The 115,691-nt window shown below is 34.6% G+C and overlaps 3 protein-coding genes and 1 long non-coding RNA gene across 12 annotated transcripts; 1 reads left to right on the top strand and 3 right to left on the bottom strand.

Annotated features, from left to right (window-relative positions):
- Positions 1-6,836: 6,836 nt before the first annotated feature.
- LOC123522850 (uncharacterized) lies at positions 6,837-31,491 on the bottom strand. 4 transcript variants are annotated; one of them, XM_053549558.1, is made up of 8 exons: positions 31,388-31,491; positions 15,856-16,016; positions 14,958-14,993; positions 13,809-13,914; positions 11,279-12,227; positions 9,640-9,811; positions 8,271-8,324; positions 6,837-7,547 (listed from the first exon to the last, which is right to left on the bottom strand). In XM_053549558.1, exons 2-8 carry the CDS (start codon positions 15,884-15,886, stop codon positions 7,420-7,422), a joined length of 1,476 nt encoding a protein of 491 aa, XP_053405533.1. In that variant the 5' UTR covers positions 15,887-16,016; positions 31,388-31,491; the 3' UTR covers positions 6,837-7,419. The 4 variants fall into 4 exon arrangements, with proteins under 4 accessions (XP_053405533.1, XP_053405534.1, XP_053405535.1 ...); XM_053549559.1 differs by lacking the exon at positions 31,388-31,491 and adding an exon at positions 23,236-23,543; XM_053549560.1 differs by lacking the exon at positions 31,388-31,491 and adding an exon at positions 23,001-23,134.
- A 3,880-nt stretch (positions 31,492-35,371) lies between these two features.
- LOC123565817 (uncharacterized) lies at positions 35,372-39,362 on the bottom strand. The gene is made up of 3 exons (XR_006689247.2): positions 38,444-39,362; positions 37,968-38,109; positions 35,372-37,397 (listed from the first exon to the last, which is right to left on the bottom strand). It is a non-coding gene; the product is annotated as an uncharacterized LOC123565817 (long non-coding RNA).
- A 12,946-nt stretch (positions 39,363-52,308) lies between these two features.
- Positions 52,309-85,705, bottom strand: LOC123522853 (patched domain-containing protein 3-like). Of its 6 annotated transcripts, XM_053549556.1 has the most exons (6): positions 83,431-83,558; positions 70,158-70,260; positions 63,063-66,465; positions 56,972-57,995; positions 56,315-56,515; positions 52,309-54,565 (listed from the first exon to the last, which is right to left on the bottom strand). In XM_053549556.1, exons 3-6 carry the CDS (start codon positions 63,171-63,173, stop codon positions 53,154-53,156), a joined length of 2,748 nt encoding a protein of 915 aa, XP_053405531.1. In that variant the 5' UTR covers positions 63,174-66,465; positions 70,158-70,260; positions 83,431-83,558; the 3' UTR covers positions 52,309-53,153. The 6 variants fall into 6 exon arrangements, with proteins under 6 accessions (XP_053405531.1, XP_045156262.2, XP_053405530.1 ...); XM_045300327.2 differs by lacking the exon at positions 63,063-66,465 and having other exon boundaries at positions 83,431-83,562; XM_053549555.1 differs by lacking the exon at positions 83,431-83,558 and having other exon boundaries at positions 70,158-70,304.
- On the top strand, positions 83,602-102,920 carry LOC123565452 (uncharacterized). Its single transcript, XM_053549554.1, has 6 exons — positions 83,602-85,176; positions 87,222-87,382; positions 87,900-88,103; positions 90,110-90,291; positions 91,470-91,644; positions 92,389-102,920. Exons 1-6 carry the CDS (start codon positions 84,965-84,967, stop codon positions 97,845-97,847), a joined length of 6,393 nt encoding a protein of 2,130 aa, XP_053405529.1. The 5' UTR covers positions 83,602-84,964; the 3' UTR covers positions 97,848-102,920.
- The last annotated feature ends 12,771 nt before the right edge of the window (positions 102,921-115,691 follow it).

Below are 115,691 nucleotides of genomic sequence, written 5' to 3'. Positions count from 1 at the left end.
TACATCATTTGTGACATCACTGTGGGTAAACTTCATACATTGGCACAAAGAAGAAATTTTACAGAAAAGGCCAAAAATTTGGAAACTCTTAATCTTTAAGCCCGCCCACTTAGATCAGTAGGTAGAGTGTTGGTCTACGGATTGTGGGGTCGTGAGTTCAAACCTCGGACGGGGCGTATGTTCGACATTGTGTCTGACATCATTAGTCCTCCACCTCTGATTCATGTGGGGAAGTTGGCAGTTACTTGCGAAGAACAGGTTTGTACTGGTATAGAATCCAGGAACACTGGTTAGGTTAACTGCCCACTGTTACATGACCAAAATACGATTGAAAAACGGCGTTAAACCCAAAACAAACAAATCTTAATCTTTAGCCTGCTAAATTTCTATAATGGGCTGGTCCATCATTCAGTTTGGGCAGTACCATTTATCAATTGAAGGGGCGTTTACTGAAAATTTACTGACTGAACAGACAGCACGGATGTGCAGGCTGATCTTGGTCTGCACTGATCGCAAAGGCAGCCAACAGGCTAAAGATTAAGGAACTGTAACAGCAAGCACTTAAAACAAAACTCAGATTTATTTACGGCAGTATATTTATTAGATCCATAAATATATATAACTGCAAAGTACATGCTCAGATCATGTATAACATTAGTATATTAACAGCTGATAATGGTACCAATATGGTAAAACACACAGTCTTTATGTGTTGAACCCTAGTTGTGACAAATTCTTTGTCTAAATTCAAGAAAAAATTATTAACTCTACAATCAAGGCAGAAGAGTTACAATGAAATTGTTTTTCAACAAAATTTCCAATTTTCTGACAATTCCCTTGAAATTTAAAAATGAGATTACAGTTAAACACAGACTGCCTGAGGCTGCTAAGGAATGAGTAAAAATGCTCTAGTTGCCCAGAGTTCCAAGCAATTCAAACAGAGAAAACAAGGAAAATGGACGAGGATCACAAATTAAATTTCTTGAGCTATCCATATGCTCCAATGAATGGTGTTTCACTCTGATAAAAGAAACAATTTGATAATAACTCTTGCCTTAAAATTTCATCATTAACAATTAATTTTAAAACATGATTTGACATAAATATATTCTCGACATAAATGTAAGATGTATCAATGATAATTATCCTATTTTAAACATAATGCATTAGAATCTAACTATCAAACATTGCTACAAGATTCTAAAAATACAATGCTGCCAGTGTGTACTCTGAACAAATATTTTGTCCTATAACTTACTAGTATTTCTGATAACATGGGGGAAATACAAAAAAAAAATAATCTGCTGCCTAAATTTTCTTACACTTTCTTTATACAGCAAATACCAGGGCTAGTATTTTATAATGCTTATATGCAAAGTATAAATTATTCACAACTACATTTAATACTCAGTTTTTTTAAAATTCAGTTTATATATTCTTATTAGCAATGAACAAGACAATATAAAACTTTAAATTCTAGTCATAAAACTTTTCATAAATTAAGAATTTTAACATACTGCTTCCAACAGCTTAAGTTTGCGGTTATTTGCATTTAATATTGAATGTTATATTCCTTTTTTTGATTTAATTCATTTTCTGCTAACTCTATAAGATTGCTGATTTACTCACATTCGATGATTCTGCACATATATAATTATATTATGGTACATCAAACACTGCAACAGCTGCACAATTTTACATACTGTCACTTTAATTAACATACACACAGGATAAATAAAATAAACATCACATAACCCCCATGCTTAACTGTTAATTCTACATCTAACTACATTTACCCTGCATACAGTTATCACAAACACCGTAAACTCATTTATTCTCGACAATCAAAAATAACTCTCAGTAGCATGGCATAATGATATAAATAGAAATCATTTTTCAGTACTAGAAAATAAGTGACTTCACAATCTCAAACCCAAAAGTAAATTCTATGCAAAGCTAGCGGCAATAAATGGAATGCAATTGGTCTGTAATGTCAGGGAATGGCACAAGCTCTTTTTACCGGTAGTATTTATACTGTTTGGTTTTAAATGAAATGACAGATATTTATGAAAGCTTGAAAAATGTATACAAGCAGATTTGTCTGCCCTGAAAAAGTGAACACATACTAATATTATTTATATAATTATTAACACATTAACAGATTTAGTCATGTAACATTTTTATCATTACATTTTTTCTTTCTTTTTCTTATGCAAACGTAAAATCTGGCAATAGCCATAAATCTCAATATCTGGATTGGTAGCAATTAATGAAAATACAGGTTATTGTAGAATCATTTATATTCATGGAGGACTTTTTCATGGATTTCCTGGTCAAGTCAATCCATGAAATGAAATTCAAACAAACTAGTGTAATTCGTAATTCTTATATGTTCAACCATGAAACTGACACTTAACCAAGACCATGAAATTTTATGCTCATGAAAAATTTCACAGTAAATACTGAACTTAACTTGACCCGAGTACTAACGCTGGAAAGATGCTTTTATCTCTATTATCTCTTCAAACAATCTATATGAACTATTTTGTCGTAAATATTAAAGATCATAATCTCTTAAAACATAAACAGCCACAGTGCAGGAATATGTGATGTAAATATGACAGATGATAACCAAACTGCAAAATATTAGCAATGTGAAAAATACCAGTTCTACAGTAAATCAATGATTGTCATAAATTACAATTTACTGGGAAACAACATTAATACCTTTTTACTGGATAATAACGGAACAAAATCATTTGAGCTTATTTCACAACCCTTGTAATCTTGATATGATTTCAGTTAAAAATAAAAAATGTATAACTACTTTTCTAATATATTAAATTCTAAACACAGATCTTGAATACAGCAAACACCAAAAACAATTTACCACTCCTTCAGTGACACAGCACATAACAGATCTCTCTTCAAAAGAAGTTTCATATTATCAGTAATGCATTGTTAAAGAGATATTCAGGTTTGTTTTTACAAGAAATAAATCCATGATTTATTGTTTATTTGTAATTTAAAATGAATTTACTTCGATAATTTTGAGTTTGGCTTGATAAAATTGTTACAGGGTGCCACCATATTGCTTATATGTTAGAAAGCAAAGCGACATCATTTAGCATTACAGTCTATGGAGAAAAATACAGAAATGGATATGTCTTGAAAAGAATTTTTTTAATGAAAAAAGTGCCTGGAGATATGGATGTTCACTATATAAAAACATATTCTAGGACATCATATCGCATTTCATAACTGTATATCCCTTTAAATGTTTCAACTAATTCATCAAGTTCAGTTTAAATACTTCATGAAGATAATGCTATTATACATTATTATGGAGAACTCATGGAGTAGTACTAGAAACTTTTTCTAAAAGGATTACCTTTGAATTAATCATTTCCATTGTAAATTTCAATTATTTTTGTCACCACATTCTTTATTTAATTTAAAATCTGATTAGTTACATATTATTTAGAAAACTGATAGAACCTACAAATTTTTGTAAAACCTCTCTAAAAACATGATAAAAATACTTTTTTGAAATTTTCCTTTGAAAAAAAAAAAACAAACAAAAAAAATTATGTTGGCAACAAATTAAAAATTATTCAAGATACCTTAAAACATTCAAAAAGATCATTAAACATGTTAGTAAACAATTAATTTTCTTTATTATGAAAAACATTATATTTTTTCTTAGCAATTTTAAATATTGAAATACTCAAATCCATAAAAAAAGTTCAGATCCTATTAAGTTCACCAAAATCGCAACCCTGTAGAAAAACATTTACATTATACAAAAGCAAAAGATAAGGACAAAATTAAGCATGCTAGTATGAGAAAAAAGAAACCCTATATATCTGTATATAGCTATAAAAATACATGTACCTTAGTTTGAAATTGAACAAATGGGATTGTGGGTAAGGGAGAGCAACAAAAAAGGTAAGGATAAAAGTTTGCAAGTTCTGCAACAAACTGTGGAGATAAGAAAACATACAAAATGTCTATTTTTAAAAGATATGTGTCATGTTTATTCAAGTAACCTGTTGCAAAATATAAACCCTGTTAACAAACAAACTGAAACTCTTAATTTGACACACTTCTCAGAAGCGCTGCTTATCACTTAGACATTTCCTTAATTGCAACATAGGACAAAGCACATCTATAAAGTTTCTACTCTACTCACAATAACAACAACTTATTGGCACAAATTTTGCAAATATTGAGGATAACTATGCATAGCTTAAGAGAATGTTTCAACATTTTAATGATCATTTCATATGGAGGAAAAAATCTGAACATTGCAAGTTTCTTTACCTGCCTGCTATGCTGATCAAGAAAGTAGTAACTGATATTTTCAAAAAGACCTAAAACCAGTAATTTCAGACTGTCCTTAAAAATACTGAGATTAAATCATACTATAGTAAGTATATTATCCATCATTTTTAAACACAGAATGCATTATTTGCATGAAAAACTCATGCATGACTATCTGTATCACCATATCACTCTTAGGTTTGCAATTTAAGTTTGTATATAAAATGTCATAAAACAGCCATGAAAATGCACTTGATAAACAGATTCATTATGACATGGTAATTTAACAATGTTGGAGAACAAGGAAAATTTAGCATTCTTAATTAGAATTTCAGTTAAAAGTGGTACTGAATCAATATTGTCTGTATTTTATGAGTCTGAATATCTGCATAATTATTCTGTGTACATTTACATAATTATACAGAGTACATAAATACATAATATAAAAATAGTTACACAGCTATATTTCCCTGTTAGCACTATATTTAGTAATACATGTACACAACAGATGCAAAAATAAGCGAGAAAAAAGTAAACAGATAATTTTACAATAAGGAAAATGACAAATTACTCGACGTAAAATAATTTTAATTTGACAAAAACAAAGAAGAAGAAAAAAAACCAACATCAGATCAAATTTAAACAGATATTCCTTCCTACCACTGCATGCAAAACAAAACAAAAATTACATTTTTTTTGTGGAAGATAAACTGGATTTTTAAAATTCTTATATATTCAATATACATATAAACATTTGAGACGCGCCATGGGAAAACCAACATAGTGGCTTTGCGACCAGCATGGATCCAGACCAGACCAGCCTGCGCATCCACGCAGTCTGGTCAGGATCCATGCTGTTTGCTAACAGTTTCTCTAATTGCAGTAGGCTTTGAAAGCGAACAGCATGGATCCTGACCAGACTGCGCAGATGCGCAGGCTGGTCTGGATCCATGCTGGTCGCAAAGCCACTATGCTGGTTTTCTCATGGCACGGCTCATTTTATTCAAATGTACTTTTTTCAGAAAGATAATTAAACTTTCTTTTTCCTCTGAGAATCGAAATACACAAATTCAAGTAACATTTTGTTGATTCAAAAATACTTGTTTCATAAAATTTAAATTAAAATCCATTTTGCAAATGCTAAAGGCTATCCTGAAAGCAAAGCATATATCAATAAATAAATAGCAGCACTCTTATAAGAACGTCTACAGTACAGTGTTATATAGATTCCTTAGTTAAAAGAAATCATGATCCCTACCAAAACATTCTGATGAAAACTCTCTGAATTTAGAAACTGTAAGCTTGAATTTTGTATCTACAGCCTGTAACATTCACTGTGGTGCCAGAATCCTTTGAGGTGGGAAATGTCACATCTTTTTCATGTGAAAATGATTTTTTTTGAATGTTACAACAGGATATGTGTAACTATAATTAATGTTTACAAACTATATTTTAGTGCATATATTTATGAGTGTTACAATGTAGTATCTGCTTTAGAACACTTAAAAAACATTGACTCAAAAGCAAACTTTTCTATTTCATATTGGTGGAGGCATTCAGCAAAATTTGGGGAAAATGTACATGTAGAGTGGTGGAACCTATGCTGGCGGTATTCCTATGCTCGCGGTATTTCAATAAATACTTCTGCAGAACACTGATAAAAATATTTCATCATGCTATGTTCAGCAAGACCAGTGGTGAAATGCCTTCTCAAACGTAGCGATAGCCCGGCCGCTCAGACTATACGCAGCCGTACATTTAGCAATCTGTATCCGCACAATTTCCAAAAAAAATGTCAAAATCACTCAACTAAAGTTAGTTTTTTAGAAATCATGCATTACATTCAGATATAAGATACATTTAAGAGCAAGATGTGATGAATGTGACGCCTGGCTACACTACCAGTGCCTTTCGAACCATGAAAAGATCGATGTTGATGTTAGTATTTTGACAAAGTCCAAATGGTTCTTTCTGAGATGTAGGGAGGAGTAAATTTCCTACACACAAAAGAAGTGTAGAAAACATTAGCGAGTTAATCACTGTCGTTTGTTTGAATCTTTAATACTTGAACATTCTGTTTTTAAACAACATTATTATACGTTTTTAAGCTTTGTTCTAATAGTGACTCCATTTCCGTAAGGGAAATATACACATAGAGGCACATACTAAATTTTATCCCCATTTATTTTGTTTTTCACATAATAAATGAGTAATGTTCTAAATATTATATTCGCATATGCTTGTTTGTTCATTTTTAGCCTGCTGATTTTTTTTTCACCCTTAGTTTAATCGATATTACATACCGCCAGCATAGGTTCCCTTCAGGGCGAATTTTCACCTTTTTGACGTATGCCGTGTCGATAGCTCACCAGACGACTAAGTCACGTGATGACGCACATCAACAATATGTTTCGATAAAAGGAGGATAACTTTATGTTTTTGCATAGGCAAATCGAAATAATATTTTTGTCTTGCTTCTTAAAAAGATTATATATGTACAAAATACCGCGAGCATAGGTTCCACCACTCTATATTCCTGCAGTACAATACAGTGATCAATCTAATGAGGGTCCTGTTTCATCCAATATAGCATCAACTGCACTAATATGTAAAATAAAATCTCAGATATTGTGTCCTACATGATAACATAAATCTTCTCTTAATATTAAAAATGTCTTCTCCTGAGGACAGTAAAACCGCTCTGTTTAAAATTCATATACAAATTCCTGGTCTAAATTTGTCTCATACATTCAAAGTCATTTCAGCCTAAATTTATCCATTCATGAATGATTCCGTGTTCTTGCCCTCAAATATACTAATACTGACATTCATCATTCTGATATCACTCTTCAAACATTGTGTAACTGGTGTTTGAAATGGTAGAACTGGTTTATGGATGTACCAGTTTTTGGACCTGTGTGTCCTTCATATTGTAATTTACTTGTAGCACATTGCACATATCAACCTGCTGTTCACAGTTTTAAACAACTGTTTAAACTTTTACATTTCTGTTACTTTTTCACATGGCTCTTATAAAAATTTCAGCCAATGAGAATCCTGTATACAGTTGTATTTCGTCAGAAGGTGGGGGCCTCATCAGAGCACAAACAATTTTGTTTTTTCATCGTCCTCCTGTGCAAGGGCCTCTGGACAGTGTAACATGCACTTTGCAACAAGTTTATCAATGTATGACTTCATTTCTGTATTATCCTTCTTTAATGCTGAAAGAAAGTGAGAGAAAACACATTATCATCTATAAATTATTATCACTTACACAGAATAGAGATGGAAAATTAATGACTTTTAATGAACCTTAATTGTCAAAATGTATGCTAAATTGCATCACTAAGCAATTAAAATTGCAACCACTAAATTTATACTTTGCCCTCATCCTTAAAATACAGAATGTGATTTACACAGAGTATGTCTTTTGCTTAAGATGCTAAAAGGCATATATTTTTAAAATTCCACTTGCTTGTTGGATTAAATCACCCCAACAACATTACACATCATATGACAACCTTCCAGCTTAGAAAAGTGGAGGAAAATCATATGTTACCCTTCTAGAAGCATTTTAAAGCACTGGATGGAACCTGGATGGCTTACTTACTTGGTGACTCATCTAGGGCTTGAACCCACAGCGGTGAGGACAAAAGTAAATAGAAGCCAAAAGACCTTAACCTTCTGGCAAGAGGCGCCTTAATAAACCTGAGTCCTCTATGTTATGTAGGTGACAGTGATTCTTATTTCTTTTAACAGTAAAACTCTTAAGTTATGAATGCTTTAAGTCACAATGGGATCAGCAAAACACATAACAAGTATAAAGAAAACATAGCTTGGACCACATGAATTGTTCAGAAGGGGCTGTGTCACTAAGTCCATTCTTATGATAACGAAAGTAATGTTTTTAACCATATTTTCATGCGGTTTCATTTTTTCTTACACTGCATTTTCTTCTTCAAGCTGGACTATCTTTGACTGTAGTTCTTCCTTTGACACATCTGTAATATACAATTCTAGTCTCAAAATTTCCACACACACACACACACACACAACACATGCACACATAAATAATGTAAAGTTTTAGTAAAAATGGCTATGACAAAAAATTCATGTACTTTGAATTTAAACCATATTATGGTTGAAGAAAGAAGACAACTCAAGTTTGCAATGCATTTTGGATTAAAATACTTCTTCATACAATGTATACAAACATACTTATGACGTCAATAATAATTTGGAAATTTATGTTTTGGCTGAGACTAAATTTCTTGTTTAAACAAAATAACCTTCCAAACTCAGTCTCATGTGAATGATAATAATTTTTAGTCAACTTGGAAAATACATACCCTACTCATTCTTTTACAACATTATCTAATTCTAACTTAAAAACATCATAATCCTACTTAAATACATGTCGCAAAAGTGTTTTGAAGGTATAATTTGCATAAATTTAATTATCTAGAACAATATACAATTAATCAGACACTACATCTTCGATATATTTGACCCAGTGACCTAGACTCCAATCAAAACCACATTAGCGATATGAAATAAATTAAACATAATTCTTTAATTAAGAATGCCAGCTGAACATTATTGATATGCAGTACAACATCTGTCTCGTAACAATTCATACATTAATAATGAGAGCCTGAAAGTATCACAAGTGTAAATTGCATCAAATTTTAGTGTTTTTTCTCTTTCAGTTCAAGGGCAATAGGGGCAGGGCCCATGACAAGGGGACTTTTTTTGTCAAAATGGGAAATTAAGGGAATACTTTTTGCACAGGGAATGGGGCTGAATTTCCACCCACAAAAACACTAATGCATCTCTTTCATACATAGAATGTAAAATTTCAATATAAAAACACTTAACAGGGGAATGTAACAAAGTGAAAACCTGTACAAAATACTGGTAAAATCCTAGACAGAATATTTTTCATTATTTTAAACGCATCTTAAACTGCTTACACCTTTTGAAACACTGTTTTATGAGTGTTTCAGGATAACTTTGCCTTAATTTATATATAAATAAATTTCGTATCAAAGACCATTTTCATTAAATAACGTCTCCTAAACAAATTCAGATAACAAAAAGGAATGGTGTCAACATTGTATGACACATGGCTACTAAAAATGCTTGACAGGATAAAATATAAAAGTCAGAAAAGGGACAAACTACAACATGTGCATAAATACCAAGTACACAAGATCTTGAGCACTCTGAGCATAAAAATTTTTTTTATGAAAAAAGGTGCGAACAAGCTACTTCTATTACCTTATAATTATCTTAATTTATCAATGTAATACTCACGTTCAACAGGTGGTTGACTGACAGCTAACGCCTTTGTCTCACTTGCACTTTTAGTATGCTTCTTTTGGTAGCGACCTTGAGATACGGGTGTCGAAGCAGCTGGGGAACGATTGGGAGTGCTAGTGGCAACAATGGCGGAGTTTCTGATTCTAGGTACAGTATTTGATCCAGACTGAAAATTTAAACATCATTAATTTATAAGTCATCTTACAGAATCTCGACAATTTAGCCATATTGCCAACAGTCTGAAAACGAGGAGCTGCGTTCAAAGCAACCTAAGTCCAAAACAAGGTCAAGGTCAAACTGAGGTCAGGTGATGTTTGAAGATGAGGAATGGTCACAGGTTTCATCTGTATTAGTATCAATTTATTCTTGTAAGCGGTATTAATGCTAGATGAAACGGTCCCATTTGGTTAACCACGAGATGGCCCATATAAAGCAACCTAAGTCCAAAATGAGGTCAAGGTCAAGGTCAAACTGAGGTCAGGTTAAGTTTGAAGATGAGGAATGGTCACAGGTTACATCTGTATTAGTATCAATGCATTCTTGTAAGCGGTATTGATGCTAGACGAAACGGTCCCATTCGGTTAACCAAGAGATGGCCCATATAAAGCAACCCAAGTCCAAAATGAGGTCAAGGTCAAACTGAGGTCAGGTGATGTCTGAAGATGAGAAATGTTCACAGATTACATCTGCATTAGCATCAAGTCATTCTAGTATGGGGTATTGATGCTAGACGAGACGGTCCCATTTGGTTAACCTCGTACGGACGGACGAACGGACGTACAAACGAACGGACGGATGGACGGACAGGACGATCACTATACGCCTCCCGCATCAGTAGATGCCGGGGGCATAAAAATCTTATCTGTAAAGTAACAATGGCATGAGCACTTGCATATGTTTAGTGGGTACTACAAAAACATTAATATCCTTATCTATAAAATTTAATCCAAATGAAGAAATAAAATTGCCATTCATTTAATCATCATGAAAAGGCTATTTGGCCAAAACTACAAAATTTCTTGCCAAAGTAATTAAATTTTTTCCCAGTAATCTAGGTCAGTAGAATGAACAAAGCCATCATCCTACAGCAAAAAATAGGAATAAATCAATGGTTCCAAGTTAAAAAAAATCTTCAGCCAAGCAGTTTAGTTGGAGTATAATGCAAGATACAGAAGAAACTCCAATTCCAGAAGCTTCCCTGATTCTTAAGCATGCCCAGTGTAGCACACGTACATGTGACTGTTATTCCAATGTTAGAAAGTTTAGTTAAAGGTGTGAGGAAATGAACTCATGACCCTGGTTTTGTAGTCCACTGGACCACTGCAGCCACTCTTAGACTAAAGAAACACATGAAACTAGAGCATATTCTATACCCTGCAAAGTCAGCAAATACACTGACTAACATTATAATTTCTTCCTGGCAGTTACAATGAAGTTTAACACATGGCTGAAACACGAGGGTTCCCAGATGAAGCAGGAGGAGGGTAATTTCTTCAAACATTAATCAAAAAGGCCTTTAATTATGTATTTCAGATGCAAAATTTATGAAAATAACTTCAAGAAGAGGAAATCTTTCAAACTGGCTTGAGTAAATTAGTGCTCAAGTTTAATGTAAACATGATGTAAGGAATACCTTGATCTCTTTTCCCCCTATAGAGAAGTCTATCTGTTCATTTTGACCAGAACCCAACTGATCCTTCTTTTCATCCATGTCATTTTCAAATGGATTTGTACTTGAGTTTTCATTCGCATCAAGTTCTTCGTAAAAACAAAATCCATCTTTTAATGTTCCTATTCCACCTGATATTGTATCAATTATCACTGCTCCTTTACACACTTTCCAGAAATGAGTCGTACAGTAAATCCTGCTCGACGATTCAAATTCTATTGTGTCTGTACAATCACAACCTGCTATTTTTAGCGATAAAATATCCGACTTTCCGACCCCTAAATTTCTTCCTTCGATCGCTAGTCTAGTTGGTTGATCAATGGGACCTGAATTCGGAGTACAACTAGTTATCAGTGGGTCATCGCCCGCTTTGTCTAAATCGTTACTCACACTGAGAAAACTCAAGCTGAATCTTCGCTTATTTTTATCTTTCTTCTGACTCGACTTACTACTAATTGAGTCGTTGTCGTCAACGTTAATGGATTCACTGGCACTGAATTTACTAAATGAGAAAAGATCTTGTATAGATCGTGAAAACTTCTTGTTAAAATTTGCTAAAGATCCAGATTTTGTATCTTTTTTATCGTCTTTCTTGTTGCGCCTCTGAGTTACAGGTGATGCCATACGTTTCCGCAAGCGCTGGAATGCTGACCGAGGTTGAACATCCTGAGGCGTCTGAGTGACACCCTTAATAATTGGCAGATGATCGCCTGGTGGTCTATATTTAGAAACATAGCACTGATAGACAAGTTCTCCTTGAGGAGAAGGGCACTTCTTGTGGGGTTGTAGTGGCATATGTTTTGCCTGGCCCTTTAATGCTTTAAGAGAAGTCACTGGAATACTGATTTGTCCTAAAATATCATCTTTTTCCGTTATAATGAAGAACACTTGATCTAAAACATTTGAAACATGCCTGAAACAAGGAACAATGGGAAGTTAATATACTTACAGGGCTCAAGAAAAAGTGCTATAGAAGACCTTATTTGATCAACTATTTTACCTAAAAGACATACCAAAATTGAAGTAATACATTTAGCAGAATAATCTTTTAATTATTACAATACCCCTTTATACACCATACAGAATAATTCACAAGAGGTCCATTCTCCAGATTTTTTTTGTTGGCTGTTCAACCTTTTCAGTATGTTAAAAACAAATTTTCTGCTATCGAGAAATTTCTTAAATGCAAACATTTCTAGTGTCTAACCACTCACTGTCTATATAAAGAGATTAATTATTTTCATACCTAAGTTAATTACAGTATGTACATTATTTGTGGCTTATACATTGTACATAATTTATTTCAGATCATCTGTCTTAATTTACTACACTAACTCTCACATGATCTTTGATGAACAGTTTCAGTATAATCATTTGCATTTATCATTAGCACACAAATACTCTATAAGTTCAGGAGTGCAACTGAAGTTCAGAGGTCTTTTTGTCCACAGATATCAAAGAAGAAATAAACGTTTTTAATATAAATTTCTTGTCATTCTCCTAGGGTTCTGGAAGGAGGATGTTGAAAGTCAAACTAATATATGGAATGTTCTGCTTTTATTGGTAGAAACAAGAGCTGTCACTAATGGTGACAAATGCCACCGCAGCGCCTTGACCTTTGACCTGGCGACCTTGACCTTTGACCTGGTGACCCCAAAGTCAGTAGGGGTGGTGTACTCAATAAGTACTATCAGCATGTGAAGTTTGAAGGTCCTGAGTGCAGTAGTTCGCGAGTACAGTGCCTTCATGCAAAAAGTTAACGTTGGCCCCTGTTACCCTGACCTTTGACCTGGTGACCCCAGTGTCAGTAGGGGTGGTGTACTCATTAAGTACTATCATCATGTGAAGTTTGAAGGTCCTGGGTGAAGTGGTTTGCAAGTCAACTGCCTTCATGCAAAACGTTAACTTGTGACGAACTAACGAATGAACGAACAAACGGATGGACAGTTGAAAAGTAATATGCCTCCCTTCTGGGGCACAAAAACATCTAATTTAAGGCAGTTAACAGGTAAAATCGTCAGCCTTAACAAGCATGTTGGACAGCTTCCTAAAAAGCAGATATTCATCCATTCTTTTACTCACAGTAAAGTTTGTTTTGGGTTTAGTGCTACATTTGTATTTTGTAACAGTATTTCAGTTACATAATGGCAGCCATTTTACCTATCTAGTGTTCCTTAATTCCGTACCAGTACTTATCTGTTGCAAGCTTCTCGACATGAATAAGAGGAGGACGGATGATTTCAGGCACAATGTCTTTCATCAAATCATCATGGAGAATATACTAGACTGCCATTCTTGCATACAAAATTCATGACCTTGACATCTGCAGACTGCATTTTCCCTTCTTAAGGCCAGCTAGCTCAAACCCATGTTATAAAGAACTGGTAGAATAATTAAGGAAAGTTTAGAGACTGACTTGAAAAGTACTTAATGAAGGGGTAACGCTAGCTGATTATTTATAATGTACCTATTTATAAGCACATGAAGTACTTACACAACTGTTTCTTCATTCCAGTCTGGATTACCATCTGGATCTTTCACCACTGCTGTGCGGAACTTTGTTCCACCAAGACCAAATATCACAGAAAACTTGTGCCGTCCTGTAAGAGATACACGATATTAAAATAAATGTACACTGCTGAAGAAGTATTTTAGTAATAATTTAATGCTTATGGTAGTGTATTGAAATCATATTAACCTTTACCCTGCTGCCGGCACCTGATTCTGCCTTTGCGACCAGTGCAGACCAACAGCAGCCTGCACTTCTGTGCAGGCTGATCAAGGTCTGCACTGTTCGCTATTCAGTCAGTAAATTAAACACTCCTTTGAATAATAAATGGTACTACCCAAATTGAATGACAGACCAGTCCATTTTAGAAATTTAGCTGGGTAAAGGTAATAAAACACATATTGACTGGCAGGGGACATTTAATAAGTGAGTAATATAAAATAGGCATTCAATAAAATTTCTAAAAGTCAAATAAATGTAATGCATTATTCTAAACCAATTTAATAAAACAATATAACAATATTAATCATTATATTGATAAATATACAATACAATCTCAGAATTTATAAATCTACGAGTATAGATAATTTCAGGTTCATGAAGTATAATGCTTGCATGCAGGGTTTTTAAGTAAAATAATGTTTAAAGGCAACTTGATGAATAAAGAACTATGATCCCGAAAGACAATTCTGAATGCAAAAAGAAATAAATAAAAAATCTTTGTCCTTTAATTTGATTTTTGGATAAAAAAATATCAGTGGTTTAAAACATATGCAACATCTGAAACTTAAGGTTCCTTTCACATGATACAATGTTCTTAGATTATACCAATCATATTACACTGATTATGTTTATCATTTCTTCAAACAGATGTATTCTGCTATTTCATATGAGGTTTCCAGAGGTCTACAAAGCTTTGACATTAATTGAGAATTATACAACCAAACTACTGTATGTCAGATTGTGTAATTCTATGTGCATACTAGAGACCAGTTGGCATATATCAAACATCATGTCAAATTCAATTCAAATAATTAAACAGATCTTTTATCAACAATCTAACATAACCCTCAAGCAATTTTGTTACAGCTGATATAAAAATTAATATAACAAATTATAAACTGTGTTAAATACCTGGTTTCTTCCCTTTAATGCCTTTGGCACTGTGAACTGAAAAAATAAAGTAATTAATTTAATTTTGTAATGCATTTTATGTGGGCTGATTATTTTCGAATAATTCATCATTGTTTATGAACAAATAGGATGTTTGACGTCATAACAATTGCTTTATTATTATACAGTAAGCAAAGATTTTGCAAAATGAAGTTGATATTGGTGTATACTGCTTTTGCTGATGTACCTTGTCAAAAATAATTGACTTAGGAAGACAATACTGAATAGTCTTTAGTTAAATTTTCTCCAAGTGGAATTCAATCCCATGTCTGCCAGTAAGGAAGCAAACACTTCAGCTTTAAGAGATTTTCAAACTGATCCATGTCTGTTTCTACAGCTGACAAAGCTAGCTGACATTTGCTTAAAGTATGTCTGAGCCATTTGAAGTAGACAAAAACAAAAATAAACTGATCAGTAAGAAAATCTGAATAATTTTTAAGCCAAATGAGACACAAAAACTAACAGATTGACTACAAAGCTAATGTACTTATAATGGACTGTGAGATTTACATTTCTGTTTCATGCATGCAAGACAGAAGTTTCAAGTATTTTTGCTGTAAGATGTCACTCATACTGTAATTTATGAATGAAAGTGTAAATTCACACACTACTATAAAAACGAAACAGTGCTTAAATGACAAACATTTGTTTAATTTTATTTCTTCTATTATTTAAAGTATATAGTACGCAAGAAAAAGAATCTATCACAGGTTGTAGTTATAGATGGAAATATCCGGCTCTTGCTAACTGGTCTCATGGTAACTCTGAGCTCTGAGCTGGATATTCCCATCTGCATTGAAAGATTTTTATAATACCACTCCTTGGGGCCCTTAATAAAGTTCATAAAGTATAAACTTACCAACAATGGTAATCTCTTCAGGGTCTGACATAGTGTAGACTGGTGCAGCAGTAGCCACAACTATATATACAAATCTTTGAGAAAAACTTGAACACTAAACCCAGTCTGCTATCTGAACATCATCTTCCTGTTTTCTGCAGGTCCATGGGTAAAAGTCGGATCTGAAACAATACAAATATAATTTAATGAGAACTATAGAGTTTAAGTATGTTAATTGGCATGAGAATGTTCAAAAGTTAATCAAAACACATTATAGTTTTTCATGAAAAGACTTTCAAGAATGGCAAACATACAGAGTTCGTCTATGAAAACTGAAAACCAACAAACAGATTCAAAATATCAATTTGTTTGTTTTGGGTTTAATGTCATTTCTCAAAGGTATTTCAGTTATGTAATGACAGGCAGTTAACCTAACCACTGTGTTCCTGGATTATGTACCAGTACAAACCAGTTCCTGTTCTCTGCAAGTAACTGCCAACTTCCCCACATAAATCAGAGGCAGAGGACAACAATGTTTTTATCAAAGGGCCACCCACGATCTGTAGATCTGCACTTTCTCTATTGAGCTTTTTAAATTATATCTTTTAATGAACAATTCATTCTTATCTTACAACTCAAGATAACACAAAAAACTTCTACTTCCTTACACTTTGTACTGGCACAATACCAAGATATCTAGTATCCAAAGATAAAGATCATAGATCTAAATATTGATTGATTTAATCCAAAGATTTCAACAAAAATTGAAGAAAGCAACAACCAATAAAAAAAATTAAGAAAACTGTAAACTGCACACATCAAATGATTTAATCACATGGCACATACATTTTATAATCAACAACAGCTGACTCATTGTCGACTTTCGATCACAGTCTCAATGACACATCACAAATGAATGACAACATCAGAAAGATAATGTAATTATTGTCCCTATCAGTAAAAGTATCATCTGATTGATCTCAAGTTGTAATACTGAAATGTCCTTACACAACATTACGATAGATAATTACTATAGCTAATTCCATTTTCTCCACAACAATCTACTATATAAGCTTATCAATCTTTCATCACAGGATTTCTGCTATCAATTAAGCCTGATGAATGTGTGTACATTTTTTCACTGCCAAAACAGATGTTTTTTGTTAAAACATTTAAGTATAAACAACATTTTTTTCTTTTTAAAGGGTAAAATTTTACAGTAACAGTATCGACTAATATTTCGGTATTTTTAGTCGTAATTGAAGCATATACGAGCTATGGTTTCTGTAACGTACACCTTGAGAATGCCGAAATCAAACAAACATAATCAACTAAAAATTACCGATCCACTTCCTTCATAACGGACCTTTTTTATACTCTTCATAACACAGTTTTTTTCTTAATAAAAACATTTGTAGCAGCTACAATCAGGTACGTATTAAGAGTTTTCTATCTTATATTTTGAACATTAATTTCTGACTCTTTATTGTGGGTTTGCATCTTATCCAGTGCAAAACTTGGCCACTCTACATTTTTTTTGTGCATTTCTGGCATAAGCACTGGTCAGAGGTGCTGAGCTTAGTAAATAATTGTTATGATAATCAATTTAAAGGCCCTAAATGCCTTTCTTTATAACCTGACTGTCATATTTTTTATGAACAAATATAATATTGAGTATATTTTTTTCTGAAATCCCATTTTCGATAAGTGTTTTCTGTAATTTCTGCTAGATGTTTGAATACTGATTAACAGAAGTAGGAAGTTATATTTACTCCATTGTTTTAAATTATCTATAAGATTACATGCAGTAATGAAAGTAGTATTTTCCTAACCATGTACCTATCTATAATCTAAATCAGATTATCTGGACAGCAGTTACATCTGTTATTAACACAAGAGTTGTCAGTTGACAGCGCGCTCGACTATTCTCAGTGCTTGATAGTATAATATAAGCTATGAGTAGAACTTTAACATTACAATAAGCATATTCTAAGTCGAAAAGGGGCCATAATTCAGTCAAAATGCTTGATAGAGCTGCCTCCTCCTTTTTACAGACAGGGGTCATGATGGTAAACAAGTATGCAAAATATGAAAGCAATATCTCAATGGACTTCGAAAATATTTGGGGTGGTACGCAAACTTTAACATTTTGTGTGACACTCACGCTAACGCCAGGGCAAGTAGGATAGCTGGACCTCTATTCTTCGAATCGTCGAGCTAATAAAATTAAAAACCTTATGGCCCTTTAATGCAAATAAATTTAAACATTTGAAAATAACAAAAGAAATCAGATATGACAATTCCATAATTATCATCGTTGAAAGACAAAAATTAATCGAAAATTGTAAATTTAAACTTTACAACAGCTGTAAAACATTTACCAAGAACTGGTTGATATTATTCATATAAGTTTACGTCCTCGGGCAAACTGGAATATACTCACATCTAACATATGCAAATATTTTTATTGTACATTTTTCGACCATAAGACAACTATAAAATAATCATAACAGCTGTATCACTAAATATTTAAACACTGTATCAATAATGTAAGTAAACAAAACTATATTTACTTAAACATAATGCATACTTAGTTAGACTACTTCAAAGATTAAAATACTTTTATGTACTTACTCAAAGTTTTTAACAATAATATGATTCCAAATGCTTAAATGCTCGTAAGGCTCTTGTTTATAATTTGGCTCAACCACTTTTTATGTTACAAACATAAATAAAATACATTTATTTAATGTTTTGTTAAATCTTGCTTTCGATAATAGTTTTCTAATATATTTGTCAAAGGTTTAACAATTTGGTCATTTATACTCAACTATAAGGAAATGTTATTGATTTTTTTGTTTCTCAGATTACCTCCCTTTATACATGCAATGCTAATTGTATAAGATCATAACAAAATACAGAAAGTAGTGCTTTTATAACCATGACACCTGACTCATCTGATTTTAACATAAAATTAATGTAAAAATCTGAATTTTTCACATATTAAAAGCAAAATAACGAGAGGACCATGATGGTCCTGAATCGCTCACCTGTCCCCACATGACCCAGTTTTAAACTGAGTATGATGTTGTTTTTTCTATTATTTGACATAGTGACCTAGTTTTAGAGCTCATGTGACCCAGTTTTGAACTTGACCTAGACATCATCGAGATAAAAATTCTGACCAATTTTCATGAAGATCATTTGAAAAATATGGCCTCTAGAGAGGTCACAAGGTTTTTCTATTATTTGACCTAATGACCTAGTTTTTAAAGGCACGTGACCCACTTTCAAATCTGGCCTAGATATCATCAAGGTGAACATTCTGACTAATTTTTATGAAGATCCATTGAAAAATATGGCCTCTAGGGAGGTCACAAGGTTTTTCTATTTTTAGACCTAATGACCTAGTTTTTGACCGCATGTGACCAAGTTTCAAACTTGACCTAGATATCATCAAGATGAACATTCTGACCAATTTTCATGAAGATCCATTGAAAAATATGGCCTCTAGGGAGGTCACTAGGTTTTTCTATTTTTAGACCTAATGACCTAGTTTTTGACCGCACGTGACCCACTTTCAAACTTGACCTAGATATCATCAAGATATTCAGACCAACTTTCATGAAGATTCATTGAAAAATATGGCCTCTAGAGAGGTCACAAGGTTTTTCTATTTTTAGACCTAATTACCTAGTTTTTGACCGCATGTGACCCAGTTTCGAAACTGACCTAGATATCATCAAGGTGAACATTCTGACCAATTTTAATGAAGATCCATTGAAAAATATGGCATCTAGGGAGGTCACAAGGATTTTCTATTTTTAGACCTACTGACCTAGTTTTAGACCGCACGTGACCCAGTTTCGAACCTGACCTAGATATAATCAAGATGAACATTCTGACCAATTTTCATGAAGATCCATTGAAAAATATGGCCTCTAGGGAGGTCACAAGGTTTTTCTATTTTTAGACCTACTGACCTAGTTTTGGCCCACACTTGACCCAGTTTCGAACTTGACCTAGATATCATCAAGATGAACATTCTGACCAACTTTAATAAAGATCCCATGAAAAATGTGACCTCTAGAGTAGTCACAAGCAAAAGTTTACGGACGGACGCACGCACGGACGACGGACGCCACGCGATCACAAAAGCTCACCTTGTCACTTTGTGACAGGTGAGCTAAAAATAAATAATTGGGCACTCACATGAGATCTGAGGACACTGTTAACATACCATCTATAATGCAATAATTATCAATAGTTAGCTGATATTTGTCTACAGTTTCATTTACTGCTTAAATCAACTAATTTTCATAGATTTCGTAGTTGTGTCAACCCAAAAACACTGCGGGTAATCACTTGTTCAAAATAATCTCTAAGCCAAAGTTATATTTTGAAGAACATGAATTAATTTCCTACCATTTTAAGATATGAACTTTAAACACAGCCTAATATTATATGACTAATAAAAATTGTTGAATTATTATGTAGTTGACAATAATGATAGATATCCTGTAATTACAAACACTAAGGAAAATAAGAAGTCTCAGTTTCTTGAAGTGTTCCAGATAATCGAATGGTGACTGTAATTGAAATCTATGTAGTTTTAGGATACATCTATGTTGCCATATGATAGGCTATATTTTAGATTTACAGCAAAAGATACTTCAATATTATCCCATATTATTCATAAATTTATTTTGGTGTAGAGATTATTTTCATCATGTGTGATTCCCCACACTGAAAAACTCGACAACAAAACAATTAAAAATCCTGTTTCATATTTTACCGGTATGTAAAAACTGAAATCAACAAATTCATATCTGAAAGAAATAGATACATTTATATTTTTGCCGAAACAATGGAATTTCATGCCCCTGAAATTAAGGTTTAGCAGTATATCACAAAACAACAGAAATTTTAGTAAACAAACAACATCTTTATAAACAACCCATCTGTCTGAGAGTTGTCTCCCTTAAAAAAGGAATAACATTTGTAAAGAATTAAAAGTAAACAACTGTCAAAAAACAATGTTTAATCTAGATATGTAAGGTTTAAGCACTCGTACATTGTTGCAAATTTATGCATCAAAACCAAGACATGTAACAGCTTTTTAAAAATGGTGAGTTTCTAAAGGCATTGAACTGTTCAGAAGTGTGGCCCCTTCATGCAGGACCTTTTCGAAATTCAATACATAATTATATGAGTAAATGGACAATAGTTTTTTAGAATAATATTAATGTTTTATACACTGTTTAATTTTAATGTAAAAAAATTCTTTCTTTTGGTGATGTTTGAACTTCCTTCTCCAAAACATGGACCTTGGTCTTAAAATAACTCTTAAAAATTATCAAAGAATATCAAAATACGACAAAATAAACAGAGTATAAATCACTATACCAAAAGATTTTTAAATTTGCCAAAAAAACCTACAATTACTGAGGTTCAAAAACTTATTGGCATGTATAATAATACTCCAAAACCATTAAGTATATAATATATTACTGAGGACTAATTTTCATAGATTTAACAGTTACAGCATTCCGCAAAATTTAACTCCCACCCATAAAATATTTGTACTGTTCCCTCCAAAAATTCCATAAAATTTCTGTATGTTCCCATAAAGAACCCATAAAACTTTATGCAAACAATATAACATGATTTTACTGTACCGATATATGAAGTATCCTCTATTTTTGGAAAAAAGAAAACAACACAGCCTTTATCAGTAACTCTATGCTCCTATGATCAAATCAAAATTAATGAAAATGCATTACAGTCCATCCCACTTAACCATTTTCACAAACTAAAAGTCCTACCATCTTCAAAACAACAGAGCTGGGTAAAAAAATCAACACTTTTATCATCCTGGTACAAGATTTCCCTTTAAATAACAACATGTAAACAACATAAACACCATTAAAACAACAACTAAAAAAACAACAACCAAATCTAACCACTCGGAAGAAACACCATCAATCATTTTTGTACGCTCCCTGAGTACAGAACCTATGTAATCTTTCAAAATTGTCAAAATCTGGTTTTTATCCTGTCTCTTCCAATTTGTCAAGATACAGTTTTGAACAGACAGCTCATATAAAACTCCATTTCGTTTATATCTTGTCCATTTGTCGAGATATTGTTTTGTACTGGCTGTTAATATATCCGTTAATATCTTGCTTAAGTATGATAATTATGTAATCAATATAACCGATGTACATGTACCATATATGTCAAATTGTCAACGTAACTTACGACAGGTGATGATATTTCATGACAGATGAGGGGGGGAAAAAGATAAGATAATTCCTTCTATACAATGTTCTTAAAATAAACACTTAAAGTCCCTTGAACGTAATTCAACAATTTCTCTCATTGCGATACTCCACAATTTTTAATCACTTTTTCTACCAAGTTTGGGTCCGGCATGTTTAGCCTCAAAACATAATATTGTAACAGTATTTTAAAATTATTTTTGACAATTTAATATTTGCTGACCTTTCAATGTGCTAGACCCATTCGATTTAAGATAGTGTTAGAAACTTCAAAAAACATCCAATCTTTTAAATCCACTGAAAATTTGTAACCACCTAGAATTTGAGAGAGAAAAAGCAGTCAACAAGCACACAACAATTCTATTCCCAGAAAAACTCAATTTCTATGGGCTGACAACATGCACTTAATCAAGTTAATGGTACAATGTCTCCTGCTTTCAACACTTCTCTTCCTGGTAAAGAAAGGAAAATCATATACATTAGAAAATTAATTTCTGTGAAACAGCAACAGAACTTGCAAAAACAGCTAAGGAAATTCTATCATCAACCAGCAGTTACTGGTTCAACTGTCTTATTGTTGCTATTGTGCTATCTTGGTTTTAAAAACTGATTCCATTTAGAACATGGTTCTGGTTCAAATCCTTGTTCAGGCTCAAGTCTTAAAGATATATCCATGATTTAATCCAGTTCTCTGACACTGGTGTTACTTCCCACATGTTTCATCCCATCAAATATCTATGTTTAAGGTCCCATCTAAAATTTTAATAACTTTTGGTAAAAATTGTATCACCATACAACTCCTAGTATAAAATCTATCAAGCAATTTTGATGTGCATCATTTTTTTAAAGATACAATACTGTATCTTTCAACTTTTTATAACATACTAAAACAATATTCCCATTTAATGCCCATTGATATTTTCACACAAAATATTAAACATCCTTTACAGAATATTTCAACACATTAATCTTACTGCGATTATACCATAAAACACACAAAACTTCAATTGTCCCTGTTTTATTACAACAGTGACTCAACTTTAAGGTTTACAATACAAACATTTATCTGTACTGAATAATGTATATTTGTTTATTTGAAACGAATCTCCAATGAACTCACCTTGATAAAAATCGTCAAAAATTAATGTCACCACCTTTCGGAGTCATTCAACTTTTCCATGACTCAAACTCAATGTGTATTTCGACATATTGTGAGTAAAATCTCAATTTTCTCTTTACTTTCTCCACTCAAGCCTTAAAAATTCAATAAAATTGTGAATGAAAAAAAAAAAAACGCAGAACACTTTATCCACACAAAAGTCAGTAAACTGTTATTTTTATTTTCCCTTGCATAACTTGGCAATGACAGTCACGTAGATATGTACAAATCTGTACTGCATCACTTTTACGATACTACAAGTTTACCTATATACCTGTGCGTCCAGGTATTTTAAACTATGTAAATGCACGTATATAATCAGGTGACACACTCAATGTTTATATACATACTATATAGCGCGACATGTTCGTCATTTACTATGTAATAAAAGGATATAAAATGACACCTTGAGAGCAAATTTGTAAACAGAAAAACTGTGTCATTTGCGTAACTGTTGAATTGTTTTTAACCCTCATTTGCATATTTTGATCATAACACACCTATTAAAAAATTTATTATGACATCTGGGTCACTAGCAAAATTGTTCTTACCTATCATTTGCATATTTCAGCCTTATCACACCAATAAAAAATATCTTTATAATTACTAAAATAATCCCCTTCAGGCAATTTCAGTATAAAATGGCTATAGATCAAGAAAAAAAAACCCTTCCCCACCCACCCTTAGACCTTTAGATATTTTTGGTTAATTTAAAGGCGTACACTAAAATTTGGGTGAAATTTTTCCCAATAATCATGATAAAAGAATTTTTTATTGCATCTTTTTGTATCTTAGATATCTTCAATATCCAAATTGGAAGAAATTCTAGATTTCAAAAGATCATAATATATTATAAACAATTTCTTTGATTTTTGAAACATCCTAATTTTCAATTAATGTTTAAAACTGAATTATAATATCCTCAAAAATAATGTTACTTTTCAATCCCTGTTGATGACTTAATCTTTTCTTAAAAGGGGCGGCGGGATGACCTTGTCTGAGAGGGATTTTATCCAAGATTCATATCTTCCCTTTCATTGATTTTTTATACATTGAAGTGTATAAAATCATTTATTTCTGTTTCATGTAATTTTAACACTTCTTGTAATGTACAGTTCATTAAATTTTATGTTGCTGCCATTAAAATAGCTTTTACCATCCGAAACATTTGAAATACTAGCTATGCTTTTTAAAATGTTCTTCACTTCATGCCCACCCATTAAACAAATATTTAAAAAAAATGTGCAAGTGACACTGTAAAAATTGAGTTTAGTAAAATATCAGATTTCATATCATAAATTTATGCTATCAAATTCTCAACTGCAACAAAAATGAATAGATAGACATCTGGTTATACAAGTACTTGTAGAGTACACCACTCCTGTCACAAAGACTTCCTTAATATTTTCATTTCTTCCTTCATTACATAAAATCTTAAAACTAAAACAAAATGTACAAGTGAAGTGATGGTAACATTATGCATAACTTCCTTTTCTGTCAGATAACGATGAAACACAAAACAGGCATGCCTCCAAGTGAAGTTTTTAACTTTTCCAAACAAGCTAATTTAGTTATTTTCCTACAAGAATACATATCAGGGAAAATGCTGGGGGCCATGTTATTTTTTTTATCGAATCTTCCGAGATAGTCATGCTGAGAAAATCAAGCATTCAACTACCATACCAGGATATATATGACACATAATGTAAACACTCAGAACTATTTTATTTTTCAGACATGCACAGCTGTTGCATATATGTAAACCAAACATGTTTACAAAACAAAGTAGTCAAAATCCCTTAATAAACATATCTCATAATTTTTTGAGTGGCAGAGATATGTCCATCACCTTTTTGAAATATCAGTACACATTTATGTATTTAAACGACTACTGGCAGCAACTGTAACTATTACAGTATTTATTAATATCACAGTCTGTTGATGCTCTTTTTTTGCAAAACTGCCAGTCAGTTAAACCGCAACAGTAAATATGTCAATTTCTCATTTGGCAGCATATCGTGGGCGGAGCGCGAAACTATTGTAACTGTATATAAATAAAGAACAAGATACAATAGTTTCGCGCTCAGCCCTCGATATGGCAAGTGAAAAAGGAGGCTTTGTCACTCATTTATTTAATAATCTTTCAACCCACCAGCATTATGGACAAAAATATTACACGACTCCCTATATAAATTGCAGGTCCATCGTTTGTGCTGTATGATCAGTCTATATACAACACATGATTCTTTTAGCGCTGAGAAGACAATATCAATATATTCTAAATGTCAAGTCAGGGGCGGCAAATTCAATTGTCCGTATTGCCCAGGTTGTCCCAAAGCTTGTACGGACAAGTGAAATTTGACAGAATTTACTATATAACTATCATACGGACAAGTAAAAAATAGCAAATGACAAATACGGACAAACAAATGAAATTATTCTCGGTACGATAATAACAGTCTTTACAGTATCGCTAATTTAACAGTCTCTACAGTAGTTCAGGTTGGCGGGAATAGTCTCGTGCTTATCGTGCCTTTGTGTATTGGGTATATATATACCTTAACAACGTTACTTTGATTCATCTCGAGGTTAAATATTTGGCAGTGAAGTTTAAAATAGTGAATGCCCTACCCACCCTCCCCATATGCTTAAAAGGTCTGAAGCATTCTTATCAATCGTTCTGTAATAGTTCAGATTTTTATAAAAGATTTTATTGTTATCTGCATTATTTATGGACACTAAGCGAGAAAGAAAATATTCTTATTCAAGTATTATTGAATTTTCTTTTTATTTTTACATACAGTTATTTTACAGGCGGACAGGCGGAGTTACTCAGGAGGATATGACGCTGATGGTTTTACATTTAATTGTCTCTAAAAATAGTTCTTTTTCAGTTAAAGCAGAGCAAGGCTTCATGCGTTACTTTTCTTTTAGTTTAATTTGAAATTCTGTTCAATTCTAAGTTAGTTTCGTTTCAGTTTTCCATTCCATTCCAACGACACTACGACAACCGCAACCGGAACACCACTACGACATTCGGAACAGATGAACACTTAATTAAACGTGCATTTTTTTGATGTATCTTGTAAATCGATACTTACTGCCAAAATATTAGCCTTATTCCTACTTTCTGTGTTTGTTTTCTTTCTTACTGTTATGAAAGTTTAGAGAATAATTAATTTACTCTCGAATTTTATAGAGAGTAAGTCAAAATCAGATTTCGCTGCCCCTGGTCAAGCAAAGGTTTTTGATAAAGAAAATTATCATGACCAAAAAATATCACCTGGTTAATTTTTTAACTTTTGGTGTAAAAAGATTTGTAAACAATACCAGTACATTGTAAAATTTACTATTATATCATTAATTATTTATATGACTGATCAGTGAGGGGCAAGTGATTCCAAGTCAAAGATCTTGACCACTCTGCCACAGCTAACTTGGCCGCTCATATCAAATACTGTGAAATCATTTTTATTTGCGTAGGACTAATTTTCGCGTATTTCACGCTAGGACTGATGTGCGAATTTAAGACCGCGCTATTATTATTTTTTATTTTATATTTTTTCATTTATATATTGAAAATGCGCGAATTAACTTAGTCTGCGCGAAACAGTCCTTTTGCACGTTTGCGCGAAATTTCATGCCAGCGAATTTAAATGATTTCACAGAAAATCATTGTACATGTAGATGTTGAAATGCACAACTGACAGATTATCCTGAAATATCAGAAGCGGTGTATGTTATTTATTTCCAGTTTATGAATGAAAAGGAAGGTCTAACTATATACAGCCCCAGGGTTAAAACCTGATGTCTGACGATAAATTTAATGAATCAAATTTTAAGTTATCAATAAATGAAAGTCACTACTACATTACTGGTAATTTATTGACTAAGCAAAAATTAACATTTACTGATTTAGAGACAAATTGATTTCTTTTCTTAAATTGTCACATGTATGCAATAAGGCCTAAAAAATTCTGTGTTTCTGGTAACATCGTTACGATCGTAACATGCTCAAAAAAATTAGGATGGGTAGGTCAGAAACATTTTTTTTTATTAAGTGAGACTTTTCAGAAATTATTTTTTATGTCAAAAAATGATTATACATTCAAATAAGGGGGCTATGCCTTAGAACATCAGTAAGTTGATTCATAACATCACTGACCATGTTTAAAGCATTAAAAGTGCAGTTTTGCAACTTTTTGTTAAAAAGCTGAAAAAATATTCTCAACGTCCATAAAAACATTTTAGGGTTGGGCCAAAAATTAGGGGTAGGTCGGGATACCGGAAACATTTTTTTTACGTCTAACATTATAAAAATATTGTATTATTTTTTTTTACATTAGTTACTGGCACATAAATTCATAAAAAGAAGTCATCAACTTTAAGGCATTGTTAAAGGGACCTGCCTCCTAACAATTTTTTTTTAGATTTAAAGCAACAATTGCTTTTAGATATCGTAAATCATTAACTAGTATTGTTTCAATACATGTAAATATTTCAATGAGTATCATCAAATTTAAGCCTTAAGGTATATTCATAACTTTATCATGACATCACAGTACATTAAGGGGTTCTAACTGACCAAACAGAGAGCTGAATTTTCGAGTACCTGCCAGTTTTCACTTGGATATAACAAAACATATTTATAATGAACATATAGTGACTTAAGAAATAAATAAATAAATTTTTCACTGCACATGCCCCAGATGATGCTACAAACAACAAAACTTTGAAGTTTCATTGAAATATTATATCAATTTAATACCTTTATTTTAGTTAAAAGTTTGAGAGTTTACACAGGGAGTCTATGATAAAGTCCGAGTAAAATGTTATCATTTCCCAAGTGAAATAAGTATCATTCCACAATGTTTTGGACATGTTAAAATTATGAATTATGTAGCTGAATTTCTTTAATTTTACATAAAATTTTAAATGTGACTAACTTTTTTGAGACTTTTCAAGTCGTATTTTACTGATAAAAAGGGTGCTTTAAGGATAAAAAGTTCATGAAATATAAAGAATCACTCTATATTTTCTTTCTATGGTATTGCTCACTATGACTACCATTTTTCAAATCTAAAAACGTTTTGACATAAATCTCGAGCTCCATAGCTAAAATAGAAATGTAAAGATTAAGTAAAAAGTTACAATATATACCCTAAAACATGACTTTCTATTGAGTTACAAGTCACAAAAACACAATTTAGGCCATACTGTGTCCTTTCCTCTTCTGATGGTAGGGGAAGACTCAAGTGCCTCTTTGTACGTTTTTAGGCACAGATGGGTACCTGTGAAGATATGGTTTGTATGAAGACAGTTTTGCTAGATCAAAGCCCTCGTTCACATGTGCTAAGAATTCTAGGGACACAGCTGCAAAGCAGCATTAGATTAAAGTGACTCATCCATAGATGATAAGGACTCCACTAGATTAAAGCAATTCATTCACAGCTGATAAGGATTCATTGAGTATGGTTCTACTGGATTAAGCCACTTTAAGTATAAATGGAATAAAAAATTTGACATATATCTGTAGGCACTCAAAATTTGATGGAGTCAATGGCACAGTGGTTAGCAGGTTGGTTTTCAATGCCAGCAGTCCGGGTTTGATTCCCGGTCGCAACTGATATCCTGACTAGCGTTCAGTGCTGGGTGATTTACTTAAATTGGTACTGTTTCCAGCCTTATCGGCCTTGTCTGGATGCTTGGAAGGTAAATATGACTCCTGCTGAAATCCCCTTTTAGCATGCTTATGGAATGCCCTAAACATGATCACAAAATTAAAAGTTTATTATTTTTCATGTCATTAAATATCTTAGGAAAATTATTGTTTTCACCTTAACTTTAACATACTTTCTATAGTAGATATAATGTAAAAAATTTATAAATTGTGCATCGTGTCTACGAATATTTATTATTGTAATTATTGCATAAAATGGAATCATATACTTCACAGAACACGTTAGATAATTCATTTCTATGTTCAAATCTTTTGCTATTACCAAATATGTCACACCTCTGCTTTTAGTTTTACCTGTTGCATACCTGTCAAGGCACACGCATTGCGCGTGTCACACGCATTTTGGCCCTATACCACACTCATACGCCTACTATTCCAAGTCACACGCATTTTAAGAAATGAAGCAATGAAACTTTTTTTCGTAGAAAATCATTGAATCAAATGTGTCTGGCGTCAGTTTTTATATTCACATGTGCAACTTGTATATCATAACGCATAAATAAACATCACAAAAATTAATATGGAGGTAGACGATTCAAAACCAGATCTATTTTGTGTTGAAAAAAACCCCTAAATTTTCAATGTCAGGGCGTCTCCGGCTTTTAGGGGGGCTTTGCCTCCCAGACTCTAATGGCGGTCAGCTACCCTTGGAACCAAATCATACTTGTGGCCTTTGTAGAGCCTTGACAGCTATGCTGTTGTTGAGAAACAGTAATTAAAAACATGTTTATGATGTATATAAAATTTTTGGTCTGAATTAAGCCTAGCAAGTAGCATGCACAGGTAAATATTGCAATTTTGGGCAAACACAATAGTAAGATTGATTACAGTTTTATACTATGTGTCTAGCTGTTTGTTAACGAGACCCCTACTTTAGTGCGAGTAGTCCGCATTATTTGTTGCAAGATTTCAAGCGTATAGCTGTCCATTAACCAGGCATTTGGCTTTTATCCTAGCCATCCAGTAATCAGTTTGTTTATGGTGTCAGATTGGATATGCCAGATATATATCCCCTTGCACCTGTTTACACATAATTTCCAAAAGATTTAAGTCCTTTTTTTTCAAAATTTCGAGTTATATTCAACCAATTTGAAGTTTCTACACAAATATGTTGATTTTATAATTTGGAGCAACAAAGTTTGACTAGTATTTTATTACTTTTTGTTTTCCTACTTTCCTAACACAGTAAAATGCAGGTACGAGTAAGGTTTAGATGGATGACAGCTATGAAATAGGAAGTGGCTATTCCTATGGTCCCGTAAGAATAGCCTCACAGGCTATTCCTACGGCTCTCCCATAAGAATAGTGAAATAGCCCGCAGGTGGCTAATCCTACGGCTCTAAAGACAGTTTTGTAAGTCCATCTTGTATTGCATTGTACTGAATTAATTCAACTGGTATATTTTCGAACAGCCTTTTCCATTATCAGGTCTTGGAAATGGCATATTTACAGATTATCTGTAAATTTACAGATAATCTATAATTTTACAGATTTTTCATTCTATAAATTTACAGATCAAATGTTGAAAACTTCTAAAATCATACTTGGACTCAAAATTGCAGCTTGAAATTAATTGATTTAGGCCTACTTACGTACATATGGTACGTATTAATAAAGGTCAGTTGTAAGTCATTTCTGTTGACTTTTATTTTTTTGAAAATGCCAAAAATTCAAAGTCAATATAAATGGCTGAAACTCACAAATGACGTTTATTTGTGCATACTGCAAATAAACAAAGAGCTATACAATAAATATTCTTTGAAATAAACCAATAAACCAATTAATTTCAAGCTGCGGTTTTGGGGATAAATGTAATTTCATCAATTTTCATACACACAATCAGAAAATTTACAGATCGAAAAATCTGTAAATTTATAGATTATTTGTAAATTTACATATAAATTTGTAAATGTACCACTTTCCTAGACCTGATTATTCGATATCACTGCCTGTTCTCTCGATGTGATAGTGAAAAGTAAACAATTTCTTCGGAAATATACCATCTGAATTAATTAAGTACAATGCAATTCAAAATGGACATACAAAACTGTCTTTAGAGCCGTAGGAATAGCCAATTGCGGGCTATTTCACTATTCTTACGGGAGAGCCGTAGGAATAGCCTGTGAGGCTATTCTTACGGGTCCGTAGGAATAGCCGCTTCCTATAAAATAACAGTTCATAAAATAAGTCATCTTGATATGCCAAATAAGTAAGGCTACCCTCAAACAGGACAGCAACAGTCAAAAGCAAGCTTTCCAAAAACTCCAACATAGATTATTTGGACTAACCGGTCTGGACAACATAAATGATGGAATCATGAATAGGTCACGATACCTTATAAAGTTATATGTGATTATCTCGTATCTTACTTACAGGAAGTCAGAGAATACGTTGATTCTTTGTCTTTTTTTCGCTGACAAATATTTTCTTGTTGACAAATTGACGGGCACCTGATGTGCTCAATGTGAAGACAGATTTGATTGGTCAAATTCATTGACTGTAATCCAATCAAATATAACGTGACAATAAATTTTAATGGATTTGTCTAAAACATTGACTAAACATCAACCTTAGACTGCAACCTATCCATGTTTTGTTTACCATAGTCGATTGTTTTAGACAGTAGTTAACAGATATTGTAAAGAATATATTAGAAGATTGTAACAAAGTGTCTCATAAAAATTCAAAGGCAGGCAAAAATAACAAGAGCTGTCTCGTGACGAATTACAGTGGTTTCGTCAAATCACCGGTCCGTCATACTTAATTTATATAGTAAATGAGAAGCGTTACCTACATGTCAAGCATAGATCTGTCATGTGATTTTAGCCAAAAAAAAATACAAAGAAAATAAGGAAAATAGCTCTACAGAGCAAAAAAAAAAACAAACAAACTGAGGACTATTTGTGTCCGCCATTATGCGACTAACATTTCTATTTAGTGTCTGTATGTCATGAGGCAAAAACCTGGCATTTGAACCTAGGTGACTTGCATTCTAAAGTATCCTTGCTCTTTTATCTCAATGTAGGTTCTTTAGCAATATTAGAACAATGGTCTTTCTTGAGATTTAAGTATATTTAAATTTTACAAATGACCTGTAGATACATATAATTGATATACAAATATATAACAAATGTATCCTGTATTTTCAGATCGACGCCGATCTCAGCATCCCACCTGTTCGCAGCAGATCAACATCCCCAGTCCGTGAACTGCTCAATGCTACTTACGTAATTCGAGACAGCGCACACTCTTCCATGCCGGAGATGGACCTACAGAGCACCTTCATCGAAGACATGCTAGTTAAATTATTTATTACGAATTTTAAATTAGAAACTAGTATGAATTAAAATACGAACTAAAAGGATGTTATCTAACAATATATTATACATGTATATGGGCCTTCGGACATTTCAGTGAATTGTGCATATTTAGACTGCAGATCACATTTTCCCGTGCGCCCGATGAGCATGTGTGTACGTTTCTTCTTTGCATAATAATAATGATAATAATAATAATGATAATAATAATAGTAATAATAAATATTGCAAATATATTCCACAGGTCCTTCGGCGTCAGCGGAAGATCCTTCAGTCAACCGGTGCCACATCTGGATGAATCCTTAAGAGATCGCTCCCTTCACGATTCAATTCCAGATGATGTCCCAGTTACCTTCAACGTAGTGGAAACTGGTCAGTAGTGATGGTTATACATATACACGAAGGGTAAGTGTATTATTATTTCTCTTAATAAAAACAATGCATTTTTATACTTTCAAGTTTATAGCTATATATCAATATAGTTAGATCATTTATAATATCAGTTTTCAGTTGGTATCCTGTAACATTCCTGTAACATTTTACATCTGTGTATCTATAACTATGTTATTTTCATTTCAGAATGTTAAAGATGGTCGCGTATACTGGACATGCAGCATACGCAACAAGAACTTCAAGTGTATGGCAAGTTTGAAGCAGTACGGGGACATATTCACGCCTAGTCTGAATGGACACCAGCATCCCGCTGAGCCTGGCGCTCTGAAGAAGGTGACAATAGCAGCGAAGATATATTTTTTTATTAACATAGGTATATTCAGTATTCATTCAATTACTTAACGTAATGCGGCTATAATTAACAGGATGGTCATGGAAAAATCGTTTATTCAATGATAGTTACTTAATTTTTATTGAAAAAGGTTTATTTATATTCAAATTGTACTTAACTCTAAACACGTTTATTTCGCAATTTCTTTTTTCATTGCAGGTGAAGCAAGTTGCTCGGGAAAATGTTTTCCGTCCTGCCGGTGATATTGTGGAGACCGTGATGAAGAATCTGATATCGGCAGATGACGTCGCTCTACCGGAACCAGATCTTCTAATCAGGGCCGCCAATCTTCATCGGCAGAATCTCCGACCAAAGGATCCAACTACGTTGGGCTTTCGAGGTTTGTACAAACTAACATTCATTTTGCATTTAATATCAAACAGAAACTACATACATAATCGGATGTTCTTATGATACAAGCTTGACTTTCCTTTATATATGTATATATATTACTTTTATAAAATATATATAGAAACATAACAGATCTTTATTGGCTTCGTTTTAAAATAAAATAATAAACAGCATTTCTAACTAGGTTACAGTATATTTTTACTAACTAAAATATTCTTTTCTATTTTCAGGTGCTGACCAGTCTACGTAGTAGGCTTGAACGCCCGCAGGTTGAATGGTTCATGCTGGACTTTGAAGCTGGTAAGTAGAAAAATCGATATTATATAATGTGAAATAATTATACGATTCTATAATACTTAAATAACTTTCATTAGACAACTATTATACAACTTTCATATAACATTTAATACATAATACAATCATTATTCATGTAGAAATATATTAATTTCTATTACATTTTCAGCTGCCTGGCAGGCATTAAGTTTTTCCGGGGTGTGTTTTGAAAGGATGTGTGTTTCATTGGAATCAGCGGATTTACCGTAAAATCCAGTCCGTGGGTCTCGCCACTGCCTACCTTGAAAAAGAATACAAGTGCAGGTTCTTACTGAAATTGCTGAGTCTGCCATACCTTCCTTCAGAGCAAATTCCAACGGCTTTCCATAAATTGTTTGTAAGCAAGTTTATGTTGAATGTTAACTTATGTATTAAATAACGATAAATGTAACATTAGTATTTCTGTTTACTTTCAGGGTGGCACAGACGAATCAACACCCGTGCTGGCCGGGCTGATTCGGGGTTCTACCTGCTTGTGCCTTCGCACAGAGGCAGAGACGGTAGATCTCCGAATCAGGCTTGTATCGGCCCATCTACTGACGAGGTCATCTAGACGAGGTTACACAGAGCACGCTACGCCAGACTCCATATTGCATTGTGTATTGAATGTGTATGTTCTATTGCTTCCAAGAGTTGGCATATGTATAATAATGTATATAATTGTATTGTGTATTGACTATGCTATAAATTGCTTCTTTTTCTTTTTCAGTGTTGACATGTATATTATAATGTATAAAATTGTATTGTGTATTGAACGTGCTATTGATTGCTTCTTATTTTCAGTGTTGAATGTGTGTCTTTTGTGATGATGTAAATAAATGTAAAAATATAAAACGCTTTGTGTTTCTTCTGCAAATACATTTTGATGATAGTATCGACTAATTAGACCAGCGTGTATGGCACGCCAATTGTCCAATAATTACGTGAACCCTGGGAACTAGGATTAACGATCGATAAACTAGGTTTTTCGAATGTAAGACTAGGTTTTTCAAATACTAACCTACATTTTCGAGCGAAAACATAAGATATCTGGTGTAAACCATAGTTTACGCTCGTGAACCCAGGTTTACGTTCGATAAACTAGGTTTCTAGATTGAACTATGAATTTCGGTCGTTATCTTAAGTTTACGAGCGTGAACCTATATTTACGAGCGTAAACTTGGGTTTACGAGCGTGATGTTAACGACCGTAAACTTGGGTTTATGACCGTGAACATGGGTTTACGACCGTAAATATAGGTTCAGCCTCGTGAACATAGGATATAGGCATTGTACCTAATTTAAAGAATATTTAAAAAATGAAATAAAAAAGTAAATATTGTCATATATGATGCCATTGCATGATACAACAACTTTTATTTTCAATGTTCTGTCATCAGTAATGGAATAATGTTCAAAAGATGATCAACAACAAATAGTCCTACCTGTGTAAAGGGAAGGTAACTGTGTAACTAAATATTGGTTACTTAAGACAGTACTAGTTATTTCCCTTATCAATTTGCATATAAAGTGTCAGAATTGACCCTAAATTGACTTATGGTCTGTTTCATGTAGCAATCAAAGAAAACACTGATGTTCTTAAATATTTATTTAATTCTGTTTATATGAAATATAATGATTTATATAATGTTTTATGAAAATAGTACAAGTATGTTAATAAAGTGATAAGTATGTGGTATTGCACTTTGTTGACAGTAAAAAATATGAATTATATAAAAATGGACATTTTCATGAGAAAAAGAACATATAGCTACAATTCATTAAAAACATAAGATCATAAAAAATAAGCCAACCAATTTCTAGGAAAAGGCAACTTCATAGTAACAGAGAAAATCAAAAAGTACTGGAAAAGAGGTCAAATGTTGCCTTGTAATACTACTTCTTAATGTTTGAATAATGCCAGTTCAAATCAAAATACAACATAATATTATTGGAAACTTTTATGAGTTTTTTTATAAGTTTTATGAAGGCTGCTAAAGACCAGTAGCCTGTAATGTGATATAAAATCTGAAATACAAAACGTTTGACTAGTACAGTGCTGACATCACTTTTAAAGTAACCATGCCACTATCAAAGTTGACAGGGAACTTAAGGAAATTAACCTGCAAAGTTTCGTGAAGACTAATTAATAATATATTGTCCAGACAAACAAATCAGGACAGGCACAGGCACACCATTTGGACAACTAAGTCTTCATTTCCGTAAACTCGCACAACAAAAAGTAATGACAATATAAAATACTGAAAACATACTCATGACAAGTACAAAAGGGCCAACATTTCTGAGTCATAGAACTTTCTGATCTTATGATGCTTAATGAGGTAACATGTTACACAAAATATTGCTATGGTAAGAAAGGGGCAATAATTATGAAAAAAGCCAAATGCAGTTATGTAACTAGTGCATTTAGTGTCAGATTATTACAGTTTGCCATTGTAAGAAGTTTAATACATTTTTCATTAACAAAGTGGAAGGTGTTTTAGGTATTTTTATGACAAAACATGTCTCCCACCTATGTATACCTTTATGCTATGGCGGCTATTTTGTGCAGCAAAATGGAAAGTGTCGCTGATATGCAAAAATATACTTGATACAGATCACTCCTGTGAAGTTTCATCAAAATCTGTTAAGTAGTTTTGACCTGTGAAAGCCGACAAGATTTTTCTACTTTTAGCTCTGGCTGCAATTTAGTGCATCGAAACGAAACGTGCAATCGATATGCACAACACTATGCTTGGTACTGATCATTCCTGTGAAGTTTTATCAAAATCTGGCCAGCAACTTGTCCTCTTAAAGCCAGACAGGCTTAATGCGGATAGACGAGAAGGCATAAACAATACCTCTCCCCACCTTTTGATGAGACATAATTCCGAGATAAAACCTTACATACAACACTTTACAAAATCAGGATGCTAAAAAATGGATGTGCAATACCTCTACCTATCCTTCAGAGAAACGAAAAAGGACAAAACACAAGTAATATGGAGGAGTTATGGGCCATGACATGTACGATAAACAAATGTTTTAAGACTGAAGAAAATGCATTGAATAGTTCAAAAATTTACATTAGCATTTCAGTTCAATATAAACTTTGTCACACTAAAATGATATTGCAATTATAATGACCAATCACTTTTTAGATTAATGAAGGAGAAAAACAATTTATGCCAACTTCAAACTTACAACTTTAAAAACGAAAATTATCAAACGTTTTACTGTGGTATTGCATGACATTAAATTTTGTCACCATACAAATAATTAATGATTTTAATAATAATGATAACTAAGATCTTAAGTTTGATTTGTGAACATACTGTGCTATAAACTGAGACAAAACAGTACTGATACACTACAAGTCGAAGACACAGTATTTTGAAAATTATAACAGTGTAATGTTTACATATTCTCAAAGTTTCTGAATCACATTTACATGCACAGTTGGACAGGACTTGTTGCTCTCTACATATGCGTCCTACAATAACAGCAAATATGTAACAAAATTGATTCAGAAGGTTCCTCTATACTAAACTGCGCAAGCTGCAGACACTGATCTTGAACAATAGATGAACGGTGACACTGAAGATTTCACAGGTATATATCTGAAGAAAGAAATGTATAATGTAGTAACTCTGTATTCGAGGTGTCTGTAGCTCTTTAATATTCAAAATATGTATATTTCTGAATAACAGGTAGAATAAAAGTGTTACTGGATTAATAAAACTTCAACATATCTTATGCATAAGACCCATTTTAGTAGAATATATGAAGAAGCCAACAGTGACCCTAAGTCACTCACTTGACCTTACTATTTGACCTAAAATATACGTATGACACACTATGTATTTTAGAATATTATGATGGCAGGCTATATTTTATTCTATATCTTAAATACTTTGAAAATAACACACCTTATACTTGACATTTCATAAGTTATATAATCTTACATTCACCTTTTTAAGCTTATAACAATAGAAGTGTGTTTACCTTTTTAATTAATTTCAGGAGGAAAATGTAAGATATTTGGAAAGTTACATTCCTAAGTCTGTAATTATTTGGTACTGTATAACTTCTTTTTGTAAGTGTAAAGTTTATATATCATACTTGACCCTTGGTCTCATGTGAAACAAATGTTTATGGGAATGTAATTTTAATAACTGGCATTATTTTACCTTTGACATGTTAAACTTGTTAAAGAGTATCATTTGTACATCATTGTACCATCAGACCATCTTTCACTTCTGTCAACATGTCAGTCTGTCCCATCCCATCGGTTAACATCAACTTGGATGCACGGTGACAAAACTGGAGCAGCTATCGGTAAAGTAAATAGCGTTAGTTAAACTACAAAAAAGTCACCCTCGAGAATTTCAAGGATTTTTCTCTAAGTACTCGAATTGCTAAATTAATGCCACATATATTTTTCCAACGGCAGCTCACTGTTGTAAAAAATCGGCCGCCATTGGCGTTTACTCTCTAAAAAGGAGGAGAACATGAATGTTCACGTGAATTAATTGGGGAGCCACTCAAAATGGATTTAAAAATGAATAATCGTCGTTTTGAACTGAAATACCTTGAAAGCTCAACAGACTGAACAGTTCGTATATTCAAAACAAATTTCAAATGCAAGGAAGACAAATTTACTCACATGCAACTTTCAAATTCCAAGTTAACTGTATGCTGTATCCCAAGGTCCGGTTTAGATTTCTACAAATTATCAATTCCCAGTTTATTTTTCCACCGTCCAATCGGAATACAACTTCATTTTTGTTCTATGTCGAACAATTACACTCAGTAAGTGGCTCCGGCACTCTAGATGATATTCAGGCACCAATTGCACCATACATATGAAACAATGCGTTGATTAGACTCTACACCATTTTTCATACGCATGGCTCAAAAAATAACCTGTATTCTACGATTTAAAAATCCTTCCTTCCCATTGAATGTATTTCAAAGAATTATCCTCGATATATCACCCTTTCCAAAATTAATTTCCATAAAACTACTGCTTTGAAAACACACTACACTTTTCTATCGCGTCCGATTTGAAAGTGACATCACAAATGACATAAAACTGAATGACGTCACAGTAGACTTGCCTTAAGGTATTAGATCACTAATAGAGAACCTCCTTTTTGAAGAGTATTCAATTCCTTCCATAAACCTACTTTGACAGCAACTCTTAGGGGGGCGTAGGTTCAAGCCCTACTGGGACCAAATTTTTCCCCCCTTATTTTCCTTTTTTTCTAATTAGTTTTTACTTCTTTCAAGGCTTATTATTGATTTCTTGTACAAAAATGGAAAAAATGAATCTTATAAGCGATTTCTTGGTGTTCAAAGTGAATTTACTACTTAAACAGAAGGGGTAGAGTTACACATCTTTAAAAATATTGAGTTACACATGGTGAAAGTTATCTATTTTGCTTTCACTCTTAGATTATATATTGTGGAAGAAATTTAGGTAGGTTTTACGTCTGCCCTAAGGTTATTTTTAAATGGAGTAAGAAAAATTCAAAACAGAAACACAGCATCCGACCTTATTTTTTAAATGTTGAAGTATGAATTCTGTCTCATTAAATCCGTTTACTTGAGGCAACATAGAAGAAATGATATTGACATTTTTATTTTGTGTTTTATAATTGTTTACCAATAGTTTGGTGTTTCTTTTGTTAAAACTAACGGTAAAATGAGTTCTCTGCAAAGGTTTTGGATAGTGGCTATCACTTTGAAATTTGTCTGTACTTGAGTCTGAGGAGATACCATAAGTTGTACACAATTTATAAAAAACGGCACGGTGAAAGTTGTTTAAAAATTGCAAAATAGTGCAAAACACGGTTACCTTTCAGAATATACCAAGCAAAGGCCATTTTGTAAACATTACTATTAGTGTTCTAATACCTTAAGTACTGTTCATCTAATCAGTGGCGTACGCTTAGAACTATAAGGCACGGCAGGCCTGGGTCTGCAGATATCCGAGAAAACGAAAAATAAAAATGCTAAATAAGCAATAAAAATGGAATGGTAAGTGGGGTAAGGCTATAGGTGCTTATGATAATCTAAAAATCCGTATTGAACATGTAATTAGAGCTTATTAATTTTATTTCCATGATTGATAAAAACAGATACCAGTAGTTTAACTATTATCTCGCTCGTATACCACGGCCCCGCAAAATATCGCCCTGCAACTTTGTTAATGTCGGAAAATAGACATTGCTTGCAGCTTGTAGTTAATATTTCATAAGCGCTTTTTAACCCTGCACTAGATATTTTGGCACCAAATTTGAAAATGGCATCATCGGGTCCGCCTTGTCCTGACCAATGAGATAAGAGAGATGATTAGGGCCTAATTACGACGCATATGAACGGAAAAAAAGTTTTATTTGCCCACAAAGCAGGCAAAACTAAAATCTATTTCTATTGAAGGGATTTCAATCTGGAATCCTTTTTAGGCGTAAAAGGACGCATTACCAAAAGAAGGTCATTTTGTGAAACATGTTTTAATCGGCAAAACACTACACGGTAAAATCCTTCTATGTTTATAAAAAGAAAATGTTAAAAATATTAGAATGATCCTTAAATCACTTAAACTAGAATTTGTATAATTTGATTTGATACAAAGAGGGGCCACACTTGTAAGTCTGCATTATTGTGCAACTTTTAAAAAATATGAATACAATCTCATAATTCTAACATTGAAGTTAAATTGAGAGGGCGCCGGTGCTGATAGAAAATTGTGTCAGAGAGGGTTCCCGTGCCGCGTAAAGGGAGTTAAGAGAGATCCTGTGAGGCAAAGAGGCAAAATTTTGTCGACTGCATGTGAGAGGGATCCCGTGCATTAGCGAAATCGAAAGAGTTTTTAAGGAAACGTAATGAAAAAAAAAAACAAACAAAAAAACACACACACACACATGAAGTGTATTTAAAAATAAGATTGGATCAACGGCTTCACATCTGAGATACTAGATCGTGACTTAAAGCAAAGCAAAGCAAAGTTCTCTCCGTCTGCATTCCATCTTCGTTTGAACTTGTGACAACTGATAAAACAAATTTAACGATAAAAAAGCAAAGGCATATGGCTACGTCTTCCCGTGGTTCAGATTTTTTATGCACAAACTTTTGTTCAGGACGAAAAAGCCAGCTACGCCCCTGCCAACTATAAATCCGTAATGTTCAGAGCGTGAATCGCGGGTCAAATGCTATAGAGCCAGATCGATTTAGAATGTAGATCTACATCATTTAAACATCTCTAAGGGTTTTTGAAAGTTGAAAAGAATTTATAATTCTATAGTTTTAATATTGTCAAATTTTTTGTCCTGTGTAAATACCGCTCTAAAGTCACAATTTCGAAAAAAAAATAATTTTGCCAAATTGTGTAAATGGAGCCGAAATTTTGTTTTTATGGTAAAAAGGGTAAGCTTAACTATGCGCGGTCCAGGTAAGCTCAACTATGCGCGGATCCAGACGGGGAGGGTCCGGTAGTACGGACCCCTTGGAAAATCCTAAAAAAAAAGGAAAAAAGAGAAGAAGGAAAGATAATGATTTTTCGAAAAGGCAACATTAGGGACCGCATTCAAAGTGTATAGGGCTGCTTCACGTAGAGCGCTAATTCATATTTATGTTAATTATCTCAAAGATACGAATAATTCTACCTTTTAATTTAACAGGTGAGCTCATAAAAATGTGAAAATATGGGGTATATTGTATATACAATGGCAATGGAAAAGATGTTATTAAATGCTTCTAAAACGTCCCAGAATGCAGGAAATGAAACGCTGAATTTCAAAATATTCAGGGGGAGTATGCCCCGCTATTTCCTCTTTTAGCCTGTTCAACAAATACTTATTGACAACTCTTTATTTGTAAACGGCTAACATCCACATAAATAACCTCAAATTATTAAATATAAACAGACACATGTTTGCCATGGTAAGGGTTCGGTCGGAACACCACTTGAGAAAAATGGCTGGATCCGCGCATGATGTCTACGCACGGTGTTCCGGTAGGGTCATCGCCTCATAACGTATGTGAGCTCGAAGCAACGTCAGAACGAGACTACGATGTTTAAAAGTCGAAACCACGAAACTATGATGCTGAAAGTCGAAATCATTTCGTACTTTCACCATCGTGGTTTCGCGGTTTCGACTTTTTAGCATCTTAGTTTCGACTTTCCACTATCGTAGTTTCGAGTTTTCATCATCGTAGATTCGAGTATTCACCATCATACATTCGACTTTTCATCATTGTATTTTGGACTTTTATCATTGTAGGTTCGGCTTTTCATCATCAAAGTCTCAACTTTCAACATCGTGTACCGCCTTCCTGATACCCATGCAAACAGGTTACGAGGTTGTACGTAATCGGGTTCTTTTGAATATGAAGGATAAGTTTTGTACATGCATTAATATGAATTTTTTTTTGGTAGATATGTCGACCTTCATGAATTATAGACTGAATAGAACTATAAAACATATGTATCTAAAGTCACATTTACGAACCAACATTACACATACAGTGGTAATCCGTGTTTTATTTACTTCACAACAGCGGGTGTTAAAAGTCGCCCCGACTTCATCTCAGTGTTGTTATATTTTCTGGTCCTTTGGGATCATTGATTTCAATTCATTTAGATTTGAAGATTGAATACTGCTTAAGCCGGTGCTAGGGGGCGTGGGCAGTGTTGCATTTTCCATTACTGCTCATGAACAGACTCAGTCAAACCGAGTCTACAATTTTCCGGCACTGTTTGCATTGTTCTCGGTGCTTCCGAGGGATCTACTTTCCAGATTTTATTATCTCTCAATGATTTCAAAAAGAGGGCAATCTTTATATAATATAAGGAAAGCAAGTTATAAAACACAGATGAGTAATATTTTTGCAAGAACTTAGGCATAACAGTTACTATCATAATAATGAACTTTCAGACCTCTATTGATACTATGAAAGATCCTCAGTTTTCAATTTGGCAGTGGCTAGGTAGCCGGTTCTACCGGAACCTTTAGTCTAAAGGTCTAGGTAGCCAGCTCTATATCTACATATCATACATGAACATAAGTCAATAATCTTAGCCTGATTGGTTCTTATTGTTTGTTTGAACAAAATGATGAACTCTTTATTCTAAGGCAATTGTATTGTAAGATAATTACATATCAAAAGACCTAATTCTAAATGACCGCCGATAATTGACATCTTCTATCAAAAATGATTTTCAACATGTAACAAACTACAAAACTTTATTAAAGACATTATTTTAGGAAGCTATAAACATGCGGATGATGATAAAGACACTCTGATCATTTGTTGACAACTAAACACAATATTGGCCGATATGATATGAGCGAGTAAATACGGCGAAATAAATAGGTAAATCACGAAAAGATCTTAAATAATTAATCACAAGAGATGTAATTTATTTAACTAAAATAATGATCCTTTATAATACAGTTTATCAAAGCTGGCTACCTTGACTTACATATTCATAATTATTTATTATATTACATCCCGAAAATAAACCAATTTATTGTAGTTACTAAGAAATTAGCTAATGAAAGTTCTGCAAAAATGTCGTAGTGACAATTTTTAAATCTTAATTCAAAACAGACGTTAAGATATCGGGTTGTTTTCACGTACATTTCAATTTATTACGATTATGTCATGCTAAAATCTCGTATATGTGCGATAATTTAAGTACAGGCCTAACCGATAAGGCTAATTTTACTTAAAGCAAGTATTGTCATGAAAAAAGGATTGCTTTGTGTATCCTAAAAGTTAAGAAACGAGATTTTTGACGCCGGCCGACGATTTGTGTATTCAGTATTTATTTTAGAATGTTATAAAAAAAAATTAAATGACAAAGTTATCAAGACAAACTTCATGACAAAAATATCAAGTAACTGATATCCGCTATTAAATTCGGAACTATAAATACCAGTGTTTCTTCCACTATGTCAATTGGTTTATCCCGGAAATCGGGAATCTTGTCCGTATTCTGTTCATGAGAATGTTCAAAGCGCTATCATCTAAGATATGTCTTTTTATTAATATGCAGGTAGATCTAGGCAAGTTATATTTAAGTATTTTAAAAAAATAAAAACAATTCATAACGCAAATGCTGGCGACCCAGATACGCACGAGGGAAAATTAAGCTGGGCATGAGAAAGGGTAAGATATTCTACCTTTTTCTGCTTTACGGGTAACATTAATCTTAAAATCGGTCCAAATTTAGGGAAGCTCTTAAAACATTTTGATCTACTAACGATTAATACTCAAACATCAAAAATATGTTTAAATTACTCTGTAACACTGGAAGTTAAACATGCCAACTGTTCCCAGTATCATCTTTTATCAATAACATTTATTTGAATTCATAAAACAACAGTGAGACTTTTTTAGCAACACAGAGTGAACTCGGCCCGAGTTTTATTTTCTAATACATTAAACGTCGATAATTTTGAGTTGTCCCCTAAAAAAAGTATTACAGGGCGCCGCCATATTGTTTATATACAAGAAGCGACGCGACGTCATTTAGCATTACGGTCTATGGAGAAAAATACAAAATTGAACATATCAACTTCAAAATTTTTTTTTTTTGAAAAATGAAAAAGTGTCTAGAGATATGGATCTGCGCTATATAAAAACATATTTTAGGACATCATAACGCATATCCTAATTTTAAAAATGATGTTAACCAGATAGGTGGGACAGACATGCTGGACACCCTGAAATATATAAATGATAAAATCTGTGAAAAGACTCATCATGCAAAAACCATAACACCACCTTTATAAAATCACATTAACCTAAATAAATATAATTATTTCAAATCATTATTGTCCATAAAAGTATAATGTATCCCATTCATAATCATTACATGACTCCTTATGTAATTTACCAGTTCATAGTTTGGAATGGCTTCCAGTCTAAATCCAGAAGTTGGAAGAAAAACAAATTATGAAAGTTTATTTATGGTGTCATTTAAAAGAATGACCTGCCTGTTAATTGTCAACTGTTTGCTCTTTTTAATATTGATAGGCAATTGCATTTTATCAAATGCTGTCTAATATATATATCAACTGTCAATAGTTTATAAGTGTTAATTAGATGTCACTGAATTGTTTACTTGTTTCAACATCATAAAGAGAGATAAAACTACATGTAAATTGCAAAACATTGTATGAGATACCCGTCCATCCTGTATAAATTGCCTTTAAAAAGAAATTACATAGAAGTATTATCCCACAGTTTTGACTGTCCCTGCTCTATCTAACTTTTCAAGCTTCTGCAGCCACTTTAATGTGTCATCTGTTCGCTTGTACTTCTGTCTGAAATGAGGTAATTATAATATTTCAATAACTTATAATTATAAATATATTATGTTATTCTTTTCCTACAATTTGCAACATTTTATTTTGAAAATTCATTTTATCTCAATTACATTCTGTTCTGACTACAGCTAAAATACATAGAACAGACTATAAGCTATTATAAGGTCAAAGGTCACCCTAAAAGGAAAAATCGGTAAACTTAGGCCCAGTTAATCACAGATGCTTTAAATAAGCTGTCATTTCACACAATAATTTGCTATTGGGTTATGTATCTACAAACAAAAAACAAGAAAAAACAAATTAATAGAAAGAACATTTTTCGCCAATTTAAAAAGCGACAATGAAAGTGAAAGTAGAATATTTTCTTATCGACTTTTCTTTCATAATTTCCATTTAAAGCGTAACAGTTTACTTTCATCTACATCTACATGATACTTCCAACAATCATTAACGATTATGACTGGAAGGCGCTTGTCTGGGCAGTGTTAAAAATGAGAAAACTCATTAGGTGCAAAGAATAAAAATTACTACAGGTGCTAAGTTAAAAAACATAGTGAAGGAAGTTACTGCAGATGTACAGTGGCCAGCCGCTCAGCAAATATGTTGAGGCTGGGGCTGGACTGTACATATTGGGGAAGGCCATTCCATAGTCTGATTGTACGGGGGAAGAAGGAATTCATGTGGTATTGAGTACGGGACTGTGGAATTAGGTAGTTCAGGTTTCTGGTCGGAGTTAGATGGTTATGGTCGACGCATACATGATTTGTTCGGATTTTGTAAAAATAGATGAGAGAAGATTGTATGCGCCGTTGTTCTAAAGTTTGCCAGTTTAGGGTGTTAATCATCTGGGTTACACTGCTTGTATAGTTATAGTCGTTAAAGATAAACCGTGCAGCTGATCTTTGCACTTTTTCGACTTTGTATATTTTGCCAGGGGTGCCAGATGGATGAGCAATACTCAAGTTGTGGACGGACATAGGTGTTATAGGCTTTCTCTTTGACCTTTTTGTTTGTTGTCTGAACATTTCTTTTGATGAATTTAAGAGAGTTGTTTGCTTTAGAGGAAATAGTATTAATATGTTCAGACCAGTTTAAGTCTTTAGTTAGTGTAACACCTAAGTATTTAGCGGTATCGGTAGATTTCAGTTCCTTGTCATGCAGGGTGTAAGGAAACATGACAGGGTTTCGTTTGCGAGTAATTCTCAGCACCTCACACTTGTCTGGATTGAATTCCATTGACCAGTCCTGTTCCCACTTTTCAAGGGCGTACAAATCTTTTTGTAGTGTTTGGGCATCAGATGAGGACTTGACTGTAAGGTATACTATGGTATCATCTGCAAACAGTCTTGCCTTACTTCTAATAGAATCTGGTAGGTCATTAATGTAAGCCAGAAAGAGACAGGGCCCTAGGACGGATCCCTGAGGGACACCGGACAGGACAGGCAGGGTGTCAGAAGTGCAGCCGTCTACAACTACTCTTTGGGTTCGACCCTTCAGAAATGACTTTATCCACTGTGATACCAGAGGGTGGACACCCAGCTCATTAAGTTTAAATATCAATTTATTGTGATCAACCTTGTCGAATGCTTTACTAAAATCCATTACTATTACATCTGTTTGTTGACCTTGCTCAAGGTTGTCGTAAACTTCTTGTGTAAAGCTGATCAGTTGTGATTCACAGCTATGCTTAGATCTGAAGCCATGCTGGTACTGGCTTAAGAGGTCATTATTGTCAAAATGTGTCATGATGTTGGAGACTAGAATGTGTTCCAATAATTTGGAAGCTATGCAGGTGAGAGATATTGGCCTGTAGTTACTGGCCTTGGATTTCGGGCCTTTCTTATAAACAGGGCGACAACTGCACTTCTCCAATCTGGCGGGACACAGCCAGTTTCCAGGGATGACCTAAATATAATTGTAAGGATGGGCGCTATCTCGTGGTGTAGCTCTTTTAGAACTCTTGGTGAGAGTTCATCTGGGCCAGAGGCTTTGTTTGGAGAGAGCCCCTGCAGGAGTTTATCAACACCCTCTTCTGTAACGGAGATCATGGCATGTTGGGTGCTGAAGTGTTTGTAGTAACTTTTTTGCAGAGTTGCTTCAAACTGAGTGGTTGTGGTTTTGAGAAGACCGACTCAAATTGCCTATTTAGTATATTGGCCTTGGTGGCAGGGTCAGTATATGTTAGACCCTCATGCTTAAGAGGTGCTACACCACAATTTTTCTGTTTTCTTATGTTTTATGAAGGAATAGAATTTCTTATTTTTACCTGGTTGTGAATCGTCCATGAATATGACTGATTCTAGGTAAGACCAGTATGAGTTCCTTAGCTGTTTTTGGATGCTATATTTAAGGGCTTTGAAGGTGTTACTTTTACATGGGGATTGGTTGGATTTCCTCCATTTAGTGTACATTTTATCACGCTTGCGGATTTGCCTAAGGATCTTGGGAGTTAACCATGGGAGGTCGCAGCGTGTCTTAGTAGTTTTAGTTGGAATGTGTAGAGAACTAAGTCGATTGAGTTCATCTTTGAACAGATTCCAATCTGAGGCGGGGTCAGAGTGGTCAGAATCAGCGAATTTCTTTCCAAACTCTGATAGGTCCCTTTTGAAATCATCCCAATTTGCTTTGTTAAAGCATTTTATTGACCTTTTGGGTTGGAGGGGACGGCCTATCTTTATGTTGATTTCATGGAAAACAATGTCGTGGTCAGATTTACCTAGACAAGGGATTGTTTTAGTACATTGAACTAGGGAAGGGAAGTTAGTGAGGAACAGGTCCAGAATATTCTCATTTCTGGTTGGGATCTTGACCATTTGCTGTAGATTAAAGGAATTTATCCTATCAATGAAGTCCTCATACATTTCCTTGAATCTGCATTTGGACTTGGGGGCCTCAGATGACCAATCTATATCAGGTAGATTGAAGTCACCGAGTAACCAAATTGTACTGTCTTGGGGTACTTTAGAAAGGGATGACCATAACTCTGTGAGGGAGTCCTCATCATTTTCGTGGGGCTTATAGTATGTGCCAATGTATATATCCTTGGCCCCTTTGATAGTAATTTTCGCCCAGGACAGGTTGCAGTTGGTTTTCAGTTCAGGTTGTTCTTGAGAAATGAGGTGTTTGGAGATTGCAGTAAGGACACCTCCTCCCTGGCCTGAGGTTCTATCATCCCTGAAAACCTGGAAGTTTAGGTCCTTGGGGAAGATTTCAGAGGTTTGGATATCATACTGTGTTGAATAATCCATAAAGATTATATTTACCGTTTAAATGCATGAAAAATCCTCATGGTACCCGTAAACTTATAATTTGTTGATAACCTCTCAGTTTTCGGCCGATTTCACGTGAAAATACGAATCCGGTGTTGACATAAATGTTCTACTTCCGGCGGTATTCGATTGCGTAAAGGTTATAACACACTAAATAGCCACCACTATATATTCTATATAAAATGACAAGTTTTCACAATGCTGCAATACACACCTAGACCCATTTTTAATTTCTTTAACTTACATTTTCTTGTAGAGCAACATTTATACTGTAAAAATATCCAAAGAAAAGTAGGGGTCATTTTGATGTAAGAAAAATATTTCTGGTCAAACGGACACACCGTAATTTTTACACTGAAATGACAATCACAATTTAGGGTAGGGGTGTATGAATAAATTTCACATGTTAAATCAGTCTGGAGTCTTTTTTCAACATGCAAATGCTACCAGTATGTCAAGTATAGGCATGCAATATGATTTCAACCAATATATAGCAATGATTTCAAGGAAAAATCCTTCTTACAGCAAAAAAAACCTGAGAACTATTTGAATCCGCCATTATGCGACTACCATTTTTTCATAGGTGCTCAGGCTATTTAGTGTCTGTATGCCTATAAGGAAATATGATTTTTTTTTCAGCTTTTTTGCTCTCTATGTGAAGTTTCATCTATATTCAGCTTATAAAACAAGTTTCAGCCCAAACAAACCAGTAGTTTTCTCAAAATCACTATTTTTGTACAGCCATCATTTTGTCCAAAGACTGCGGTTTAAGCTGTTAAATTTGGCTGAATCACATATAGTCATTAAACGCTGTTTTTTCCAAAAACCCGTAAGATATTACATCAAATATACCACCAGCGAGTGCGGAATAGACAACCACACTGAAAAAAACTCATAATTATGCAACTGTGATAAAATATAGAACAAAATGAGTGTTTAGTGAATTTTTCAGTAAAAATTGGGAAAATTGTCTTTTTTTTCATCTCAAATGCAACAATACTGCATATTTTTGCATTCTATAGCTAAAGTCATATCTCATGGCCATGGTATTCAAGTTCTCTCCAACTATTCATGTCAAAATGTAACTAAAAAGGTGTTGATACTGCACACCTGGTCTCTGCTCAAATGGAATGAAATGGTATCTAAGGATATTACTAAAGATCTTCAGATTTCACACCACACAGGTGATGGTGATTCTAAAGGTCATTCTGGTGTAGACAAAGGTCAAGGAACTAAAACTGTGCACTTGAAAGATGTGAGGCACCTAGCAAATTCTCTAAAAAGGCAAATTAACCGGGCACCATTTAGTGACAAAATGTTCCGTGGTAAACAGAAGTCTAATTTTAAAAAACAGATTTGCTCTATCTATTAAATCTAGGTGTGTTTCAGAGCTATCAAGTGCACATAAGAAGTACAAAAGCAATTTAAAAGTAATAAAACACAAAATGCCTAATATAATTTCAGCAATAGTACTATGTTTCAAAGGTTACTGTGGTACCTCATGTTCTAAATACAGCTTGGTTTGTTCTGGCAACTACAGAAAAGCAAAAAACTATATGCCAGACAATGTCAGGCTTAAAATGACTGATGATGAGGAGACTTTACTCAGGAAATGTATTGAAATTCTCCTTGGTCCAGAAAGTATAGAAAAAACTGAATTTTTAACATCTACACAGAAATGTGAAGCAGTGAACAGATCCTATAATGCATGCTTGCCCAAAAATGTTACATTTCTCCGCAACTGCCATGGCCGTATCAATGGCCAGATTCTAAGACTAAATCATAGGCTTGCTGACACTGTTATCCTGAAAGCTAGGGTAAATGGTGTAAAACTGTCACATGGCTCTTCTGTTATCAGACACCTTTTAAGAACAGAGTACTACGACAAGTTGCGTAAAACTACTAGGTACATATCGCGAGCAAGACGCAGTCGTTTTGCATCACGCCAGTATAGGTACAAATTACATACAGATTTACACTATTCAAAGGGTCTCACTGACCCCAAGCCTGACTTTTCTAGCACCCCACACCTAAAAGATCATGCTTATGCATACAGTGTGATATTAGAATGAAATAAAGATGGTTATAAGTAAAATTATTGTGCTGCCTTGTGGCCAGCTGAGCCGGCACTGCACACATATAACAAGTTATATTAACCGCACAAATGTAAATAAGCCTTGTATAAGTTGTGTATATAATAGTGCTATATTTATCAAAAATATTATACAAAAATAGTAAACTACTGTATACCATAGAATACAGTCCTTGAAAGAAAACTCCCTAAACTCATGGCCTGAGCATTGGTTCCCACATTTCTGCCTTTCATTATTTTTGAACTGGGGTTCAATGCTCAAATGTTCCGGGTTCACACACAGAGAAAAGTGGCATATATGCGACACGTGTAGGCCTTCGGGTATTTTTAAAATATTTCTAGTGGCCTGACACATAAGTCTGTGCACATAATATTGTTTTCTGACAGTTTCTCCAGGCAGTTTTGTGGTTATTTTTCCATAGCTAAGATTTTTATTTACTGTCGTACAACCAAGCCATTTCCGACACCCTTTTTCCCCCACCGGTATAGAATTATCATTTATTTTTTGCTTAATTCTTTCAAAAATCAATTGTCTGGGTTGATGTGCCATGTTTACAAAAAAAATATTTATTTGCAGACGACAGAAAATTTTAGTAATTCTACCGGGTGACAATTCTTATAGGTTATAACACACTAAATAGCCATCACTATATATTCTATATAAAATGACAAGTTTTCACAATGCTGCAATACACACCTAGACCCATTTTAAATTTCTTTAACTTGCATTTTCTTGTAGAGCAACATTTATACTGTAAAAATATCCAAAGAAAAGTAGGGGTCATATTTGATGCAAGAAAAATATTTCTGGTCAAACGGACACACCGTAATTTTTACACTGAAATGACAATCACAATTTAGGGTAGGGGTGTATGAATAAATTTCACATGTTAAATCAGTCTGGAGTCTTTTTTCAACACGCAAATGCTACCAGTATGTCAAGTATAGGCATGCAATATGATTTCAACCAATATATAGCAATGATTTCAAGGAAAAATCCTTCTTACAGCAAACAAAAACTGAGAACTATTTGAATCCGCCATTATGCGACTACCATTTTTTCATAGGTGCTCAGGCTATTTAGTGTCTGTATGCCTAAATCGGCTCTGGTACTATGTCTAAGTGACATGTGAGATTTGACCTAATCAGAAAATGTCTTTTAAAACATGACAAACTTTTTAAGTCTATCAATCAAAATACTATTACCAGCTGATAATTTTGCTATTGATTTTAATATATAGCTTTTGTTGAAATGAAGAGATAATTGTTTACCTGTATATTATAGGTGTAGAGCTACACCCATTTTCTACTAAAAATAGTCGGTGTATATACTTATACTCATTGCCTACAGTAAAAACATGATAATCGATATGATGGTACAGCTCTTCACCTACGTCGTTACTTACAACTTGTTTTTAAAAAAGCTAATTGCTGTAGACTCAGACAGCTGCAAGTAGAACAGTCTGACATTCTGATTTTTTTACAATCTACTTAAGTTTATCCTGTCTACTACTAACATCCTAGTAGACGTATTAGCACTACCCCATTGTGTCAACTATTTTGTATCTCACGAAGATACCGTTTAGTTTAGAATCGATCAGATAATGCAAAACAAGTGCATACATGCTTTTTCTGATCTTGACAATTATTTAGCGCCGTTTATCGTTAAGGATAAAGTCTTCAGTTCTATTCAATTTTCTGTAATGTTAAATACAAAATATATGAGACGTACATCTTTGAACTTTTCGCGGATCAGTATATTATAGAGGTACATGATTGCATCAAGAAAGTAAAGGCGTTGTTTCTCCCTTCGCAAAACTCAAATATATTTTGATATTCATTACATTTATTTCAAGTACCTAACAATGACTCAAACACAATATTACGAGAATGTGGTATATAAATAACAAATGACTTTGTGTAATGACTTCAAAGCTTAATGATTATCATATGCCTTACCATACGAAAACAACTATTCTTCTATTACTGACTCAACTTGTCATCATATTAAAGTAAATATATATATATCCATCAGGATACGCAGCACACAAAGAGCACAGCCACCCAAAAAGTATGGACATATTGAGCAGCATAACATTACACACAATTTGCAAAGTATAGAAAAATGACACAAGAAACAGACACAAATTACGGGTGAAAATAGGAGTACCGCCTTGGAACAGCCAGCGGCAAAAACACCACTGGAGATTATTTTGAACAAACGATCGTTTATAAACGAAAATCCAGCTAAGAACGGGCCGCACTAAAATTCCTATGTTCTTTAGCTTGGAAAAGATTACCCACATGTTTACCTCTAAAATGAAGTTAGTTTTCTGTTTTCAAACAAAGGTCAAAATACCGTCTTTGAACTTTACCATTTATATTTGAAAGTATGTAAATCTTTACATACATTGTATTTAAGTAAACAGAAGTTCGAAGATGGGTGTACACGATGACAATTTCAGTGACATATGTCAGTAATATTTAATAACTTGTGCACTCCTTCTCTTACTAGATAACATTTGAGTAACTTGTCATGTCAAAAGGTTTGCCACAATGGATGTCTCGTCAACAATATGCGCTTTTTCTCTGGCAATGTAGTTGCAATTCTAACTACTTAATTAAATCTCAGAACACATACTGTTTTCAATTATAAAACGACAGTGTGCAAAGTTAAGCTACTTTGAGAGCTCCGTTAGTAACGCCATTGAGTTCAATGCCGGTCTGCCCTTCCAATTTCGTTTTGTGCGGTACTTCCGGTTTCAGTTTCGGTAAGGAAGGCCCGATTAGAGACAAAATAACGGGAAGCAGCAACACCGCATGGGCGATTCCAAACGTGATGACAATACTCATGACTTTAAAAAACGAGAAAAATACGTAAGACTTCGCAGCCGCCAACATGACCACCCCTAATATCGACGAGACCGCGCCATGGAAAATTGGAGCACCTGCTTTGTTTAATCCATTGCGCATGCGTTCATTTCTGCTCTCGCCTTCTGAAATCATGTAACCATGGCAAATATGAGCGACAAAATCGACTGAAAAACCAATACTCATTATGATATGTATCATAGTAATGGAACTTAATGTGAGTCCGAGAAATGGCAGAAAACCAAATATTCCGACCGTTATCATGGCAACAGCCACACTGACGTACACGAGCAGCAATGGGTGTGGCATAAATATGAAGGTGACAAAAAACACCATAGCAACTGCGATTCCCATTGTCTGTAGCGTCTGAGAAAGCACAACAACATATTGTTCATAAAATATAAAGGCTGGTGAAAACATAAACACTGACAAGGAACTGTCGTCTGCTATATCCCTCATTGTCAACATGAAGTTACCTTGATCCTGGGAATCTTTAATGCTTTCAGACATGAAATGTATACGTGACGACCTGATAGTCAAACTACTGTTATCAATGATTATGTCATTGCGGAATCGATTGTTCGTTATATCGGCAAGAAAAGACCAGAGACCTGTCACAAAATTGGCTTCTGAGGAGTTATCGTAAGTTGGATACATTTTATAAGAAGACAACCAATTGATTTCGAAATTGTTTTGGACCGTGTCTTCAGAGTTAGCAGTTGTTATAAGGTCGTTAATTTGAGACTGAATTTTAAAATCAGAATAAGTCATTTTATCAGGAAAAACGATGGAAACAGGGGTTCCGCCAGGAAAATTGTTATCCAGCCATTCTCTATATTTATAGTAATAAGAATCTGGGTCAACTAAATTACGTAGATCTAGTCCTTGTTTCATCTCTGTAACCCCCAGTATAGAAACAGCAAGATAGACACAAAATAACAGAAGAATGATGATCTTTCCCCGCACAGGAGCAAAAAGTCTTGGTAAAATCCATTTCGGGACTTTGTCGAGAAAACTTTCCGCTTCTCTTGTACTTTTCGGTTTTCTGCCTGTGCAACAAAACTTGTAGCAGTCTGGATTGGTGTCCTCACTAGACTTTTCGAGTACCCTGCACGTCATATAGTGACGGTTCTGTTCTGTTCTGTTCTCGTTGATCGTGATACAAGCGGCGAAAATAGTAACCTGGTTGATGTAACAGAACACGACAGCAACGCCTGTAATAAAAACGCTCACGTGATACTGACGTCATCAGCTATATCATGTGAAAGGTATGCTAAAGGTTCAATGGCTTCATCAAAACGAGGCTTTCCTCAATATCAAAAGCCTACTTTAAATTTGCAGACACCGGTTGAAATTTATTATATACAGAACAATAATCCGTAAAATCAATCTAAAGTTACTTTGGCGTGAAATTAAATAATGAATCTAAATGGTTGTAACCTGAAGATGACAAATAAGACATGTTGTATTTTATAACTTAACACAATCTAAAAATGAATTTAACAGTAGCTCTCCACATCTGACATTTTACTTATCAACAGAAAATAATGTAAAGAAAACCCTTATCATAGGCCAACTGTATAAGTGGATTTTCCCGCGTGTCGAAAAGTAAGCGATTTTGCATAGGCGTAGGAGCAGGGGGGGGGGGGGGGGGAGCGGGGGCCAGGTCCCCCCAAAGCTAGGGGGGGGGGGGGGGGGCCCAACTATAGTTTGGCCCTCCCAATATTTTGGAAAAGAGATATAACTTGCAGTGTAATATAACATTTACTTACTTAGTTAGCATCATATAATTCTTTTCTACCTGATTTCTGATTTGCATTTGGCCTTCCCTTGTATTCTAACTTGTCTCTTTCCGTAGTGTGAGTACTGAAATCTGTACGCACCATGCCAAGGATTGTTTGATTACATTTTATAAAATATTATATTATTCAGCGCAATCACTACAGTTCCGGTTTGAGCGTCTGCAAAATCTGTGTAACTATTAAGCCTGTTTACGCATGTAAACGTTATGTATTTTTTTGTTTTTCATTTTCCATTCTAGGGAAATGATATTTCCACAACTTTATATCACAATTAGACAAATGCAGCGCTAATTGATTGTATGTCCTGGGCTTCAACAGAAGAATGTAAAAAAAAATAGCACACTTAATTAGAACAATACATAATATGACTGATTAAGACAGTTCAGTGCCTCAAGTCGTATGTGTATCATCAGAATAACTCAATGATTGCTAAAACATAGAGGCTTGAGGGGGCCTATGGCCCATTTGGCCCCTGTACAAGGCTTTGTCATGAATAATGCACCGGGGATACCTTGCCGCCCCCCTCGCTGCCGGTCGAAAAGGTTTGGCCTCCCCCCTAAAGTTAAACTCGCTCCTACGCCCATGTTTTGGAAATCCAGACATTTAGAGTGAGAAATTATTATTGAATTTCCGATTTCCTGAGTGGTGTTCTAACAGCAAAATGTTATGGTTAAAGTCTTTTTCGGCTTGGTTGATATTTACGCTAGAGGAAATATTAGCGACTTTTTCAGTTCGCGAAATTCGCCAAAATGTCATCTCGCTTCATCATTTATACAGTGTATAATAAGATTTTCCATACAGCAATACTTGCCGGCAGTGACATGCGTGAACATCACCAAAGTAAATTGTAATGATTTTGTTGAAGTTGCTATGCTGAGTTGCTATGCTGATGTTACTATACTGATGTTGCAATGCTGATGTTGCTATCTTGATGAATTGAAACATTTCAACTCTCTTCCCCAGAACTTTGTATCTCTCGGGTAACAGAACTAACAACACTTAAGGGACATACATTTTTGTTATGATTATGTTACCATAGTTAACGTGACGTAATGTTCCTTTCATACTCGTAATGTAAACGGTTTCCATGAAATCGTTCGGTGGATCCAAACCAGATGCGAATATATGACGTGACGCATAGACACTCAAAAAGCTAAATACCTGAGAAAATACAGAAGTTTCTGACGCTTAGGAAGACGGACGAAGTCCCAGCCGCAAAGGCCAACAAGTCTGTGAGGGAAGTGATTGTTATGGAAACCCCGCTGGTTCTCATTGTGTTTCCGATCCGTTTTTCTATAGTGCTGCTGAAATCCGAGTTAATCAAGCCAGAGATGAGCATAAACATGTCGTCCACCCCGATACCTGTCGTAAAAAAATGAACATATGTGAAATTGTCAAAGTTTAAAAGGGAATCCGACGGGCGAGTTTGTTATAACCATTACAGCTGAAGTAGAACAGTACCGTTAGTAAACACTAAACAAAGTGTCCGTCATTCATCACTGAGGTCCCCGATTCGAGATTCGGCCTCTTAAAATATTGTAAGGCACCGGTGGCATTGATTCTTGCAAGGAATCTAACCAGGGATGGCCCTATAATAGATATAACGCTATAACGGACATCGCTATAAAGGGGTTGAAGTGTATGAATTATACGAATAATATTTACATATACCAAAACAAAACATTAATTTATTTTGGAAATTAGAATTAACTTGCAAAACAGGACAGACTGGTATAGCTGTAAAATATTATACCCAATAATTCAATGAAACTTTGATGCAAATTGAACGTAACTCCCCGTTATAAAAATAAATTATACCTATTATCAAAAATGGCATGACCCCAACAATGCTGACGAAATCCACGCCAACCGCACAACACAGTCCAAACGCTGACGCAATCGCCAGGGCAGCTGCTATAACCCCGGCGTATCCTAGGTTTTGTTTCTGTCCTACCACATCACACCTGGCGGTCATTGTTGCGAAGCAGGCATAGGTTATCATTAGAGTAAATGTTACAGAAAAGAAGGCTATATCTCCGGACACATTGTCATTTAGCTCAGTACTTAATGAATCCGCGGTAGAAAACACAATTTCAAAGTCGTTTGACGAGTATTCTTTCATTCGATCTATAAATGAGTTCTGCCAATTTTTGGCTGTGTCGGAGTAGTAAGAGGAATCAGTGCGCAATGTGACACGTAATGATAACATACTGGCGCTTTGAAGAACCCCGGAGTTGACCTGAGCATTTCCAACGATTTGTTCGTAGTAGACCGGCCCGCGTGTTGAATGCATAAAAGATGGATAGCTTATAGGTGTACCGGTGGTTACAGCATAAATGAATTCATTCCCGACAAAAATGTCGCCGTCAATGGAACAGTTTCCGAAGCTTCTTGCACATATTTGCTGCAGGTTTACTGGTTTTCCGTCGGCGTCGGTTGAAGAAATGGTATACAAGAAATCGTAAAGAGTTTTTACTTGGTTTAGGAAAGTTGCATTCAAAATATCTCCGTTTAACGGCTTGACTATAACTTCCGCTTGTTTTCCAAAATCTGGCATCTGGTACGCGAGAAAGGCGGAGCCACTTGTGTCAGGGAACGTGTTTGCCAATTTGTCGCTGTCTTTGATTGCTTGGCTGTTCAAAGGGGCGTAGACTTTCTGGACGTCGATGACGTAATTTAGTCGAAACATGCCCAAGCTTAGCAACCCGTTCGCAAGGAGCATGATCAGAAGTATCTTCACAGGGTGCCTAGCAACAAACCGTCCGTACGTTTCTAGTCCGTCACCGATCTTTCTTTCTATAAATTCATAGCATTTATTACACCCGGCCATAATGTTAGTTCTCTGAAATATACAAACATTTGTCTTGAACAATTTGTTGATCCTATTCAAGGGTTGTTTCAAATAATTGTTATTTAACTAATGCAAATATTTTGTCCGTTTTTGCAGATTTCTTGATTAGCTTTGTGGCCCTTCGTGTGTCAACTTGTCATGTATCAGTTACACAGTTCTTTTGAAAGCTTATCAAACACAGCTAAGAATTTACTTTTCCCTAAAATCCCATTTCAAGCGCGATTATGAAATTTGTAAATTTGATATATTAACCAGTTTTAGATTTGTGTAACAAAGTAAAGTTATTGGTACTTGCAAATTGTCAGTAAAAGTTAGATAATACATAGAAGTTTGTTACCGGCTGGTATCATCATGCGCGGGGGAATCTCAGGAAACGTTATTTGAGTAGCAAGCGAGTCTAGTAGAGACGAGGCTCGTTTGCTATCAAATTACGTTCCCTGAGATGCACAGCATGATGATACTTGCCGTCTAACTGATTTATTGCATGATTAAAACAGTAAACTGAACACATTTTTTAAATATCTTAAATTTAAAATATTTAAAAATATTTCCCCTCTTGAGCCTCCCTTAGAAATATTTCATGATAACCCTCAACTGCCATATTAAAGCAAGAAGATGGCGCTGGGCATGTTTTTATATAAATTATGCATGCTTCACATCAGAGGTCCCTTTTTCAAAGTTTTAAATAAACTAATAAAAGAAAAGTTATAAAAAAGTGCATAGATACACATTGAAACATTCTTTATCAATTGGTGTAATTATTTTTTAAAACAAAAAAGTTGTGAAATAGAGTTTCAAAAATGATTTTAAGTAACTGCTAAAAATTTGAATTTGCCGGGAGGTGCTAACGCGGTCATGAACCCTGGAGAAATAGAGAATGTAAACAACTCCCATGTGGCTAATTTTATCAACAAACCTGATAAGCAGAAGGTTTCATGTATCAATGGAATTTACACCTAGAGCATATTGTAAAGCTTTGCCAGAAACGTAATTTGAATTTTTAAACTGAATAGAATATCATAATCATTTTTGCAGTTATATTTTTATGTTAGCTCTATTTTAAAAAATCAAGTTTTAAATCAAGATGTAGAGAACTAAATTACACATATACAGTAATAAATTATTTCAAACAGCTTATCATTTTCAATACCATATCACAGCAACACTTGCTAATTTGTGTGTACTGTTCTACATCTCAGACAGAGAAAACTGTGAGCGATACCTGTGTGCTACGGAATTTAGAGCACGGCTAACCGTGGCGATACCAGAATTTAGAAAACACAAAACTTCAAAGGAAAATGCCGCAGTCATGCAATAAGTGCTAGTAGAGCAAGAACAATTTCCGATTATCTTTAAGCCACGTTAAAATGGTTTGTAAACATTGAATGTTTAAATGCCATATTTCTGTCGATTCCTTCAACTCGTAAGCCACATCCGGGAAAATAGTAATGTGTCATTTCCCGAGAATTGATATGCGTTCGATTCTATTGCGTTTTATCATGTATTACTTGTGGCTAAGTTTAGAATTATTGCTCATCCAAATGCTATATAGAAACTGTGAGAGACATCGCATCTGGGAAGCAACTGTTTGTTTCAGCTGATTTTTGCGGTAAGTAATGTTTTTACAGTTTGTCCTAGCGAACTGTTGAGACTGCGAAGAAGTTTCGTCTTAAACAAATCTAGCGGAAGAATTTGAGGGCGAAGTAGAGAGAAGTGCCCAAGAAATAAAATAAAGAAACAAACAGATGCTTCCCAGATGTTCAAATATATTAGAATATAAGATAAAGTTTAAAAAATAATCTTTTATTCACAGCTATGAACATAAGATGAAAAGGTGAAAGCGCCATATGTTCATAGATTTGGGAGGGGTCTTTGAATTCTTCCGCATCGAAATGTAACGGATGTTGTACAATAATTCAAACGGTTAAATTACAATTTCAACTAAATATATATCAATATGTTAAAAATCATAAACTTCAAGACTTGTAGCTAATCAAGTCACTCTCGAGTGCGCTTCCTGAAAAAAAAAACAGGTACCTTATGAGGAGCACTCCAAGCTTTTATTACTGAGTTTAACGTCGCGCCGACACAAATATAGGTCATATGGCGACTTTCCAGCTTTATGGTGGAGGAAGACCCCAGATGCACCTCCATGCATTATTTTATGCACAATTTATCTATATATATTCATTTTTCGTTACATGAAAACACGAAATCCGTAACATCGTAAGCTTAGATAATGTTTTTACATGTTTTTTAACTGAAATGCTGTACGTTTTCACAAAGATAATCTTTCTATATTGAATTTATTAAGTAACAGAAGTTATAGCATTATTTCAATGTATTGTCAAAAGCAATACCACGATCAATGCAAACATTAGCTAATGTAAGGGAGACAATCCAACAGGGGGAACTGCTTGAAAACAATTGATAATCAAGGGAGAGAAAATTCGATAGTTCTCACCATAAACTGGCGATGTTACGGTCGTGATCCCCAGTGGGGCTCGAACCCGCATCTCCCGGGTGAGCGGACTCGTGTGTGACTCGATAAGCTACAAGCTGTCTTCACAATCTATCTGGCTCAGTGGTTAGAGCATCGGCCTTCCGCTCGTGCTATGCGGGTTCGAATCCCAGCAGAGGCAGTTGGGATTTTTCATTATAAAACTTTCTCCACTTTCATTTCTGTTACGCTTTGAAATGCGTTAGATGGGTGCTCGTCCGATATTGTACCACAAATGAGTGTGGGGATTAGAAGTACCAAATATGAATGTGGGAATTATCAGTCAGCATGAACTTTACGGCATCATACAGTATATGATGACTTCCTCAAAGTGGGGTGTGTTACGACCGCCTTCTGTACCTGAGATGAATTACCTCCCTTTAAGGGATTATTTAGAAAAAAAGTTGCAAAATACCTTCTGTTCGGTGGTCGTCTGTGGCTATTACAAGAGGAAAATGAAACAAGTAATTAAGACAAAGGTTCTCAACATTGATAGCCACTTAATGGTGTAGTGTATGCGGCTTTCGAACCCGTTGAAATGTCAGCAATGTTCAGGTCTCCTATATATGCGATGTTGAAACACAACTTCTGAGGATGTGGACGCATCGTATTGTGTAGGGTTACAAGCATCATTGCTGGTTTAGGTATAAATTCCATTCTAATAATACAGATTAATGGACGGATGTATTATAAAACAAGAGATCACAGAGTGATCTTGGCGCCCACCAACGAGCCAATTTTGAATGTTCCAAATTTCAAGACTAGCTCAAAGCCAAATTTCATTTCGGTACACAACACTGTGCATGTGGTCCATGCATGTGGTCCAAATTTGAAAGCTGTAGCTTGAGAAATGTGAAAGTAGGTCAATAGATCAATTTCAAGGACAAAGTTCATTTCTGTACACAAACCTATGCATGTGCATCAAATTTGAAGGCTGAAGCTTGAGAAATGTAAAAGTAGGTACTAGGTAAAAATCCAGGTCAAATTTCAATTCAGAACACAAAACTATGCATGTGGTCCAGATTTGAAGCCTGTAGCTTCAGAAATGTGAAAAAAGGTCACTAGGTCAATCTCAAGGTCAAAGTTCATTTCGGTTCACAAAACTATGCATGTGGTCCAAATTTGAAGGCTGTAGCTTGAGAAATGTGAAAGTAGGTCACTAGATCAAAATCAAGGTCAAATTTCATATTGGAACACAAAACTAGGCATGTGGTCCACATTTGAAGCCTGTACCTTCAAAAATGTGAAAGCAGGTCACTAGGTCAATGTCAAGGTCAAAGTTTGTTTCGGTACACAAACCTATGCATGTGGTCCAAATTTGAAGGCTGTAGCTACAGAAATGTGAAAGTAGGTCACTAGGTCAAGATCAAGGTCAACTCATGTCAAGGTTCATCTTGCCACTCAAAACTATACATGTGGTCTAAATTTAAATCTTGTAGGTTAATGACAAGAAGATTTTAAGTTTTTCCCTATATAAGCCTATATGAACCATGTGACCCCTGGGACGGGGTCATATTTGACCCTAGGGGGATAACTTGAGCAAACATTGTAGAGAACCACAAGATGATGCTACATTACAAATATCAAAGCCCTAGACTTTGTGGTTTGGACAAGAAGATGTTCAAAGTTTTTTCCTTATATAACTCTATGTAAACCATGTGACCCCCAGGGCGAGACCATATTTGACCCTAGGGGAATAATTTGAACAATCTTAGTAGAGAACCACTAGATGATGTCACTTACAAAATATCAAAGCCCTAGGCTCTGTGGTTTTGGAAAAGACGTTTTTCAAATTTTTCCTTATATAAGTCTATATAAACCATGTGACGCCCGGGGCGGGGCCATATTTGACCCCAGGGAAATAATTTGAACAATCTTGGTAGAGGACCACTAGATAATGCTACATACCAAATACCAAAGCCCTATGCCCTGTGGTTTTGGACAAGAATATTTTTCAAAGTTTTTCCCTATATAAATCTATGTAAATTATAAAAATAAACAAAGGGCCATAAATCATTCAAAAATTGTTGAAATGGCCTGATTTTTAGGGGGACACAACTAGGGTATCAATACATCATTCTGACAAAGTTTGGTCAAAATCCCCCAGTAGTTTCTGAGGAGATGCGATATTGAGATATTGTTAACGGACGGACGGACGGAAGGACGACGGACCACGGACGCAGAGTGATTTGAATAGCCCTAAAAATGGACGGACAAACATACAATAATATGACAACTTCCGACCTGGCAAATACATCTACGAAAATAACGATCAGCATTTCTGCATACCTTTGATGTTGTCATGATTGAGCCGCACCATGAGAAAACCAACACAGTGCATTTGTGACCAGCAAGGATCCAGACCAGCCTGCGCACCCTTAAGACAGGCGTCACTACTCATAGTCAGGATTTTTATGCTTTTTCAGTGACAATTAAGGTTAAAAAAGTTTTTATGAACAGTGACGCCTGTCAAAATAGAGTCTATTTTACATAAAATTCTATATAAAATACCTGTGGTTTTGCGTGCTAAAGTGCGGCGCATGACCGTTAACTGTTACCTTTTCTAATAAGGGGTTGCATACACACAATAGAATTTGAATAACCACTGAGCAGGGCATCAAAATCTGGCATACTACAAAGCATGGAGTGGAGTCGTGGAGTGGAGTCATGGAGTGGAGTGGTGGAGTGGAGTCAAAATTGGAGTGGAGTCATGGAGTGGAGTCAAATTTGGAGTGGAGTGGAGTCAAAATTGGAGTGGAGTCATGGAGTGGAGTCAAATTTGGAGTGGAGTGGAGTCAAAATTGGAGTGGAGTCATGGAGTGGAGTCAAAATTGGAGTGGAGTCATGGAGTGGAGTCAAATTTGTTTTATCAATAATATTTATTTATTGATATTTTTATAACTATTCAACATAATAATGCTTTTGTCTTACATTGATTGTAGCCACACGGAACAGAGGGCTTGGTCAAATTGTTAATTGTCAGTATATTTTATCTCATTGTTTTTGAAGAGATTTTAAAGCATCACATAGATATGAAATACAAATTTATTTATTTGAGAACAGTTGTAAACAAATCAAAAGGCGGTCAACCCATGGGAACATATTCAAATAGACCACAGTATAAAATACTGGTAAAAAGTAATAACCAAGTTTCCAAAACTAAGTTCCAACTGAACAACTGTAGGAGCATGTTCTAATTACTACTTGATGTATTCTCTGATGGGTTGGGTATAATAATAGACATAATTTTTCATAACCTTTATCAGTGAACAAATATAACACTCCTCATCAGTGTTTTTTTTTATTGAAGTTTGTTGTTTTTGTTGTTTTACTTAACAAATTTTTCACTTGGCCTTAGATCATTTTCAAAACTTGTTGACAGATTTATTATGAGAACCTTTCAGTCCCATTCTAAATACCAAATATCAATATCAATTTACAACTTTAATTATCTTATTAGATGAATTATTTCAACAGTATTTAATTTAAAATAAACAAGAGATATTTATGAGTCAGATAAAATTTAGATATTTAAACTTGTTACATAAATAATTTAATATTTGTGATTATGCATTATTAGTGTTTGAAATTGTTTATGTCCACTGATATTGCAATATTGACTACCGTTTAGCTCGGGTAAATAAAAAAATAAGTAGCATGCATGTTGGTGTGTTAAATTCATTAATTTTATTGCTGACAAAATTTCTATTGTATCAACCCGCGACCTGCAGCCCGAAACCCGCAATTTTGTGTACATGTATATATTTTGCGGGCTGCAGGTTGCTACAATGAAACATTTTTCCATTATAGCAACCCACAATTTAGTGTTACTGTATTAAATGGTTGCACATTTTTACTCGAAAAATGAGGAGTTGAATACAATAAGCCTCTGCAATTTTGTCAGGTGTGATGTTGATCGTTGAAAAAATTCTTGTATTTTAAGTTTACACTAATTTCTTTATTTTCGATTGCGAAATAAGTTCTTACAACTTAAGATTAACCGCTAGCGAGACTCATTTCAGATGGAATTAACCTCGAGTTAAGATGTTTTAGTTGTCTTGTAAAATGAAAAACGCAATAAGTGTTTAAAAACAAACTCAAACTCATCACAAATTGCTGTATCTCGTACAAAAATGATAGAATTATGAGATTTCACAAGTTATTCTATTATTCTGAGACCTGGATGCCCAGGTCAAACCGAAGTTATGATTATTTTTTGATATGCTCCAGTAACCAGCATGTACACCTCATTCAAGTAATTATTTTAACGATTTTTTTATTCCGATGTTACTTTGTTCCCAAAAAATTGCTTTACAATGTAAAACCGCACTGAAAAATAACCACCAGTTAAGGAACTACACATGGAGTAGCATTATTTATTGAACGACCCTCGTATTTCTGAGTGTCAAAAAGTTAGCAATTTTTGAAATCCATCTGTTTGGGGTGCACAAATTTTTAGCAAATTTCTGATTTCCTGACTTATGTAATGATAACACATTGTTATGGTACATTACAATTTTATTTACAAATATTAGCGAATTTTTACAATTTGCCAAAATTTCCACCTTGCTAAGTTTACCACTTCTACGGTATGTTTCTGCCATCCAAAACTGTCTATTACTTGGATTTTTCATTGATTTTCACCATTCTGTGTTTATCACAGGTAGCTAAATACCTTCTGGAAATATACTGGGCAAATAATTTAGTTAATTTATTACTATTTCATCTATGTACACACATATCAAAATAAAATACAATGCACATGTAATCTTAAAATCTCAGCCAAGTTTGATTCTGGGCTACACCTGTATACTGTAAGTCAAGAGTTGCCGGCCTTCAGTTTAACACAACTTGTACATATCACCTTGTTAGATCTAGTACATTACATGTATCTTGATTTCTTTTGGAATCCTAATCATATTTATATACAATATGAAGTGATCTTAAGATCTAGATCTAGATCAGGAGTGATTACAAGGCAAATCAGACTAAAAAGTCTAGCAGAGTCAGAGCTATAAGGCCTTGATCTATAAAAAATAAAATGATTCCCACGTTTACACTTTCATTTCTGCATCAATCCAAATGATATGAAGAATTAAAATCTGGTGCAAGTGTGATGGTAAGATCGTTAAGAAATGGGCTGTTGCTTGTAATGTTTAAAAGAAAATTCTCTTCAAATGGTCACATTGACCTAATGATTCCAATAGCCCCTTCATCCGAGTGGTCTCAAATGCATTTCACAGATAAGAAACATGTATTTTATAAAGTTTCTCCTAAAAGTCTGTTACTTTTAATATTAACAAGAAAAAAAAAAAACAAGAAAAATAACATGTTATCTCCATGTGATGAACATTTAACATATAAATGCAAATGCCATTTCAAATTTAAATAATAAATCCAGTGCTACATCATAAAATGCTACAAATTTTTTTCATCATTTTTAATTGGAATTGACACCACTATGATAATGCACGTCCTTTCTCCTGACACTTAAAATGAAAATTAATGTAGGCAACAACCATCCAATATACCCTAATAAAACCTTTAAATATTTAATCAACCGCATGGTAGGTGTTAGAAATACATGGAACTAGAACATAGATATAGACACTACATTTATTTTTTCAGAAATATATTATATTATATACTGACTCGCATTTTCTCCAAAGGGCAATAAATCAATTATTTTGTTAACAGGAATTTAGATGGAGCTTCACAGGCTTAATACAACATTTCAAAATTTTGACTCAATGACTCCACTCCAAATTTGACTCCACTCCAAAATTTGACTCCACTCCACGACTCCACTCCAATTTTGACTCCACCCCACCACTCCACTCCATGACTCCACTCCATGTTTTGTAAAATTTGACTCCACTCCACGACTCCACTCCAATTTTGACTCCACCCCACCACTCCACTCCATGACTCCACTCCATGTTTTGTAGTATGCCTCAAAATCTTGGAGATAATATACAAAGAGTGAAAGTTGCAGAAAGGTAAAACTTGAACTATGAAAGTACAGCTTGCATTAAAAATGAGAAAACACAATTTGATATTTATATACTTGGTTGTACTTATTAGTATATCCCTGAATGTGTGAAATCCGTAGTAGGCGGAACAAAAAAATCATTTTTAATATCATGGAAAATTCTGGATACTTTAAAAGGCATTTAAATTGAAAGTTGTTTGTTATTTAGTAACTGTGCATTTGTAAAGAATTTCAAATAAGAGAAATAACGTCAAATCACGACGGCTGTATTTCCAGCTGCAAGGTACATATGATTTTTAAGGTATGAAATAATAGGAAAATAAGTTGGTTACTTTTTCAAAAATGCATAAAAAGATGTTTGAACTATAAAAAGCTGAGCGCCAGTCATTAATATTTGATATTGAAGTATTGGTATTGATTAAATTGCTCGTGTTACAAGAAACAACACATACGACAACTGTTTGTTTTGTTCGAAAGTCACATCCTGGAAAATAGGAATGAGTCATTTCCCGAGAATAGTTTCAGTTTCACGTATTACATGTGTCTATGTTTAGAATTACTGCTCAGAGAAACTGCGTGGGAATCAGCTGATTTTTGCGGTTAGTAATGTTTTTACAGTTTCCTAGCAAATTGTTGAGACTGCGAATAAGTTTCGTCTTAAACATAATCCAGCGGATGAATTTGAGGGCGAAATAGAGAGAAATGCCCAAGAAATAAAATAAAGAAACAAACAGTTGCTTCCAAGATGTTAAACTATATTAGAACATAAGTTAAACTTTAAAAAAATCTTTTATTCACAACTAGAACTGTCACAGGAGTGACTTATACCCCCACAATACGGTCTTGTCACAGAAGAATGGCAACCATAAGAAATTTTAAAAATACTTAGAATAATATAAAAACGAAAAAATATCTTAATACTTGAAAAAAAAATTTTCCTCGTCTTTGGAACACTTCATCCTGGGCTTCCGCGGCACATCTTGAAAATCTAAAAATTGAATTTCTAAAAAGAGACTAATTCTTGGAATTAAAGGGGAAGTAACTCAGTACAAAAGTTAAAAAAGGTTACTTCTCTTTGGCTCTAAGCCAATCGGAATGGCATATAGTGAAAATGCATCAAAATCGACCTTAAATTCTAAGTAAAAGGGGCATAATTCAAGAAAACAATGGTGTCAGAGTTATGCATCTTCTGTCACATGATGTGGGTGATGAGGTGGAACATCTATTTTAAGTTTGAATCAAATGCATTTAGTAACAACTGAGATATAGTGAAAATACATCAAAATTAACCTTAAATTCCAAGTAAAAGGGGGACATAATTTATGCAAAATTGGTGTCAGAGTTATGCATCTTGTGTCACATGATGTGGGTGATGAGGTAGAACATCTATTTTAAGTTTGAATCAAATCCATTTAGTAACAACTGAGATATAGTGAAAATACATCAAAATTAACCTCAAATTCTAAGTAAAAGGGGACATAATTCATGAAAAAGTCGTGTCAGAGTTATGCATCTTGTGTCACATGATGTGGGTGATGAGGTGGAACATCTATTTTAAGTTTGAATCAAATCCATTTAGTAATAACTGAGATATAGTGAAAATACATCAAAATTAACCTTAAATTCTAATTAAAAAGGGACATAATTCATTAAAATTGGTGTCAGAGTTATGCACCTTGTGTCACATGATGCAGGTGATAAGGTGGAACATCTATTTTAAGTTTGAACCAAATCTGTTTATTAATAACTGAGATAATAGATTTCGGGACGCAACGGGACACGACGCGACGGGACGGGACGGGACAAAACTGACTCCTTTACAGCCCCCCAAACATGTTCATAGTTTTGTGCGCTTTCTGGAAAAAAAAGTGCAGGTGCCTTATGAGGAGCTTTTATTACAGAGTTTAACGTCGCGCCGACACAATTATAGGTCATATGGCGACTTTCCAGCTTTTATGGTGGAGGAAGATCCTTGTTGCACCTCCGAGCACCTGGGTAGAACCACTAATCATCCGAAAGCCAAGTGGATGGCTTCCTCACATGAAGAATTCAACGCCCCAAGAGAGGCTCGAACCCACATCGATGAGGGGCAAGTGATTAGAAGTCAGCGGCCTTAACCACTCGGCCACGGAGGCCCACACACTTGTTAAAGGTAGACATAATGAATCAGAACTATTTTTAATAACTCAATGACATTTTCTAAAGGTTTATGATTATCATATACCAATAGATCCATAAGTTATAAAGTTTCCTTTTTTTCCTCTTTTTTATGTAAAACCATGCAGCAGTTTACAGATATCTAGCAATAGAAAGGACCAAGTCCAGTTAAAGTTGGAAACCAGTCAAATTACTTACATGGCCGTTTTTAGACCGCTATATAGACAAGAACATGCATACAGAATAGGAATACATAGTGTTTTTATATTCATCTCGTTTAGGTCAAGGAGGAAATTTACTTTACATGTTGTTTTCTTCGAAATATCTGGCTATCTCCAAATGGCAGATTTTAAAGTTTCAAAACAAAAGGGTATAAATTTGTCTATATGTATTCATTTTCCGATCAGTCGATCAATGCAGACTTTAGCTAATGTAAGGGAGACAATCCAATCAGAGGGAACTGTTTTAAAGCAATCGATGATCAAGGGAGAGAAAACTCGATATTTCTCATCATAAGCTGGCCATGTTACGGTTGTGACTCCTCCCCCTCCCCCCCACCCCTCATCGGGGCTCGAACCCGCATCTTCCGGATGAGCGGACTCGTGTGTGACTCGATAAGGTACGAGCTTCTTCACAATCGAGCTTAAGTAAATTAGTTTAAACTTAAAAAGGTTCTCCTCAGACGGTAAAGCCGTATCCTGTGCGTACGCCTCCCTGAGACGGCATATCATGTAGGCCTACATACGATAGGTATATCCTGTTTTACTAACATAGTTCGTTTAAAACTGAACTGTGAAAAGTAAGACTGACATACGATTTATTATTAATATTTCGCTTAAAGTGACAGGTGAAATGTAATATCAACCAACAATAAAAACATTGACAAAAATATTTGTAGCATCTTCATTGCATACACTATGTGGAAAGATGTTCTGATAATTAATGTACTAATTATTCATATGTCTATTGTGGAAAAAAATATTACTTACTCAATTGAAAATTTTTGTACTTTATGTTACTAAGAATCTTTCATTTTGTTCTGAGATATGACTGCTTAAAACGATACTGTAACAATTAAGTGTGCATGTATATAAATTCTTTAATACACAGTCAGCTGTCCATGATATTTGTTAAAAATAGATTCATGTATATTTCTTATCGTTATGTACAATACGTTATACATGTTTCTTGTTACACATGTTGTAATAATAAAGAGTATAAGTATGAAAAGTAAGCTAGTTACATATACCTTTGAACTTTATAAAATATATCGTTTAGAATTAAAGGTGATACGTAAAATTAACCAACGGAAAAATCCTTTAAATTTAATAAAATATTTCGTTTAAAATAAAATCTGTTGAGTAAAGTTAATATAAGATACATTAAACACCTTTAAAATAAAAAAAAATCGATCAAAAAAATTAAAGATGATACTTAATATAAACCAATGAAAACACCTTTGAAATTAATAAAATAATTCGTTAGAAATAAACTAAAAACATACTTTTTCAATTCGTTTATAATGTTCCCAAGTCTAATTCTCTTCAGCTTGCATCGATCACTTTATCTGAACTCGTTTTACTTCCTTGTCCGTTGAACAACTAATACTGAAAATATCGGTAAAGTACTGACTTCTGAAAGCTATGTAAAGATTTCGTTTATATAAATACTCATTTATTTAGGCCTAAACAATGTTTGTTTCCAGTATCTCGACCTACCCTAAATGTTTTATGGCATTTTGAAGAAAAATATCGATATTTTTGATATTTTTATACTTTTCTAAAACTAGTTGCTCTTTCTTCACTGTAAATAAATAAATAAATAAATAGATATAAATAAATATTCCGACCTACCTACCCTATTTTTTTTTTTGGGGGGGGGGGGGGGGGGGGCGGCATGTTACCGGACACAAACAAAACAATTTTTAGGCCTTCTTCTCGATTGCGGAACAAGTTCTTACTACTTAGATTAATTGCTCTCGAGATATCTTTCCTTGTAAAATAACGCGAGTTATGAAACAATGCACATTCTCGAGCATTCTCTGCACAGTTAGCTTTAATTTCAAATTGGTTTCATTTTGATCAAATTTAACATTACACTCAAACAGAACAAGATAAAGGTTTATACTCAGGTTAAGCTGAGCGTGCGGCCAGCAAACGTGATTACTCAACCATCTCCGGAATGCTCCGTAAGAGTAACCTCAGGTGCAATAAGGCCCAAGAATACACCAATTAACCAGGTAACAGTTCATGATAAAAGGTATGTATGTCTGGCATGTTTGCCACTTTCCAATTTTCAGGTGGACGCAACACAAAATTCCAACCCAAATGCTAATGTACAATAACGTCGGTGAATCCCAAGAAGAACATGAAGAAAACGTCTTATATATATCAGAGGCGATTTTTGAAGACACTCGTTAATGACGTTAGAGTGATGACGTCATAACGAAATGAACTCAAAAACTTTAACCTCAAACGTAAGGATCACTGTGGGGAAACGGACACCGGATATAGCCCAGAAATTGATCAATAAATAAACCTTTTATTTTGACACACGGTAAGTTTTTTACCATTTTCGGTATTTAATGGTGATATATTTATCAAAATTGAAGAGTTTCGAATAGCTTGATCATATGCAATATACAACTATGATGGAAATGTGTCTCCACTCTTGTATAATGGCACAAATTCAATTCTCGCTGAAAGTTGCATGATCTCTCATAAATGTTCAGTAATGTGGTAGGATTTCAAATAGAAAATAAGAATAAAAACTGAATCGAGCGATTTTATTATAATTACATCGTCCAGTATTGTGTAAGATATCAATACGATATGTTTTGTTGTTACAGAGATATTCATACTATTTGATGACCTGAAAGTGTACTGGGGATAGACGAAGCAAATAAATAACTGCACAGGGGATAGCTATTATTTGGACTGAGTATAGTAACGATGTATTTTGAATAATGAGAACTCGATAATGATTACGGCTTTTTAGCTCTACGGTTAGTCGTAGGGTTATGATTTCACCATTGTCCATATCGAGGGATGAGAGCAAAAGTGCCTTTTCTAACATCTGTATGTACTTAAAACAGTTTCACTCTGATCTCTCGGTATGCTTGTCTTTCTTTTCGTCCACTTGTCTTAACTGTTCGGCCTTCCAGGGCAATACTTGCAATGGTTAGTCAAATTTAGTAGGTATTGCATGGGGTTCAGTTACTTCTCTTAGTTTCTAATATGCAATTTCAATCTAAATAGATTTTGTCCACAAAATAAGTATCTTTTTTTCAAATCAGTTAAGAATGGGTAAACGATATTGAGTTCACGAGTATAGATTAGTTAATCATAGTGTGTGTGTTTCCACAAGCCTCAACGTTTAAGTCGCAAATATTTGAATATGGTATCAAGTTTAAATCTGATTTATCGAGGGATTCAAAACATATGCGTCAACATTAAATCGCCCCTTTTGGATGTACGCACGTATTGAGTGTACTTTATACTGACTAAAGGTTAGGGTTAGGTTTAACATAGGTTTAACAGTGTACATTCAATATATGGTCTTAGAATTGACGTGGTGTTTGCTATATGTAAATCACGTAGGCATGTTTTGCACATAGAAGTCATCAGTTAGGAACGAGATATTGTGATATAATTTGGTACACTTGACGCTTTTTCTAAGACCGTGCTGTGCGTTTTGGTTTCTTGTTACTTAGAACAGAAAAATGGTCTCTGCACGTTAACTACAAAGAAAAACTATTGCAACCAATCTTGATATTTAAGCAGCTTGCTTATAGACGTTGATTTTGAAGAGCATGGATCAAATTCATTCTTACTTAGATTAAATTAGAAATACAATTATAGGTCATATCGCGACATTCCAGCTTTAATGGTGGAAGAAGACACCATGTGCCCCTCCGTGCATTATTTCATCATGAGCGGGCACCTGGGTAGAATCACCGACCTTCCGTAAGCTAGCTGAATGGCTTCCCCACATGAAGAATTCAATGCCCCGAGTGAGGCTTGAACCCAAATCGATGAGGAGCAAATGATTTGAAGTCAGCGACCTTAAACACTCGACCATTGAGGCCCATCAAGATAACGTTTAGTTGATATCTTGATCCGAAATTCACAGAAAAAAATATGTTACGGTTAACACAGATCAAACAGTTACAGTCAGCAATATATTGGATCGTTATATAGATCCATGTTTTAATTGTCATCTCATTGTGGTAAGACCTAGTGATTAGTCGAATATTTGGTAACGAAGATGACATTAAAGGTTGTTGCCCTGGCCCTATCCCTCTCTAGTAAAATGTGATATGTCTTGCTACCACTAGCACACCATTTGGATACTAGTGTTAGACGTACGTAAGGTAAATATTTCTAAAGACTGGAGTAAATGAAGAAGTTTGAAATAGACATATATTGTACATGAACAGTGTTACTATCAATCAGAATACAGGGTTTTTGTCAAGGCATTTTACATGCTATCCTCAGTACACATTTGTCAACTTAGAAACCACCTCAGTATAAAATACGGCTATCCCCAGTACAAAATTGTAAACATTTCTAAGGGCATATCTTTAACAGTTTAAAACTCTTACAATAAAAATAGTTTAGCTTATGCTTGTAAAATCGTACGATTCGGAATTTTAAGGTATTCGAAATATTTCTTAAAAATAAAAATATTTGTCGGAATTCTGTGAATTTTGAGATGATCATCTCAGATTTTTAGTAAAAGTTTCCTGCTCTGCTAAATCGTAAGCATTATACAATACACCATAGTCTAAATTTAGCATTCACACTGGTTTCATTTGTGGATACGGTAGATAGGCGTTAATACAGCAAGATCTAGACTAGCTCCTAGACTATGATATATCTTTTTTACATTTTTATGATTAAGTCTAAGCAAGATCTTACCTCTAGTAAAGAAAAACAACTGGACATTTGCCTGTTTACTACTTACTTTCTGAGCTATATCCGGTGTCCGTTTCCCAAAAATGAGGATAATCATTTATGAAAAAATCCATTTGGAATTATAAACTAATTAGCAAAGTGAAAGTAAAACCAGAGTCATGCATACATGTATTTACAAATGTACAAGTTTCGAACGAGGCAGCGTCAGCCTAGTCTATAGTAAATTAGTAATACAAACATCCCAGTCGAGATATCTCGGTCATCTCCGGAATATTCCGTAAGAGTAAGCGATTTTTGAAGAGAATCGCTGACGTCAGGGTGACTAACATCTCCATTCATGTTAACAGGCCATTACACCGTCCATTTCTTTAATGTTATAGATTGGACTGATGTCGCCTGAGCTTTAAAACGAACAGGTTTTCAGTTTTTTTCTTGATTCTAGCTTTTAATTTTATACTTTTGTTTTAAATATTTCGTTTTTGAGAAATTCAATATTTTCACCAAAAATTTAAGACAGCGAGCAGCTTAAAGCACAGACACATGGGGTCTGGAAATTTTATCCCCTTTGGCCAGGCCCCCATATCAGCTACGCCCATGAACAGTACATGGCAAAACAATCATACAAAATATATATTGGCTTCACAAGTGCACGTTTTAAAAGTTCACCCAGATCACCATCGGCTAAGATTATAAGGTAGCAGGGTACATTTCGAATTTTGGCCCCCGTCAATATTTGTTATAAACAGAACATCGTGATTTTGAATGTCTGTAAATTAAGGTGAGAGATAATGATTATTAATTCTTTAGAAAATTTATACAGCCGATACATGTAAAATTCTGATTTCAGTTGGAAAACTAACTGCTGGTAGCTTTGTATGATCAATGAGACACCATTTCGCGGAAAAATTCAATTCACGGAAGGGTTCTGTGCTTGTTGATTGATACTTAGGAACATTTTCGTTATTTTCCGAAAAAACGAGCTGGATGGGCCCCCATTCCGTTTACGCCTGACGTTCAGTAAGGACTATTAAATTAAGAAATGCAATAAAATTGGACAGTGTTCTTGCAGCGGGATCATTGTAGACTGTTCAAAAGGTGCAAAATTGATGATTTTGGCACGCTATTTTTCATGGATGATGTAAACCTTTCGCTTTGATAACTTTCTTTATTCTTGTATGAGAATCCCGATCTTGCCATTAATTAAAAGCACAAAACATGCACGCAATTTATAAAAAAGCCACCCAAATTTTGCTCATAGGGGAAGTGCAATATTGCGACGCGCTACATGTAAGACCGTCCGTGCCCAAAATTTTCGCATCTAAGTGTACCTTGCTACCTTAAGGAAAATCTGCCAAAATTAAATTTTGAAAGAACTCTTAAATTTGTGCGGTTTCAAATAGTTTAGAACCTCTTCTTCGATATTCTAAACTTTCTGGACACTTAAAACGCTACCTGACGGCACAGCAGCTCAAAAATGTTACGGTGAGGACACATAAAAGCATAAAAGTCAATATACAGGCATACGATTTTTTTTTGGATTCTAGCTCCAGTAACAAGGTTCTGGTACAGTAAAAACATCATTTTTATCGTTATTAACCCACACAGCGCATATCTGGCCCACCAGCTAAGCAGTTCGTCAATCAGGGGGATAGTCGGACGGTGGGGACCCCATGAAATAAGAAAATAAGGGGTGGAGACATTTTATTTTCGCAAAATGGTGCAGAATTGCCCTTATATCATTCCTAATGACAAAATACGTTAAATCATGTCAGAAAATGGTAAAAACGGATGTATTGTACGTTCTTTGTCTCGTAGCGACGATTTGTAAATTTTGGCTAAATTTGCGCATTAGGGGTGGGCAAGTTTAGAGTCTCTCATACAGACTTCTTTTCATGCTATTGAAAACATTTTTATTTGGTTGAATTGGCGAAAGACATATAAAAGTTCAGAACAAGTAAAACCCTCTTTTGCTCATTAACTGAAAAATCTTAAATACGCGTGTATATTTAAGCCGATGTGTGCGGACTGAGTGAACTTTTAAAACGCTCCAATCAAGACTATATATTTTGTACGATTGTTTTGTGCCATACTGTACATTGGCGTAGCTGATATGGGGGCCTGGCCAAGGGGGAAGTTTTCCAGACTCTATGCGTCTGTGGCTTAAAGTGAATGATAAATTCAATAAATCTGCTGTAAATAATATACTTTACAAATGCAGATAAGGGACGGAGTGAGCCGGTTATAAATTAAATCACATACATGTGTGTTAGAATTGTAAACAAATAGGCCTAAATTGTTTGTTTCCGGTATTCCGACATACCCTAAAAATTGCCGCGACCCTAAATGTTTAGTTTAAACACATTTATTCCGAAAATAACATTAAGTCAAACTCTTACAGATATACATATATAATACAAATACGAAAGGGATCAGAACGAAAGGAAACTTATATAGTTCCTCTCCCTAAACGTTTTTATGGCGTTGGAAAAAACACACGATATTTTCGCTATTTTTTTATACTTTTCTAAGGTAGTTGCACTTTCTTCATAAAATAAATCCTACCTACTAGACTGGCATCAGTCGTTAGAGTTATTAAATGTAAAGCACCTGGCCATAAAATCAATCCTCTCTAGAAATTAACATTATTATTGATTATGGAAAGAGAAATTATATCTTGATAATCATGATATAATAACTACTAGTAACATGTCTCCTCTGCATTTGCAACCATTGTTCTTTTGTATTTTAGCTCGACGATTCAACGAATAGTCTGAGCTATCCCTATTTTTAGGGGTCACGTTACCAGAAACAAACAATATTTTTACTAACGTAATATATACCCAATAGCCTGCCTTTAACCTATACAACGGCGACCTGAAAGTACAGTTGGCGCTATAAATAGCAGTACAATAAACATTTAATCGTACCGGGAAATTGCACTTAACAAAGGTTAAATAATTTGTCATAGGTTGCACTTTAAGCATGAGTAGTAAATACCACGCCAAGACAGTAGTTGCCATTTATCTACACGTCAAATGTGCTTGACAAATAAGAAGTTTACAATTTTGTTGATATAATTTGTAGTTTTATCCTGGGAAAACCGCTTTTTCATCAATTGATTATGGGTATGATTTAGTGACATATTTCATGTAGCTGTCATGAGAAGCATTATTTCATTTGAAATGTTTGTTAAGCGATAAAAAAAAATGTTTGTTTCCGGTATCCCGGCCTACCCTAAATTTTTGGCCCAACCCTAATGTTTTTATGACCTTGGAGAATATTTTTTTCAACTTTTTAATAAAAAGTTACAAAACTGCACTTTTATGCTTTAAACATGGCCAGTGATGTTAGAAAACAACTTAATGATGCTCTAAAGGTATTACCCCCTTATTTGCATTCATTTTTTGATATAAAAATAATTTCCGAAAAGTCTCCCTTAATAAAACAAATCCTAACAACAAAAAAATTCCAACCTATCTACCCTAATTTTTTTAGCATGCTATATGTAAAGCTCTTTTGAACGTGTTTATTATGAAAAGGGCGCTATATAAATCTGGTATAATAATAATAATGATATGTTACCGGAAACAAAGAACTTTATTTAGGCCTTAGAGATTACAAAGATCTTTCTAAAAATGTATGGGTTCATATACTTTCTAAACATGATAAAAAAGATATTAGTCTTTTAAGATTTTGACGGATAAAAAGTAGCTACCTTAAAATAAATCAAAATCAGTTGATGTGTAGGTTATACCAATTATTATGATTTAAACAATATGGCTACAATATTTTGTAGTATTTCAAGACGATGCCAATCAGTACATGTATATCATAGTTTAATTTATATTTTTATTTAAGTCTCTTCCATATACTCGTGTATAATTATATTCTATTCTGTTCTTAAAATAATTCACCAGACAACACATTAAATACAATTAATATGTCGAAAATCTAGAAAAGGTCACTGAATTTAGAAGGCGAGGTACAGGCTATTCTTTAATATTCTTGTATAGGCCTACATGTATGAAACTACGTAGGATCAGAGCAGTTGATGTAGATCATGTAGTGCAGTATATTGGTATTGTATACAGAACTATAAACAAAACGAAAGAGCAATTATCTGCACCTTACATTCTATGTTCTAGCTTTGGTAGCAGTTGGTAGTTTCCAGCCACAGATTCGAATTGGCCAGGGTCAAAAACTGTCATTAGAGATAAAACCTTGAAGTGAAGGCTGTTTTGATGTTTGAAATATTTGTTGATGTGAGTTTGTGATTAACAAGTTTAAGAATGGTATGTTGCAGAAATTCTGGCAGATGCGAATGTAAGCTTGATGGCATCATTTTCATATAACTGCTTGAAATGCATATATACCACTATCAGCATTGAGCGTCTCGTGAACTGTCAAATGTCATATAGGCCTCACACAGTTGAAAATAGTGAAAAAAGTAACCGGTTGACAGGTATTTTTGTCCAACTCTGCAAGTAATACTTGAAACTGAGTACAGAATGCAAGTGGCCATTTGGCTCTATCATTTCTCCTTACATTTTAAGGCCAGTTGGAGATATGGCTAATTTGGGCTGAAATGTCATGTATTTTCGCGGGCTGAAATTGTCTTTCAGGTGGCTTGTGGATTTAAAAATCTATGCTTTGTATGAAGTTTACTATGTATTTTATTTCGTCTTCAAGTAAGATGTAAACCGGTATCTTTTTATTTTCAGGTCTGCATCTCGTAAGATATCGGAAGCCGTCTGACTTGGCCACATCGCTCGGAAGTCCGAAGTACTAGAAAAAACCGCCATCTGCTACCTTTCTGAATAATCAGGCGTTAGTATCACAAAACGTATTGATTTAGATTAAGGAGTGACATGCAAAAAAATAGTAAAGTAACGCACTAAACATCGCGTGATAGGAAACTTTAAACAAAACATAATTGTATGAATTTAAAAAATAGGCTGTCAAAATTGCACTTAAAATTAGCACCGAATCATGTAAATCTTCACGAACAATGATGTCTCAACTTTCGTTACATGCACCACAACGGTAATTAATTTTCTTTCAATGTGATATTCAAATAACACCACAATATTCTATTAAAATATCTTTGCATGAGACATGTTTCCTGGTTTTAATGCGCATTGAAAAGATGCGTAAAGCCTTAAAAAGACCCGAAAGTACAAAGATATTGCAAAAACTTTAAAATAAATCTAAATGTATGACTAAACAACAGGAATTTTATTTGAGCTTTTTCCACGTAAACCTCTACCTAATTTACGTAAAAATACTCTACTACTTTCGTTATCTTTGACCACGTTATTGGTACAAACACATTTACATCAAGTAAGAAATACAATTATATGATGCCAAACACTTCAATTTTGAAATAAAAAGCCTTATTACAGATACATTCCATAAATCTAGACCAACGAGAGTGTTACAAGTACATTGAAGTGTATTTCGGACAATCATAGCATCTTTATTTTATCCCGAATCACACCCAAATGATGTTCATGTGCTACACAAAACAGTCCTCTTCATGAACAATGCGGATGAATTATCAATGAACAAGCAGTTCTTATTCAACCTGTATCCACTGTTCGCGCACAGGACACTCTCTGTGCTAAACAATGAACTCCAACCTCCGTCAGCTCGGAAAGTCAATTTTTTTTGTCCTAAACACATTTTTTTGCATAATGCGGAATGACGTAGCTATAAACCATGTTTTTTATTGTTGCATTTGTTTTATCAGTTCACACAAGTCCAAACGAAGATGTTATGTAGACGGAGGGTACTGGCTTGAATAAACATCGTGCAATGTTTATGAAACTTAAATACGACTTTCTTAAATATAGGACATAATACCTTAGATATGAAGCCGTTGATCCCATCTTACTTGTAAACACACTTTATGTGGATATTTTCATCATGTTTCCTTAAAAACGCCCTACTTTCGATTTCGTTGATGCACGGGATCCCTCTCAATCGGTGCAATTTTGCCTCACAGGATCCCTCTTGACTCTCTGCACCCGGCACGGGAACCCTCTTCGACAAAATTTTCTATCGGCACTGGCACCCTCAACTTCAGTGTTAGAATTTTGAGATGGTATTCTCATTGAAAACAACTCTTTTTCTAAGGGTATAGATCATGGTGTTTTTACTTCCCTTTATAGGCCATATGCTTTTAAATTGAAAATAAATCAGTAATTTCATTCACATAACATTCATATTTAAATTTAATTATCAAATTTACTGATACCTACGGAAGAGCATTAGTGCAAGGTGTATGTCATTTATTAACTCGAAATTTCTAGTTACTAACTCGAAATTTCGGGTTATTAAGTTGAAATTTCCAGTTACTAAGTCGAAATTTTAAGATGTGCACCGCCGTATGAACACATCTGCGGATGTCTCTAAATTGTTTTTAGTACCTTTAGCATGTGTAAATGTTGAGTTCTGCTCTACCCGGGGCTAGACGGCGCGGACGGTAGCATGCATTTTAACTACCGTCCATGAACAGGCTCAATCAAACCGAGCCTGCAACATTATTGTTTTTGTTGTGTTCAGCGACTTGTGGAGTTTCCACTTTTTCTATTTTATTTACTTATCTCGAACTTTCGAGCTATTAAGTCGAAATTTCGAGTAACTATATTGGGATTTCCAGTTATTAAGTCGAAATTTCGAGTTACTATCTCGAAATTTCGAGTTACTTATCTTGAAATTTCGATTTACTAAGTACAATTGTTTACGTTGACGTATATGTCCTGGCCAAGATTAGGTACCTGGTGTAGTCATTGGGTAGCCCAACAGGGTCATATGGTAGCGTTTGCTATGACATAGAAAATATCTCTATTTAAACAATGTGTATTTATTTATTGGTTTTGTTGGGTGTAACGTCGCACCAACACAGGCGACTTCTCAGCTTTAATGTTGGAGGAAGACCTCAGGTGTCTAAACCATGCTTAAGTCTGGAAGGTTTGAGCCCATATGTCAATGAAATATAGACATACCTAAATGAAAGTGTAATTGTGAGTCTAACCAAGATTGGGTACCTTGACAGACCTTGATTTTGAGGAAGGTCATAGAAGGTGACAGGGAAGTATTCAAACTTAGAATATTTCACTATTTGACCATGTCTGAAAGGTTTTCGACCTAGGTCGAGCCCCTAGCACATGAATATATTATACATGTAAATGAGGGTATATATCCTGTTATACAGTTCCATTACATTGTATGCGTATGTAATGCAAAGGTTATCATCTTTGCATCGGTAAATATGCACTTGTTCTTTAGCGGAAGAATATTGCGCTCCTAAAGTCGTACTATCTATTTCCGCTGCAAAACTTTTGCATAGCAAATAATTATTGTTTTGCTTTAATACGAATACCATTTCATTACTCTTACATTGAAGTTAAATTGAGAGGGCACCTGTGCCGATAGAAAAATAATTGTGTCCGAGACGGTTCCCGTGCCGTGTGTAGAGAGTCAAGAGGAATCTTGTGAAGCAAAATTGAGCCGACTGAGAGGGATCCCGTGCATTAACGAAATCGAAAGTAGGGCATTTTTTAAGGAAATATGATGAAAATATCCACATATTGTGTATTTACAAATAAGATAGGACCAACGGCTTCACATCTAAGGTATAGATATTTGCTATATTCAAGGAAAGTCGTATATAAGTTTCATAAACATAAAACAATGTTCATCCAAGCCAGTACCTCCAGCTATATTCCATCTTCGTTTGGACTTGTGTCAACTGATAAAACAAATGTAACAATAAAAAAGCAATGGTATATAGCTACGTCATTCCGTGGGCCATATGTTTTCATGCACAAAGATGTGTTTAGGGCGAAAACAATTGATTTTCCGAGCTGACTAACGTTGGAGTTCATTGTTTCGCACAAAGGGTGTCCTGTGCGCGAACAGAGAGGGATCCGTTTTCTCATTTTCAACAGAGAGGGATCCGATATGGGTATACACCGTGCCATGGTTACATCACAAGCTAGGTCAGGCAAAGTTCATCTTAGATATGAGGTACATTAAATTTGTATTTGTTTCTCATTCATGTATATTCATATACTCGCATTTAAACAGAAAATAAATCTACCAAAAACCCGCAACCATCAGACATTTCAAGGCTTTGATTTGTTTACCCGACGATGGGGTAGGCACTTGTATAGACTTGACGAAATAAGGCACATATCAATCACAAGCCAAACATTGGACCAGGAAGAGGCAGCTATCGTATACCTTATAAGGTAAAAGTATCAGACATGAGGGCATCAAGATAGAGCTAGACAGAATTGTTTGACATATGCAGAGAACCCAAGTGCAAGACTTCCTTCTAAGGAAAAGTTGGTAAAGAAATAATTTGGCAAGCGGGAGTGCCTGTAATAATATAAAAATCATATCAGTTCAATGAATACACCGGATTCCCAATACCTTAATACCGGCTTCGTGAGTTGTTCCTAATTTTAGATTTTCTCTTTCTGGGAAGAGAGACGACATATTTAGTATCGTTTGTTATCCTGGGAGGGCTGTTAAAAAATAAGCAAGCAAAATACTCGCATACACGTACTAACGGGACTATCCATTATAAGCATATCACATTATAAAAGTAAAAGCAATTATCGAAAACAAATGTCTAAATAAAAATGTAAAATTGTGAAAAATGTGAAAACGTGTTGTTAAGTATATTTGTATTTCATTACACAAACAAAGGTGCAGCCATGCACATGCCTTTGTAGTCATATTTCATGTTTCGTTATTATTTCAGTATCGATATTTATATCAATAACTTTTCTAAAGTTATATCTAAAACAAATGGACAATTCAAGAAGTAGTGTAATGCTAAACTTTATCATTAAAGCCACTATGCCGTTCCGAAACGATCATTTCTTTCACTCAAAAATGCATTGATTGTGTTACATAGCTGCAAAATGATGCTTTTTGTACAGCACTGAGTTGTTGCAAGATAGAAATTACAAAGAAGAGAAATGCACCCAACGGTTTGTTTACAAAATCAATGTCAAGTATATTATAGAGTGCACAATAATTGATCAAAGGGAAGTAAATAATGTTAGACTAAATTCAAATATAAACAAAACCGTTAAAATTAAGAAAATGAGACTTTTGGCATATTACTTCAACAGTTATAGTTAATATTATGTCGTCAATTATAGGTCGTTTGAAATATTTTAATTAACTGTGTAAAACGTGAGTTACTTTACTAGATGAATGAGAAAAATTTATTTCGGAATGGTAGTGTGCCTTTAAATATACAGTATGAAAGTTGGTTGTTTTTTACTTTATTTTCTTAATTAGTGAGTTCGAATATCGACTCACAAAAACAAAAAAGGAAGATTCGTTGAACAATTTAGTCAAACTCCCCACAGCGGTTACTTCCCCTTACATATCATAGGCGTCAACAATGAAAAAAAAAGGTATTCTGTATAGTTCTGAGAGTGAAAAGCAAACACATGGCCATTTAATAGAGACGATATTTCAAATTACATACTTACTTGTAATCTCTGTTAAGTTTAATGGAACTTGAAACGTCAATATTTTTTCCATATTGACGTTCAAATTTCATATCGGGTGTGACGTGATTTATGACGTTAGTTTTATGTATGCCATCTCGTATAAAAGTTCTTAAACGACAACATTTTCGGTTTTACTTGGGCTAAAGAACAAATTTATATTATTTATGTAATAGTTATAAGTATAGATGCGTTTGTAATAAAAATGTAATTGGATTTGCATAACCAATAAATATTGAAAATGATGCTTTACAAGGTGCCTTTACATAATTCGTTTGGAAAAAATAGTATGTCTTAAATATTTAAGTAATGTAGATTTATTTACCCTAGTTCATCCTATCAAATGGTGATAGCCGTTAGTTTTACCATGGTGATTGCCGATGATACCCGATGATACCCGAATTCATCCCATCCTTTTGGTTGTTCATTTTGAGTTGTTGTTCTATACTGATTCAGTCCTCTTGTAGGGTATGTTTGACACAATATCTTATGCCTTTCATTTTCTGTTAAAATATGCCACTCTTATATGGCGTTTACACAAAATAACATGTAAAATGTTTTCATACTTTTACCTGCTTTAATCAAATTTCCCGATAATTTGAAAAATACTACAAACATTATTTTAAACACTAAAGTACATAAGTACACTTTGTATGCGCGACTTTCGGAAACTTTCTTGTAAACCCTCGAGAATTTTTTTTTAATAAAACTTGACATTTTTATAACACCACAGTCATTAGCTGTTATCATCGAAAGGTAGGAATTTCAGTTTTCTTTTTCTCTTACTTCTTTCAGTCGTCTTTTGTGTCATGGTTACAACATTTGAAGAAAAAAAAAAAAACTAAATGAAATTTCTTTACTGATGCATTATAATACTACAGAAAAAAAATGTGGTATACAAAAAAAGTCATGTTTTTAATAGATATGAAGGAATTTTTTTAATATATATATTTCTAAATGTTATTTCAGCAATGACTCAGATAAACAACATATTAATTGGTGGTATACTTTTTATTAGATATGAAAGAATGTTTTCAAAAATATATTTCAAAATGCTATTAATAAGCGAAATAACTTGTTGAAAAGTCATAATATATTGTATAATGAAATAATATGTAGATATTTATCATTATACATATATATGCCTGTTTCTCGTCGATTCGAGCTTTCTCATCGATTCGAGCCATTGTGTTTTAGTAAAATTCATGCTCATGTAGCATGTTCTTCCATCAGGAACTTGTGTCATTTACATTTTAAAATGCCTTGGAAAATGTTAGTCATGAAACCACTGAAAAAATGATGAAATACCTATTTTAAATTTTTGCATCTAAAATTACTTATTTCAAAAGGAAATTACATAGTGGGTAATATTGTGAGCCCAAATTTCAAATTTAAAGCACCCCGAGCATATTTCGACTGTTGTAACGAGTGAACAAGAAGTCAAACTTGATAGAAATTTGCTTTATGGAAATAGAATATGCAAACATAAACATTTAATGACCTTCCAAACAGAGGGCTCAAATTGATGAGAAAGTTTTAAAATGATGTGGAGTTTCACCTCCTTCAGTCTCATGCAAAAAAGTACATATAAAAGATGATAACATTGTAATTCTTATTGCCCATTGTTAAATGCAAATATTTTTGCAACAAAAAACAAAAATTATTTAATTGAACAGGTTTACAAAAATTTGCACACCTCTAAAAGATTTAAGAGGCTCGAATCAAGGAGAAAGCAGCATATTATGTAATGAAATAATATACTTATTGATATTTATCATAGATTATATATTGGATAATATATTCATATTTTACATATATTATAAGATGTTGATGAACAAATATGAAAAAAGAAGAGTTAAATGATGCAAGAATTGGACGAAATAGCAATAGTTGGAGTGGGATGTAAGTTCCCGGGGGCCAGGAACCTGAAGGAGTACTGGCGGGTGTTGAGTGATGGAGAAAACCACGTGAAGGAAGTACCTCGGGACAGGTGGAACATCGATGCCTACTATGACCCCAACCCCAATGCCCCCGGAAAGATGTATGTCCGAACTGCGGGCTTCGTCGATGGGTAAATTATACATTACTTTCTGTTAAAAGATATAAAGTTATAATTTATTTAGACCCGCCATTGTGTCTTATTCTTTTATGCTATAAATAATATTCTGTAAGATTAATATCAGTAAACATTAGAGGATAATATTAGTTACACTGCTTGTTGGTGACAGGATACGGGATATACGCTGTCGAGGAAATCCATATCAGACGAGAGCGTAGCTCGAGCCTGGTATGGATTTTCGAGACAGCGTATATCCCGTATCCTGTCACCAACAAGCAGTAAAACGATTTTATCTTGCCAACTACCTTTTACATCCTCACTGTACTGATTGATACAGATTTAATATTATAATAAAGCTACTTACAGTTACAGTGCAGACTGGAATCCTGAAATCTTCCCTGGTTTTCATGCTTTGATTATAGTTGATTAATACCAGCCATAAAATGAAAAATGATCTGTATTTTGACAGAATCACAAAACACAGAAGCACATTTATACAGGTTATGAACTGGTTTTGAAAAACTTTTACGTTCCATCCTTTCGAAAAATCATCAGATTAGACGGTATCAAGTCAAAACGTCCCCTAGTCAAAACACACCCCATTTTGGTCAAAACGTCCCCCATTCAGTTTAGAATTTGGTCAAAACACCCCCTTATATTTTTTTTGACTAGGGGACGTTTTGACTAGCATCCTATTAGACGATGTCAGAAATGTCTTTTAAAACTTCCGCTTTAGTCCGTTTCCTGTTAATTTCTTTATCTTGCAGATAGATTAAATAATCCTACAACAAACTGCTGTCTTACAAATGCGTTAATTCCTTTGCTTTCCGATGATTTTACTAAAACAACATCAACTTGTCAACGGTCAAGGTCAATCGCGGCCGTGCCATATAGTCTGTTTCACTGATCTGTCTTATCGAATAGTCTGTTTCACTGATCTGTCTTATCGTTAATATGCAGTATCTAACGCGTGGAAGAGTCTACCGTGCCATACAGAGTTACTGTTCTTCTATATATAATTTCTACTCACTTCACGAACCTAACTTAGATAGGAAAAATAAGAGCGGCAAGACAACACTAATTTTTTTATCTCGGAAATGATATCTATAGCTTGGGCTTATAATCTGACTTGTTTTAATTACGATAGCGGTGCGGCAGCCATTTTGTTTTTAATCAAATTTCATATCTGTAATGTACTAGCAGGATATGGAATATATCCTGTCTCCACGTGACGTCTGTTGACCAATAGAAATGCAAGAATCTTGTAGGAGGCGAGATAAATGTACATATTTAAAAAATATAGAAACCCTGAAGGAGAGAGCGTAGTGACCAACGTGGGTTTTTGTCTCAATATATACTCGACCTTTGTTTTCTTTAACATTAATTAATTGTAATTCGTTAACCGTTACTTCCTGCCTAGGCCAAAAACTATTTTTGTTTCGTATCCCCTTGAAAGACAAATTTCATTATTTATTGTCGGGAGGGTAGACATAGTTTATCATAGGCAGGGTTTATTGTCGGGAGGGTAGGCAGGGTAGGCATGGTTTATTGTAGGTCGATAGGATATGCATGATTTATTGTAGGTCGGTAGGAAAGTAGGGTTTATTGTCGGTAGGGTAGGCCGGGTTTATTGTATTTCATTCTTTCTTGTACTTTAGCTCCAAAATATATGAAAAACAGTATTTTCGATTTGAAAAGATTGCCTGTGTTAAAAAGGAAAGGTCGGTCGTGAGAGTCGAATACACATACAATTCTTTTTGGCAGTTAAACCATTACGGAGGGTGGGAGTCTAGTACTAGTTCTTCCCAGGAACGATGGTTAAGTAAACTGTCTGCCTCATATGACTCAGACTGTTAAAAGGGGCGTAAAACTCAAAACAAAACAAACAAACAAAAAAACAGCTTATTACAGCACTTATTTGATTTAATAAGAAAAACGCCTGTATATGTGTTGAAAAGCAACAAAAAAGGAACAATTGACGGTTAAATACATGTATTCCTTACAGTGCGAGACATACTTCTATAACGTATTAATAATTATCACGTGTTAATGTACAGCATAGATGAGTGGGACCATCGCTTCTATGGCATAAATGATATGGAAGCAGAGCTCGTGGATCCACAACAACGCATGGTACTCGACTGCGTTCACATGGCGTTTGAAGATGCTGGTATAACACGGAAATATGTTGAGGGCTCAAACACAGGTGTTTACATAGGTGAGAGTTTTCTTGTCAATGTTTGGTTACGCCAAAGATATATTTGTACAAGAACATAAAATTAACTGAGTTCACATGGAGTTAAAAGATTTTGAAGACTCATAGGTGCGTTTTCTTGTAAATGTTTATATAAGACAATTAGGTTTTCTTGTAGACGAACACAGAATTACCTCGAAAGATTTACCGAACAAGGAAAACGAACGAAACCAGGAAAAGTTGCCTAATGTCCTGAACTTTGTTTGTGTACATTTGATTATTTAACTACTAATTTCTTACGCCAGAGACTTCACTTTATAGACCGCCAATAGCTGCTTTCTGTTTTGTAGTCAAGATAGTAATGACAATAATGGAGAAAATATCATGACATTTTCAACAGCCAATTTGCAAGGGATATTCCATTAAGATTAACCTGTCATATCCGACAACTTGTTTACCCGACCTAATTATTAGTCTCAGACAGGTCGGATAAAACAGGTTTGACTGTATTCCTTTTATTAGACGTAGTTTAATATTTTAGGATGCATGACTGATGACTACAAAGGCCATGTCCTGGACGATACAACAGTTAGCAGTACCTACTCCGTGACTGGAACACACAATAGCATCATCAGTGCACGTGTCTCCTATGTTTATAATCTAACCGGACCTGCTATGACCTTAGATACAGCGTGTTCTTCATCGCTTGTTGCAATCAAAATAGCATCAGAAGCTTTGCTATTAGGTATGAAGATAATATTAGCGTTGTCCGATCTCGCCTGTGATGTCAGGCGACTGTGACTTCCACAGTGTGCAGTTGTTCGTCGAGAGTTCTGTTAAAAACTCAACGATTTTGAACTTTATTAATGTTTAATGACTTTGCGACATTTAATGTTATACATGTATGTTTTACTAAATTACCGTAGATCAGGTATTTGCAAATAAAGACAGATTGTTGACTGATAAATGAAAGTGTAAGTCGGTAATTAAAGCTGTACCTTTAACCGGTTTAACCCCACCCCCCACCCAGTGGTGCTTTTGCCACTGACCGTTCCAAGGCGGTACTCGTAGTTTCACCTATAATCTGTCTTTCAAGGCGGTACTCGTAGTTTCACCTATAATCTGTCTGGTTGTCGTTTAATTCAGGTGTCGGTTAAGACAGGTTTCACTTTATTTCATTTCTGAAACGCTGTATAACATATTATTATGTCTCCCCCAGGAGACATATTGTTTTTGCCCTGTCCGTCCGTCCGTCCTTCCGTCCGTCCGTCCGTACATCACACTTCATTTCCGAGCAATAACTGGAGAACCATTTGACCTAGAACCTTCAAACTTCATAGGGTTGTAGGGCTGCTGGAGTAAACGACCCCTATTGTTTTTGGGGTCACTCCGTCAAAGGTCAAGGTCACAGGGGCCTGAACATTGAAAACCATTTCCTATCAATAACTAGAGAACCACTTGACTCAGAATATTGAAACTTCATAGGATGATTGGTCATGAAGAGTAGATGATCCTTATTGATTTTGGGGTCACTCCATCAAAGGTCAAGGTCACAGGGGCCTGAACATTGAAAACCATTTCCGATCAATAACTAGAGAACCACTTGACCCAGAATGTTGAAACTTAATAGAATGATTGGTCATGCAGAGTAGATGACCCCTAACGATTTTGGGGTCACTCCATTAAAGGTCAAGGTCACAGGGGCCTGAACATTGAAAACCATTTCCGGTCAGTAACTTGAGAACCACTTGACCCAGAATGTTGATACTTAATAGGATGATTGGTCATGCAGAGTAGATGACCCCTAACGATTTTGGGGTCACTCTGTGAAAGGTCAAGGTCACAGGGGCCTGAACATTGAAAACCATTTCCAGTCAGTAACTTGAGAACCACTTGACCCAGAATGATGAACCTTCATAGGATGATTGGTCATGCAGAGTAGATGACCCCTAACGATTTTAGGATCACTCTGTTAAAGGTCAAGGCCACAGGGGCATGAACATGGAAAACCATTTCCAATCAATTACTTGAGAACCTCTCGACCCAGAATGTTGAAACTTCATAGGATGATTGTTCATGCAGAGTAAATGACCCCTATTGTTTTTGGGGTCACTCTGTTAAAGGTCAAGGACACAGGGGCCTGAACATTGATAACCAGTTCCGATCAATAACTTGAGAACCACTTGACCCAGAATGTTGAAACTTCATAGGATGATTGAACATGCAGAGTAGATGACCCCTATTGATTTTGGGGTCAGTCTATTAAAGGTCAAGGTCACAGTGACCTGTTCATGTAAAATCATTTTTTGGAAATAACTTGAGAACCACTTGACCTACAATGTTGAAACTTAATAGGATGACTGGACATGCAGAGTAGATGACCCCTATTTATTTTGAGGTTACTTGATCAAAGGTCAAGGTCACAGGTGCCTGAACAGTGACTTGAGAACCACTAGGCCAAGAGTGTTGAAAATTAGCGGGATGACTTGACATGCCAAGTAGATGATCCCTACTGCAGCCAACCATCAGTGTCTCTTTGACTTTCGCTCCAGACCCCTGTTGACTTCTTGCCTATAGGACTTTGCATTGGGGGAGACATGCGCTTTTTTACAAAAGCATTTTCTAGTTTAGTTTATTGACAATCTTTTCTTTGTGTATGAATGAAATGAGTTGGCCGTATCGTATATTTCACTTTTAAATGAGATACTATTGTTTGTAGTCATTCATTTACACACATTTTTCTCACTACAGGTACTTGCGATATTGCAATATGTGGCGGAGTGAATGTTCTACTAGATCCACAACTGTTTATTGCATTGTCGAAGGCTAGAATGCTCTCCCCTGATGGACAATGTAAAACATTTACCGCCGAGGCAAATGGCTATGCAAGGGGTGAAGGATGTGGCATTGTCGTATTGAAGAAAGTATCAAAGGTTGATACATGATAACATTTATCTGTTCTATTAAGTATTGAACAACAGTACCTTGATAAATAGTAAAGGAAACACCCTCGCCTTATAAAATGTCATGTTTGATTAACAATGTAGCATGTGTAAAGCTGCTTGTTCACAGGTTTGGGTGAAAATGTATAATTTCTTAAAAACGACATAATTATGTAAAGCAATAATATGTAATAAATAGCAAGCTAGAATCAACAAAATAAGTGAAAGTTTGCATAACATTGTGGGACAATGCATTGACTGTGAAGAATTTGGTTTGGCACGCTATAATGTTATATTATATTTCAAAATGTACAGCATTGCATTATAAGAAATTATACTGAAAAAGTCTATAATGTTATATTATATTTCAAAATGTACAGCATTGCATTATAAGAAATTATACTGAAAAAGTTTAAATTGATTATTCCTTCTAAAATAAAGTATTTTACCAAAGTCTGCGGACGAGCTGCTTTAAGAAGATAGTTGATTAACTCTTAGCCTACTAACGGCAAGGATGTTTGCCTAAGCGACCATTGCAGATCAATACTACACAGCATGTCAGCTGTGCAGACAGATCTTGATCTGCAATATTCGCTATTCAGTCAGTAAGTTTTCAGTTTCACTTACACAAGTAATAAGCAGAATAGTTTGGATCAATACTGAGAGGGAGACAACTCCGACACTGCTACAGACAAGAATGGGAACAGTGAGTTCCCATACTGCTGAACAAATGCTCTCTCATGCCCTCAGCAAGAAAAAGTCCAACACATTTGCACGATACAATTTAACAAGTAACAATCATAAATGTAACTTAGTTTCCAAATTTGACCAAATATTTGTATATAATAAACCTTAATACAAGCAAAGTGACCTTTATTTTTATTTTAGTAGCACCAGGAAATACATTTTATGAGCTACTTAAAATAAGACAGAACAATTTTCCATGTAAAACCCTGTGGACTATAAATGGTACATGAAAGATGGAGTAGTCCATTTTAGAAATTTAGCAGGCTAATGGTTAACATTTTGTATATAATATGTAGACAAAATAACATTCTTTGATAAGGTTATGGCAAGCTATTCTTTCTTTAATTTTCAGTTGTTGAAAATATTCAAGCGCAGAAATTTTGGTGCACACGTTATATGTATTCTTTTACATTTCATTCCAGGCTCTGCAAGATGGGAACAAGATATGGGCAACTATAAAAGCAGGTTCAAATCAAGATGGCCGAAATGCTTCCCCTATTACAGCACCATCTGGGCAGCAACAAGAAAAGTTAATTGAAACTATGTATAGAAAACATGATATAGACAGATCCATCATATCAGTTATTGAAGCACATGGTAAGAATGCTAATATTATATATAAAGGCAAAGGTAAAAGCTTTGCTTATTATGGTGCCATATCATAGTGTCACACCTAATGAAATTTTGGTGTTTTTGTTGTGTGTGTGTTTTTTGTTTGTTTTTTTTTTGTTTGTTTTGTTTTGTTTAACGCCGTATTTCAACAGTATTTCCGTCATGTAACGGTGGGAAGTTAATCTAACCAGTGTTCCTGGATTCTGTACCAGTACAAACCTGTTCTCCACAGTAACTGCCAACTTCCCCACATAAACCACCCCGCCATCCGTAGACCGACGCTCTACCTACTGAGCTAAGCGGGCGGGATACCTAATGAAAGGATCACCCATATCTGACTTATGAGACACCTTCTTTCTGAGTATATTCACCTCCCGAATTATATTTTTAATGCCAGGCACCAGGCAGGTAACCATTCTTTGACTAGCTGACTGCTCACCAACCGGTCATGTCAGAACGAATCCCTACTGGGTATCGAACCTTCGACCTCCCGCTCCCAAGGTGGATGACTAAACCAAGGAATACGGCTATATATAGCTATATGTATGTTATATTATACATGTCATGATCGACATCGGTTACTGGCAGTTCCATTTTACTATTTGAATTTCACTTAAAGTCCTTTTGACATACATTTGAAGAGAAGGTAAATTGCATTTTATCATTCAGTTATTTACAATGCTCGTACAAAATGTACATCATAGCTTGTACATTAACATATATTTTTAGGTACAGGCACCGCTATCGGTGATCCAACCGAGGTGAAGGCCTTAGGAAACCACTTTGGTATAGTATCCGGGGCACGGGATGTATTTATTGGTTCTGTGAAAACCAACATTGGCCATCTGGAGGCGGCTGCTGGAGTGGCAGGTTTAATCAAAGTACTTTTGATGATGAAGCATGACACTATTGTACCGTCATTGTGGTATACAAAAGCTAATGAAAATCCGAAACTGTCCTTGTCAAAACATGGTTTCAATGTTCCAACTATGTGCACCCCGTGGGTAAAAACAAACGGTTTAGAAAGGGTTGCATGTGTCAATAGTTTCGGCTTTGGAGGCACTAATGCACACGCTATTGTAAAAGAATTTGACAATGTTGATAGAAACAACCACGTGGAGCAAACAGCCATACCATATTTTGTAGCAGTTTCTGCTTTAGATGACGTATCTCTGCGCGATAATATCCGTCATTTGGCGGAAAGTCTTAAGTCCACAAAATACAACATTTCATCTTTGTCTTGTACATCAACGTGTAGAAGGGATCATCATCCTTTCAGGAAGGTATTTCAAGTGCACTCGCAGGGGGATCTAGTCACAAAATGCGAGAACTTTTTGTCTAGGAAAGAAGAAACTCCAACAGTTTCCGCCAAAAATAAAATTGTGTTTGTATTCTGTGGAGTTGGAACAACCTGGCGTGGAATGTGCAAGACCCTGTTAGATATCGAAATATTTCACAATACGATACGGGAAATTGACGGCCATCTGGAACAACTCACAGGCTGGTCGATAGAAGAGACGTTTGCCAACTCAAGTGATATAAACACAGATCCAGTTGTATCGCACATCGCAATATTTTGTTGCCAAGTTGGACTCGCAAGTCTTTGGAAAGGACTTGGAGTGACACCTGAGGCTGTAGTAGGCCAGTCAGTAGGGGAAGTTGCCGCAGCGTATATAGCAGGCTATGTAGACTTAAAGACAGCGGTCCATATAATATATTTTAGGTCCATAGCACTTGGCACTGTGAAGCGGGGAACAATGGCAGTTGTACGAAACATTCGGACAGAGACGGTCAAGAAGTATTGTGCGACAAACAACGAAAAGGTGTGCGTAGCTGTCATTAATAGTCCAGTATCTTGTACTATTTCCGGTGACGAAGATGCCATCCATAATCTTACAAAACGTCTAGAAAGTATACCTGACACAACTCCAGTAATAACAAAGCTTGATGTCGGTTGTGCCTATCATAGTCCTCTTGTTGTGGATGCTGCAAATCAACTAAAAGCGAAATTAGAACATATCCAGAGCAAACGTGGGGTTATACCAATGTGTTCATCTGTAACTGGAAAATCTGAAACGAACGGACTTCTTTCCACGGCAGAGTACTGGGAGAAAAATGTGAAATATCCAGTTTTGTTTGATGATGCTGTCAGAAACTCTACAACACATAAGGGCCATAATATATTTCTTGAAGTTGGACCACATCCTGTGTTGAGAGCACATGTCAAGAATATATTACCAAGTGAAAGAAAATACACAGTACTGCCATCCATGAAGAAGGAAGATGACATGAATACGCTCGCAGATTCAATCTGTAAACTATTTGAAGAAGGGGCAAATATTACTTGGAAATTATTACTTCCCTGCAGAGGCCAACCAACAGAAATACCCATATACCAGCTTCGCAGACACCAAAAGCTTTTCAGAAGTGATAACGCCCTAACGAGGACACAGAAGCTTGAAACATCGTCTGTTGCTCACCCTTACGTTAAACGGGTTCCTGCGATAAATGAACACAGTCAATTTAAAATGGAAGTTGACCATGAGACAACATGGTTTGTCTATCAGCATGAAGTAAACGGAACAGTTATATTTCCAGGAGCCTGCTATGCAGATATCGGTTTTGAAATTGGTAAATTAGCGAAGAAGACCAAATGTCAGTCTGTAGTGTCTGTAGAATTTTTGCGTCCTGTGAGAATAGAAGATGGTAGAAAAACTCTTCTTCAGATTTCTACTGTCAAACAAGACGAAGAAGTGTTATTTCACGTGAAAAATCAGAACGTGGTTACTTGTAAAGGTTGGGTGAAACAAGTTGCTTCCGAAAGAGTAAGAAGAGGCATAGTCGATTTGGAAAGCCTACGAATGTCCGTCTCTCGTGTGAAAACTGAAACCTTCGAAAGGGAAGATATATACAGAAAGCTGCAGTCACTTGGATTTAAACACGGAACGTGTTTTCGTCTCATGATAAATGCCGTTACAAACGGCAAGGAAAGTCTGTCAGAAATGAATGTTCCTAACAATATTTTACACGAAGCAGACTCAACTGTATTACACCCATGTATACTTGACGTTATGATGCAGTCAACAATAAACACAACAAATGACGACCTGATGAGTACAATACAACAAGAACAGTTGACATTTTTACCAGTAGCAATAAACGAAATATACAGTTACAGAAAACCAGAAGAGAAAATGATCATATATACGAAAAGAATAAACACAACTATATTAGAGACAGTGTTTCAATCACACTACAACGTTCTACTGTTGACACAAGATGGTCTTCCTGTTGCAGAAATTGTAAATTACTGTACATTCAGCCGTCGTCATGGACACACTGCACCTTGCGACCTTAGCTATGAGCTTCACTGGCACATGCTTCAAGGGTATACAAAAGACAGCAATCTAGCTTGCCCAAAAGTACTTCTTATGACAAATTCTGAATATCAAAAAACTTCACAGGCTTTTGAAACTTTTAGGAATATCATCGTTTCTCGGCAAAACAGGGATTGTGACACATACAGAACATATGTAAGGGAATCATTTGACATCGCAAGACAGCGTTGGGGCTCTATTAAACAAGCGGATGCTATAGTGCTATTGATACAAGAAAGTTTCGTTGAACACATTACTACAAAAGAAGGAGCATTTGAACTATACCAGCTGATCAAAGGAAATTGTCTGCTCCTGACGGAACTCATCAAATTCAAAACTGAATCTGCCATTCCTACCCCATTATACGTTGTGACACAAAATACTCAACCAGCGTTGCCCATACAGGAAGCAAGACATAACATGATAGGAGCAGAGTTGTGGGGCTTTGTTCGTTCTCTTCACTTGGAATTTATCCACGGTGATATAACTATGGTAGATTTGCAACCAAACCTGGAAGAGACAAGAAACAGCCTCGTCAACTTTATAGCTGCAAGTCTTCATCGTCTTTCGACGACAGTACCTGATATAATTATACAGTATGATAACATATTAGGGGCACAGCTTGACAAGGTTAAACGTAGTGAACTGACACCATCACTTAGAAGAGAAACAAGTCCAGTAGGAACTTTTGTTAGTTCATGTGACGTTTTCTCCAAACTGTCTTCAGGAAGAGGCGACATACATCTTTGCATTTCGGAGTCAGATACACGACAATCAGATAAAGTGTTTAACGTAATAAGAGTGTCCGAAGTAGCATTGCATCCTAGTGATATGTTCCCTAGAACAACCAGCGACCTGAAATCAGAGCAAGATATTTGGCAAGACTCTCTTACGGATGGATATTCAGTTATAGGCGTAGAATATACAGGTTACCCGAGATCCACGAACAAGAAACGGGGTCCAGTTTGCAAGACAGGAGTATCTCAAAATGATACAGAAGGAATGGAAGATATGTGGAAGGTGGTGGCATTTTATCCAACTCAGATAAGAACAGAAACATCAGTTCCTAAAGAATGTATTATTCACTTGAAAGATCTTCCGTTCTACAAACCCGGGTTAATCACATATGCTATGATGTTTTGGAAGTTTGTAGAACATGTTCCGTTGAGACAGAATGTATTTGTTTGCAAAGGCCGTTCCAGAGCATTACCATACGCAATTCTGGAAGAAATGTTGAAAAGCTTGAAACATTCAAGAATAATTAATCCAGAAGAGATAGATCAAACACCAGTTGATTTGGTTTTAACACTAACAAAGTTCGAAGAAAGTTATGAATTACTGTGGAAATGCAGCACAATTGTGTGTTTGCAAAACAACTTTCAGGAATCAATTGAAACAACGTTAGCAAGAACCAACAAACACACCATCATCAAAATTACAACAGAACAATTATTCGACAGGAAGTACATTTCAAAATTTCTCCCAAAGGTTGTGTCATGGTTACAAAGACACAGCAAATTCGTGGAGACCTGCATTTCACATCACGTGTCTAGAGCTGCTGTCAGATCCTTTGAAACCTCCGATGATATTTTATTTCCATGCAACGTCATTCAACTTTATAAAGATGGTCGTTTGAATATTCCATTGAGACATTCGCTCTCAAGTTTATTTTCAAGACAGGGTTGTTACATCGTTACCGGTGGTACGACAGGTCTCGGATGGGAAACAGTAAAACTTTTGGCTGAAATGGGAGCTGGAGTTGTAGCTCCAATGTCTCGAAGAGCTGTCGCAAGTGACAAGGCCGAGGAAGCCAACAGACTTTCAAGGTCAACAGGAAGTAGTATAGTTTTCTTACAGTGTAATGTTAACGACTTTAAGTCTGTTACTAATGCGTTGCAAACACTGCAGGTTAAGGCACCCCAGTTCACTCTAAAAGGTGTCTTTCACTGTGCTGGAGTTTTACAAGACAAGCTGCTTATGAACATGGATGAGACCATATTAGAAAATGTACTTAAACCAAAGGTATTGGGAACTCTCAATATGCACGTGGCAACCCGGGCAAACAATCTGGATTATTTCGTTGTGTCTTCATCAATCAACCGTTTCGTTGGATCTCCAGGACAAAGTAATTACGGTGCGGCAAATTCCTTTCAGGACGCTTGTATTGAATGGAGACGACGTTCAGGACTGCCAGGTCAGGCAATAGATTGGGGAGCGCTGAGTGTTGGAATGGCTGCCAGATCTGTGTTCATTGATAACTTCGCCAAACGTGGCTATAGTCTGATGTCCGTTGCCGAAATACGCAGCTGTTATCAAGAGATATTGCTGAGAAACACGACCAGTGTTGTATACAGCGATATAAACTGGGACGCAGCAGCTAAAGACTACCTCAACCCGCACATGGTCAGACCAAGAATTCGAATGGAGTTACTCTTAGATGAATCCGTTTCCAAAATTACAAGTGATGAAAACGGGAACGAAGCAACAGATATCTCGTTTGATGTTCAATCTCTAAAAAATTCCGACACAGAAACGCAAATGGTTTCTTTGGTACGACTTCTCACACTTGTGGCGGGCAAAGTCATCGGTGGTCCAGTCGGTCAGATATCCGAGACGTCGACGTTATCGGAAATGTCGTTTGATTCAATGTCAACCGTTACGTTCATCAACGTAATCCAGGAAATGACGGGTTATAGAATTCCTCCGCGTTTCTTGTTAGACACGGGGCGGACAATATCAGACATGGCAGATCTGCTTCAAGAAAAGTTATGTGTTACTGTACATAAAGAAGATACTAGAAAAAAAGAATAATGTTCCTCCTGTGACTGAAGAAAGTTAAGATGTTAGTCAATTTTAGACTTGCTGGGTTGGTGGATGATTGTCAAAAAGTGCGCAAAGTAAAAATTACAGAAATAAGCATTAGTTGTCCCGTAGCGGATAAGATGCATTCATAAAGCTGAATTTTGATACATATCTATGCCGAATACACTCTCTGACTTCAAAACGAATCAAAGACTGGGGGCCTCCGTGGCCGAGTGGTTATGGTCGCTGACTTAAATCCACTTTCCCCTCATTGATGTGGGTTCGAGCCTCACTCGGCGAGTTAAAGTCTTCATTTGAGGAAGCTATCCCACTGGCTTACGGAAGGTCGGTGGTTCTAACCAGATGCCCGCTTGTGATAAGATTATGCTCGGAGGGGCACCTAGGGTCTTCCTCCACCATCAAAGCTGGAAAGTCGCCATATGACCTATAAATGTGTCAGTGCAACGTTAAACCCAACAAAATGAATAAAACGAATCAAAGACTATACATACCAAAATTAACAAGTTTTCCACTTTTTTGTTGTTCTTTGTTAAAAAATCATAGGATTTTTCTAAAATAAAAGGCACACTCGTGTAAATTTTTAAATTCTGCACATTTACATGATTGTCTAACTTTTTCAGTTACATAGTTGGGGAGATAGATTTATATCGAACCTTATTTTTTTTACTTTTTCAGGAAACACAAAAAACATATTGATCGATAGCACTTTTTAAAAATACTGAACCTACAATTATGCAGTTTCGGTTGTTTTGTGTTTTCTTTTGGGTTTTTTTTGTTGTTTTTTGTTGTTGTTTTTTAAACTAAAATAAACTATGTTAAAATTAATCATCAATTAAACGATTGAAGTTCAGTTCATTTTAAATTATTTTTATATCGAAAAAATATAAGAATCGAAAAAAAACAACTTAATCTTCAATTTTTTTTTTTACCTTTTTGGGGGTTCGGTTATTTTGATTACAGAGTTGACCAATTTGGCTGCGGTATTTTGTCATGCGGCCAGTTTTGCCTTTTCCTATTCGCTTTTTATTCCGGTAATTTCAGGAAAGGTGGCACACTGCAATTTGCTTGTAATAAGTTAAAAACCCCGAAACAGCAAAAAATCTAGGTTCGGCATTTTAAACGGTGTCATCGATATGTAGCTCATGAAACAAAAAATTGGGAGATGTATTGTTTGCTGGTATAAATTTGTCTGATGCAGAAATAATTCCTGTAATGGTTATCTTTCATATCAGTATGTATAATATTTATACAAAGTTGGTTTTAACTGTTGTTGATTTACATAATTGTTTGATGTTGATTTACATAAAAGTATTCTGTTTTGATATTATCATAAAATCTTAAATGCTGTGATAAACAAATTTTTATACATTTTGTACAAAGTATCGACTTTCTTCACAGATATATTTCGTGCAAATACTTGATTGTCAGCTGCTATCTGTTTGAAGTGAAAGTAATACTATTAACGAGTATGTAAGGTCAAAACGTGCTATCAGCACATTGTATTTACTAATTTATTTTGCTCAATTGCAAAACAATTCATCTCAACTTAAACTATTATTAAACTTCGAGCAGTAAGCCCAGACTTACACTGTACGTTCTTTACGGCATTTACCGTAGTTTTTCCGTAAGCTAAAAGTGCATTCGAGACTCAGTTCCCGAAATCGAATTATAATCTCTTTCTATACACCAGCCATAATTGGAACCAGTCATCTATTAGAATAAGTGCCAGCATTTGTCATTACTGGTACCCATTAATTGGTACCCATTAACAACTGGTTAGACTGATAGACACACCTACAGTGACCTAACCAGGATCATCATTTAGTCCTCTAGGCAATAGCATAATGTCGCTCTTCTGCTGTTTTGAGTTGCCTATAACAGGAAATATTAACGCCATAGTAACATTTTTTAAAAATCAGGTCAAGTTTACTTAAAGTAGCTACGTTGATAAAAATTAAACTTTATATTTAATGTGGTCGTTTATGACATTTATGACAAACGAAAATAGTCAAACAGTTGTCAGTGACACTTTAATCCGTTATCTGGTCTCGCGCAAAAAAAAGGAAAGATCATAATGCAGAATGAACAAATAATAAGTTTAATTGACTTTTTTTTTCAGAAATTTTGCTGAACACGGCATAAATGGAGCTTTTTAAATTTCATTTATTTCTGAATTGAAGAATGTATTGTAGAGAGCTTGGAAATATTGCGTTCACATTAAATGACGAAATGAAGAGAATGTTACGAATGAAAAATCAAATTCTTAAAGATTAATAACATTCTTCATATGAAATAAATTGTGACTGTTATCGTATTAACATGATTATGCATAATTTTGCTTATGAAAAACTATGAATATGTAGAAATAGTGTTAGTAATTGTTGAAGAAGTTGAAGGTGATTTTGTTTCCTTCCATAGGTAATTTTTGATCAGTATACTGTGGGACCAGACCGAAAAGACCACCCACGGGAAAAGCAAAAAGTGAACTTTGTTGTCAGGTGGTATCTGTTCATTGATAATGGTCTGATAGGAGTTACAAATCAAGGAATTTTTAAGTTTTGTAAATGTATATATGTCTATACAAATGAATATTTCTACCTCAGCGTCTATGTCAAATATCTAAAAAAGTTTTATGTGATTGACAATGTATTTAAAATATATACTAGGTTTTACAGTTGTCACATGGAATTACACAAGTGTATGTGTGTCAGACAATGAAATGGCCTGTTCCAGACACATGTGTCAATGCCATGCCAATCAATTTATAGAACAAAGTTCCATGTAAAGATGCATTTTTATTTACCTTCTCTCACATTACATGTATGTAAGTTAATGCCAATAAAACTATACGTGTGTTTTCCATTTCTTCATGTAGAGTCTTGTACCTGGATACTTATACGTCATAGAAATGTTTTACTGAAATGTAAAAAAAAAAAGATTGTCAACATGTTTTCACTACTTATTTGTATTAAATGTGGATATAAAGTATTTATTAGACTGTATTTATTGTGAAACCTTTAATTCAGTTTGTTATATTTGCACGTTTAAACACGTTTGTTTACTTCAATGGATATGACAATTTATATGTAAGACTTAGATTTACTTGTGTTGTTTATATTTGAATTTGTTTCAGTGAGAAACATTAGTGAATTATCGTTCATTTAAACTCTCTGAAACTACTTCGGACCTTTCATTGGATTACTCAATAACTCTGCTTTTAACACTATTTATTTTGTTTGTTCTGTATGGTATACATTAAGTTTAACTATTTACAACTATGATAATCAAACTAAATAATTAAGCTGTATAGCTCTATAATGTTAACATTTTGGTGTCTAAATTTTGATAGTCCGAAAATTTAATGAACAGAAAAGTGAAAAATTTCAAAAATTATAACTTGAATATCTCCATGAGACACAACGATAAAGTCAGAGGATTCCAACTAGATAGGTTCAATGCCTGGGTCTTTATTTAACAGGTGAGATAATATGTTTTTCACTTATGTATTTAAATTTTGTGTATTTTCACCTTTATAAACAACAATATATCTATTTGGTAACAAGGTTATTATATTTCAACATGAACATGCTGATTTCAACAGAATGCAGTGATACATACTGAAACGCGGTAGGGTAAAATAAGCACGTTGCTGTCGAGAAAATGCACGAGGAAAGGAAAAAAGATTAGTACTATTTATATTTGGACTACTTGTGACTAGACCTGCGGAAGCTTACATTCTATTTGATAGTGATCAGCCTAATACTGACTGGACTTAACTTACTTTGTAGCTGGCGTAAAGCGTTAGACTTGCGATTCTTATTTCTATTGTCCAGTTGGTTCGAATCTCAACGTTATCAGTACTTTTTTTTATATCTTTGTGTGTGTGTTTTTATGCTTCGTTCTTTTTATGTTTTAATTACATTTTTTTCTTTTTAATGATGCTTTTTCGTTATTTTTTGTTTTTCTATTTTCATATAAGATATGACATTTAGTATGAAACTGAGTTGGGATAAGCAATTTATGCTATTTTTGTGTACATTTAATTGAAACTGCTATGGGTTTGATTTCTGGGAAGGGCCGTTTACTGATGTTGTATGAACTTGTGGCCCGACTCATTTGCTTATTTTCTTGGCTGTACATGTACATTTTTGATGTTTGATATTATAAATGTAAATATTAATAAGCAATAAAATACGATTAAACAATAATTTGATTTCTGGCTAATTGGACAAAGTGTCAATCATGCTTGTGTGACGTCATAATTATTACGTCTTATGTTGTACTTATGTTGTTTATCTAGTTTTCAAGATCCCGCAAAAGAATTAATGTTTTCATGGATTTTATTCAGTATATCTTTATACCAAGAACTGTTCGACACATGTATGCATTTTCAACAAAGCTTTTGTTTTTTATCATACATGTTTGTATTTTCAGCAGTTACGATAAATTTATAACAAATTAATGCGCTTCATCATTTCATAATTGTAATACCGAGCGAGCATAGACAGGTGCCGTGCAATATTTGTTGAGACAATTAGACATACAGAATTTAGAACAGACCTATGGTTCTAGGACGCTAGAACTCGTTTAAATGGGTCAATCGTGTTGTTGTACTTATAAATAGACTAGCCCGGTTTATATAATAATAGTTGGCCAGGGCTACGGATATGTATTGTATTTTCATGCGCGGGTCCAGAGTGGGGACCGGGGGTCCGGACCCCCTCTGGAAAATCCTTAAAAAAAGGAAAGAAGAGTAGAAGGAAAGAAAATGTTTTTATTTTTCGAAAAAGGCAATATTAGGACCGCATTCAAAGTATAAGCGGCTGCTGCTTCATACAACCCCGACATAATTCATATTTATATTAATTATCTTAAAGAAACTAAGAATTCAGAATTCTACCTTGAAGAAAACTTGATTTTTGTTTATCATTTTCCCAAAATTTAACAGGTTAACACATATTACTGTGAAAATAAGGGGTATATTGTATATAAAATTGCAGTGGAAAGGTGTTCTTAAATGCTCCTAAAATGCCCCTGAATGCAGAAAATGAAGCGCGGGGTGGGGCGGGGGCAGGGGTGGGGTGCCGAACCCCTCTGAGAAAATAAGCTGGATCCGCGCATGATTTTGCCATCGAAACATTTCTATAAAATGCTTCTTCCCCTTCCGTTTGGGTCCGTCCATGTTTATAAACACGTTTGTTTATTTTATGGACTGTAATTGTCACATGTTTACAAACAGAACATCTTTATTATCAAACGTAAAAAGGTGATGCATTACAACTCTGCTGTTGTAAAGAATTGAAGAGTTCGTCTAATATTGAATTTCGAACGTGTGAACCGTGAATTACACATTCTCCACATTTTACCATGTGTTGCCTGGAATCAAATTATAGATCTGTCTTAAATTTTTACGGTTGAAAACATTGGTGTTCTGTTTGTAAATGTCAAATAGCGATCGTAAACTATAGGTTTCCTACACACGGTGTATACCCATATCGGATCCCTTTCTGTGAAAAATGAGAAAACGGACCCCTCTCTGTTCGCGCACAGGACACTCTCTGTGCTAAACAATGAACTCCAACCTCAGTCAGCTCGGAAAGTCAAATGTTTCGTCCTAAACACATTTTTTTGCATAAAAACATATGGCCCACGGAATGACGTACCTATATACCATGCTTTTTTATTGTTACATTTATGTTATCAGTTCAAACAAGTCCAAACGAAGATGTAATGTAGACGGAGGGTACTGGCTTGAATAAACATCGTGCTAAAACAGATTTTAATACAGACGTGTCAGCTAAAAACAAGAGTCCACTAGTCAGGAGTTTGAAATCTTTGTGTGATATGTTTAGTCTTAAACAAATAATCAATAATTTTACAAGAATTTCACTTTCATCTTCTACAACTATTGATTTGGTCTTGGTATCAGATCCTAAAAATATTCACAGAGTGGTGTAATTGACTGTTGTGTTAGTGACCATATGATGACATTTTGTACCAGGAAAGTTTCACGTGAATTTATTGGAAAACATAATACTGCTACTGTTCGTTCCCTAAAGCATTATAATAAAGAAAGTTTTCAACAGTTTCTTCTGGGTTCATACTTGTCGTCAGTTTTATATTGTGATAATGTAAACAGTGCATGGAACAATTTTAAATCAATTTTGTCTCTACTTTAGATACCATTGCTCCCCTAAAATCTGTTCGCATAAAACAAAGAACTGAAGAATGGGTTGGCTCTGAAGTTCTAGAATGTGTTAAGGCTGGGATAAGGCTTTCTATAATTTCAAAAATGTCAAATTTGAAGAAAACTTTAATGTTTTCAAGTCCTCGAGAAACAAGGCTAATACTGTTATTATGAATGCAAAAAAGAACTTCTTTAAATCTTCTCTTGAAAACAATAAAAATGACTCTAAGTCTTTATGGAAAAGCCTAAAAGATCTAGGTTTACCAAGTAAGAATAATCAGTGTACAAGTAATATTGGTCTGACCATTGATGGTAACATTTGTTTTGATAAACTGAAGGTGGCAGAAAAATTTAACTCATTTTACACCTCTGTTGCAGATAAACTTGTGAGCAAATTACCAAACTTTGTTAAAAATTTTGGTATGAATTCTGTTTTTAATTTTTATTCTTCTAAAGGTGTAAAGCCTGATAGTTTTTCATTTTCAATTGTTTCTGAAAATAAGGTTTTGAAGTACCTAAACAATCTTTGTCCAAATAAGGCGACAGGTTTAGACTTGATTCCCTCACGTTTTGTTAAAGACTCGGCCTCTATTATTGCTGGTCCACTTTCACATGTTATAAACTTGTCAGTAATACAAGGTACTGTCCCTGATGAACTTAAGTCTGCTCGTGTAGTGCCTTTGTACAAAAAGAATGATAAGACGGATGTTGGGAATTATCGTCCAGTTTCTATCCTTAGTATTGTATCTAAGATCTTTGAGCGAGTCATTTATGATCAGTTAGAACAGTACCTTGTTCAAAATAGTCTTTTGTATGAATATCAGTCAGGTTTTAGACATGGGTTTTCAACTGATACATGCCTTATTCACCTCACAGACTATATTCGTTTTCAGATGGATAAAGGTCATCTTGTGGGTATGGTTCTTTTAGACCTCCAAAAGGCTTTGATACCGTCAACCACTCAATTCTTTTAATGAAACTAAGAGCATTGGGTCTCACAGAGTCCTCTATCAGATGGTTTTCTTCGTATTTGTCTGATAGACGCCAATTTGTTGAAATATCAGGTACTTTGTCTTCTTCTGCCAATGTAACTTGTGGTGTGCCTCAGGGATCTATATTAGGTCCTCTGCTTTTTCTTATTTATGTGAATGACATGTCAGCTGTTGTAAAAAACAAGCTGCTTCTCTATGCTGATGACTCAGCAATTCTTGTGTCTGCCAAAAACAAGTGTGATATTGAGTATATCTTAAATCAGGATCTGAATATTGTCAGTCAATGGCTTGTATGTAATAAACTATCTCTTCACCTTGGTAAGACAGAATCTATTTTATTTGGGTCGGTGCAAAGGTTGAAAAAAACATGGAAATCTTGATATAAATTGCAATGGTCAAACTATTAAATCCAAATCTTCAGTTAAATATCTTGGTGCAACCATTGATCAAAGTTTGTCATTTGAGTCAATGGCTAGGTCTGTTATTAAGAAATCCAATGCTCGGTTAAAATTCCTCTACCGTAAAAGTGAATTTCTCACTTTGCACACAAAAAAGCTTTTAGTTACATCACTTGTACAATGTCATTTCGACTATGCCTCTTCTACTTGGTTTAATAGTTTAACACAGGAATTAAAACACAAGTTACAGGTCACACAAAATAAACTTATACGTTTTGTGTTGAATGTAAATCCCATGTCACACATTGGAACTGAGCATTTTTCACGTCTTAACTGGTTACCAGTTTCAAGTAGAGTTAATCAAATAACTCTCTGTCATGTTTATAGAATCAATTCTAATTTTGCTCCTTCATATTTAAGTGAACACTTTACCCCTATCAATACTGTTCACGATTATCCCACAAGGTTCAGAGCAAAGGCAAATGCCTCCCTTGATGGTACAGGTTTTTCAATGTCAGATAGTAAGAGATATGCTCTCCCAGTGGTCAAAGGTTTTGGGAAAAAATCATTTGCTTATAATGGTTGTTGTTTATGGAACAGTCTGCCACAAAATGTTAGGGATGCCACCACCATGTATTCATTTAAATGTTAGGTTAAGGAACATTTTTTAAGCTTAATATGACTTTTAGTTAGATTGCATTATAGATGTATTTTTGCATTGTGTTTCATACTAGTCAATCATTTTTTTATACTAGTCAATAATTTTTAAGCATAGGATTGTTATACAAACTTATCTTAAGGCATTTGCTGTGATTATTTTTTTACTATGATAAATTATTCTTCCTATGTCATACAATACTATATCTTAAGGACCACAATGGAAATAAGAGCTTTATTTTAACTCTTTTTTGTGTTATCCTTAACATATAATGTTGATTGACATGGCTATATTAATTCATACATGTTTGTTTATTGTTTGATTGTATGTTTTAATTATAAGTCGCCATGTAAATTGTACATCTCATGTTGAAATAAATCTATCTATCTAACTTAAATACGACTTTCTTAAATATAGCAAATACCTGGTACCTTAGATATGAAGTCGTTGATCCCATCTTACTTGTAAACACACTTTTTGTGGATATTTTCATCATGTTTCCTTAAAAACGCCCTACTTTCGATTTCGTTGATGCACAGGATTCCTCTCAATCGGTGCAATTTTGCCTCACAGGATCCCTCTTGACTCTCTGCACCCGGCACGGGAACCCTCTTCGACAAAATTTTCTATCGGTACCGGCACCCACAACTTCAGTGTTAGAATTTTGAGATGGTATTCTTATTCAAAACGACATCTGTTTCTAAGGGCATAGATCATGGTGTTTTTACTTCCCTTAATATGCTTTTAAATTGAAAATAAATCAGCAGTTTCATTCACATAACATTCATATTTAAATTTAATTATCAAATTTACAGATACCTACGGAAGAGCAATAGTGCAAGGTGTTTGTCATTTATTAACTCGAAATTACTAAGTCGAAATTTCGAGTTACTTATCTCGAACTTTCGAGCTATTAAGTCGAAATTTCGAGTTACTATATTGAATTTTCCAGTTACTAAGTAGAAATTTCGAGTTACTATCTCGAAAGTTTGAGTAACTTATCTTGAAATTTCGAGTTACTAACTACAATTGTTTACGTTGATGCATAGGTCCTGGCCAAGATTAGGTACCTGGTGTAGTCATTGGGAAGCCCCACAGGGTCATATGGCAGCGTTTGCTCATAGAAAATATCTCTATTTAAACAATGTGTCTTTATTTATTGATTTTGTTGGGTGTAACGTCGCATCGACACAGGCGACTTCTAAGCTATAATGTTGGAGGAAGACCTCAGGTGTCTAAACCATGCTTAATTTTGGAAGGTTTCCGACCTAGTTTGAGCCCATATGTCCATGAAATATAGACATACCTAAATGAAAGTGTAATTGTGAGTCTAACCAAGATTGGGTACCTTGACAGACCTTAATTTTGAGGAAAGTCATAGAAGGTGACTGGGAAGTATTCAAACTTAGAATATTTCACTATTTTGACCATGTCTGGAAGGTTTTCGACCTAGTTCGAGCCCCTAACACATGAATATATTATACATGTAAATGAGGGTATATATCCTGGATACAGTTTGAAATCTGGAGTAGCTTTAGATGCTATAGTAGCATATGTTCAAGTCCCTACATGTTCGGTACAATATATGGATGTGTATATAGATGATTCCACTTTGAAGAGTCAAAAGTCGTCCATTACATATCTGGCCTTTGACTGACGTTCAAATTGTGCTGATAAAAGGGCAAGATAGTAACTCTAAATTCGAAATTTCGAGTGAATAAAAAATGTACCTGGCACTAATGCTCTTCCGTAGATATTAGTGATGCACAAATAACTTTTAAACGCGAATTTGTATAATTTGATTTGATACAAAGAGGGGCCATTCATGCATAGCTAGTCTGAAAACGTTCAGCGACACATCTGTACTTACCATAACAAACCCCCGTCCGCCCGGGCACACAAGTCTATACCGTAAACATCGGTACATACACTGACGCCTGACTTTCATATCGGATGCGTGGCGTAATTGAATGTGTGTCGTGGCATAAATGTTTTTATTTAGTCCACTATTGTCCATCCATCTTATTCAGATTACTGAAAAAATTATAGTACAGTTAGTTACATTACATTGTATGCGTATGTAATAACAAGAAATATCTTTAAAAATGATGGTCGGCGAATTGTAATAAGGAAAGAAGTTTATGAATTTTTCATCTAACATTCATCTTTCATCTAACATTTTTCAAATTGCAAAACTAAACACCTCACTTTAACAATTTAAATGGTTCACTTTTAATTTTTCGCAGAGGTTTCGTTTATCCTTAGACGAATAATTACAGCAGTAGTTTGATGAAGATTCATGAAGCGGTTCATGAAAAGAGGTCATTAAACGAGTTTATATTTTTAGCTAAATTGGTCCCTATCCCCATTTGGAACAAAATAGCAGGAGACCTTACGATATTGTTACACATCGAGTTTGATAAAATTCATTACATTTTAGTGGTTAATGCGAAGAAAGGCATATCTACTTTTAGCTATAGTGGTCCCTATTAGGGCCCAAGTTGCTATATAAAATTTGGAAGAGGACCTTATAATGATGCTCCAGACCAAGTATGACAAAGATCCGCCAAGCTGTTCATGAGACGCTGCATAAGGCATTTCTAGTTTTAGCTCTAGCAGTCCCTAAAAGGGGTCAAATGTCCCAGCTGAACAAAGTTGGTTGCGGGCCTAATAAAGATGCTACAAATCAAGTTTGATTAGATTACATGAGAAAAAATTAATTAAAGGATTTTTTTTTATTTATTATTTTTATTTATTTCTTGCTTTTTGACAAATGCATATTCGCTATTCATGAATCTTTGGACAATGACGTCACACCTATAAAAAAGTGAAGGTCAAACAAAACATACAATTGAAATTATTTCAATATTTCTGTTTCATAAACAAAGTTTGACCGTAGTCATATCACATTGATAAACTGTATGCAGCGTACCTTCATTTCAGTGTAATGCGATTCAGTCATTATATAGCATATATATAATGAAACAGATTTCAGCTGAGTTCAATATTTGCATACCATATTAAAGAAAAATATTCATATATAATAAATCAGTTAAATAATTTATAACAAATATATCAAAGCAAACAAGTACTCATTTTAATATGCAAACTAAGTCACAAAAGCAAGAAACCTTTTCATATACAGACGACAAATGTAACAAGGAAAATCTTTTAAAAAGCACTTCTCTACATAAAAGACTCTTGACTCTTATCACACCCTTATTCATGTGATACGCAGACCGTATTCAGCTCTTTCTTTAATTTGATATATGTTGGTATTTGAACAGGTTTTTATCATATTTATTAAACTTACTTATCATTTTGAGATATATCAATATTCTTGCTAAATATATTGAGCCAAAGTTAGCTTTAAAATTGTGAACAGCGTCGTTTAGGATAAACGCTTTGTCTACATTTCACTCAGCGTAGCACAATCAACAGAGTGAAAGAAATTGACACTCTCGTCCAATCAGGCAGAGTGTTGCATAAATCTTCCATTTTGATAAATTATCTATAATGCGTTATCAAGTAGTTTGATTTGCAAACTGAAGTCAGGTGACATAGGTAACGAAACGAATTTAGACGGCGTCGCCGAAAAAGGTTAACATCTTTGCATCGGTAATATACACTTGTTCTTTAGCGGAAGAATATGGCGCTCCTAAAGTCGTACTATCTATTTTCGCTGCAAAACTTGTGCATAGCCATTAATTATTGTTTTGCTTTAATACAAATACCATTTCATTACTCTTACATTGAAGTTAAATTGAGAGGGCACTTGTGCCGATAAAAAAATAATTGTGTCCGAGACGGTTCCCGTGCCGTGTGTAGATAGTCAAGAGGGATCCTGTGAAGCAAAATTGAGCCGACTGAGAGGGATCCCGTGCATTAACGAAATCGAAAGTAGAGCGTTTTTAACGAAATATGATGAAAATATCCACATATTGTTTATTTACAAATAAGATAGGATCAACGGCTTCACATCTAAGGCACTACATATTTGCTATATTCAAGGAAAATCGTATATAGGTTTAATGAACATAAAACAATGTTCATCCAAGCCTGTACCTCATAGATAGATAGATAGATTTATTTCGATAATTGAGCAAACATAACATAGTTCCAATACATGCATATAATAAAATTTATAATCACATATAAAAGTTGTCATATGATGTAATGCCAGTCACATCAATATCAAGGATGACACAAGAAAGAGAAAAAAAATCTCTTATTTCCATTGTGGTCCTTGGTACCAATGGTCTGTCATAGAGAGGCATGAAACATTAACATGAATATATATAAAAATTACTGAGTTCATTATTATAAAATACCCCGGCTATATTCAATCTTCGTTTGGACTTGTGTAAACTGATAAAACAAATGTAACAAAAAAGTAATGGTATATAGCTACGTCATTCCGTGGGCCATATGTTTTCATGCACAAAAAATGTGTTTAGGACGAAAAAATTGATTTTCCGAGCTGACTGACGTAGGAGTTCATTGTTTAGCACGGAGAGTGTCCTGTGCGCGAACAGAGAGGGGTCCGTTTTCTCATTTTCAACAGAGAGGGGTCCGATATGTGTATACACCGTGCTAAAGAGATGTTTCACTAACATGTTAGATAAAGGATATGTTAAACAAATAGTAGTTAATAACTTAATATGGTTATTAAAGTACAGTGCATTTTATTTGCCTTGGCGGGACGTGGTTTCGCAACGGTCCACTACATTATTGTGTAGTGTATGTAGTACATGTAACCATTGTAGCGCTGAATTTTAGTCGTCGATTACCGAAGGTAACGGAATTAAACAATTATATTGCTCTGCCTATTTCGCTTGTTTTTTTGTTTTTTTTTTGGATCACCATTATTTGCAGAAGTCAGAGATGAACTCCGCCCCGCTAGGTCGAATAAAACGCACTATGCAAGACGTTTCACAGTCTAATATGTAAGGGATACGTACCATTTGACTTACTTCTTGAAAGTATTTGTGTATCACACTTTAGCATAGTGCCAATTCGAACTGCATGTGCGATATTTCAAATAAATCTTGACGTCATTTCCTTTTGAATTATCCGTTTTGGGGCCGTAATACGTTTATGCATTACCACGGAACGCGCATATATAAAAAGGTGTTATAACAGCACTTGAACGAGACAATCTCTTTACCAACACCCCCGAAAAGTGACAAGAACAGCAGTTTTATGCTAGAATGTGTGATATATAGTGACGTAAAAATTAAACTACGTCATGCTGGTGTGAGGATGACAGTGCTTTTTAAATCTCTGTTGGCAAATATTTCCGAGGTATGCTATTGAAAATTGACTGCAGTTTGTTGAAAAAAAGAAGGATTTTGGCTGTAGCATCAATTTATTTCCAAGACAACGTTGAAAATATAACCAACTTTATGATTAGAAAGTGGCCGAATATTTACAACCTCTAGAAGGTAAAATGTGGAGGCTACACCTGTCTGTTATCTTAAGCGTGGTTTTATTGTTTACCATACTGTGAACGGCCGTTGATGATAACAATCAATATTGCTTGTATTAAAGAACATATGGTAGAAATTTTGTACAAATTAATTGTATAAAGAAAGAAATATTTATGAAAAACCGCAAAAAGTGGCCGAATTTACGACTCGAACCTAGGGATGGTGTAGTACGTCATCAACAGGTGCGCGCAACACTTCCCGATGCGGCTTTTTTGTGTCAAAACATCTCGATTCGGTGAGTAAAGTTCCGAGTATTACATTGATAACCAATAGATTCGGAAATAGCATATAGTCTAAATTTAAGTACCCGCAGTTTATCATTTACGTTTGCCTTCTGTTTAAGAGAACATTCGTGCACAATGCACATTTTTTTTTTGAGGCCCAAATGGTAACCCCGTTTATTATCGCCGTAAACTGGTATAATAGGGGTCGGAGAGCCATCCACCTATTAACCTTACAATATATATGGTAACAATATACAATATGAAATTATGAAATAATACGATACAACAATATATATTTTGAACCTTACAGTATGTATGTATGCTATGAGATTATATAGTTCAACAATGTATATTTCTAAACTCCAGCAAATACAAGTACATACACAGTAAATGCATCAATGCATAATTATATGATATATAAGATACACATGATATTTACTTGATATTAAAACAAAACCATACATATTGGACTTTCTCAGATAATTCTCAGATAAAATGGATTTTTTTGTATGGAGGTGGCCCTCAAATGGACCTCAAATTTTTTTTTACTGAAAAAGAAATGACAAGAAAAGCTGCTGACCCCCCACCCCACCCCCCCGCCCCGCCTAAAAAAAAGGTGGGGGGGGGGGGGGGTTGAGATAAAAAAAAAAGGGGGGGTACCTTTCCCTGATATCGTCAAATATAAACCCTTTATTTTACACTAGGTGTGGGTAATTTGAAAAGTAGCAAATGTAAGTATTTTATACAAATCTGTAAATCTACGTATTAAGGTTTGGTCATATATTAAGTTTTTGAACCAGTTTTGACCAGTTTTTATCAAATTTTTAATACTCTTTGTTAAGTTTAGCTATATATTTAAGTGTTATGAATTTTTGTTTTAAATATTGAATAAACAATGGAATATTTAGACACTGTACACAATTTTCTTTAAACTTCGACTTATAAATGTAATATTTAAGTAGCAAAGATATAAAATTTCCTTTATAGTTATCTTTAGCATATGAGAAAAGAAATTGCTTTTCTTGTATATTTAAGACTATCTCATATTCATTTTTTATCCAGTTTTTCACTTCTGTTAAATAATTTTGAACATATGGGCATAGATTGAATAAATGTTCAATCGTTTCTCTCTGATTTTTACAGTAGGAACATATATTACTGTCGCTTTTTTTAATGTCATATAAAAACGTGTTTGTAACAAGTATGTGTTGATTTATTTTAAACTGAAAATCTTTTAGCTTTACTTCTTTTATTGTCTGCAGATTTTTACAGTATTCCTTAAACTCTGACTCGGTAATTCCCATTGTTTGTATCCATTTATTTGGTACCATTATACTTTTCGTATCAACAAATGTATCATAAAAAAAACGACTCCCATTCTTTTCTTCAATCAACTTTTTTAGATAAGGGTTTAAATACATATTGTTTTTATACTGAATTATATCATTTGCGTTTTGCCTTATTTTGTTTTTCCAATTTATGGGTATATTTGAAATAATGCGATGTAAATCTAAAAAGGTTCCATTTATTGTGTAATTGTTTTTCAGACTTTCTAAATTCAAAAACATTCCCTCATTATCAAGTAAATCTATTACATATACGACATTATTACGATACCAATTCTCTATGTATTCCGTTTTATTTCTGAAATGGTGGTTATACCATAAACTTATCAGGGGAAGGAAGTGTGCAAATACTAGTACGATTAAGTCAATTTCGCTATAAGCGTTTTCTCCCCTTGTGAGCAAAAGCAATAGCGCTTTGATATCTCTTATCTCAAACAGCGATCAAGTAACCAGACATCATCTCTTACAGGCTTGATTGTCTATACAATCAATGAATATAAATAAATAGCATTTTTTATTCAGAATGTGAATGTTGTGACTGACGTATTTTTTTAAACAAAAAAATAGCAATTTTCTGTTCTTTGCACGGGACAATGGATACTTTTTGGCACCTAATACACAAGTGTTTCATTAGAAATTTATTCGTTATACATTGTATTGATTTCTGATCTGAAATTTTAATCCAACGAAAGTATCTAAACTGTACCAGAGCCGAGAAAACATTTCAATACGATATAGCGTTATATTTTATGTTTTGTGATATAATTTATTATGAGAAATCAGATTAACTTGAATAATTGATGTATTCTTCAGACTGAATGTATAACAAGGATAGATCTATCAAGTTTACCAAATTTATTCAATAATTTCATTGCACATCTTTTAATAATATCAATTGCTATTCAAACAAATCAAAGCATACATGTATATGATGTATGCATGAATGGCTATACTCTGTTGTAAATGTATGCAGCTATGATAAAACATAGAGTACGTTCTTATGAAACTTGATAATATTAAATCAGGTACATTATATACAATATCAACACATCTGTTTATAATTATATCATCTCCAACACCATGCCCCTTATTTTATCTCTGCTTCATCTTAACACATCCTTATCAATACGCATCAGTGTAGCTTTGCGTAACAACTGTATCAGCTTATATTGTGTTTTCTAATTTTTTGGACGATTCCTAGCGAATTCAGTTTTGTTTTTAGTTCTTCCGTGTTCATTTCACTGGCGGGTTTTCATTTTCTTTTTCAAATTTCTTATGTGCACTCTGAATGTAAAACTGAATTCTTCGTTTTTTGCTTGATGATCTACTTCGCTATATATAGAATTTTATCATGTCTTTAATATTTATTTGTAAACTTTGATGAGACTTTAATAAACAATAAAACCTATATACTGTTGTAAATTTAGCAGCTAGTCTTATTAAAGCTGATTTATTAATTGATTCTAATGATGAGAAACTTTGGCCTCTGCTACTAGAGATGTCATTCACCAGTTACCCTCATAAATTGCTTGGGACTGGAGTGTGTATCATTTTGTATCATTTTATCAGGGTATGTTGTCATCATGTACCATCGTAAACATGTTTGATTTGTTAGAGTTAGAGGTTGCTCCATATTTGGGATGGTACCATCAGTCAACGGTTATCCTCATAAATATTAGGGGTAATCTTTGTCTTTCATCACTATGATACACTCCAAATATGGGAGGGTACCTGCTTTTGTATATAAGCCTAGGTCAGAACTTGGGAGGGAATTCTTTACTTTTGGCTCGGACTTTGAAAATGACTGATCATAGAAACAAGAAATGAAATATTTACAGTTATAATTATAAGTGACTTTAGACCAGAGGAATGAGAGAAATTATAATTTTGATGACTTATTTCCATCACTAGACAAAATCTCATAATAAACTAACATTGAAAATTGGAATTAAAGTGTATTTTATCAATGGAGTATAAACCCCCACACCCGAACCTACGTTTTTCAACACTGGTGGCAGCGACGGAAATGGACTTATACACGTGCTTATAAGAAATTTGGACATATATTTCTATTCAATATATTTGTGGTGACAATTAAGTGACAACCATGGGACCTAAAAAGCAACAAGAAAAAGATTCTGTCACAACTGAAGATGATGACAGTCATGAACAATTGTTAGCTGAAGTTGAACTTTTGAGACAAAAACTTAAATCGGCAGAAGTTGATAACTTGACCTTAAGTGAGAGACTACGCAAAAATGAACAGGAAAGTACTCTACAAAGAGATGAATTAGTGCGCAGTTACCAACAACGAATCAATGACATTTCTATGGAAAAAGACAATCAGATAAGAAATTTAGTCAATGAAAGGGACACAGCTTCGAATGAAAACAGCAATACATCAAGGCAGCAAAATCAACAGATGAGAGGCCGTGATAAATACGAGGTTCCTCTACCTAGGCAAATTATCTTTGATGGCAGATCATCCTGGGAGAGTTTCATTCACCCATTTGAAGCTATGGTTGATGCGTGCAAGTG

This window comes from Mercenaria mercenaria, chromosome 8, assembly GCF_021730395.1.
Source record: "Mercenaria mercenaria strain notata chromosome 8, MADL_Memer_1, whole genome shotgun sequence".
NCBI classification, from domain to species: domain Eukaryota; kingdom Metazoa; phylum Mollusca; class Bivalvia; order Venerida; family Veneridae; genus Mercenaria; species Mercenaria mercenaria.
The sequence above is the reverse complement of the archived record's forward strand: the minus strand, read 5'-3'. Positions and strand labels throughout refer to the sequence as shown.

Coding starts and splice junctions, on each gene's coding strand:
- LOC123565452 (XM_053549554.1), top strand. CDS start 84,965: ATGATGCAAGAATTGGACGAAATAGCAATAGTTGGAGTGGGATGTAAG. Junction 85,177..87,221: donor ACTGCGGGCTTCGTCGATGG/GTAAATTATACA, acceptor GTTAATGTACAG/CATAGATGAGTGGGACCATC. Junction 88,104..90,109: donor ATCAGAAGCTTTGCTATTAG/GTATGAAGATAA, acceptor TTCTCACTACAG/GTACTTGCGATATTGCAATA.
- LOC123522850 (XM_053549558.1), bottom strand. CDS start 15,886: ATGTCAGACCCTGAAGAGATTACCATTGTTG. Junction 12,228..13,808: donor TGGAATGAAGAAACAGTTGT/GTAAGTACTTCA, acceptor TCCTTGTTTCAG/GCATGTTTCAAATGTTTTAG. Junction 8,325..9,639: donor CAGTCAACCACCTGTTGAAC/GTGAGTATTACA, acceptor TGTATATTACAG/ATGTGTCAAAGGAAGAACTA.
- LOC123522853 (XM_053549556.1), bottom strand. CDS start 63,173: ATGACTCCACTCCACGACTCCACTCCATGCTTTGTAGTATGCCAGATT. Junction 56,516..56,971: donor CATGCCATTTTTGATAATAG/GTATAATTTATT, acceptor TTTTTACGACAG/GTATCGGGGTGGACGACATG. Junction 54,566..56,314: donor AAACTTCTGTATTTTCTCAG/GTATTTAGCTTT, acceptor TTTTTATTACAG/GCGTTGCTGTCGTGTTCTGT.